The sequence below is a fragment of the Capsicum annuum genome, chromosome 8 (assembly GCF_002878395.1).
Source record: "Capsicum annuum cultivar UCD-10X-F1 chromosome 8, UCD10Xv1.1, whole genome shotgun sequence".
Taxonomy (NCBI): Eukaryota; Viridiplantae; Streptophyta; class Magnoliopsida; order Solanales; family Solanaceae; genus Capsicum; species Capsicum annuum.
In genome coordinates this window covers 150,807,152-150,950,318 of record NC_061118.1, presented here as the reverse complement: position 1 = coordinate 150,950,318, position 143,167 = coordinate 150,807,152, and the positions used below count along the sequence as shown (strand labels likewise).

The 143,167-nt window shown below is 33.8% G+C and overlaps 13 protein-coding genes and 1 pseudogene across 21 annotated transcripts; 5 read left to right on the top strand and 9 right to left on the bottom strand.

Moving 5' to 3' along the window:
- Nucleotides 1-9,420: 9,420 nt before the first annotated feature.
- LOC107864675 (uncharacterized N-acetyltransferase p20) lies at nucleotides 9,421-10,467 on the top strand. Its single transcript, XM_016711113.2, has 2 exons — nucleotides 9,421-9,887; nucleotides 9,964-10,467. The coding sequence occupies exons 1-2, from the start codon at nucleotides 9,659-9,661 to the stop codon at nucleotides 10,266-10,268; spliced, it is 534 nt and encodes a 177-aa protein (XP_016566599.1). The 5' UTR covers nucleotides 9,421-9,658; the 3' UTR covers nucleotides 10,269-10,467.
- A 1,003-nt stretch (nucleotides 10,468-11,470) lies between these two features.
- LOC107864674 (serine/threonine-protein kinase EDR1) lies at nucleotides 11,471-23,360 on the bottom strand. The gene is made up of 13 exons (XM_016711112.2): nucleotides 22,667-23,360; nucleotides 21,604-22,026; nucleotides 19,428-19,531; nucleotides 17,616-18,760; nucleotides 16,882-16,922; nucleotides 16,520-16,588; nucleotides 15,081-15,181; nucleotides 14,290-14,368; nucleotides 14,081-14,179; nucleotides 13,438-13,506; nucleotides 13,264-13,313; nucleotides 12,111-12,287; nucleotides 11,471-12,017 (listed from the first exon to the last, which is right to left on the bottom strand). Exons 1-13 carry the CDS (start codon nucleotides 23,117-23,119, stop codon nucleotides 11,882-11,884), a joined length of 2,946 nt encoding a protein of 981 aa, XP_016566598.1. The 5' UTR covers nucleotides 23,120-23,360; the 3' UTR covers nucleotides 11,471-11,881.
- A 5,944-nt stretch (nucleotides 23,361-29,304) lies between these two features.
- Nucleotides 29,305-31,483, bottom strand: LOC107879787 (deoxyuridine 5'-triphosphate nucleotidohydrolase). The gene is made up of 3 exons (XM_016726736.2): nucleotides 31,058-31,483; nucleotides 30,841-30,932; nucleotides 29,305-29,746 (listed from the first exon to the last, which is right to left on the bottom strand). The coding sequence occupies exons 1-3, from the start codon at nucleotides 31,171-31,173 to the stop codon at nucleotides 29,502-29,504; spliced, it is 453 nt and encodes a 150-aa protein (XP_016582222.1). The 5' UTR covers nucleotides 31,174-31,483; the 3' UTR covers nucleotides 29,305-29,501.
- A 2,169-nt stretch (nucleotides 31,484-33,652) lies between these two features.
- On the top strand, nucleotides 33,653-35,727 carry LOC107839485 (late embryogenesis abundant protein 47). Its single transcript, XM_016682991.2, has 3 exons — nucleotides 33,653-33,932; nucleotides 34,808-35,083; nucleotides 35,163-35,727. The coding sequence occupies exons 1-3, from the start codon at nucleotides 33,810-33,812 to the stop codon at nucleotides 35,394-35,396; spliced, it is 633 nt and encodes a 210-aa protein (XP_016538477.1). The 5' UTR covers nucleotides 33,653-33,809; the 3' UTR covers nucleotides 35,397-35,727.
- An 816-nt stretch (nucleotides 35,728-36,543) lies between these two features.
- Nucleotides 36,544-43,037, bottom strand: LOC107839484 (cysteine synthase). 3 transcript variants are annotated; one of them, XM_016682990.2, is made up of 11 exons: nucleotides 42,964-43,037; nucleotides 42,329-42,384; nucleotides 42,129-42,238; nucleotides 41,929-41,986; nucleotides 41,402-41,665; nucleotides 41,198-41,335; nucleotides 41,045-41,096; nucleotides 40,599-40,678; nucleotides 40,332-40,391; nucleotides 40,123-40,203; nucleotides 36,544-36,833 (listed from the first exon to the last, which is right to left on the bottom strand). In XM_016682990.2, exons 2-11 carry the CDS (start codon nucleotides 42,365-42,367, stop codon nucleotides 36,744-36,746), a joined length of 972 nt encoding a protein of 323 aa, XP_016538476.1. In that variant the 5' UTR covers nucleotides 42,368-42,384; nucleotides 42,964-43,037; the 3' UTR covers nucleotides 36,544-36,743. The 3 variants fall into 3 exon arrangements, 2 of the variants coding, with proteins under 2 accessions (XP_016538476.1, XP_016538475.1); XM_016682989.2 differs by lacking the exon at nucleotides 42,964-43,037 and adding an exon at nucleotides 42,562-42,917 and having other exon boundaries at nucleotides 36,579-36,833; XR_007043591.1 differs by lacking the exons at nucleotides 36,544-36,833; nucleotides 40,599-40,678; nucleotides 42,964-43,037 and adding an exon at nucleotides 42,562-42,875.
- A 15,006-nt stretch (nucleotides 43,038-58,043) lies between these two features.
- LOC124886426 (cysteine synthase-like) lies at nucleotides 58,044-59,558 on the bottom strand. Its single transcript, XM_047394602.1, has 3 exons — nucleotides 59,167-59,558; nucleotides 58,978-59,058; nucleotides 58,044-58,270 (listed from the first exon to the last, which is right to left on the bottom strand). Exons 1-3 carry the CDS (start codon nucleotides 59,257-59,259, stop codon nucleotides 58,181-58,183), a joined length of 264 nt encoding a protein of 87 aa, XP_047250558.1. The 5' UTR covers nucleotides 59,260-59,558; the 3' UTR covers nucleotides 58,044-58,180.
- Nucleotides 59,559-66,403: 6,845 nt separating this feature from the next.
- LOC107839482 (cysteine synthase) lies at nucleotides 66,404-73,061 on the bottom strand. Of its 4 annotated transcripts, XM_047394600.1 has the most exons (13): nucleotides 72,756-73,061; nucleotides 72,624-72,661; nucleotides 71,535-71,648; nucleotides 70,813-70,868; nucleotides 70,614-70,723; nucleotides 70,409-70,466; nucleotides 69,852-70,115; nucleotides 69,645-69,782; nucleotides 69,484-69,535; nucleotides 68,863-68,942; nucleotides 68,301-68,360; nucleotides 68,100-68,180; nucleotides 66,404-66,648 (listed from the first exon to the last, which is right to left on the bottom strand). In XM_047394600.1, exons 4-13 carry the CDS (start codon nucleotides 70,849-70,851, stop codon nucleotides 66,559-66,561), a joined length of 972 nt encoding a protein of 323 aa, XP_047250556.1. In that variant the 5' UTR covers nucleotides 70,852-70,868; nucleotides 71,535-71,648; nucleotides 72,624-72,661; nucleotides 72,756-73,061; the 3' UTR covers nucleotides 66,404-66,558. The 4 variants fall into 4 exon arrangements, with proteins under 4 accessions (XP_047250556.1, XP_047250555.1, XP_016538469.1 ...); XM_047394599.1 differs by lacking the exon at nucleotides 71,535-71,648; XM_016682983.2 differs by lacking the exons at nucleotides 71,535-71,648; nucleotides 72,756-73,061 and having other exon boundaries at nucleotides 72,624-72,754.
- Nucleotides 73,062-80,310: 7,249 nt separating this feature from the next.
- LOC107839481 lies at nucleotides 80,311-85,204 on the bottom strand. Of its 3 annotated transcripts, XM_047394597.1 has the most exons (3): nucleotides 84,557-85,204; nucleotides 83,802-83,864; nucleotides 81,922-82,388 (listed from the first exon to the last, which is right to left on the bottom strand). In XM_047394597.1, exons 1-3 carry the CDS (start codon nucleotides 85,047-85,049, stop codon nucleotides 82,294-82,296), a joined length of 651 nt encoding a protein of 216 aa, XP_047250553.1. In that variant the 5' UTR covers nucleotides 85,050-85,204; the 3' UTR covers nucleotides 81,922-82,293. The 3 variants fall into 3 exon arrangements, with proteins under 3 accessions (XP_047250554.1, XP_047250553.1, XP_016538468.2); XM_047394598.1 differs by lacking the exons at nucleotides 81,922-82,388; nucleotides 83,802-83,864 and adding an exon at nucleotides 80,311-80,408 and having other exon boundaries at nucleotides 84,557-85,203; XM_016682982.2 differs by lacking the exon at nucleotides 83,802-83,864 and having other exon boundaries at nucleotides 84,557-85,203.
- A 5,656-nt stretch (nucleotides 85,205-90,860) lies between these two features.
- On the top strand, nucleotides 90,861-92,798 carry LOC107839480 (probable transcription factor At3g04930). The gene has a single exon (XM_016682981.2). It carries the CDS (start codon nucleotides 91,170-91,172, stop codon nucleotides 92,484-92,486), a length of 1,317 nt encoding a protein of 438 aa, XP_016538467.2. The 5' UTR covers nucleotides 90,861-91,169; the 3' UTR covers nucleotides 92,487-92,798.
- A 1,296-nt stretch (nucleotides 92,799-94,094) lies between these two features.
- Nucleotides 94,095-97,003, bottom strand: LOC107879300 (annotated as a pseudogene).
- A 1,545-nt stretch (nucleotides 97,004-98,548) lies between these two features.
- On the bottom strand, nucleotides 98,549-101,421 carry LOC107839479 (guanosine deaminase). The gene is made up of 5 exons (XM_016682980.2): nucleotides 101,055-101,421; nucleotides 100,180-100,239; nucleotides 99,606-99,796; nucleotides 98,941-99,045; nucleotides 98,549-98,853 (listed from the first exon to the last, which is right to left on the bottom strand). The coding sequence occupies exons 1-5, from the start codon at nucleotides 101,068-101,070 to the stop codon at nucleotides 98,665-98,667; spliced, it is 561 nt and encodes a 186-aa protein (XP_016538466.2). The 5' UTR covers nucleotides 101,071-101,421; the 3' UTR covers nucleotides 98,549-98,664.
- A 4,903-nt stretch (nucleotides 101,422-106,324) lies between these two features.
- Nucleotides 106,325-109,831, bottom strand: LOC107839478 (40S ribosomal protein S24-1). The gene is made up of 5 exons (XM_016682979.2): nucleotides 109,589-109,831; nucleotides 108,124-108,165; nucleotides 107,867-108,037; nucleotides 106,719-106,805; nucleotides 106,325-106,625 (listed from the first exon to the last, which is right to left on the bottom strand). The coding sequence occupies exons 1-5, from the start codon at nucleotides 109,658-109,660 to the stop codon at nucleotides 106,596-106,598; spliced, it is 402 nt and encodes a 133-aa protein (XP_016538465.2). The 5' UTR covers nucleotides 109,661-109,831; the 3' UTR covers nucleotides 106,325-106,595.
- A 12,616-nt stretch (nucleotides 109,832-122,447) lies between these two features.
- LOC107839476 lies at nucleotides 122,448-139,914 on the top strand. Of its 2 annotated transcripts, none has more exons than XM_016682977.2 (6): nucleotides 122,448-123,435; nucleotides 130,393-130,495; nucleotides 135,714-135,769; nucleotides 138,567-138,731; nucleotides 139,435-139,548; nucleotides 139,631-139,914. In XM_016682977.2, the coding sequence occupies exons 1-6, from the start codon at nucleotides 122,791-122,793 to the stop codon at nucleotides 139,721-139,723; spliced, it is 1,176 nt and encodes a 391-aa protein (XP_016538463.2). In that variant the 5' UTR covers nucleotides 122,448-122,790; the 3' UTR covers nucleotides 139,724-139,914. The 2 variants fall into 2 exon arrangements, with proteins under 2 accessions (XP_016538463.2, XP_047250551.1); XM_047394595.1 differs by lacking the exon at nucleotides 122,448-123,435 and adding an exon at nucleotides 127,867-128,820.
- On the top strand, nucleotides 123,443-126,478 carry LOC107839477. The gene has a single exon (XM_047394596.1). It carries the CDS (start codon nucleotides 125,699-125,701, stop codon nucleotides 126,296-126,298), a length of 600 nt encoding a protein of 199 aa, XP_047250552.1. The 5' UTR covers nucleotides 123,443-125,698; the 3' UTR covers nucleotides 126,299-126,478.
- Nucleotides 139,915-143,167: the final 3,253 nt, after the last annotated feature.

Below are 143,167 nucleotides of genomic sequence, written 5' to 3'. Positions count from 1 at the left end.
TCTCACCTTCTCAACAATAGTGTGATTCATCCGCTCAGCTACACCATTGTGTTATGGGGTTCCAGGAACTGTCTTCTCATGTATGATCCCGTGACTTAAACAATACTCTTTAAATTCCCTTGAAGTGTACTCACCTCCATTATCAGTACTGATACAAAAAAAACAAGAGGAACACGAAATAGCCACAAAATAGTCCAATACACCCTCGAAAATAGTCCACAAATCACAACAAATTGTGGACCAAATGGAGACCTCACTCAGATTCGACAAATACAACAAGAATACAAGAAACAAAGGTGTATTTGACACCCAAAACAGCCACAAAACGTGAAGAACAAGATGACAACAAGAACACAAATTTTTGGATTCAACAAGACACAAAAACAGTCCACTACAAACAATAACAAGATTACAAGAATAAAAGGATAAATAGTGAGATATAGATTTGTTACAAGACATAGGAACAAAGTGTGATTCAAACACTAAACCCCTAATTAATGTAACAACAACAACACACTCTTACGGTGACCGCCAAGGGAATCACTCACCTCAAGATCCACCGTTTCCAAGCAAAGAACAATATTGGCTTTTTCAAGCCCTATACTAAGGATGACTTTTCCAAGCCCTAACTAAGAACTATACTAAGGTGTTTCACTCTCCAAAGAGAAAATAAGTCTTTTAAATGTTCATCATTCATTAACTAAAAAGGAATGACCTAAAATAGACTATATACGGTATATTACAAAAGAAAGATAAAATGACTCCAATGCCCTTAATGAGGTGGGTGGCAATGAAGTGTCATTTAGACAAGGCTAAAATACCAAAATGACCTTGAGGCTAAGTGACCAAAATAACCTTAATAAAAGGGGCCAAAATCGTGAACCATCAAATATGGTCCAAACCCGTGAGTCCTCTAGTCTTCAAGGCTCTAAGCAATCTTCCACACACGGGTTTGTTTGATGGCATGCTCAAAATAACCCCTACAAGTATGATCCCTTGCCTTCCATGGGGCCAAATCTTGATTCTTCACGTAATGACTTTGAATGATTCCATCGAAAGCTAAGACGGCCATTTCACTTGTATCATCCTCCCCTTCTTGAAAAGGATTCGACCTCGAATCTGTACCTTGCAAAACAAGAGAAAGAAAAAACAAGCACAACATCCTCATGGCATGAGGGTTAGGGTTAGCACAACAATAAACATCATCACGCCAAGGGGGTGCATACTTGAAGTATAATCAAGAATCCTTTTAAGTGAGTATAAAAAACTCAATGAAAGATGTACAAAGGATTTGGTTATGGGATACACCAAGAGTGATCTTTACTTGTCATATAGACCTAGCAACAAGTTGGGTGCACCAACATCACTATTTCTACATTTGACACCGGGGTCAAATGGGAAAAGTGGCCATAGACATGGGTCTAGACAACACTCTCCTTCCCCGTGGTCTACACCCAAACTAAACAACATACTCTCTATAATAGCATATATATCATCCTAAGCAAATAGAGAGCAGAGAAAGTTCTCGCTCAAATCAACTCCTACCAAGGTGCCCTCATGTGTGTACTCCCTACTAGTTTCCCAATAATAACCATGAGTACTCTCAACAATAAAGTCGCACAAAGTAAAAGAAGAAGTAGCTTCCGCAACTACACATTCCTTACCCCTAAGAGTACTCTCATTTTTCAAGAAGAGATTTCCATCTTTAGGAGGAATGTTGTCACACTAAAGTGGGTTAGCATATAGGCTATAGCTTCTAAGGCAAGCTATACTATCATTTTCACCACTAGCTTTATTAGAAGTGTTTAAATCATCTTCAAACAAGACATTACACCTAAAGAGAGTGTGATCTACCTTACAGAAGGATTTGGAACAAGCAAGTTCCTCACGCTCTAAATGATCAATATCAAGTTTCAAGGATGTTCCAAACACAAGATTACCCCAAGAAGAGATCTCGGGTTCACTCCCACTTTGTTGACCAACATTTTCAAATACTTCACTCACTTGAGTTCTATTAAGCACATCACACACATACTCAAGTGGGGGATAATTTTCACAAACAAGTTGATCAACACCAATTACACAAGACGATGTACTTCCGTTCAACATATAAGCTTCAAGACTAGGTGGACATAAATTGATCTTATAAGAAGAGTCAATTTAGTCATCAATAGGATCAACTAGTGTATTCAAACTCACAATATGTACATCATTAACAAGAGGAAAGAAATCATTAGACTCATAAATAAGTAAGCTACTACTCACACTCAATGGTTTACTAGCGACACAATTGTCATTCACATGCACTAAAGTGTAAGAGATAGCTATTTTACCTTTAAGATCTTGAGTAGACTCTTCCTTGCCGTGAGGTGAAGGTCCTCCACAAGCTTGGACAGCAACTTTCTTTTGGCATTATTTGCCTTCGCTTGCCATATTGGTACCTACACAAATGTCCTTAGAAATAGAAGGACAACCAATGTTAGCACGGTTTGGTGGCAATCACCTTACTCCGCTCAATTTTTTATCTCTCATCATAAATCGGATTGGAGTAGGTAAGCATTTCTTTTTGCGGTTTGGGGAGCAAGTACATCATGAGGCGATTTCCCCATTGGTCTCTTACAATATTAGGACAATTTTGCACGTTAGGAACTTGATATCATGCAAACCAATCGTCATCCAAGCTCATATAACCGTAGGTTAAGGAAAAAACATCGCACCACACCTCCTCATGGTAATCAAATTAGGAGAAAACAAATTTTACCCTCTCGGTAACCTTGAACTCGCCTAAGTAGTTGGAACAAGTAAAGGCTCTCGAAATAACCCCAAGTAGTAAATCATGGACGGAAGAATCTAGTTTCCATAGTACCTATCATTCAACACCATAAGGCAGCCCGGTATCCCACAAATAGTCACCTTTCCGGAGTGTACACTCCTCATTGGATCAACATTGAAAGGCACACGAGTACCCGCCAATTTTGGAGATGCTTGCCCTCTTATTCTCATGGGACAACCTCTACTATAGCTAGTATAACCAATCACACCATGTCGACCTTGATAAAAAGTACTACAAGGTGAAGAATATGATCTTTTACACTCCACACGCGTACTCTCATCATAGCTCCCATAAGCTTTGCGAATGAAAGGGTTATACCTAACACCAAATTTAGGTTCAGAGTGGGAAGTATAAGACTCCTCACATGCCCCAACTTCATCATAAGAACCATCACGAGGTCCTCCATCATCTCCAAATTCACCATAAGCAATAGGCACATCATTCCCCTCATTTTCTCCCCTAAACCCGAGACCCTCAAATCTTCCCAAGTTTTGATCATGGCTATTTTCATAGCCCCCACAATCTCCCTCAATTTTGTAGCCATAAAACCCTTCACTACAATCATAGTCTCCCATGTCGTAGTCATAATAATCCCCGATTATCGAAGACATGTTCCCCTAATATCACCTTTGTACCTACACAATGAACAAACAATATTAGTAGTAAAGCTTCCTTACCAACACTCGTATATACTAACCTTTGTGATTCTCACAATTGAAGCGGCAAATATTGAAAGTTGCTTATACTCCGGTAGTCAATAAGATGTCAATTCTACTTAGCGACCGGAATAGATTCTTGTTTGATAGACTCAAGACACAAAATAAAATTTACTTACGAATTTGAAACAAAGAAGTTATGACGAGTTAGAAACGAGAAAAGTACATAAACAATGAAGACACGAAAGAAATGGATTCAACAATAAATCTACAACTAAGTAGGTGATTACTAGTTGTTAATTAATTCTAGAATCAAGACATGAAACTAGGAAACAATAAAATGAAACTAAGAATCTAAAATTTGAGCCAAATTTGTCGTGTGAACAGTAAGACGTGATGTGGCAACCACGTATTGATTGCGGTCGCAACAAATTTATTTTTCAAAATTGAAATTCTTGATCAATTTGTAAGTTGGGAATGGTGGATTTGGTTTTAGAAGGGAAATATAAGTCTTGTAATCCTTTTTCAATTCCAAAAAGAGAAGACTTGACTTTCTTGTACACGTTTCTTAAAACAAGATCCTCAAAACATGGAAGGTTGTTAGAAGTGGTTGTAAGTCTTTGAGTGTGAAGGAAAAGTCTTTAAGTCACAAGTCTTACACCTTAAATCTTAGATTTATGTCTTGCAAGACTAACGTCAATTCACACTCTCTTTCTTCAACTTATAGGATCAACAACCACTTTTTCTTCAACAAAATATAGAGATGGTGAAGAATACCAAGAACACAAACTTTGAGTCTTGAAGTTCTAAGGTTCAACCTCCCAAACAACACAACACCTTTTCAAGCTTAAAATCCACAACACAATCCTCAAAATACACGTTCAAACTTGAACCAACAACACATCACACGTTCAAGTCTTGAATCCACAACAACAATATTAACAACAATCGGCCAAGTCCAAGTTCACAATAACAACATCAAAAACAAAGGCTCAAATCAAGATATAGACTCAAAGTATTAGTGAAGAACAATACTAATACTAGAAACACTTAAGTAAAAATCTCGGCCAAGACACAACAAGAACACAGTTTTCAGCCAAGAATACAAAGTGGACAGATTGCTATTTTCTGGAAATTTCAGTTTTCAAATTTTTTTTTGTGTGTGTGTTTTTCAAGTCTCAAGCCCAAGATTGATCTTGTTAGAACAAAATCAAAGATGGCTCTGATACCAAATGATACAAGAAAAATAAGAGGAACACAAAACAGCCATAAAACAGTCTAATACACCCTCCAAAACAGTCCAGAAATCACAATAAATTGTGGGCCAAATGGAGACCTCACTCAGATTCGACAAATACAACAAGAATACAAGAAACAAAGGTGTATTTGACACCCAAAACAGCCACAAAACGTGAAGAACAAGATGACAACAAGAACACAAATTTTTGGATTCAACAAGACACAAAAACAGTCCACTACAAACAATAATAAGATTACAAGAATAAAAGGATAAATAGTGAGATATAGATTTGTTACAAGACTTAGGAACAAAGTGTGATTCAAACACTAAACCCCTAATTAATGTAACAACAACACCACACTCTTACGGTGACCGCCAAGGGAATCACTCACCTCAAGATCCACCGTTTCCAAGCAAAGAACAATATTGACTTTTCCAAGCCCTATACTAAGGATGACTTTTCCAAGCCCTAACTAAGAACTATACTAAGGTGTTGCACTCTCCAAAGAGAGAATAAGTCTTTCAAATGTTCCTCATTCATTAACTAAAGAGGTATGATCTAAAATAGACTATATATAGTATATTACAAAAGAAATATAAAATGACTCCAATGCCCTTAATGAGGCGGGTGGCAATGGAGTGTCATTTAAACAAGTCTAAAAGACCAAAATGACCTTGAGGCTAAGTGACCAAAATGACCTTAATAAAAGGGGCCAAAATCATGAACCATCAAATGTGGTCCAAACCCGTGAGTCCTCTAGTCTTCAAGGCTCCAAGCAATCTTCCACACACGGGTTTGTTTGATGGCATGCTCAAAATAACCCCTACAAGTATGATCTCATGCCCTCTATAGGACCAAAGCTTGATTCTTCACGTAGTGACTTTGAATGATGCCATCGAAAGCTAAGGCGGCCATTTCACTTGTATCAAGTACGGAGACGCTTTAGCTTTCGACCCATCTTCCTTTCCACCAGAGCATGAAACTTCTGAAATAGTTGAAATACCTGATCTTTGGTTTTCAAGATATAAACCCACAATTTTCGTAAAGCATCATCAATAAAAGTAACAAAATATCTATTACTGTCGATCGATTCTACCTCCATTGGACCACAAACATCAGAATATACTAGATCAAGTATATTCAATCTTCTTTCTAACGATGTCTAAAATGAAACTCTATGTAGCTTACCGAATAAGCAGTAGTCACATGATTTTGTCGTAGTACCTTTAGCAAAAGAGATGAGTGATTTCTTAGCGAGAATCTCCAATCCTTTCTCGCTCATATGACCCATTCTTTTGTGCCAAAAATCTGCAGAAATCTCTTCTTGAACTGTTTTCAATTCACCTCGGCAAATTTCTACATTTGTCCTATATAATGTGCCATGAGCAACTCTTTTTGCCATCACCAATGCTCCCTTGGCGAGTCTTCATTTTTTATTTGCAAAATAGTTCTCATATCTATCTCGACCAAAGCAATTCCAGAGATCAAGTTCAATCGTCAATCGGGAACATGACGCACATCTTTTAGAATCAATGTGCATCCGACATTAGTCTTGATACTAATGTCTCCGATCCCCACGATCGTTGAATAACTTGAGTTACCCATTTTCACAATACCGAAATCACCTCCTACATATTTGCAGAAAAAATCCCTTACTGGTGTAGCATGGTAAGATCCTGATTTGTCAACCACCCAATCCGACTCTGTCCCTGACAAGTGCATTCACTCCTCTTCCTCATTTATGAAGAGAAAAACATCATCAGTATTTTGCACCGTGACAGCCTTGTTGTCGTCATTCTTCTGGCCACTACTTTCACCTTTGCCCCTTTTTAGATTTGGACAATCTCTTTTGAAGTGACCTGGTTGATTCTAATTATAGTAATTTCTGGCTCTTGATTTAGATCGAATCTTGGACTTTTCACGGCCTCTGGTTCTATCATAGCTATTTGAACTCCTTTGGTGACTTCTGCCTCTACTTTCAGTGATGAGAGCCTGTCCATAATTTTCAGGCTTCTTTCTCATCTTCTCGTTGAGTAGAAAAGCTGATATGACATCTTTTAGATCAATAAAGTCCTTATCATGTAAAATGGTTGTTGCCAAAGTATCATAAGAAAATGGCAACGAGTTCAAGAGTATGATGGTTTTATCTTCCCCATCGATCTTTACACCGAGATTAACCAACTGCGTGATCAGTCCATTAAGCACATTTAAATGTGATAAAAAATTTGTACCTTCACCCATATGTAGGGCGTACAACTGCTTCTTTAGGTATAATTTATTTTTCAGCGTTTTGGACATGTAGAGATTTTCGAACTTTGTCCAAATACCACATGCACTATCTTCGTCAATGATGTTATTCACCACATTATCTGTTAAGTGCAACCTGAATGCACTAGCAGCCTTTTCATCCACTTCTTCCCAATCCTCCAGTTTTAGGGATTCAGGCTTTTTGAATTTGCCACTTAGTGCCTTGTGTAATCTTTGTTGGATAAGCAGATCCCTTATCCTCCTCTGTCATGTCGAGAAACCGCTATCACCGCTGAATTTTGCTACCTCGTACTTTGCTCTGGATATTTTATTTTTACCGAGTATAGTACCACCAACCGCAAATATTATTTTTGTGAATGAGCAAAACCTATGCTCTGATACCAGTTGTTGGGAATAACTCCACCATGATAATAATATTGTGGTAATAAAAAGAGCAATAAATATGACATCAATAACACGATTAATCAATAAGAACAATAAGAGCGATAATGACACCAAGATTTTTACGTGAAAACCCAATGAGCGAAAAAATCACGGGCCAAGAGGAGCAACTGATATCTCTGTAGTAAGGAATTTTACACTATAGTTATAAGTACAATACTCAAAGTGACTACTACGCACTCAAAAGAAATCTCTCTTTTGATTTTTTTCACCTCACTACAATATCGCTTACACTCTCTAGTTTTTCTTATAGACTAAACTCTCTGTGATGTCTCACTTTATTTTTCTTTCACTCTTTTGTTGGTGTGTTTAACTAGTGAGCTGATGAGCTCTATTTATAGGCAAAAATCTGCCCATGTAGATGTCATCAGTGACATCAAAAATTCATTGAAGATCAAACATATCTTGAATTTTCCTTGGCTAATAAATGGAACCTTTGACAATGCATGCTGCAAATATAGACTATTGCATTTTCCTGCATTTTGAGTAATGGGGTTGAACCCCACATTAATTACTCTAAGCTTCGTGGTAGTAATGAACTCAACAATAGTTTCATATTAGCGGTACTCGGTGAAATGCTTTGCATTTCTTGTAACTATTCATCAGGTACTTTTCATTTATGGGCACTGAAGGAATACGGCGTTGAATATTCATGGACCAATTTGTTCACAATATGTTACGTACTTGTTTGAGAATGGTAAGCTCTTACTGGAGGCAAGTTTATTCAATGGAGAAAGAAAACTAGTTGTATACCAAGGGGAAAGATTTGTTTTCTGCATTTTCGCTGCTAATGGTGTTAATACCATTTCCTATGGATATGTGTGTGAGCAGAGCTTTGTCTCTCTAAGTGGGAGAAACCACAGGCGGTTCTAGAGTTTGAGTGTATGAGTTTTGAGTTCTACGAAAAGCAGTAGGGTGTTTGCATATACTATTTTCTTGCATAAAGTTATCTCCTATTTTTTTTATCTTTAACAAATCGTTCTTTGTCTCACCCTTTCATAATATAGATTTTTTACTTTACAGCTGCTAAAGTTGTATCAATGCTGATACAAGTACGACCACGAGGATAGATGTGAATGAGTGCGTAATAAATCCGTCCAAGGAAGTGCACAAGTGAAGTGTTAAGGGGGGCCTAAACACACCAAAATCAGCCCACTTCTTGCACTTGATGGACACCTCACCCCTGAGGGGTATTATGGACATTTCACACTATTTTTGTAATATCTATAAATAGAACCTTTTAAGGTTTCATTCATTAGACTTTGATGATAATGAATGTTGTATAACATTGAAAGACAAGTCCTCTCTCCTTGAGGCACAAATCCGAAACTTGTAACTAGGGTGATACTAGGGTGGAATCACTAGTGTTGCATTCTTGCTTAGAACGTTGGGTGCTAGAGGAAGTTGAGGTCTCTCTTGTGCTCACCGAAGAGAGTAGGTGTTCCTATTATCATTGTATTAAGGTTCTAGGTACTTGAATACACTTAGGTTCTTAGTTTATGAGATAGTGTATGTCACTCTATCTATCCTTTCTATTCTTGCAATCTTGTAATGTTTGTATCTCGTATTGTACCCGTTTGTGTTGTTGTTGTTATTTCCATTGTTAAGTTCATCTTGCTTCATTCTCATATTGTTAATCTAGTTTGTTATTCGCTTAAAATAGGTGTTAATCACCTCATTACATTGCGTTTTTGTTGTAGATCTTGAATCCAAGAGAGGTCACTCAAAGGGTCCTCGGTTCTCTTGAACTTTTGGACTGTTTTGAGTGTCTGTTTTGTGTGTTCTTGGTCAATCCCGTATCAAATGCCCAAGGGTGGAGCCTAGTGGTCAATGAAGTGTGTTAGATTTTCCCCAGATGTCCGAAACTTTGGTGGAAGAGGTACCAGATACTTGTGCGGGTAGAAGATAGGACGTACCAATATATAGGTAAATAGTGGTAAACAGTAGTAAACTTGTAATATCAACTGTAAACTGGATCTTTTGGGCAATTCAGATTTCAGACCAAGGCCCTTGGTTTAGGTGCCTAGGGTACATACAAAAACATATGATGCCCCTCTACCCATTATCCCATTTTAAAATCCCTATTCTTTGACTAACAAATTGTAAAGGTAGGTACTACTCCATTTGTGTTACTTATATTATAAGCTTAGTTGAGCAACCTACAATCCATTAAAGCACCAATCATTGTTGTTGAGAGATCAGCTATACTGGAAAGAGATATGGACTCCTCAAGAATTACTCTGCGTCCATTTAAGTTAACGGACGTTGATGATATGCTGTTATGGGTAGGCGATGACCGAGTAACTCGGACCATCCGATGGAAGACTTTGACCTCGAAAGAGGAAGTACTAACCTTCATCAAGGAAGTGTGTATACCTCACCCTTGGCGTCGATCCATATGCATCGATGATCGCTCAATCGGGTTTGTATCGGCGTTTCCTGGATCAGGTGAACTCTTTTATTCTCTTTATGCACTCAGTATCCGAGATTTACTGGCTCGGCTAATCTGAATTTCCTGATTCAGATGATGATAGAAGTCGAGCTGATATAGGATATGCTATTGGTTTTGAGTATTGGGGGCAGGGGATTGCTACTAAGGCTATCAAAATGACAATCCCTCAAGCGTTCAACGACTTTCCTGAAGTAATAAGGCTTCAGGCATTAGCTGATGTTGAGAACAAAGCATCCCAAAGGGTATTGGAGAAAGTTGGGTTCATCAAGGAGGGCATATTGAGAAAATATGGATACCACAAGGGGAAAATAGTGGATCTGGTGATGTACAGTCTCTTATCCACAGAGTATAACGATACCACTCCTTCAGGCCAATGACTTGCCACCGCAAAAAAATTTAACTCGCGTAATTGAAAATTAGCCATCATTGTAGAGTTTGAACTTCTACAAGTGAAGTTCAAGGATACCGTCATGTAGTTTCACTTGTACAATGGCTATTTTTTTTAAATTTAATGTATAAATAACATAAATATCAACTTTTTCGAAGTAACTACACTCTATCCCACTTTTTTAATTACTTCACTCTCTCTCCCTATTAATATACATAACATAACCGACATATACATAGCATTCTGCGTATATGTTGGAATTTTTGTAATATGTTTAGAGAGTTAGAATTTTTTGTAATATTGCAAACATAAGTTGACCACACAACTTGTGATATGTTCTGTATTTGTGCAATTTTAGCAGAGCTCAAAAGTGACCCTGTTATAACTGCATTTTTTTGTGAGTTTTGTTTTTGCTCTTTACTAGATAAGAATCTTTATGTATTGAGTAGAACCCGGTAGTGTTTTACGTTTGAAATAAAAGGTTATATTGGTTTGGTGTTTTACATAGTATCAACCAAGTTAAACGTGGATCAGATAATACAGTCCGCATAGCTACTATATTTGTTTGTTTGATTCTATGTTTGACAAATGATATGCCAAAGAATACAGAGTGATTTGTAAAATCTATTATGATAATAATCTTGCAATACACAAACTCTGAAAAAGAGTGAAAGACAGATGTCACATAGTGACATAAAACTACCTTAATCTAAACTGGAAGCTACAATTGTTAAGATTATTCATTGAATACAATAGCAAATGAAAAGAAAGGTCTCCACTAAATGATTGATAGAGAAAGCTACTGTATATTGTACCAAGAGAAGACATTGCGTGAACACTTGTAAGATGTGCCTACAATACCTTTCGATATGTCAATCAACTTAGTTGACTGTAACCTGTATTGATAGTTAGTTTGACTCTGCTGTCGATGTAAAGATAAATTCAACATTGTTAAATTGACCAATACGTAAGACCAGATTAAAAACCAAATCATGCCACACCTTACAATATTTATCAAACAAGTTTGATCACACAAGCAGGCCACCTGCAGATTATTCTTATTTGGCTTTCCAAGTAAATTGTGACATTATTGGAGGGACGCTCGAAACTCACACACTTGACCAATTGATATAGATACAAGGAAAGATACAATGCAGACTCACCAAAGGGAGGTGGAATTGGCACAATACGTCGGGAACATTTTGAATGCAATCATATATATTCGTTATAAGTGGCAACTTAACCACAGTTGTATAGACTATACAGGCATCATGTGATAAGTTATTACGGGCAGCACCCCTTCATTCGGAGGGGAGCTCAAGCTTCAACCACGGAAGTTCTCGTCATTATGACTATACATTTCAGAGAGACAGCGTCTCCAATGGGATCAAATTATACACAATCTCTGTACAAATTTAAGCAGCACTACCAAGTTTTGCCTTTCTTCCTAAACCATTTCTGAGCAACAAGCACCATCTACTTTGCCAAGAGAGTCCACTGTCCATCCGTCTTTCCATAGGGAACGAAATAAAAACCAAAACCTTGCTTTCCTCAAAAATAAAATGACCGATCTATATTGGCACTCGAGTGAACCGAGAAAATTTACGGGGTAGAATTTACTGAGATTTCCTGTGGCAAATGGGAGCTCGGCTGATCCACATATGAAGGAATGACAAGTCGTTGCAATTGTGTTAAAGCCACTGTTAGCTGAGCAAATGATGGACGTAAGCTTGGATCACTGTGAAAATACATGTCTCAGGTAATTAGCGTTCTGCATCTTGAGAAAAAAGAAGAAATCATAAAGAATATTAAAGGTGCATGTCACTCTTACGTTTGCCAACATTCCCATATTATTCTTGCTACTAAAGGATCAAGTTCCTTTGAAATCTCAAGACGTTTATTCTGGAAGCCAACAGCTCCCACCACTTGCATAGGGTTCATCCCACTCCAAGGTAATTTTAAGGTAGCAAGTTCCCATAGAATGACACCAAAACTGTAGATGTCACACCTGTCAAGTGACCAAAACTTTTAGCCGAGGAACAAGTAGCATGGAGAACTCAGCAAGTACCAAATCTGCTGCAAATAAATGTACGTTGCAAGCTTTGCCATATATGAGTTAATATACAACAGTGGAGAAAGTTCAGCAAACAGATTATGCCACTACAATTCCCTCGGGACATATTAACTATGTTATTTAACTCGAACTATGATAGCAACAATCCTATACTGGATGCTGCTTGCCATTGTGGAAATTACAGATTACGCCACTACAACTCCTTCAGGTAATATTAACTATTTATTTAAACATGGAACTATGTAACCAAGAATCCTATCCTGGATGAAGCTTGCCATTTTGGAAAATATAAGAAAATATTAGAACTACCATTTAAATCCCAGGCATGGATGAAAAAAATTCCCTCATACTTGCACAGATGGTGCGGCAGTCTAGCTCCACGGACATTGATACTATGTCAAAACTCAACTTCCGCAAAGTAGAATGAAATTCACTGAAAACTTTCCCCCATTTTTGGATCTAATCCAAGGCATCATACATTGTTAGATTGTCCCACATAGATAAGAGTGAATAGGGTCGTCTTTTTCTATGGCCTTGCACAATTCTCATCCACATTTGGACTAGTTAGACCGGCATTTCCTTAAGAGCTCCTACGTTTGTTGTCCGCCCTGGGCATGTGAGGTAGTTTTAGACCACGTTGGTCAAAGGAATGGGCTGTTGTCTCATTATATGTAGCCTTAGGCAGTCCTCACTAATAAGCTAGCTTTTGGGGTTCGTTTTAGACCCAAGATCAATTTTCTTACACAGGTAACAAGTTATAGAAACATGTTGAAAAATGGGACGCATGCCTAACATGAAGGTTGACATAAAAGAAAAAAGGCCAAATTTTTAAGGGAAAAAATAGAACTGCAAGACTCTCAACACAGATTATGAGTGAAATATGGAATTTGTAAAGCAACTGATAACTCACTTCTCATTTGAAGGTTCATTGCGGAGAACTTCTGGCGCCATCCACTCAGGCTATGGAATAAAAACACTAGGTTAGAAAATAAGGAAGGAAGTGAAGAAAGAAAATAATTAGTATCCAAACTTCACGGTAAGGATAACACATCTAAAATATAGGAAACAGATATACTATTCTCACCGTTCCAGCTGTTGATTTGGATGACAAAAATGTGTTGTGCTTCAAGCGAGACAAGCCAAAATCACATACCTGCACTCCAAGAGACAACCGATAAATTAAGGAATGGTTTGAAAAATATTCAGAGTTATTAATGTTAACAACCAGAAACAAGTACACTTCCCCATCCAAAATGAACATTAATCACATTACTGCGTTACTTTCTTTTTCACTATGCTCTCCTGAATTGTAAAATTGACGAAAGAGTCTAACGGTTTTCTCAAGGATTATCGCAGTTGGTGAGCATTTTACTGAGCACAATGGGTTTACAAACCAACTCAACAGATCAAAATTAAGATCAACATTTTTTTATAACCGAGAAATCCTTGAGGGTCAGTTGGTGAGCAGTTTGAAACTCGTAAAAAATTAGGTCCATCCCTCCACTTTTCTTCACTAAAAACTACCCGACTATTTTGTCCACAACAGGCTTCGAACTCATGACATGTGCTAATCCACACATCACGCACGGCGCTCTTACTACTAAACGGCGCTCTTACTACTAAATGAGAACACTGAGGGAAAAATAATAAATTTTGCCCGCTCAGACGTAATATGAGTTCTTGTAAAGGTAACAAGAAAAAGATAAAAACATTTGAAAGACACTTGCCTTGACATTCCAGTTCTGATCAACCAAAAGATTAGGTGACTTCAGATCACGGTGAACAATTGTAGGGTTGCTTGTATGTAAGCAATCCATGCCCTTTGCCTGCACAAGAGAACCTCTAAGATCAACACAAACAAAAGAAATATATCAATTGGTCCGAAGCACCATGCCTAATTAATCAATAATCATGTAAGGATGCAGCTGGATCATACCACATCAAGGGCCATTTGGATTCTCATCCTTTCATCAATTTGACAATGAGGACGATGAATTATCCGATATAAGCTACCTCTGAAAAGCATGATATTTTAGATGAGTAATTTCATCTTTCACAAGAACAAATTCAAAATCAGTAATTGCTTGCCACAATTAGATAGTATTTAATAATTAGTCAATTCTTGGCCGAAATAGACATTAACACTTGGCACTTTGTAGTACCACAAATCAAACACAATCACGATAGACTATAGCATTCATTTCAAATTAGAAAACAAAATTCTGCAAGAGTTCCTAGAAAACATATCACAAGGTTTTTAATAAATAAAAATTAATCCAAATGGTAAACCTGATTTTAATCCACAAAAAGCTAATAAAGACACCTAGAAGGATATTCATGTTAAAGCTTAGAGATATGAGAGACCACGGTCCTTTATAAGGGGTCTGAATCTGAATCGCAATCAGGAAAAGAAATACAAGGACTGAATCTGAATCACTGAAATCTAAACTAATTAACTGCATTTTTTTCCCTTTTAACAACAACACTTACTAGACCTAAATTTAGAAATTCTACTTCGCTGCATAGGGGAAAAAAACACAAGGATTTATGTACAATGATAAAAGCACCCTGCACTCTCTGTTCCAGTGGACACTAAGTCCTAATCAGATTGAGAACCAAAATTGCATGTAGCATAACAGACAACAAGTTGACTGTGACAACAACCAAAATCTTACTAATGATGGCAATTATGGAGGAAAGGGAAAGCAAATCAAAATACAAACATACCGTGGCAGGAACTCAGTGATGATAGAAAGGTGGGGAGGCCGAGTTATAGCACCCATAAAACGAACAACATTTGGATGTCGTAACCTACGCATAATGCGCACCTGCCATTAGAACCAAACTTAATTAATGACGCATTCCACAAGAAGAAAGTTGAGCACCAAACAAAAGAAATAGGACAAACATGATATCTTGAGAGGAACATCTCTTTAAATATACAGTTTAACAGAACTACACAAGAAAAGTACACAATTGATTAGTAGCTAACCTAGAAAATCAGACCTAGGATTCTCATCAAACAAGTAACCCACCAAAATGAAACTGACAAACTAAAGCTGAAACAACAAAGAAAAATAAACAAGCCAAGTTCGCAACTGAAAATATTCATACAAGTGTCATCATTAGGCCTTGAAGACAACAAAGATGCTCAATGAAGTTAATTTTCACATCTAAATAGCATGGTAAGTCAACCTTTCTACTAATAGAATGGCGGAAAATATCCTTTAAGTACATTCCAATTTTTGTGACACTCTTTTCAAGTTGGTACTTTACAAAAATCTGAGACACCATTCACTAATATATTGTTCTACACATCTTCAGTAATTTCCAATAATCCAAATTCCTTTAGCTACTCAACATTTTAAACTTTGATCTAATGTCTTCTTTATCAAACTAACTTTTCGACCAATATTCTAATGTTCTCTTAGTATTTCTACTATTTTTTGGCATAACAGAATTTTAGTCTTCATGGGAGCATCACCCGGCCAGATTCAATCTCAGTAACTAAAGCCTGACCCATTCGAACGATTGCGGAAATTTCTGACAGTCGGACAATTTGAGAGTTCTTGCAAGGCTTTTGAGAGCTAGCGACAGGCAACAACAACACCATACCGAGTGAAATCGCACAAGCGGGGAGAGTTAACGACAGGATAAAACGAAAATGATTGGGAGCATTGATCACAGCAGTTAAATATTCTTGTTGGCACTAATGTAACACACGAGTCAACTAGCATCTTAAACTGTCTTCAGATAGATCTACTTCAGCATGTATAGCATGTGGCCCGACAATCCAAGACTCTTGAAAACGGAGAAAAGGTAATTCTTACAGCTACAATGGACTCCTCCACAAAGAAAACGATAATGTTAAAAAGAGGTTATGACTTATGCCATCATACTCCCATAAATGCAAAAATCACAGAACTAATTAAATCTTGTGGTCAACCAGGTTTGTAGATCTATCTTAAGAGAGAACCACACACTACAGTTCTACAGGTGATTAAACAGAAACAGAAAATGACAGGACCAGGTTTTTGGGACTATGCTGGCATAATCTCTTTTTAAAAATTAGAACAGAGACCGGAACATATTTCTAGTACTCTAGATTTTTAAACTCAATGCAGGCATCAAATAGTATTAAGAGTATAACAGTGCAGAATCCAAACCTCTCTCTTAAACTCGGCTAAAGCTGCTCCTGAAAAATCCTGATCAAGGAACTTCTTTACAGCAACCTCCTATTATAGACAGATACACAAGCAAAGGCATTCAATATTCAATGCATTCAAGTAATTACATCAACATCAAAGCATTCACTTAATGATAGAAAATATTTGGTACCACACAAAGTAGAAGTTAGAACATTGAAAATTGATGAAAGGTGACGCTATAGAGGATATACCAAAAAGAATACACTTGAGAACTCAGAACATGAAGCCAATTGTTTGATCATATCTACATGACTAGTAACAATTAATGAATGTGAAGATGAAACAAGTGCTCCTAGGGATATTTGAAAGAGAACACTTACAGTGCCATTCCAATCTGCATGGTAAACCTCCCCATAGGAACCTGAAAAATGGGACCAGAAGACTTCAGAGTGAAGAAAACATTCTAAGAGTAACCCACAATATTACCTACAAACAGTCCAACCATTAGCACCCATTTTTGTGGATATCTCGCAGCATAATAATATAAATAAGTCTGGAATATTAGAGTTTTGTCTTACATATCTATATTTTCTGTTGTGGGATATTTCTCTGGAAGCAACAAAACAAATGATTGCTTTCAGAGAGATATCCCACAATAGAAAATCTAGATGTGTAAGCAAAAAAAATTGAGTTCTACGCACTGACAGTGTAAAAGATATTTACACAATCATATCTCTTATTAGGTAATTACAGGTAAACCTCTAGATAAGCATTAACCAGTAATCTGATAAAGATAGTAATTAACCTGCTATCACAAGTTAAAGGTCACTGATAGTGTAAAATATCTCCATACTGTTAGTGTATCTAACTTAAATCGATAAGCAAATGATTCAGTGGATAAAGCTTTGATTGCATTGATGTGATCGAGATGAGAAAGTATGTTGAGGCCCTTACTTTTTCATCTTTATTAAGCAAGCAACTAAGCAATCTCCAATTAAAATATTAAACCTACACTAACAGAAATCCACTCTATCTATTCACTCCTCCATGACAATCATTAGGCATAAAATTTCACATTTATTATTCATTTCAGTCAGGAAAAACAAAGGCTTACCAAGACCAATCCTCTCGCCAATGACAAGAGCTTCCCATGGAATTTCGCAATCACCAACATCATCAAATACAGGATTAACCTGACTTGGGCCTAGATCTCCTGAAGAAGTTGGATTTTCTGGCTCCTTCAATTTTATATTTGTTCCCATTGACTGAGCTTGCAAATTTCTTATGTTGCCACTTTCCAAAATAATATCTTGTCCGTATGCTTGTGTCCTATTTAACTCGTCACCCCGCAAACTGTGCCCATCCCATTGACTTGTTTCTCTATTATTGTTCTGACTGTTCTGAACAGACAACCTTCTAAATTCAAGCTCAGTTGATGATTTGGAGCTATTATCCCTGGTGGAAGCAACCCCACCATTTCCTATATAGGCGGGCTGCAAATTTTCATGTAACTTGGAGGTATCAGGGGAAGATTTCTGTGGTATATTTGAGCTGGTAGATGCAATTGATGATGCATTATACCCACTAGATCCACCGTTCTTTGGAAAAGGTCCCTCGGAATCAGTTTCATTTTTCCAGGGGACCTCATTGCGTGCATGCCGATTTTTCCACATCATAGGGGCAGGAGGCTGTCCAGGGGGAAAAGTACTTTTTGGCGGTTGCAATTCACTGATTTTGTTTCTAGCAGGGTTTTTCTGCAACAATGTGTTCCCAGAGCCTTTTATTTGAAACGGATTAAGATCAGCAAAAAGATTTTTTGGGTCCTCGGGATTATTCTGATCATAAGGAACGACATTTACATTCAACCTCAAGCCATCACCAGCTGCATTGGGTCCCCGGCCTCCTTTGTACAAAGAAGCTCCAATTGCTAATGGCGAAGTCCTATCAACCTGATTAGAAGATGGTCTTTTAGTGATTCCTGAAGAACCAGCGATGGAGCTACCACCTGTATCTGAGATTGAATGAACTGATTCCATATTCTCGTGCTTAGATCTATTGGAGAAATCATCTCCTAACCCAGAATTTTGACCAGATAAAAAGTTCTGTCTCGGGTATGGAACTCCAGAATCACTATTGGACGGCAAACTCGGAATCTTGTTCAATTTCGGATTGTATGTTTTAAAAGACGCATCCTTAGCACTCAGAACATCAGCTGGTATGAGTGTGCCTGGTGCTCCCATTAGATCAACCAAAAACTCGCTGAAGGCAAAGAATTGATTTAGAGGCTGAAATGTAGAAAGTTATGCAACAAAAATCAATTAATCACAAATGCTGCAGTACGTGCACGTCTGCGCAATAAGGATATTGCAGCAATAAATGCTTCGGGGTAGTAAGAGATACAATTTGAAGTTGCAAATGAAGAAAGACCACGCGTTTCATAGGATTGCATAGAGGACTATAGCTCAGAACACTTATACAAACGACTTTGGACATAAATCAAGATCCATCTAATGATATTCATGAAGAGTAAACTCAATTACACAAAGATGTGCAAGCATCCGAGACAACTAGTCCATTTTATTAAGGATAGATAGTCTGTGTTTATTTTGTTGCCCTACAATACCATATCATGTTGCACTTCATAAACAAAAAATTGCACAAATGTTGAAGAAAATAGACCTTCCTCTAATTTAAACACAAAACTAGCTCATTATGTGAAAGTTGTCCAACACTATATAAGGAGACAACTCTCGTTTTGGCTACTTATGTGGGACGCTTTAGCAACAACAGTTTTGAGAGCAAACGATCTGTAAACAGAAATAAATAAGGTCAAACGTGCACAATACAACGCAACCTGTCAAATTTGGACATGTAATTGTTCCCTCCTAGTTAGATTTAAGAAAAGCTATTGAACTTCACAATTCACCTATCATTTGGTAACTTTATAATGTTGACCGCATCGTCTTCGAGACCGGTGTAATGACTCCCTTTAACAAGTCTACAGGGTATTCCAACATGGTCAGCTAGTACCTGCCTCATGTAAAAACAACAATAACAATAAAAACTTAATAGATAAAAGATTAATCACTCATGAAAATCACTCAAATGCTACAAGAGCATAATGTCAACAAACATCAATACAAAAGCTCCCACTGTTTCAGACTTAGATCTGATTACAATAAAAAGAATTACCCACACCCCTCCCAAAGAGTACCTTTACAAAGTTTAAGTCAAAAGCCAGTTGAACGAGGTCACAAGTACAGAAGACTGTGTGGTTTGAGCAGAATTTTAATGGTGCAAAATAAAAATAACACAAGCTTTGTAGATCAATGACGCAAATTAAATTTGCCCATTGGGAGATAAGGCCAACCTCTAAGTAGATTTACAACACTTAAATATTCTTGAAGATGAGCGTTAGGCAGCAGGTTCTCAGTTTTCAGCTAAATGTATTGAAAGCTGTGAAAGAACAAAAGAATCTAATCCAAAACATTAAGGCAATAGATGAAATAATCCAAGATTTTACCTAACCAAACACCCTCCTGCACACATAACCTTATAGTGGGTTGTCAATTTAACACGGACTTATGATGTAAGAATGGGTTTGTCAAGGGTTGGTTCTTATACCATGTGGAAGAATTTATGTGTCCAACTCAAAATCTTAAAGAAATAAGTGGAGTACCGAAAGAAATTTATATGGCTCAACAAAGGCCAAACTGCCAACGATCAAATCTACCAAAGCTCCTTGACAGAAAAAGAATAACATGTTAAGAATATTCAACTACAAGGTGGCCATCACAAGAATGATACCTGTGCTTCCTTGTGGAATAGAAAAGGTGCTTACTTCTTCCCACAAAACATGCTAACACAAGAAAACATAAAACAGAGTCTTGAGCCTAAGCTACTATGTATGATAAATAATAGGAATGGCAATAGGGCGGGGCAAGCCTTGACCCGCTATAATATTTTAACTCGCCCTACTCTGACCCGTTAGAATTTTCCCAACATTTTGCTCCGCTCCGCCCTAACCCATTAAAGTTTTAATTTGTTTTCCCCGCTGTTTTAAAAGCAAGCAAGAACTGATATACTAAACTATATACTTTAAATAATATTGCGTCTTCTGTGTAGCTGTAATGTAATGCAATTTTTATAACATAAATAAAGTTCCTTTTCTAATCCAAAAGAATACTGCATTCAATCTCATTCTTATCCCAAAATCTTCGTGGACTCAAGATCGAAAATTCAAAACTTTTAGTCTATAAAAATGTGGGAAATCAAATTTAATATCCTTTGCACAAGCAATTAAGTAGCAAGTAAAAGTGACACTAAAACTGACTATTAACAGGGAGCAACTTTATAGTAAAGAACGTCTAAATGGGTTCTCCATTTTATTTTACTGCAAAACTAATAATATATGAAGCTACTTAAAAGCAAGAAAGAACACACAGATTATATGCTAATGACTTTTGTCTATGTGTGTAGAGAGAGGAGACAGCCGCAGTTTAGCTGAAATAATGGGTGAAAAGGCCCAACACAACACAACCCTACCCTGCCCAATTAAAGTTTTAAAAATATTAACTTTGACCCGCCCTACCCCGTTTGAATATTGCCCTGCCCTGTCCTTCCCTGTTAGTTCTCATTAATCAAACAAAAATTTAATTCTCATTAAACTGTAAGAATAGCCTCCTACTTCTACAGTTTTCCATGTTAGCCCAGCATGGCTCAGTAAATTAGATGGTTCATTGTCCCAATCCCAAAGTCCTACATTATTTACATAAAGAGCATACGCTTATTATCTATTACATATGATAAATCAAACAGATTATGGCAGAACAATAATTTAAATAATAAATATAGTTCCTACCTTCAACGTTTTCCTTGTTAGGAGCCAATTGTAGCTAACAGTTAAGTAAATGGTTTATTGTCATGATTCAAAAGTCCTAAAAGGTAGAAGTAACGGTAATATTTCATGCAAAGAGATCCTCAATAGAAAGCCAGTTAACATTGTCTCTGCCCAATGCTTCTTATTACGGAATGCAAGAAGCTATTCAATCACTCTGTCCCAATGAAAGAAACAGGCAAAAACAATTTATTATGCTAATCACCTTAAAAAGCAGTGCACGGTGACGTGAAAGCCCAATTTTTAGGGATCCAATTGGTAGCACACTGGTGTGAAGTGATGTCCTCAACTCGGTGCTAATTTCTATCCATTTGGCCAATATGATATTTGCATCCTTTACTGGCCCACCAAAGTGCCCAGTTACAAGTTCAGAAAGCCTCAGTACTAACAGACTAATCTCACTAGCAGGGCAGTCCAATGTAATACAGTGCGCAATCTGCATTAACTCATCCAATGAGGGATCAATTCTCCGATTAATTATCACGCCTTCAAAGTCAGAACTCCCAGGATTTGTTTCCAGTTCAGTAAGAGACGGCATTTTCCCACGATTTTCTGGATCTGTAAAGAGAGTATATACATCATAGAACCCATCAACTACTTTCTCCTCATAGTCCAGCACACCATAATCCTGATAAGGAGATAAAGTAAGTCAAACAAAATTCTGAGAACCAAACTGAAAACCATCTATGATAGAAAACATACTCCAAGAACTAGCAAAGTACGTAAAAGATTAAGGCTTACTACATAGTCAGCCCCTTAAACTTGTCAGGATTTTCCATTTAGAAGCTCGAACTAAGTCATATTTCAATTAAACATTTAACTCCTAATAAAGTGTTCCAATTATACACTTACGGTTCAAATTTCTGAAAAACTTTTGCACGTGTTTTCATTTGTCAATTAGGTGGTTAACTTAACTACATAAAATGTGTACTTCCTTAAATTATACACATCAACCTCAAGTAGGAAACACCTCAAGTTTTACAGCTTTATTGAGGCTATGCGTAAAATAATAGGAGATGACTTATTTTATGGCGTCAACTATTTAATAGACCAGAGAACACACAAAATTTGTACCAAATGTCTAACTGGAACACTTTATTATGAGTTGAGATGTTCAATTGGAACATGACTTAGTTGAAGTGTCTAAATGGAATATCTTGACAAGTTTAACGGGCTGACTACGTATTAAGCCAATTATCAAGCTATTCAAATCTTCAATTCATAACTAATGGAAGCAAATTCAGCAGCAATGAGAACTCGATTTTTACCCAATACTGTTTGGATAACAAGTCAGCCGCAGCATCCGCCCTATCACGTGCCAATTCAGCAGCGCTTCTCCCTCCACCGCCGAGTATCTGACTATTACTTGAATTAACATCGGACGGAAAAGTATCCTGAGACTGCGAGGATGAAACACTCAACGCTAGGGCAAGTTGCACCTGATACTCTTCCTCCGAAGTATAATAATCCTGCTGCCGATTAATCGTCGGAATACTCCCTCCTCCACCACCAGCACTCACCGGAGACGCAGCAGCAGTAGTAGCAGCAGTCGCCGGAGCCGCCGTTGACGGACTCGACGGTGATTGAGCAACCGAACTCGAATTCCGATTATCGGTAGCACATGACGACGACGACGGAGAAGATGAGGATGCCGGCGCTGAAGTAGATTGAGGATCGTTCGATCGATTAGGATGATGAAGCTTCTTGAAAATGTGTTTCATCGTATTCGGTTTCAGTTTCTCTCTCTAAATCAAACGGTGGTTTTACTCTTTCTCTCCCTAACTTTGTGCATATGTGTAGTATATATATTATACAATACAAATCAACTACTACTACTACTGTTAGTCGTCACAGTCTCTTTCACTCTTTCTCTCTCTAGAGTCATATTGACTGTAAAAAGGGCAAGGCGTGGTAGAGAGAGAAAGGGAGGAGGGAAAACTTACGGGGGGTGGATACGTACCGATTCAACTGTTAAAAGGACATGGAGTTGGGTAAAATTTACGGGAATGGCATCAACGCGGTCTTTTTACTGCAATTTCTTTTTGGGCCCCTAAAGTAAAGAAAAATGGAACATTCTTCCGCAATACAAATATACTCCCTCCGTCCCAAATTGAGATGTCATATTGATTAAAAAAATAATTAATAATATAATTAGTTTATCCTAATATTTCTATTAAATGATATTTATATTTTAATTTTAAAAAAAAATTAATATAAAAGATAAAACATAGGAAAAAAAATTATCTTTTTTTAATTAATAAAAAAAAATTAAATTAAAAAGTTTTGAACGAATAATTTAAGACAGTGTAGTATATCCTAAAGTCAAGAGTTAATGCACAATAGTAAAAGCAAGGATGATTATTGATTGCAGCAATAATTTCACGTAAAACTAGGTGTAGTAGACAATAAATTTTTTAATGAACACATTTCTTTATCTATATAAATGCAATTGAAGCCAATAGTTGTTATAAAATGAAGATAAAAGAGTAATACTATTGAAAAAGAGATGTAGAGAGCGAGAACAATAGAAGAGATCTTATTTTAAGTATCAAATATTTCTTGAATCTCTAAGTTTATATAATATTAGCTCATATGCGTTTATTTATAGTGCTCACAAAGGTATATAAAAGATTGTTATGATAACATTACAGAGTTAATACATGACTCTAAATTTGACATCAAATTATAACTTTTGACTTTAAACTTTGATAGTGCATAAATAGGACCTTTAACTATTTAAAATCTGAACAAATATGACCTCCGATTTTGTAATCTCATACGTGATTGTTGTTATTATTATTATTATTATTAGTATTATAATAATTTTTTTTTTATTTCTATAGTAGTAGCACCTAATTTATTTTTAATTTTAAAAAATATTATTCTTATTATTATTTTTATTTCTATAGCAACAACACCTAAGTTTTTTTAATTAAAAAAAAACAACAGCCACTAGCAGGGATCGAACTCGCACAGTAGGCCGAAGGAAGCGCCTAAGAAAGCAAATAACATTGATGGGCTATCTAAGTGTCTTGTTTTATGTGGTTCAACATTAATATACATACATAAATATATATTTTCTATCTTATATATATACAACGTAATTTTTTTACCGAGGGGGTCAGGTGAACCCCATGGCAACCACATAGTTTCACCCTTCCTTAATTTAATAACACTTTTTAATTACGTTAATTTGATAACGTTAATTTAATATACTACTACTACTATCCTTAATAACATTAATTTAATAACGTTTTATCAAAACTATAATTTTTTTTATTATTAGTATAATTTCATCTTTAATTTAATATTTAAATAAATAATATTTAGATATATTATATAACTTAAATTCGTCATCTGTTTTATAATATATATACATACCCGCTCGATTTTTTTGTATGAGGCTGACCCGCCTAATTAATAAATCTTCAATATTGCTCTTTTTCCTCAATGACAAAAGAAATTAGATGTCATTTTCATCTTTAAGTCGAAAATAATGAAAAAATAATAGTGAAAAGTCATTTAAAGGTCATATTTGTGCACTGTCAAAGTTTAAGGTAATATTTATTTATTATGCCCTTAGATTTTAAGTTGGATGCGTCCAGTTTTGCGTGTTGAACAAGCGTTTTGCCACGTAGGATTGGAGGTCATATTTGTGTAGTTTTGAATAGTTAAAGGTCATATTTGTGCACTGTCAATATTTAAGGTCAAAGTTATAATTTAATGTCAAGTTTAAGATTATTTTTATGGAAGAGGTTGAAGGGTGTGAAAGTTATAAATATAATGATGTGTGGAATAGTAAAGGAATTACAATACATTATGTGATGTGTGGAATAGTAAAGGAATTACAATACATTATGAAAAAGAATGATGAGAATAACTTTTTATGAGTTATGAACATCCACATAATTATATCATCCCATAAGTATAATACTTATATTTATAAAAGAAAATAATTAGTTTTTTAAATATTTTTAACAAGTGTGATAGAGGGTGTGTTTGATATGATAGAAAATATTTTTCATGGAAAATGTTTTTCTGGAAAATAACTTGGTTTTCTACTTATTTTCTCATGTTTGGTTGGTGAGTAAAAATATTTTTCAAAAAATATTTTATGGTGTTTGGTTGGTGAGTAAAGAATAATTTTTAGAAAAATATTTTCTAATGTTTGATTGGTGAGTGAAAAAATATTTTTTAGAAAATATCACTGACTGTTAACTAGTATATCAATGTCTCTAGCAACTGAACAATTTGTAAGAACTAATTTAAGAATAACAAATAATATCAATATCGAATACTAAGATATTACAATCACTAAATTTAAGCAACTATTAATTAGCAAATATGGGAGACACTTTTCAACATTTTGTCAGGACAATCTCAAGATACTACAATCAATAGAAATATAACAAAACGATAAGCTTATTCAACCTCGTGAAACAAGTTACATCGATGACAAAATGAAATATGCAATTAGCAAAAGTAACATAGGCAAGTCTTCCTCTATGCATATGAAAATAACAATATATTTAACAAACATTGGAAATGGAAAAACTTCGGGTTTCACTATTTTTTATTTCAAGCAGTGATAAATTGAAGCAAAGCACAGTGAAAAATATTTTCGAGTAATGTAAATTTTTGAGAAATGTGAATTTTTCGAGTCATGTGAATATGAGTGTTGTTAGGGTGGGAAAGAGGGGGAGGGGTGGGGGTGGGGGTGGGGGTGGAGTCATAAGTCACATTTGTTATTTTCTGAAAAATGACTTTCCTTGACCCATTAGGGAGTCATTTTCCTTCAAATTGAGAAAAATGAGTTGTTGTGGAAAATATTTTTCCAACATTTTATTACAACCAAACAAGAGAAAATAGAAAAACATTTTTCATCGTACCAAACACACCAGAGTGTTTAATTTTTCAATTGTTAGTACTACAAGTTATGAATCAGCCAAACTAAATAAACTATGGTAACTCAATTATCAACAAATGATTTATTTTGTTTTAAATAAATGCCAACCTAACGTTGATGAGGAGACTATCCCTTCCTATGAATTTCTAAACTTATCTTGGAAGGCTTATTCGCTGCCCAGCAAGCTTTGGCTCAAAAACAAGAAGCAAGGGCGCAATCGTTGTGCGAAAGCCTTTGCTTCATAGCACATCGATCCTTTTTTTTGTTCGTTAGAGCTTTTTTTTATTGCAGCTAGCTCACTTGACTAATAAAATAGAAAGGACCTTTCTCCTTGGTTGAAAATCACGTAAGGCTTTCTTCAATCGGCAAACAAAGCGGGAGTCTGCTACACCAATCCTTTAAGAGATAAGGACTCCAGTACATGAAAACCGTTTTTGAATGATATCAAGGTATTTTTCTATCACAGAGTGATTTATGATATCAGGAATAGTGGTATAATTTACATCTCATCAGGAGAACAAAAGATATGGAAAGAAAAAAAAATCGTAGTGAGTCAATCATGTTTAAAACTTCATACTTCCAATTCTCTAAATTAGATTAACCCTACTTAATGATGGAGCAATTTATTACTATTGATTTGGCGTTCTATTTCATGGAAAGAAAGTTACTTGACAAAAATCACTATGAAATAAAACACCTCAGGCAACCAAGTTAATTTGCTGAAATTTTCAACTTAAGCATTTGGATCAACTCATGTAAACCATAATCTTAAGAAGGGACTTCTTCTATGCAGGTTCGATGGGGTCCAAATTTTTCTGATAACAAAGATTGAATTGGTTCAATTGATATCATTGATGGCATCACTTATAAGATTCTAGCAGACAACTTGTCTTACTTAAAATTATAAATTTCATTTTTTATGGAGTTACTTGTATGTTTATTTTGAATACCTTGATACTGTAAAAATTGAACTAAAATGACAGTAGCGACAATTCAAAGCTAGCTCTTATGCATGTGATTTCCTTGTCCAATCTTTAGAGTGGTTTGACACTATTTGAAATGACTATTTCATATTGAAAAATTCTATCTAGTGGAATTTGATCACAAAATTTATTGACAACAAATGATTAGAATTTATATTTCGGAAAAGGACTAGAAATATTCTTCAAAGATTGAAATTGGTTTAAAAATACCCCCAGTTAATCTATTGAGTCATAAATAGACTCCAAGTATTAAATTTGTCCAAATTACCCTTTCATCCACCTTTTATCGCTCAAAAATATCTTTGCAACTAGCATGATTAAAAAAATAAAAAAAAGGGTCAGAAATATTCTTCAAGTAATAAAATTGGTTTTAAAATACCCCTCCATCCATCTTTATTGCTCAAAAATACCCTTTCAACTAGGGGTGTTCAAAAATCTAACCGATCAATAAATCGAATCGATAAAAATATTATTGGTTTAGTGTTGTTGGGTTAATGATATTTTAATGGTTTTATAAAAAAATTATTGAGTTATTGGTTTGATTTTAGTTTTCCTTATTGGGTTATTGGGTAAACCGATAATCCAATAAGAATATACTAAATTAATATTTTACACACACACACACACCCCTATATATATATATATATATATATATATATATCTTAGTTTCTCTTTTACTTCTACAAATTAACAAACATATTATTTCAATCATACAAACTCTTAATTCTTTCCGACAAACATTTAGTTCAAGTTTGAAGATTTTTACAAATTAAAACATCATATAGGATTTTGGTTGCAACTAAGATTCAATTTCTTTTTATGTTAGTTACTAATTTTTTTATTTTATGAGTATTTTCTTATCGGTTAAACCAAAAATCGAACTGTTAAAGACTAAAAATCGATAAATCGAAAACCGCTAAAAAATAGCTTATTGGTTTAGCATATTTAAAAAACGAAAATCGATAATACATAAAACCGAACCGACTGATGCACACCCCTACTTTCAACTAACGATTTTTTAAAATCATAATTAAAAAATTTATTAAATACTTGGCAGCTTTCTATTGGTTGAAACAAAATTCATTAAAATGTTAAATCCAATCCAAACCCAACTCAAACTACCCGACCCAAACCGTACAAAATTTGCCCCAACTAAAACTATTCGGTAGTATGGGTAATTTTTGCTATCAAATGCAAAAACTTTGTTGACTTGAACTTTGTAGTCTAATGTAATATTGTGAAGAATTCTATCCCTTACTTATAAATGTTAGTTGGTATTCCTTTGTGATGTATATTTCTCCATGTTAGATAACCAAATGAGATGTCTTGGTTATGTTACATCTTAGGCAATACTATCTTTTTCGCTTATTTTTCAATTGAGAGTAGCGCATATTGTGGTTGATTCGACAACTTATTTCATAATTTTCAATTGAGCACTAGACCTGATGCAACCAATAGATAAGCCGACGTGCAAGGAAAATGGACAAAAGAATCTAAACTCATATCAAAAATTAAGGACCCATTTGGCCATAAAGATTTTATTTTTCTTCAAAAGATTATTTAACTTTAATGAAAATTGAAATGTTTGACCATGAGAATTTCAAATCTAATTTAAATTAATTTTAAAAAAGTGAAGACACATATTCACTTATTTACACTTTTTCCAACTTTAATTTCAATTTTATTTATTGTTACAAATAATTTTATTTTTTTTATTTTTATAAAACACTCTATTAATTTCAACCAACAATCAAAATTAAATGTTCAACTAACACATTGCTCATTCCTTTCTACTTTCATAAATAAAAGACCTAAAAATTGAACAAAATTTCAAATTTTTCCTTCCTCAAAATCCTCCCAAATCTTAATCCACCCATTTTCAACTATCACATTTGGTTATATCTCGTAGGTAAATTAGTTAAGTTGGTGATTTTGATAATTTTTAAAACATGAAGATCTAAAATTATATTTAAACAAGTCTTTGCAAAAGTCTAAAAAAAAAAAAAAAAAAAACTAATCAAACTCCAACTCCCAAAAATTTTAATTTTCAATGGTAAAAAGCATACTAAAACAAATACTATCACTTAGGAAATACTGAGTTCAACATTGATAGAGCATAAAGCACCAAGCCAAGCGCAGCAGCAAAATTTACATATCCAGAACATCCTAGTAAACATAGTGTGACCAATATGATTCTAACTAAAGCCAAAGTTTTCAAACACCAGTTGATCCAAAGCCTCCAGAGCCCCTGACCGTCGAGTCTAGATCATCAACCACCTCAACCTCTGGCACGATGATTTTCTCAATGATCAACTGAGCTATTCTGTCACCAATTTTGACTTCAAAATCAACATCAGAATGGTTGAAAAGTATAACACCAACTGGTCCCCTGTAGTCAGCATCAACCACACCTGCCCCAACGTCTATAGAATGCTTCCAGGTCAATCCTGATCTTGGAGCTATAAAAAAAAAAAAACATAATCACAAACTAATTAGCCTCTAATCTTCTAGATAATTTTAAAATTAAATTTCAAATATCCGACCTATAACAAATCAAGAACATCAGTCTTGTTATCTTATTACAACTATCGAACACCAAACCAAATTACTGTGTTAGGAAAATGGGCCGCCCTTCTATAGTTCACCGAAAAAAGGATGCAAATTGAGCGTATATGAACTCTAGATACAGAGTCTATCAGTATAAGACTTTAACTAACATTTTAAAATCTATATTTTTCGTTATATTAATGAGGAAAAATCATAATTTATAGTACTTTCTATAAAGCATTTGAATATCTCACTATTAATTTTAACACATGAAATTAATTTAATTTAATTTGACTTTAAAAATTAATTTAAATGACTCTCAAGAAGTAAAACATAGTAACAATTATTTTTAAATGGAGATAATAATTTACTACTCGAAATTGTGGGATATGCCTAAATCACAGATAAAACAGTACGTGTTGTGTTAATTACCACATTATTGTGTGCCAATTGCCACAACATCTTTAAATATAATATTATCAACAATTATCAACAAATGATTACTATTTTCATTAAAAAAATTCAAAATATGAAAAGTAAACAAACATGAAAAGGTGAAACATGTATTATATGTATATAAAAAAAATAAAGTAGTATTTTTTTTCTAACAAATCCTTTGGCCCCGCCTTACTCCACCCCTGATGTATGAACTGCAACGATAATATCAATAAGTTACACTAATAATAATAACAACAATAATAATAATAATATAATAAGATTGGAATATAGATAAATTTTATTATCATGATATTTTAGTAATATATAATATTTAAATTGTGTTAGGTATTGTTCTAAAAAACTATTTTTGTAATGTGAAATGTTTATTCAGAAATCAAAAGATATACAAAATTAAATAAGTATTCCCTAATTAATAAGAAGATATAAGAACCAACAAAATTAATTATAAACCAACAAATTTTAAATTAGAAAGAAAATAATAAAATTATTATAAGATAAAATAAAGCGAAACAAGATGAGAAAAACCAGTAGAGAAGAATATCGGTACCAATGCGGGCATATGTTCCTTGAGGAACGGCAATACTAAGATCTGTTGGTACTAGAGCTTTTCCCCTGGCAGGCACTTTCGTCTCCGTTGCACTGCACCATAAACAGCAAACAACGACAAGAAATTGATTAAAAAAAAAAACAGAAATCCCCAAAATTGATTTAACCAGACACACAAAATTTAGAGAAGAGATCGAATATTGCGAAATGTGGAAAACCTGGAGAGATCATAGCCAGCAGAAAAAGGGGAGCCTCTGGAAGGCAAAACAGCCTTATCGGAGAGCTTTTTAACGCGGAAGAAGAAAGCAGAGGAAGCGATGCCATTTGCAGCCATTTTTGTGAGATTTTTAAAAAGGGTTTTCAGGATTGTGGGGGAAGTTGGATGTGGAGGTTTATAAAAGGGCTGGGGGTATTGACCATGAAATGTGGAATAGCGCCAAAAGTTCCCGCCATTGTAAAAACACACACTCTATTGAGGTTTGAGGGCAAAATAAACCAAAATGAAACTCAATCCGTTTAAGCTTAAAAATGATTATTGATCCGATTATTTATTCGTTTATATTATTTCAATCTAATTCATTTCAATTTATTAAAAATTGAATTGATATGTGAGCTGGATTGATTTTTGAAATTTTTGTTAAACTATTTTTTTTTTTTTTGATTTAAGTATGTTATGTACAATCATATTTTAATTAAAATAATTTTATTAGGTACTAAAAAATTATAAAATAACAAATAAAGCAATTAAAATATTATAAAAGTTGGATGAATTGAGTTATAAGCTAGTACTCCGTACTTAGCCTGCTTTGACCCAAACACATTTGAATTTGGTCTTGATTTGTTTGTTATCTTGATCCATTTTAACTCGCTCAAATTTAATCTAACCCGCCCAATTGTCATCCATATATATCCTTTTATAAAAGAAAAAAAGTTGTAAATGTTGATATTACATTATTAATGTAGTAAACATAATAGAGTACATTTTCACTATAACTCTATTATTTATGAATGCAGGTCAAAGCTAACGAAGTTGAAATGTACGGTGATGCAACATAGCTTTTAAGGAGCAGAATAAAGTGGCTGACATCCTTGCAAAGAAAGGTTTAGCCTCTTTTGATTTTGATGAAACAAAGGTCCTGGTAGCTTCTCATATGTATGCTCATGAATCAATTTGAGCACACAGTTTACAAACTATTTTTGTAAGGAGAGTTAACTCCAACTATGTTTTTGAAATGGTGAATGCCCCATACTCTTTTGTAATTAACCCAAACCAACATGTTGGTACCTGTACCTTGCTTATTAGTTGTTTAATAGTATAAATTTATCTTTTTTTTTTTTTGGAGGGTTTCTCAAGGTATCTTCACAGCCGGCAGTCGTAGGACTAATCCTCTGTTCCTACTGTCAGCGCACTAAGCAGTAGAAAATTGATCACAAAATAGGGATCGAACCCCCAACCTCTTGCTTAAGGGGTGAGGTGCTGAACTACCCCATCAACCCTTGTGTTATAAATCTATTGATCTGACCCCTCCTTCCCCTCTCTCCAAAAAAAATATAATAGAGTGGTACTACTAATATTATTAGGTTGATAATTTCTTATATATTTCAATTTATGTGATATTATTTGACGAGATATAAATTTTAAGATTTTTTCTAAAAGAATTGTGACTTCAAACAACTTTACATGTCTGTATCGCTATATAATATAAAAATAAGATTTCAAAACTAATTTGTTTTTTTATTATAAAGAAATGACATTCTTTTTGGTTTGCAAAAATTGAGATGGGAGAGAGTAGTACTTAATATAGAGTTTTACTTATCACTACACCATGACAAATGATGGGCTGAAATGAGTTACATATCAACCCAATTTTCAAAGGAAAAATAAGTACTCGTAAAACGTATATGGATATGAAATGATCCACAATTAATAATAGTTGAGATGAAATATATTTCAATCGCCATAAAACACAATTTATGTTTTTAATATTACAAAAAATCTCAATTTCCTAAATATATTACAAAAATCCCAACATATACATAGAATACTATATATATGTCAGCTATGTTATGTATATTAATAGGGAGAGAGAGTAAAATAATTAAAAAAGTGGGAGAAAGTTTAATTAATTCTAAAAAGGTTGGTATTTATGTTATTTATACCTTTTTTTTTTTTTTTATCAAGTAAGAAGCTTCTTTTTTTTTTTTAAAATCTATTCCAAATGGTTAAAGGTTTTGGGCTTATACTTTGCACACATAATAGATCAAACTTATTTATCAATGTTATAACTTATAAGGCTGTTTTCTTCTAATTTGTAGCTTATCATAGAAGATCTATTTTTGTTCATAATGATTGTATCAAATATTAAAGCCTTTGAATCACATGTAACGTGACGTACAATAATAAACATCATGGTTCCGTTTGAACGATTTTTTTGGATCATTTACACTTTCGCGGCTATTTTATATTAATTTCTCATTTTTAATCTTCACCACAAATAATTTTTTCTCGGATGTAAATTTATATTTTTACAGCAAATTATCCATACTCCCTAATTCATATATACCGGGATAAACAAAAATTCAATTGCTAAAAACAAAAATTAATGATTAGCCCTTTTTTTAAAAAAAAAAAATTGTGTAACTAAATGTAAAATTTCCCCCTTTGAACAAAAAGAAAAAGTCAAAAGGAATAGTCTCCACCAAAACAGTGTTAACTTGTAACTCCTAACCAAATCTATTCCAAACACGTGTTTAGCTTCCCTTTTTTATAGAGACTTTATTTATGCATGTGAAGTGGGAAACTATCTTCTCCATGCAAACTTATCGCTATATCATCCATTCTTATACTAAACATTAGGTTATAACACCACAACACAAGAGGTGTGGTGTTACTATCTTTGATTTCCTTAAAAAGGAAATATTCATTCCTACACTTTAGAAATATAATCTTGAATTTCTGAGATACTAAAAATGAGTCAAGAACAGCCAAGGAGGGAAGAAGCTGAGCAAGAGAATGAATCTGCTAAACAAGAAGATGTTCAAGGATCATCAGTTGCTAGGAAGCAATTTGTTGCTGACTCTATTGGTGGACAGGTTTTAAACTATATTTTCACATTTTTTTGGTTATAATATCTGAAAAAGTTATGCTATGTTTCATTTTTGTGTTTACAATGTTGAACGATTCGATACATACATGCCATTTAATTCCTTTGTAAATGCATACAGAGTAAAGCGTAACTCATTTGAATAGAGTAGGAAGATGATGCTACAGGATCGATCTCCTTTTGTTGTTTTAGACTGATATGTAAAATAGACATCAAACTATTAAATGTAATTTTTTTTAAAAAAAAATTGACTTGAACAACTGAATCAACCTCATGAACCACGATTTGCAATATTTCTTCCTTAGGTGTCACATCATTTATCATCGTAAATGTACATCTGGAAACAAAATGTTACAAATATATCACAATCTAAGGATGCGAAAATAATTGAAACAGAAAATAAAGTTTTCTGATGTACGTGGTCAATTCTCAATAGCCAACCCCAATTTGTTTGGAATTGAGATATAATTGTTGTTGTTATGTGGTTTTTAGAAATTGAAAAGAGGAGAGTATTCAAATGTCAATAATCTTAGGCATCTAATTGACAAATTTCCAAGAAGGATCCATGCACGATAAGAAAATGGACTTCATGGATTTAGGGTCAACTCAAGCCTGCTAGATCATGAGGTGAGGATTGCTCAACACGAGACTTTCCCATCCTCAAATGACTGATGTGGGAACTCAAGAATTCATTTATATTTTGAAGATTTATTTGCATAACAAAAAGAATAATCTATAGATAACAATTTTATAAAGGAAACATTAAGGTGATGTCATTGTATTATGGGCAGTTACTTGTGTAGTTATAAGCTAGACTCAATCAGCATTTTTCTTACTTGTGCATAATATGACCTATACTTCAAGGCACTCGATAAAGACAGAAAGCAGCTAAGCCCAGAATCAGTCTCGGGAAGAGCAAACATTACCATTGGTGAAGCCCTTGAAGCCACTGTTGTCACAGCCGGACACAGGCCGGTGGATTACAGCGACGCAGCAGCGATACAGGCAGCAGAAGTGAGAGCCACTGGACGTACCAACATCATCCCCGGTGGAGTTGCTGCTGCTGCTCAGTCAGCTGCTACTCGCAATGCTAGACTTACCAAAGAGGAAGAAAAAACTAAACTGGCTGAAATCCTCGCGGTAAGAACCTTAAATTGTCGGTGTACGTAAGTTAAATTACATCATACGTATAACTAAGACATTGCATTGCGTTTGGCAGGAAGCAAGTTCAAAGTTACCTTCAGATAAGCCAGTGACACGCAAAGATGCAGAGGGAGTGATAGGTGCAGAACTGAGGAATGATCCAAACTTGTGCACCCGTCCTGGTGGTGTTGCTGCTTCTATTGCTGCTGCTGCTAGGCTCAACCAAACTAACAGCACTAGCAACACCACTAATGGCACAAAGAATAATGATAAAAACAGCACCAGTCCCATGAAACAAAAACTAAACTAGGATGAGAGTAAACTACTGCTATATCTAGTCCTTCAAACCTGTCCTGTCTCTCCGTTCCATTTTTGAATCTTTCTGTACTTGTTTTCTTTTCCTTTTTCTGAAAATACATTTTTTTCCTTGCCCCTAGTAGCCTTTGCACGAGAGATTGTTACAAGCCCTTACTATCGAGGCTTAGCTTGTAGAAGTAGTTATCTGTAGTGAATAATACTCAGAACCTGTTTCTTTTCCTTTCGCAGCTTTGTGTAAAGGTTCACGAGTATTTCAAGAATATGTATTTGGTCATTACTGCTCTTTTGCCACTAAGATCACAAAATGTATGCTTTACACTGTACAGGAGTAATCTCTTGAATTTGCTTCAATCTAGTTCCAAGCATTTGCTGGGTATCTTCAGAATGTTTTGCAAAATGGTGCAACTGCTCAGTAGTCTCTCATTTCCTATTTGCATATCTCCGGTTGCTTAAGAGCCCAATTATATGTGCAAACGAGAGAAAGAATAATACAAATAGTATAGCTGGCTTGACAACAAGCGGTGGAGTGAAATATCAGAAAAGAAAAGTATAAATACATGTCTGTTTGTTGATGAAGCTTTTCTCCATACGGTATGCCGTTGGCAAATCATCAAGGCCGACTTCTTTAGTGGCAGAACGAAAGGCTAAATAGCGACAGTGATTCAACAACAACATACCTAGTAAAATCCCACAAGTGAGGTCTGGGAGGTAGAGAGTCTGTTTCCGAAAAACCCTCGACTCAAGTGTAGCAAGTCCAGGTACAAGGAATAGTAAACAGTGAAGAAAATCTGATAACTAATCAGCCACAAAATAGTGCGATGATCGAAACACAATAAACAACAACGTGATAGATATCTACTGCTGCTTCCTAAGCTACCATACTATGGTGCATGATACCAATCCTACCCGACTAACCTTCTGCTCTAATACGCGTCCTCCGCATCCCCTATCTAAGGTCTGTTAACAATTTGCAAATTTAAGTAGGTGGATTTCAAGAAAGCTAAATTAGTTAAATACCCGCAAAAAATAGTTTGAGAGAAAATTGAAACCTAGAGAAGAAAGAGAGGTTAAAAACTATTTTGACTGTAGAAAAAAGAGCTTAAAAGCTAATACTCATGTAAATTACAAAGGAGACAAGCTAATCAAGCCACTCAGCACAGGAGAGGTATATATCTGTAGGCAAACAAATAGTTTTCTTTACATTATTCAAATGGTAAGAATATTTGTTTTCTTTAACAATAGTTCACCAATTTAGGAGCTTACAGTTAGTTGTTTTAGCTCAAGTTACAACACATAACTTCCTTGAATACCTTATTTCTTGGTCCAAAGAGGCATAAAGTTACTCGAAAGTCATATTTTCGACCTCTTCTCGAATGGAATCAAACAGCACGGTGGAAAGATAACGCTCCCCAGAACTAGCAAAGATTATCTGCATAGAGAATTAAAACAGAGAATTTTAGTCCAGTGTTCAACTGTTCATTTGCTATAACCATAGAGCTATCCGACTGTTAGTTTGGCTTAATCCTTATTAAGGAGCCATTGAAGCTGCAAAATACCAACTATCAGCTCATAATTCTGCAAAGTAGTTACAGAAACATCTAGATCACACAAGATACATTTCAACCGTAAAGCTGATATCATTTGCATGTGAAAAGCGAGCAAATGTGAGAAAAGCGAGCAAATGAATGAATATGTCAACACGATCCCAAGTTCTTGTCGAATATCAAGCTAAAAAAGTCTCTTTGAAAGCATGAACTCAGACTATTTTTAATGTTCGTTAACTCTAGCATACTCATTGTATGACGAGTCCATTCTCATGGTTTGATCCTTCCCAGTAAAACACGTTAGCATCATACATTAGTATCTCTCTAGCTACAGTCTATATCAAGTAGTTAGCAGAGATCAGTATTAGTATATCAGGTATTTCCTTGCGTAAAGGACTACGTTTGCATCGACTCTCTGACTAGGTAATCACTGAGGGGGTAACGAAAGGTATACTTTCTTCTCTATGTCACCTTCTCACCAGTGAGCATAGATTAAAAACCAAACGGTACACTGAAGACAACTCACCACTAGATAATTTGCTCTTGCTCCGTTTTAGAGAAGATACAGCGATTTCAGATTCCCTGAGCTTAGGGGTCATGTACGGGGTAACTGGTGACAACTCATTTTGGGTTACCTGTCAATCAACTCTAAACTTTGTTCTTCTGTGTTCTTTTTTCTCGCAGGCCTTAGTATCAATTAGCGTTTAGAGAACACATCACACTATGAGTTTGGTTAATGATTAGGGTGAGCTCCAAGGGACCTCTATATGCAAAGTTCCCATGCTTCTATTGGTACATGTCATATGCATGAACTTGAAGTATCAAGTTAGTCCCTCGAAGCATGGGAGTGCATTTTTGACAACGCTAATATGAAGAGGCTAGGGACATTGGAGTACTATATGACTGATACAGATGTTGGTATACCAGTTGGCCGCTGTTCTGAGAACTAGGACGTGGATTCTACAACTCCATCATATATGCGAAGAACCTGAATAATTCTTGAGCAAAGAGATATGTATAACAGTAAAAATTAGTGCTGTTATTTACCCGTTCTTATCTAGTGGAAAGATGTCTGCAGTGATGTGTCTAAGCATACATTTCTTTATCATCTTTTTGGTGTTAAGAATATTCAGCTGTTAATGTCCAATCAGAGTTGCAGAATACACTATAAACAAATATCCAGCATTGTAGTTCACCCAAAACATATTTTTCTCTAACGCCCCATGTTTCGGGCTAGAATGAAAACCGCCATTTCTATGCGTAGATGATCCAAAAGCCATAAATCCTATACAAATTTTCCATGTTAATCAAGTATGTAGTGTGGTAACCAATTTGAGCATGAATTGAGATCATAAAGGTCCCCAAACTCAAGGTCAAGTTGAAAGCTTTCCTATCGTTCGAGTTTTAGTGAGCGTCGAAACTTGAGTTAACTTCAATCGAAACTGGTCTTTAGGCCTTCCCCAAATTTATTTGAATTGATATATGTATATATGTACATGTTTAATGTTGATGATTGAATTGAGAGCATGATTCATGTGAAAATCCTTCTCTTGTTATGATTTTTCCTTACTTATCATATGACATAGATTGTTTTGAAATGTATCTTGAAAAGCATGTTACGAAGTGTCTTAATTTATGAATGATTTGGTTATGAATCTTGAATTCCAAAGAGAGGGTTGTTTGTATTGAAAAAATGTTAAAAATACATATAATGAAAAAGTGCATGGATTTTGCCAAAAACATATGACCACCTTATGTTTGAAGAGTTCTTGCATAGCTTTGACTTATGCTTTCGGAGCATGAAATCTCTTATACTGCTTGCATGTTTGGGTGCTCTGAACTATGTTTTAAATGAAAGATCATGCTTAATGCATATGGCTCAGAAATAGGACTTGCAAGTCTTGGTGTGACGACACCAATTCAGATTATGTCATGGTAATTCAGAACAGAATAGAATGCATGTTTAAAGTCAGAATTTTCAGATATTGAAAACTAGAATAATGCATGATTCAGAACAGGATAAAATTGGGCATAAAAAGAGCTTAGGTGGTTCCTCGAATAAGGCATGAGTTCAGACAACTCATTGCCCAAAACCGTGATTTGCCGATCCGGGTATATTATATTACGCTGGCCTAGTGCCGTGTGGCGTATCAGAATCAGAAACTCCAACCCTTGCGGCACACTCGGGTTGGGGGCTTCCCCGCCGAGTCAATGGCGGATTCCATACCGCCCGTGGGATATCAGAATTGTAGGGGAGTGCCACCTAACTCAGAATTTATACAAAGATCAGCTATTGCATTGACAAGAATGATTTGTGATTTACAGAAAGTGCCCATGTGTTTTAAAACTATTTCATGAATGATATTTGACAAATTGCTCTCCAACTATTTTATTTATATAAAAGCTTTATTTTGAAATACTTTGTGTACCAGTACATCTGTATTGACCCCCCTTCCTCCCTCCAAGTTCTGAGGCTCAGTCTAGGAGTCCAGAAAAGCAGTAGATTGTTATCAGACAGAGTTGCAGTGTTCAGTTGGTGAGCCTTCTTTATTCCAGAAGGCCTGTCTTTTCAGATTATATCACTTATTTTAGTTTTGGTCTACTGGGGGCCTTATCCCAGATTTCAGACAGTTGTCAGATTTTCATGTAGTAGAGATTTCGCAGACTGAGTCAGATGTTATTTAGATATAGTTGATCTACAGCTTCCATACTTATGTTGAATTCAGAATTGACCATGTTTCCGCATCTTCTTTTATTATATGAATGTTGTGCATGATTACAAGATAGAGAAGGGCGTCCCGGGCCTTCATGGTTCGGGATGTCCGTCACGGCCAAGCCCTAGTTCGGGTCGTGACATTTTCCTTGTGTCATATATCACACTTCAATTCAACACGTAAGAAGTTACTCCCGTTTTTTCACCAACAGTTGGAGAGCAATTACTAGAAATGACAGCATCAACCTTCATACCAAGTACTACATCGCATATGAAATGAACCAGAGAGAGTACAAAGTACAAAATTGGTATATAACATTCTAAGAATGAACGACTATAGGAAAAAAGGGGGAGAAAACTGGGAAGAAAAACAGAAACAAGTACGACACATGCATCCCAAAAGTTTTAAGGAGATCGACATGGAATGAGTGTTATCAGCTTACTGAACAGATCTTACTTACCACAATAAGTTTCCCAGCATTTTCTGGCCTTTTTGCTACTTTTACTGCAGCAGCAGCTGCAGCACCTGATGATATTCCTACCTGAAAATATTCCAATAGAAAAAAGGAAGTATGTCGTGGTGATATCAGAATGCACATCACAGATGAAGCGGCAGACACAGAAAATATGTGGATTCTGAAGTCAATCTTTACAGACTAGTGAAACTTACCAACAGGCCTTCTTTCAATGCAAGAAGCTTTGCCATTTCAATAGCTTCATCACTAGATACCTGAGCATAAATAAGAACAGAAGTTGATACATACTGGGAAATACATCAAGTAACCTCAATGGATCGGAAACAAAAAAAAATCAACAGCACAAGAAACATAAGAGGGGGCACAACAGAGAATTTACTTTTGATCTTCTGTTAATGAACTAAATCAAATGGACATGTTACAAAAATAGAGTAAGCTATTTATATGGTATACAGTCTTACTTCTAGAACTTCATCCAGGATGCTGAGATCGAGAACTGGTGGGATAAATCCAGGACCAATTCCCTGGATTTTATGCGGCCCTTTAGCAGTAAGATTTAATTACTATATCAGTCTATGATAAAATAATTCACAGAAAAGTAGTGATGAAATACAGTGTGAGAGATGAGCCGGAAAAACTCCCTATATAGAACTAATTAACGACATGTTAGTTTCTATATGGAGCTGGATATTCCGAGGACACAGAAAGATGGGACCTTTTGCAGTAGAAAAGTTAAGATGTAAAGCACATTTTGTCTGCAAGGGAATGTAGTACTTTGTCTTTAACAAAATAGCTTTATTTAGCAGCATAATAGTACATTTAATGCTTAATTTCTCAAACGAAGATAATAGCACAGCTCCAATCTATTTGATGAGATAGCTCAAATGGGAGAAAATACTTGACTGACCTAGTTGTCCTCCATTTAGAAATGCATTTTCAGCTGGTTCTATACCATATACCTGATTTGCCCGCAAGAAAACGAAAACAAGAAATCAAGACAAAAAGAAAGGAGAACAATACCACTTTCTTTTTACATCTTGCCGCTCGCAAATAACCTAACCTTTATTTCTGGATTCTTCTCCTTGAGAAACCGTCCAATTCCTGTCACTGTGCCTCCAGTCCCAATCCCAGCTATAAAAATATCAACTTTACCTCCAGTACAGTTCCATATTTCAGGTCCAGTTGCTTCATAATGGATCTACACATGGATAATTGATAAGTGTGATGTTTTTATAACAAAGGAACAAGTTATTTGTAAAGACACCTTTGGGTTGGCAGGGTTCACAGCCTGACGAAGAAAATGACAGTTCGGTGTCCTATCTATTATCTCTTGGGCCTTCTGAAGCACGCCATCCATACCTTTGGCTGGATCTGTGATGTATAACTCAGACCCTAAAGCTTTAAGAACAGTCCTCCTCTCAAGACTATATGATGCTGACATCACTATCACGAGTTTATAGCCACGAGCTGCTGCAATAAATGCAAGACCAATGCCGGTATTTCCACTGGATATCTCAATGAGGACCGTCTTCAGCCACCATTATTTAAGCATTTGAAAATCAAGAAAATAATTTCGATCAGCCTTTGAGACGAATTATCATGGACCACAGGGAACTACATGTAAAATTTCCACTTCTATGAGGAGAAATGAGCATATATTGGGAATCATTTTAACCCCATTTTTAAGCATGCATAAAAATTTGTGACAAAGTACTTGGAATCGATACATATTATCTCTTCAATGTGTTCCTTTCTCCTCCTGATATTTATTCTTGCACAAACTTCACCAACCTTTCCAGGCGTAATCAGGCCCCTCTCTTCTGCATCTTTGATCATACTCCATGCAACCCTACATATTAAGAATTGGAAGTTAGAAAGTTCTGTAAATTCAAGATTTTGCAAATTAAGCGAAGAGTGATGCACACACTAGAAACAGGAAGAAAGAAAACTTCTCAAGAAGAAACTGGATGAGGGGAGTGAAAGATAAACACCTATCTTTGATACTTGAGCACGGTTGCACTGTCTCCAATTTGGCTGCAATTTGGGCACCACAACCTTCGCCGATTCTGTTGAGATATACCATAGGGGTGTTCCCAATAAGCTACATTGTGAAGGCAACTAAATGAGATGATTTGGTGCTGAAAAAGGAAAATGTAACGGGTACGAAGAAAGATCTCAGAAAGGAAACTACTTCCGTGACATCTTTCGCGATCTCACTCTTCTCTTCCATGTCGTTTAGCTGATTTACTGCAACAAGAAAAAAGAGCTAGCTAAGGAAAGATCTACACATAGTTAATAATTTGAAGAATATAACCTATTAACGAAAGTGAAGCCACAACAAAAGCATCAACTTAACAAATTACACTAAAGTAGACACAGATGGTGAGTAACTTGGAAATTACACGAGGAACAACAAATATTTACCCAAAACCATACGCCAATGGCAGAGCCAGGAGGACGCAACGCAAGATGGTTATTTTTATGTATATGTAGTACTCGCAATTACTTCTTTGTATGTCTAATATTTTACAGGCCTCACAATCATTAATAGATCCTACACCTTATACGTGGCTTCTCAATCCCTTCGGGACTTTGGTTCGCATACCCAACAAAAAGGAAACTAACACAAAATGTACATCCAATGCAACTAGGCTAGCAGATATTTCCACAACAATCAGCATAGAATAAAGATATGTAACTAATAACACTAGGAGCTGATAAACTGACACAAAATGGGGAAACCCAAAGTAATTTTAGAACTAATTCAAGAACCCAATTTGGTTCTTTGTGGTTGGTTATTAGGAGAGAGAAATAAACAGGCCGTACCTTGTGGATGCTTGCCAGCTTCTGAGAAGAACCAAAAAAAAATAAAAAAATGGGTGATATTAATAATATCTGCAACTACATGTACACAACGTAGCTACGTACTAGTATGTGATTTGCATGCTCACTACTTTCAAAATTCATGGACAAAAGTTAGCTTATTGCAAAAATATAGTACTTCCTCTCTTTTATTTTTCTTGGCTCCTAAATCAAAAATAAATATTTTATTTTACTTTATCTATTTAAGTAAATTAAGAGAGTTTTTTGTTTTTTAATACTATTTTTATTGTCAAATAACTACATAAATTAGTAGTGGACAAATTTTTGTCTCCAAAACATCATTAATAAGATTAATTAAGTAAAATATATATTGAATTAAAATTTTATTTTAAAAAATGTCAAATTAATAGGGCCAAATAATATGAAATGGGAGTAGTATAAGTCAGATAAATACTTTTTAAAACATATCTATTTCAAAACTCATAAATAAGAAACTAGAATAAAAAAAATTATAGGTCATTTTTATTAAATAATTCAAAGATACATTTTTGAAAAAAAAAAACTTTTTAATCAAAATTGTCAAGAATAGTCTTAAAAAATGCTTATTCTATTTTAAAATTTCATAAAAAATGAATAAATAAAAGCTTTCAGTGGTAACTTTATTTGTCATTTAATAAAAGATGACTCATGTAATATTTTTATTTATTAATTTTTAATGCACACTTTGAGAACGTTAGATAAATATTAATCTGAATTTTGCTTTAGTAGATCATTAGTTTACGTGATTTAATTTTGTGTAAAGAAATATGTGATTAAAATAAAAAAAGAAAACTATATTTATTAGTATTTTGGTCAAATTTATCTCTATACTAGTTCAGTGTACGTGGTGTATGTCATGGATGATATTATTCACTTAAATATTATAAGTATATGAAATTTGGTGTTCAAAATTCACATTGAAATCTGACTAATTCGAATTCGAAACATGCATGAGATCGGACATGAATATATTCTAATGGTTAATGTGAACAATATAATTATATATTCTTACTTTTCTTCCTCTACACATTAAAATTTTAACTCAAGGATCATGCTAAAACAAAGCTCAATATATATATATAAAAAAAAAAAAAACATATGTTAAAACTTAGACGAGTTTGAATTTAATTATTTAACCTTTTTTATAATTTACATGAGAACATAATAATGTAAGGTTGTAGAAAAAAATATACCAAAAGAAGATACACTCAATCCAAAACATGTTATACATGATACATTCATACTTTATTAAGCCATCAAAAAATATATAGAAACATAATAAAGTGTTAATGTTTTTTTAAAATAATATTGATTGATGTAAGTAATAATTCAATATGTGCATATTGGAGTTTCTCCATTTTATTCCATTAATTTTCTTCTTTACTGAATGTCGGCATGTTGTACTTATGATCTGGAGTACGTTGACAATTTATGTGGTCTCTCCACATTCATGTGTTCTACTAAATTTACAATATGCCTTTTAATTTTTTCACTTTCTTGTCTCAAAAGCTAGAAAGAAATTTAAAGTTCTCTTATGTACAAGTCACAATAAAGATACGTAAATAGTTATAACCGAATATCGTTTTAAAGAGAAAAAGAATAATTGATTCTTAAGAAATAAAATTGTTATTATATGTTGTTACTATTATTCAATTTTGATGAAAACCTCGACATATTTTTTCTTATTATTATTATATTTTTTAGGACTCTTTTTTTATTTTGATGAAAACCTCGACATATTTTTTCTTATTATTATTATATTTTTTAGGACTCTTTTTTTATGTAAAAAGAAAACTTATAATCAACATTAATTCTCAGTCTATTTTTGTCTTACCAGTTTTAGGATTTCTTAATTTTAAATATATAATTAAAAAAATAAGTGAAAAAATAATTTTATCTATTATAAAAAAATTTATTAAATGGTAAAAAATTTAAATAAAAATTTTCACACTTCTAATATATTATAGATTATAGATATGAATAGATTTTGCCTCTGATATTATCTTCGTTAAGGCAATTATAACCATTTGTTCGTCCATTTCATTTCAAATGGGTCCCTCGCACTAGGATTATTAGCATATATTTCCAGCCCTTCATTCTTTGCATTATTTCGTAAATACGCAAAATAAGGTCCAACTAATTATAAAAGTAGGTGTGATTACTCAAAGACACGTGTTCAGATGTCCTACTAATTACTAGCTAAAAGAAGATGTTGATAGCTTTTTTAGCAAGGACAGTAGGACACATATTGACAGTGGCGGCATCTGACGTACTAGGTTCAACATCTTTTATATATATATATATATATAAAAAGAATAATTTTAGTTATATATATATATATATATATTATAATTTTTTATTGAAGGAAATTCATTTCCTTAAGATAGCTTCGCCCCTGCGTATTGATATCCAAGATGCCTAAAAGAAGGTGTGACTACTCAAAGACACGTATTTTAGATCCACGATCTATATCAAAATCTATTTTTCCATCAATATTATTGCAATAAATTATTATTAGCTAGGGAATGATGAAAATCTGGTACAATGAAGTATCTGAAATAGTAGTAATTAGTGAAAGAAAAAAACTTAAATTTATATTATAAATCATCCAAGTAATTTCATCTCCTAGATACTTAGATTATGCAGTTAGGTATCAGTATTTTTATTTTTTTAAATTTTTGGGTGAAAATTTGTTATTATTTCAACCATGCATATATTATCATACTAGATGTCGAGGGGCACAAGCATAATATATGTTATTTTTTAGTCTCAATTTATGTGACATAAATAAAATTTAGATAATCAATCATATTTTTCATATGCTTTGAATATTTTAAATTGTCAACTATCGCAATTTATAATACTTTTTATGTAATTTTTTAAAAATACATGTTACTCTTCCTGTTCAAACTTTTGCGTCATCGATAGCCAATTATATTTTAAAAATAATTTAACTTTTTAATTATTGAGATTTATAATACTTTATTTTCTATTACAATTTATGTGACACTGATATAATTTTTTGAGTCAACCAAATATTTTATATCTTTACAATTTTTTAAGTTGTTAATTATTGTAATTTATACTGTAGTACCTTTTAAAGTATTTTTTTGAAATCTATAACAAATTATTTTCTTAGATACTTTAAACTGTCAACTATTGTAATTTAATACTTTTTATGTGATTTTCAAATAATATATTTTACTCTTCTTGTTTTTTTTTTTGTGGTGTTGATTATATTTTTACCTATTCTAATTTAAATGACACTGATATAATTTTGGGAGTCAATCAAATATATTATATCTTTAAAAGTTGTTAATTACTATGATCTATAGTATTTTTTACTTTTTTTTTTTGAAATATATAATAGATTATTCTTTTTAGATGTTTTAAGCTGTTAAATACCGTAATTTATAATACATTTTAGGTAAATTTCAAATAATATATGTTACTCTTTTTGTCCAAAATTTTGTGGCATTAATAGTCAATTATATTTTATAAATAATTTAAGTTTGTATTTACTGTGATTTAGAATACTTTTGTTTCCATTCCAATTTAAGTGACAATGATATAATTTTGAAAGTTAGCCAACTATTTTATATGTTTTAAATTTTTAAGTTATTAATTATTGTAGAAAAAAATTCATATTTTTTGAAATATATAATAGATTAAAAAAAATAAGACAAACAAATTAAAATGGATAGAAAAAATGAATACGCAGGTAGATTGACCTCTAAACTTTTTTAGTTGTTAATTATTGTAATGTATAGTATTTTTTTACATATTTTTGTGAAATATATGGCAGATTAATTTTGTATAGATATTTTAAGTTGTTAACTATTGTAATTTGTAATCTTTTTTGTTATACTCTCTCTGTCTAGAATTTTCTGGCATTGATAGTCAATTATATTTTTTAAATATTTTTTTATTATGATTTATAATATTTTTTTCTTGTATTCCAATTTAAGCTGCACAATGCTTATATAACCATAATAATTAATTAGGGGTGATATAGTAAAAAACATGATTGAAGCAGCAAAATAGACATGTCTTGAATGAATTATAATAACTAATTAAAAGTTATATAACAAACTAATTATAAGAAAATACTTGTAGAAAAAAATTAATTGGATCTCATATAAGACATCAAGTTAATTTAATATTAAATATTATTAAATTTTTAATACTTAGATGACTTTTAAAAAAAAAAAATTGGGGGCAGGGGATTACAATGTGGTGAATCAAATCCTCACCAACAAGGTGGAAGTTCAGGTAACTAATCAACTAAGCTACTAAGATTCCCTGTTACTTAGATGACTTTATGGTAATTTTTTAATATTAACTTTTAATACTTTGATAACTTATAATAATTAATTATGAATGATATAATAAAATTACGATCGAACCAATTGAAGCACACATGTCAGGAATGTTTGTTTTATTTTTTGTATTAAATATTATTAATTTTCTAATACGTAAATGCCTTATAATAATTAATTAGAGGCGATATATTAAAATGAAGATTGAAGCAGCTGAAAAAAATTTCTCAAATAATAATAAATAAAACTCTGAGGAACGTAGTAGTCATTTTAAAAACGATCCTTTTATTAAATATTATTAATATTATAATACTTAAATAGTTTATAATAATTAATTAGGGATGATTTAGTAAAATTACGCTTGAAGCAGATAGCTGAAACAGCGGGGAAGACCCTAAGCTGCTCAACATTCACTCTTCTATATATAGAAATGCTTATTTTGCTTTTTTATTAAATATTGATAATTTTCTAATACCTAAATGATTTATAATAATTAATTAGAGGTGATACATTAAAATAATTATTGAAGCAACTGAAAAAAAAATCTCCAAATAATAAGTGAAATTTTGAGGAGTTTAGTAGTCAATTTAAAAATTATCCTTTTATTAAATATTATTAATATTATAATATTTAAATGACTTATAATAATTAATTAGGGGTGATATAGTAAAATTACGCTTGAAGTAGGCAGCTGAAAGAGCTATAATGACCCTAAGTTGCTCAACATTAATTAAATATTATTAATTTTTTAACATTTAAATGACTTATAATTATTACTGAGAGGTGAGACATTAAAATAACAATTGAAGTAGCTGAAAAAAAATCCTCAAATAATAATAAGTGAAATTTTGAGGAGCTTAATAGTCATTTTAAAAATTATTCTTATTAAATATTATTAATAATATAATACTTAAATATCTTATAATAATTAATTAGGGGTGACATGACGATCCTAAGCTGCTTCAACACTCACTCTTCTTATAGTAAAAAAAAAAGTAAAATAGATAGTATTAATTACTCAACACAAAGTATTAGATTATGCAGTTAGGTATTATCTCCTCCTCTTTTATTTTAATTTATTTTATTGGGTGAGAGTTAGGTATTATTTTAATAGTATTGCTTTATTGTCATAAATAGACATTAATTACAAGTCCACACGAAATAAATAGAGAAAATTGAAGGAAAGGTGTCTTTTAAGTCTTGAATAAAGGATTGGTGACATTTACCAACAGATAGGGTCAAACATTATTAGAAAACTTGATCAAGTTAATTGTGGACTTGATTAATATTTTCAAAACTTTCTAATCTTTTCAAAAATACAAATCAACCCAACCCACACCCTCTTCAATCTAAATCAACCACTCTCTCCTCTCTCTCGATAGCTTCTCTCAACTCTCTCCCAACCAACAGTTCTGCAAAATTTCTCCCTTCAAGCCCCAACGACTTCTACCTCCGATGACAAATAGTTGGGCTTCGAGTTTCCCTCTTCAATTCAATCAACCTGTCTCTCATCCCTCTCTCGACAGCTTCTCTCAACTCTCTCCCAACCAACTGTTTTGCAAATTTCTCATTTCAATCCTCGGTGATTTCAACATCCGACTACAAATAGTTGGGGTTCGAGTTCCTTTTTGACTTCAATCGACGTGACAACCTTACTCTCCAGCCACAACAGTTTTGGATTCTTCATCGGTCATTTTCTTCTTTTACAGGTAAAAATTTATGGCCTTTTTAGTTTTGAAGAAAACGAGGAACTTGAGCCAACTTCTCTTATAGTATTGGTTAACAATTTCAATATTTGTTGCACTAATTTGAAATGCGGTCTGAATAAAATCCTAATTTCTGATATTTCTTCTCTTCTCTTTTCGAAGTAAATTATGATATTTTGTTGTTTGTTGCATTTTTTTGAAGTTTGATTTTTATTGTTTGTGTTTAGAAAAACAAAAGGACAATTCGGTTTGATTTGTTCTGTTCTTGGTAAAAATGGTGAAATTATTGTTTTTTGTTTAACAAAATCGTGCTACTGTTTCCTCCGATAGATTACCCATCTGATGCAACATATTAACCATCTGATGTAATAGATTTATCATATAATGCAACAGATCAACCATCTGATGCACCAGAGGAACCATCAAATTATAATTCTGATACAACAGATTAATAATCTGATGCAACAGATTAAATATTTGATGCAACAGCTTTACCATATGTTGCAATAGATTAAGCATCGAATAAAAAATTTGATGCAACTAATTAACCATCTGGTGCAATGGAAGAACCATCAGATTAATGATCTGATGCAACAAGTGAACCTCCTGTTTGATAAAATCCTACCAACTCTTCCTACAGGAAAAGTCCAAAACTTGATTTTTCCAACTGATCATTCATCTACTGCGATAGACGACCCTATGTTGGAAGAAATCTAAATAATATTGACCGTTGATAAATGTTCCAACAGATCACTCATGTGTTGCAACAGAAGTGTGACCTGTTGCACAGACCATTCATCTTTCTCAATAGATGAGTGATATGTTTTGTATTGTCGCAATAGATTACTCAGTCGTTGCTATGAATTATTTAACTGTTCCAACAAATCACTCATATGTTACAACAGATGATGTCACAACAGTTGTGTGATCTGTTGAATAAAATATTCATCTGTCTTAAAAGTTGAGTGATATATTTTGTATTGTTGCAACAGATTTCTCATCCGCTGCAACAGTTTGGTTATATGCTGCAACAGATATACTACCTGGTGCAACAGATTGATGATCTGTAGCAACTATTATTTTATATTTTACTTGTTTGATTTACTGTTATCCCTTTTTAACGATGCATTAATCAATAATAATATATTATTTTATATTCCTGTTAATTTTAGATTATATGTTCCCAAAAGAACAGAAATCGAATCAAGTTCAAGTAAAGGAACAAGTGAAGCAGCTAGGCTGTATCCACCATTCTATGAGTTTGCTTTATAAGCGTTATCTCAATCGGGAGCAGAATATGATGAACACAGGGAGGAAAAATATTTCAAAAGAGATAATGCAGATACTAATAGCCCTTCCACCGAAGCGCTGGTCAAAGCCTTCAGCATTGATCGTTATCCTGTGAGAATGCAGTGCGATAGTGCCGCAGATTTAATGGGTGATTTAGTGGTTAAGTTAGCCATGGAAAAATCTTTCTATGCCTTCAGAAAATACTTCGAGAACAAAAATTGGATGCTTATTTCAGGGACAACTGCTTTGAGAAATATCTTGATTTGTCGGAGGACAACAATGCTCGTTTTCAAATGAAAATGGTATATGAACTTCTCAAGCATAGGTTTATGTATAAAAACAAAGATAAGATGGATGAGGTGTGGATAAATTACTATGGCATGCCTGTTTGTTTTAGTTGGAAGGAGTTTGTCATAATTACTTAACTAAAAAGTTATCCTCCTTCTGAAGTTATACTTATTCTAACCCAAAAAAGCACTCCGCACACCTAAAAAAGTTAAAGGCAAGTCGTGTGATCGTGATGACCTGGTGTCCATTGTTGGTCCAAGCTTCAAAAATAAAAAATTGATAGAAGCGTTGAAAGGTAAAGGACTTTCAAAGAAGCACAAACAGTCATTGCGCTTGGTTTGGTTTGTACATAATATTCTTTGGGCGAGAGACGTTAACAACAACATAAGCCTCAGTTTAATAAAGCTCTCCAAGGATCTTGAGGCGTTTAACAACTATCCATGGGGGTATGAAAGCTTTAAAATGACTATCAAATATTTGTTGACTCCGTTAGCGCCAAAGACAATCAACTTATATGGCTTTTCATGGGCTTTCATGGTAAATGTTTCTTTCTTCTATTATGATATCATTTATTTTTTCGCTCAATAATAGTTTTGATTTATTGGCATTATTTTATAGGCTTGGGCGTTTGAAGCCATTCCTTATTTTGATACACTTCCACATTTGAAGCTCATTTAGTTTTTTCGTTTCTAATGTGAATTTCACTGGCCAATTTCGCTACACTTTCCTTTCTACCCTGTGTTTCCTCTTAAACAAGGTCTGAAATGATATATGACCTTCTCCACCTCCCCTTTCGTGCATAGGTATTCTTCCAAGCACCTTCTGCTATAAAAAAGTCTCCTCCACCAATCCATTCATATAAATTTGGACCAAGGGAATTTCTATTGGTTCTATCGTTGTTTGCTGCATTGTGAGGCTTCGGAGGCCTTTCAAGAAGTCCATTGTGCCATTAAAACCGGTCCAATCACTATTGGATATTTACACTGCCGCCAAAAATTTGAACTCTTCCCCAAACTTGACTCAAAAACATGTGCATGAATCGTGTCATTAAATTGTAATGGGGTATCGACACCACCATCTTGAAACCCTTCGGCCTTATCAGTTTGCACCTATCAAACTAAACTGTACAATTCAGGATCTTTTTTGAAGGATTAGTGTCTAATCATCGGTAAAAAACTGCATTCACAAAATCATTGCACTTTATGTGTGTCTTCACGGTAGCCTGATCAATAATGTACATAACTCGCATGCATGAAAATGGGATCCATTGCACGTATCTTATTCTTCCTACCCCATCAGGACATGTCAGTATTGTTTATTCATCTGCACGAATGCGATGACTATTAAAATGGAGGTGTGAAGAGTCGTGACTTTTTATCTTAACACATTCAAAACGGCTGATGAATCAAAATCTCCATCTGTTGCAACTGACGAATCAGTTGTTGGAAGAAATCAAAACATCTCCTCCAACATATGGTCCATCTGTCGCAACAGATAATCTATATGTTGCAACATATGGTAAATCTATTGCGATAGACCTGACTTTTTTTTAATTAATCTGCACGCATGTGATTACTTCTTTGTAAAAATGTTTGTTTCAATTTAGTTTTTCTATTTATAAAATCAAGAGAATTTTATTAAATTCTTTCAAGATTATCCCTATTATTAAATGACGACATAAACTATATTATTCACATTTATACTTTCTAATCATAATTAATAAGGCCAATTTGATAAAATAATCACCTAATTTATATTTTTATTAATTGGTGTGCCAAGCCCATAGGACCCAAATAATACGTAACGGAGGGACTATTAAAAAGAGGTGAAGACTTTTTATCTAACATATTCACAACAGCTAACGAACCAAATACTCCATCTGTTAAAACTGAAACTGATGAATCAGCTGTCAAAAGATATCAAAACATCTCATTTATACATACTGTCCATCTATTGCAACAGATAATACATAAGTTGCATCAGATGTCTTATTTGTTGCATATACAAACCATTGATTGCAACAAATGGTAAATCTGTTTTGACAGCTGTCTTTTGCATATTCAATCCATCCATCTGTTGCAACAGATGCTAAATCTGTTGGAAATGCTAGACGATCTGTTGCAACAACTTAATAATAACGGCTTTTATTGAGTCTCAAACCGCTACAAAAAGGTAAGAAGTAATAGTGTAAAATAAAAAGTCGCGACTTTTCACAGAAAATAAAATGCCACCAGTTTGAATGTAATTAATACAATGGAGCTGAACAGTCCTACCTTTTGGCCTGACACATCCAGATTATATTATAGGTCCCTCTTTAATCTTCATTCAACTCTATTTATTTCTTGCATTTTTCCATTCGTGTGACATCTTCAACCACTTCCCTTCAAAGAGCATATTCCTATTTTATTGAGGTAAGTTTTTTTCTGGCGTAAATTTACCAGTTGGTTGTATACGTTGTATCACATTGTGAACATTTTTTTTTACATTTGTCAATTCATGCGTGTTCTAGATATGGTTGATCTTTTTTCGGACATTGCTATTCTACGCGACACAGTGCGGGAACTTCAAAGGCAGGTTAATGACCTGCAGAGCGAGTTGATCGCTGTGAGAGCGACAATGTTCAAAGAGATGCAGAGGCTGATGAGAGCCCTGCTGCTGCGAGTTGATTGGTCGGCTGTCATTAATGATGATGATGATGATAATAATAATTAGAATGTATTTTTTATTTTAGCGTATGTATTTTAATTTTTCTATATCGGATCTATACCCAATGTATTTTATTTTTCATTTAATGAAAAATTTACTTTTAGTCAGCCTTTGGCGTTTTAATTCTTATTCAATTTTTATTCTGTCTATTTCTTCTAATCTAATATATGTTAACATGTCGATGATTGGAGGCAATGTTGAATCCAATAGCACTAGCAATTTTGGCTTTTGAGTTCTTTCAACAGATGGACCATGTGTTGGAACCAATTGGTCATCTGCTGGGTTTCAATAGATTATCCATCTGTTTCGATAGATTTTCATTGTTGGAGAAAAGCATTCCAGTTGTTTATGCAACTATTGAGAATAATTGTGGTTTGCTGTATTATTTAGTTCATGTTTTGCCTCATTTTATTGATGCACAAGTTATTTAAAAAAAAACATTTTATATATAATAAATGATAAAATTAGGTTCACAACAATGAGTTAAATATATAAAAGTCCACAACAAACAAACAAACAATAACACAAGTTTCTGCAATTACAACGATCATGGTGGATTATGATTCAGGCATGTAGTTCTTTTGTGGCCAGCGCACTTACATATGAAGCACGTGTTTCTTCTTGATGAAAATGATTCTCCAACTCCACACCTCCTTTTATATGGCTTTCTTCCCGGTTTGATAGTGATCGGGTCAATATATGGAGGAGGTATTAATCTCCCCATAAGCTCTACTGGAACAATCCAAGATTCTTGAGAGGAGTGCTCGTAAACTCCAGGTCCATATTTATGTCCGTATTGAGCTCGAAGGGCTGCCATAGCATGTGGACAAGGTATTTTGTCCAAGTCAAAAACTCTACACGTACAAGATCTTGTTTGAAGATCGACTGTGGCAGCATCACCATGACTGGTGATATGGAATTTGTAATCTGCTATTTTATGAGAGAATAATCTATTCCCCAAACTGATGTTCGTTGATATTTTCTTTTCGATTTCGAGAACAAATCGGGTTTTTTTTCTGGGCACATGACCTGCACACGCCTTTCGTTAAAAAAATCACTATATTTCTCGCTTATTTTTTCAAACATAGCCTTGATAGGAAATTCTCTTTCACCGCCAAACAATGAATTCACCGATTCAGCTATGTTTGATGTCATAATATTGTACCTATAGAAAAGAATCACTTAGTACGACATCAAACTAAACTTGTAAATCAAACAAGACATTAAATTCATAAGAATGTACCTATTTGCTGGACAGAATGCCCGGCTCCATCTCTCGAAACTGACACATGCGAGAAATTCTGCTACCTTGAGATTCACATACGCTATTTGATTGAAATGGTCTAAAAACTCCTCTCTACTATATGCTTTAGCTGCTTTATAAAAAAGGGTGACGACCCTTTCGTTGTGGTAGTTGTTTCAAATGTTCTCTTCAAGATGCCTGATGCAACAACCAAAGTAAGCTGAAGTGAAGAAAAGTGAACCCATCTTTGGAATACTTGGATGCCTATCCAATACAAAACATAACTCTTTGGTATCTTCAACGCAGCTTCGCAGTTGTTCAAAAAAAATCCATAAAAGGCATCACATTCCTTGTCCGCTACACAAAAAGCGACAGGAAAGATGTGATTCTCCGCATCCTGCGCCACTGCCGCTAGCAGAACTTCATTATAACTGCTCCTCAAGAAGGTACCGTCGAAGGCTGTGCCTTTTCTCAAATGTCGAAAACCTTGAATCCAAGCACCATAGGATACAAAAAAGTACTTGAACCTTTCACTTTCATCCAGATGCAATGTCATCTTACTTTCAGGATTTGTGGACTCAATCATGTAACGATAAGCATCGAAGACTTCATACCCATGCTCGAGTGTCCCCTGAACCAGGTTCTTGGCAATCCCCATGGCCGTATATACCTTCCAATAGCTGAACAGGACACCCAAATTCGTAAGGAGTTGATTGGCCATAAGCTTTATTGAAGGGCCTTTACCATCGGGGAAACTACTCCTGAACCGAGGACCTTTGCCGTGGCGTGAGGATTTTGGCTCGAGATATGCTCTGAACCACATGTGTGATGCTTTTCATGTGTATGAATGATGAATCTGTCAGAACTTGCGTACTTCACCGCTCTCAACCACCACTTACAGTTCGAATTAACATATTTGAAGCAAAAGACACTGCTCGAATTAATCACCTTCTTTATTCTGAAATCTTTTTTCACGCAAGAAATAAACACCTTTAACACCGGCCTGGTTGAATCATTTAGATAAGAACGTAACCGAACCTGATCGATTATCTTGAAAGGAAGTACCCTCTGATTTTCAAAGAAGCTGTGCATGTAGCTGATGGCGAATTCTTTCGGTTGACAATTCAGTCCATAAAAACTGATGATTAAGTTCACAAAATCATCATACAAAATATCACTTTGGACTGCCATAGCTATCGTCTCTAGCATTTCACCCTCCTTCCAACGCCATACATATCGATTGCTCTTCTTGACTCATTGACCATGACAATCCACCCCTATTGTTATTAATCCCTCCATTAGTGGTACCTAAATAAAGTCATTTGTTAAAAAAAGTTGATAGTGATTTCATAGTGTCGTGAATGAATCCCAACAGATGTGTTATCTGTTGTAATAGGTAAGTGATGAGTCGCAACAGATTCTTACCTGTTGGGATTCATGTTACGGGTTTGAATATCTATTGCAACAGATGAATCGCCTGTTGAAATTGATGTTATAACTAAATCACCTTTGAAGCTGATTTCAACAGATGAGTGACAGTTGCAACAGATAATTAACCTGTTGCGACAGATGACTTACCTGTTGCCACAGGTTATTAATCTGTTGTAACCTATGTTGGAATCCTATTCAAGTTCTGTTGCAACAGCTAACTAATTTGCTGCAACATATATGTCAAATGTTGCAACAGATAACCCATCTGTTTAAACATGAATCCAACATATCAGTCTTCCTTTAAAATAGATGTCTCATTTGTCGCAACAGATGATTTGTCTGTTTAAACTGATGGATTTTATGTTGGATTCATGATTGGGTTCTATCCATTGTTGGAAAACAACAACACAATAGCAGTTACCCAGATGACAAATTCAACTAAAAATCATAATTTGACTTACCAACGTCTCCTATGAAGTAATGCAAAGTGGAAAGTGATGTTAGAAACAAAATTTGACCTAAGAAATTGGTCAAATAGCAAGAGTAGCGGTAACAACAACAACAACAACAACAAATGGTCAACAAGAACAAGATGAAGATGATAATGAAGTAGAAGATGATGATAATAAAGCAGAAGATGATGAATGAAGCAGCAGCAACAATGAACAACAAAAATCGCCTAAGAGAGAGAAAATAACAATGGGTGAGAAGAGAGAGAAGACACCTTTTTTTCCTTCGTTTTTCGTTATATAGGCTAACACTTGGATCAAAATGTAAATTTAAAAACTTGTGGATTATTTTCAAACTTCCCCAACTTTCTTAATTCATAATAAAGTAATTGTCACCTCCACCTAATAATTAAGACTTGTGTCACTTACACCTCATTTTAAAACTCTTTTGTCACCTGTGGCCCAAACCCCCAAGTAAAGAACAGCTTATTTTTTGGAGTTTCCAAATCAATAATTGAACAAGAAGAAATAGTCTGTGAATAGAAAATGCTGGGAACAGTCACTACTTGGTTCATACAATATAATTTCACTCGTCTCCCTTATTCTTTTGAGGATGGAAAAAAAAGGTCAAATTAAAATATTAAATTAATTTACTTTAGTTAGCTTTGATATTCAGTCAAATTGACATTCGCGAAGCAAAAATTGATAAGTAAAAATAAAGGAAGAAAATATTATGTGCATCAAATAAATTACACAATATCAAATTTTTAATTCATTTTTATAATATCAACCACCTAAAAAAGAGGAATTTCCCTAATTTTATTATTTCATAAAATAATGAAATAATTTTAGTCTTTCTAATAGTATCAACTAAATTTTTCAATTTTAAAGCTAGACTTTCTTATAAAACAAAATACTATTTGATCTTTAGTTTTAAAAGTCAATTAATTTCTTAGCTAGACCAAATACTATAAATACGTAGACATTGTAGTATTTATATGGAGCATACTAAAATATAGGGTTAGGCAATAGTCGAATTGACAAAAGGAGTGACATTTATTTTAGAATAAAAGGTTAGGAAAAAAATTAACATGGCCTCCTAACGCTAATCCAGAAAATGTTCTCCTATCTTCTTTTGATTAAAAAGTTCGGAAAATACTTTTTTTCTTGAAAATAATAAAAATAATTTTCTTAACGAAAATAAAAAAAAAAAACAAGTGACAATGTTCATACTACTCTCAATTAATTATTATTTTTTTGTAAAAAAAAACCCACCTCTACCCCCACCCAGCCCCCAATTAATTCTATTGCCGCTACTTTCATTCTGTTTTTCTATCCTTGCCTTCATCCAATTACCGACCTCTAGTTACTTTAAGAGCCCAATTATATGTGCAAGCGAGAGAAAGAATAATACGAATAGTAGCTGGCTTGACAACATGACGTGAAGGTATCGGAAAAGTAAATACCTGTATGCATGCTCATGGATGTCGCTCTCCGTAAAGTATGCCATAGGAAAATAGGAGAATTTGTAAGTTTAAGTTAAAAGGTAATTCTCACGTAAATTACAAGGGAGACAAGCAAAACAGATCACTTGAACAAATAGTTTTCCTTTATATTATCAAATGGCAAGAACAATTGTATCCGTGAACAACAAACAGTTCACCAGTTTAGGAGGTTATACTTCAGTTGTTTTTACTACGGCATATAAGTTCCTTGAATACACTATCTTTCCGTCAAACAAGAATAAAGTTACTCAATTGTCATATTTGCCACCTCTTCTCGAATGGAATCAAACAGCGCGGTGGAAAGATAACGCTCCCCAAGACTAGCAAAGATTACCTGCATAGAGAATTAAAACGGAGAATTTTAGGCCGGTATTCACCTGTTCATCAGTTGCTTCAACCACAGAGCTAGCTATCCAAATGCTGGTATGGCTTTTGGCTTGATCCTAAGAGTAGTATTTAACGAGCCAATGGTAGCTGCAAATAGCAACTATCAGCTCATGATTCTGCAGAGTAGTTACAGAAATGTCTAGATCATACAAGATAGTTTTCAACCGTAAAGCTGATACCATTTGCATGTGAAAAGTGAGGAAATGAAGTAGTATTTCAACAAAATTTGAAATTCTAGTTTATCATCAAAGATCCTGAAATTAATGGATAAAGAGATAAAAATATGGGCATGAAAACAAAGTGTAAAGCTGATATTGTCTGTACCTGAGCTTCTACTACAAAAATCAGATAGGGAAAGATTGAAATATTAACATAGCAACATTAAAAAGATACAGCGATCATTCATATTACGGTGACAAAGTTTCTCATCAGTCAAGTGTGTGCAACTCATGGTAATGACTGGTGGAATACCAAGCAAGTTCCTTAAGTGAATATCAGAGCAATACTCTTGCTTAGAATATAACAATTTAAGAATGAGTTGACGCTATAGGAAAAAGGGAGAGAAGACAGAGAAAAGTACTACACATGCACCCCAAAAGTTTTTAAGGAGACACAGAAATAGTGTTATCATCTTACTGAATAGATCGAACTTACCACACTAAGCTTCCGAGCATTTTCTGGCTTTTTTGCTACTTTTAATGCAGCAGAAGCTGCAGCCCCTGATGATATTCCTACCTGAAAATATTCGAATAGAAATGATATCAGAATGCACATCACAAATGAAGTGGCGGACACAGGCAATCTGTGGATTCAGAAGTGATCTTTATAGACTGGTGAGCTTACCAGCAGGCCGCCTTTCAATGCAAGAAGCTTTGTCATTTCAATAGCTTCATCACTAGATACCTGCACATAAATAAAATCAGAAGCTGACATCATACCAGGAAATATATCAAGTAAGCCCAGTGGAAACAAAAAAATCAACAACACTAGAAACGTAAGGGAGGACACAACAATGAATATACTTTGATCTGTTAATGAACTAATTCAGATGGACATGTTACAAAGATTAAGCTATTTATATGGTATACATCCTTACTTCTAGAACTTCATCCAGGATGCTAAGATCGAGAACAGGTGGGATAAAACCAGGACCAATTCCTTGGATTTTATGCGGCCCTTCAACAGTAACTGTTGAGTTTTGCATTTCGTTACTGCAGTAATTTTAGTTTAACAAATTGTTTAGTTATAATGAATTTAAATTTTAAATTTTAGATTAGTTAGTTTTAGTTGTTGAGAAATTTTAGATTATTTTAAAATTCAAATTATGCTGATTTTTTTGTTTTATGTTGGCTATTTAAAGCCCCTCAATGCTCAATAAACTTATTGAAAGTTGTTGAAAGCTTATAGAAAGATTTCAATCCATTGAGACCCATTTTAACCCCTTTTTCGCTGCCCCATCTTTAACAAAAAAAAAAAAAAAACAGTAACATTTAATTATATATATATCAGTCTATGATAACAACTAATTCACAAAAAGTAGTGATGAAAACACAGTGTGAGAGATGAGCTGGAAAAACTCTTTATATAGAACTAATGCAATAACAAATTAGTTTGTATATTCGGAGAAGACACTGAAAGATGAAAACACTTTGCAGCAGAAAAGTTAGAATGAAAAGCATTTTTCTCTGCAAAAGGAATGAGTGCTTCGTCTTTAGCAAAATAACTTTATTAAGCACGATGCTTCACGGAGATACCTGGATACCCGAACATAGTATGGTAGTGCAACCAGTGCTAACATTCAAATAACTCAAATGAGGTAGTATTTGTGTTTGAAAATGCTACCCTAGCAAAACAATATAAATATGATTGAAGGTGCTGCTTTATCATGAGATAGTGAGATGTGCTAGTGCTTTGTGTTAACAATTAGATGCATCTTTAAGTAAGAACGTGTTCGCGAAAAGATGCATCTTTAAGAAAGAACCAACAGAGTGTATTCTTAGTTTCTCTAACGAAAATAATAGCACAGCTCCAATCTATTTGATGAAACAGCTCAAATGGGGAAAAAAACTTGGCTGACCTAGTTGTCCTCCATTTAGAAATGCATTTTCGGCTGGTTCTATACCATATACCTGATGTGCCCACAAGACAAATTAGTAAGTGATCAAGACAAAAAGAAAGAAGAACAATACCACTTCTTTTTCCACTTTGCCATTCACAAATAACCTAACCTTTATTTCTGGATTCTTCTCCTTGAGAAACCGTCCAATTCCTGTCACCGTGCCTCCAGTCCCAATCCCAGCGATAAAAATATCAACTTTTCCTCCGGTACAATTCCATATTTCAGGTCCAGTTGCTTCATAATGGATCTAACTACACATGGATACTTGATAAGTGTGATGTTTTTATAACAAATGAACAAGTTATTTGTAAAGACACTTTTGGATTGGCAGGTTCGCATCCTGATGAAGAAAATGACAGCTTGGTGTCCTATCTGTTATCTCTTGGCCTTCTGAATCAAGCCATCCAAACCTTTGGCAGGATCTGTAATGTATAACTCAGTCCCCAAAGCTTTAAGAACAGTCCTTCTCTCAAGACTAGATGATGCTGGCATCACTATCACAAGCTTGTAGCCACGAGCTGCTGCAATAAATGTTTCCACTGGATACCTCCATGAGGACTGTCTTCAGCCATCATTATTTAAGCATTTGAAAATCAAGAAAATAATTTCAGTCAGCCCTTCAGATAAATGATCACAGACCACAGGAACTTCACCAACATAAACACCTATCTTTGATAATTGAGCACGGTTTCATTATCTCCAATTTGGCTGCAATTTGGGCAGCACAACCTTCGGCGATTTTGTTGAGATATACCATAGGGGTGTTTCCAATAAGCTACATTTTGAAAACAAAATGAGATGATTTCATGCTGAAAAAGGAAGATATAAAGAGTACCAAGAAAGACCTCAGAAAGGAAACTACTTCCGTGACATCTTTCGCGATCTCACTTTTCTCTTCCATATTGACCTGCTGACTTACTGCAACAAGAAACAAGAGTTAGCTAGCTAAGGAACGAGCTACACTTAGTAAATAATATGAAGAAGATAACCTATGTAACCTATTACACTCTCATGGAGTGAAACCACAGTGTATGATGAGCTAGGCAAGGAATGCATTATGTGTGGCAACCATGCAAGAAAAAACTTGCTTGATCTTCGAACATTCTCATGGAAGTGAAACCACGACAAAATCATCAACTTTACAAGTTATACTAAAGTAGACACAGATGCTGCGTAACTTGGAAAATATACAAGGAAGCGCAAATATTTACCCAAAACCAAACGCCATTGTCAGAGTTAGGGTGTCTCGACGGATTCATCGTTGGAAAATTACACTGTATATATAAGGTCAAAGTTATCTTTTATGTATATATAGTAGAAGTTGTATCCCAATGAAATCTTTGAAAGTATACTTTTTTATTTTTTAAATCCCCTGCCAAACCCAATAAATTAACTTTCATTTATAGTACAACCAACTACAACAAATTAAATTAAACGAAATAGTTTGTTCTGTTTCATTGAAATGAGAGCCATGAACTTGTCAAAACTGGTAATAACGCAAGGAAACTAACATAAAATTAACATGCAATGCAACTGGGCTAGCAGATAATTTCCACAACAATCAGCTTAGAATAAAGATAAATTGCACTAGGAGCTGATAAACTGACACAAAATGAAAAATTCCAGAGGGATTTTAGATGAGGAAAAGAGCAAATTTGTTAAGCACATTGTTTGCTAATTGACTTACAGAATCTTCCATATGAGAGCATTGAATAAACAGACATGTACTAGACTAATTGTTTCTATTTAAATTGGAAAGGAACTGAATTTTCAGATACCTACTTATAAAAAACAATCAAACAGAGCCTTAAAGCATACAACTCAATCATAAATTAAGAAGTAATTCAAAAACATAATTTGGTTCTTTGTGGTTATGAGGACTGAGGAGAGAAAATAAATATGTACCTTGTCGATGTTTTGATGTTTGCTAGCTAACTTACATGGAAAGGAAGAAAACGTAACTAATAAATTAACAATATCTATAACACGCACGCAACGTAACTACGTATTATATGATTTGCGTGCTGTCCATACTAGACATTACTTGTAGTATCTAATTATGTGGAGCATTCTAAAATATTGAGTTGACAAAGGAGTGAGAACTTTTAGAATAAGAAGTTAGTGTTATAAATAGATTTATATTATATTGACTGTCTATCAAGATCTAATAAGATCTAGTTGTTATCTATCAGGATTTGATGTATTTGTCTTTTAATGTAAAATTAGAAGCAAATTCCGGCTTCCTTCATTGTAAATCATCCTCAAGAGAAAGAAATAAGAATCACTCTCTCTATTCTCTCTTCTTCTTTGTTCTTTAGTTATTTCATAACACGTTATCAACACGAGACTCTGCCAAACAAGGTGAGATTATAAATCTAAAGGATTTCAAGGTTAGTAATTCTTTATGTTATTTCTTTTGCTACTACTAATATAATTATTATTGGATTTGATGAAAAATAATTGATTTGGAACCATTTATATTTTAAATTTATTCCTCAAAAACAATATTATCAAAAAGGATGATAATATGTTGGGTTCAAGTCCCATCAATTCATGCCTAAGACGTTTTTATATGGATAAGATGTTGAGTTTGAATCTTAATACACCATATTGATGATATTATGATGGTTAAGGCAAAATAATGGGTGTTTAATGAAAAGTCATGAAATTCGACCCATTGAATATGCTTTATTCCATGAAGTGAATGTGGTAGCAATATATGATAAGTCTGAAATATGACAACTTACTTCATTATTGAGGTATATGAGGTAGCAGTACATAATATGTCTCAAAGAAGACAAGTGATTGAATGCATGAATATACGCGTGGAGGCAAAATATGATAATGATCATAAAAAATGATGTTATTTTCACACGCTTATATGATTATAAGATATACTAGATAAAAATTCTCTACATCATATGTATGCCTCGATTTGCTTTTGAAGTAGCAAAATCTTGAAAGAGGTTATAAGCTATCATAATTTGATAGGCTTAAGGCACGATTATATTCCATTCCTGGGGAATGTGAAGATTATTAATGCAAACGTGCACTCGATTGTGATTGTATCACAACTCACCTCCGAAAGAGGTTGAATAATTTTGAAATCTACTTCTAAAGTAGTAAATTTGAAATTTATTCATATAATAGTAAATCTGAAATTTACTAAAGCAAAAACACATATCATGGTAAACTTGGAGTTTACTAGATTAAAAGTTTATAAGTTGACATGAATGATTGTGATATCCCGAAGATGTGCATACTGAGTATTGAACATATATTGAAGAATTAGAAAATTCTTCATGAAACCTTAATGTTGCTTGTTCTCATGCATGATAAGTTGGTTGGACCAACTAATTTTGGGATTGAATCCCTCAAAATCGGAAAAGAATAAAAGGTGAATAAGGACCCGTTTACCTATCATGTGATATGTTGAAAATATGCATCAATAAGATGATCACATGTACATTCATGGTCAACCTACGTTTGACATTCATAAAGTTACTTGTTCAATATAAATTGAGCATAATTTTCAGATTGTATAATCAAGATAATTCATCTTGATGGTGATGGTTTAGCATTGAATGTCTTCCATAGATAGTTAAACCATTACTAATGAGAACAAAGTTTCAGGTATTGATATGAAATATCATATATTGCATACAATAGCACTTGTATGCATTAGACCAATATATTATGATTATTTTTTCCCTCTCAATTGGTTCAAGGTCAAGAACCAACTATTCCATCTAATAGTTTTGATGTGCGGTATACGATTAATAAATATACCATGATGCACAAAGATGGATTCCTCAAAGAAGATGGAGGATGTATGTTAGTTTTCCTAACATAAGGGGGAGATTATAAGCAGCTATGAAATATGTTAGGAATTATCATCAGATCCCCATTCAAAAGACAATTCAAGTCAAATGTCGAAAGCATCTCATATTTAGCTGCAAGTGCTCCTATTTTGTGCCCTTAAAGGATAAAGTATATGCATGCGTGAAGCATGATAGATCAATCGGTTCCAAATGAAATAATCCTTGAAAAGGATAAGGAGCAAATAATCATGGTAAGAAGCAATGTGCTCTTGAAGAGCCTACGACATAACACTTCATGAAACCTTATGAGAGGTTTAGGTACCTGAAAATAATGAAGTGATTAGATCTCAAAATGTTATGTCGCATTGTGAACCGATACAAAATAAGAAATCGTCGACGATATATTTGATACAATATTGACGCAATATTGTAAAAGATTATGAGGATCTGAATTCTACGTTAATTTAAGTATGCTGACGTAGAAATATTTATCAAGTGGCCTGAAAGGATGCATTTTGGTAAGCGTAAAACTTATTTGATTTGCAATCCAGACACTTGAAGATGTCGCACTTGACATGTTGGATATTGTTACTTGACAAACATTCATATGAAAATCCCTAATGGATTCAAAATGCCTGAAGCATATAAAGTTTCTGAAAAACTTTTTATTATCTTCATAAGATATAATTTGATGATTTGAGTATCATTGAAACTCTTGGAGAGTTTTCAAAAGCAATAGAGTATTTGCTTAAATGAGAAACATGCAAAAATTGAATAAGGATCCATTCCGACCTCAAGAAAAGAATGAGGAACTCTTGGTTATAAAGTACCATATCTTAGTGCAATTGATGCACTAATGTATCTTGCAAATACTACAAGATTTGATATAGCCTTTTTTTTTAGTTAATTTGTTAGCAAGTTTGCGGTCCCGATTTTATTGGTCATGCTGATTTTGGGTACTTATCTGACCTACATAAAGCTCGGTCTCAAATAGGCTATGTGTTCATATGTGGTGGTACTGCAATATCTTGGAGATATACAAAGCAGTCTATCGCAGCCACTTCATCAAATCATGCTGAGATAATAGCTATTCATGAAGCAAGCCGAGAATGTGTATGGTTGAGGTCCATGATACATCTCATTCGATAAAAATATGGTGTGAAATATGACAATCTACCCACAATTTTATACGGAAATAATGCATCATGCATAGCACATCTTAATGGAGGATTCATAAAAGGAGATAGAACGAAGCACACTTCATCAAAGCTTTTCTACATACATGAGCTACAAAAGAATGGCGATATCAAGCACACTTCATACGCGTTGTACTCTTTTACCCTTACGAGATTTTGTCCCACTGGGTTTTCTTGTAGGGTTTTTAATGAGGCAGCCGATATGCGTATTGTTAGAAATGTGTACTCTTTTTCCTTCATTAGATTTTTTTTTCTACTGGATTTTTTCTAGTAAGATTTTAACGAGGCACATTATCTATCTAGACAATGTATTTACATTATATTGAATGTCTATCAAGATCTAATAAGATCTAGTTGAAATCTATCAGGATTTGATGTATTTATCTTTTAGTGTGAAACTAGGAGCAAATTCCCCATATAAATAGAAGGTTTCCTTCATTGTAAATCATCCCTCAAGAGAAGAAATAAGAATCACTCTCTTTATTCTCTCTACTCTTCTTCTTGTTCTTTATTGTTTTATAACAGTTAGACAAAAATTACTTTTTCATTAATAACTGTGGTGTCCATGTCAGCTTTCACGCACCTCAACTAAATCCACAGGATTCCTATCACCGACCACTATCAATAGATATAAGATAACTCTGTCCATCAAGGCTAGAACGGATGGAAAGAATGTGGTCTTTGCTGTGATTTGAACCTGAGAATATGTACTTTAATTTCCATTACCGACTCTTGTGCATATTCAGGAAGTTAGAGATGTATCATGTATGCCATTAAGATCAGAAAAAGTATGCTTTAAACTGTACAGGAGTAATCTTATTGAATTTGCTTCAATCTAGTTCTAAGCGTTTGCTGGATTTCTTCTAAATGACTAGCAAATGGTATAAGCAATCAACAAAAACAGATCATTTAGTCTTAGCAGAAGAGAGATTGATATCTGTAGATGGACAAATAGTTGTTCATTGTATCATTCAAATGGTACTAGTGTTTGTATTCTGAACAATAGTTCACCCATTATATTACACTTCAGTGCACCTTTCCTATTCTACCCCAAGTTGCAACAAATAACTTCCATCTTTCAGTTCAAAGAAGCATAAAGTTACTCAAAAGTCATGTTTGCCACCTCTTCTCTAACAGAATCAAACAGCGCGGTGGAAAGATAACGCTCCCCAAAACTAGGGAAGATGACCTGCACAGAGAATTAAAATAGAGAATTTTAGGCTAGTGTTCATTTGCTTCAGCCGTAGAGATATATCTTAAGGAGCCATGGTAGCTCCAAAGTAGCAACTATCAGCTCATAATTCTGCAAAGCAGTTACAGGAACGTCGTCTAAGATAATACAAGATACAGTTCAACCATAAAGCTGTTAGCATTTGCATGTTAAAAACGAGCAGATGAATGAATATGTTGACTAGATCCCAAATTCTTGTATGTCATCAAGGATTCCAAAGTTAAAACTACAGATAAAGAGACATAGAATATGGGCATGAAAACAAAGTGTAAACTGCTATTGTCTGTTCCTGAGCATCTACGATGATATCAGACAGGAAAAGATTGGCATGTCATAATTACTATGGTGATAACATTTTAACATAAACGTCCGTGCAACTTTGGTGGAATACCAAGCAAATTCCTGAAGTGAATATCAGTGTAATATCTGATTTGTTGACCATCACCTGACCTCACCCGGGAGCCCCACGCCGAGTGATTTCCCCTCAAAAAACTATACATATATGTTCGGAAACTTAACATGTGATTTAGCAAAAAAAGAACCATTGCATGTGGGTTTGGGCACTTCATTGATTTGACTTACCCAGGCTTATCAAGCAAAGATCTTCTAACACCAAAACTTGAAGGTAAGTTTTAAAGAGTGGTGTTTAGACCGACTATGTTGTATGGGGTGGAGTGCTGACCAATCAAGAACGCTCATGTTCAAAAGATGCAAGTTGTGGAAATGATGTTGAGAAATACGTGTCGGCACACTAGGGGAGATAAGATTATCTAGCGTTTGACCATAGATTCCTAAATATTTTTGGCAAGTCATTTTGGGGTGAAGTTTCACCATGTGTTTGGCCATAGTATTTGGAAAACACATTTCACTTTTAGAAGTTCCCAAAAAATTGAATTTGGCCCAAATACTAGTTTTTTCTAGTATTTGGGAAATTGGATTATTTGCCAAATAATGGCAAATAGTATGGTCAAACACTATTTGCTAAGTCTTTCCGAAAAACTACTTGGGAAATCTATGGCCAGACAGGTCCTTAGAAATGAGGACATCCAGGACGAGGTAGGAGTAGCCTCTGTGGTGTACAAGATGAGGGAAGCGACACTGAGATGGCTTGGGCATGTGACAAGGAGCCCAGTGACAAGGTATGAGAGGTTGGATATAGTGGGTCGAAGGAGAGATAAAGGTAGGCCGAAGAGGTATTGGGGAGAGGTGATTAGACAAGACATGCGCAAATACACTTGCTTAGAATAAAACAGTCTATGAATGACTGAGGTATAAGAAAAAGGGGGAGAAAACAGTACTAAGTAATATGCATTCACCCTGTTAGATGAATTAATTAGACACTGAAAAGTTCCAAAGAGACACATAAAGAGTGCTATGAGGCATGAGCTTACTGAATAGATCTAACTTACCACAATAAGTTTCCCAGCATTTTCTGGCTTTTTTGCTACTGTTACTGCAGCTGCAGCTGCAGCGCCTGATGATATTCCTACCTGAAAATATTCCAGGGGAAGAAGTATAGTTTTGACGATATCAGAACGCACATCACAAATGAAGCGGAGGGCAGACAATCTGCAAATTCAGAAGTGATGTTCATTGATCGGTGAACTTACCAGCAGACCTTCTTTCAATGCAAGAAGCTTTGTCATTTCAATAGCTTCATCACTAGATACCTGAACGTAAATAAAAGCAGAGGCCATCATCATACCAGGAAATATAGCAAGTAACCCCAGTGAACCAAAAAATCAACAGCATTGGAAACATGAAAGAGGACATTAAAATGAATTAACTTTGATCTGTTAATGAACTAAATCAGATGGAAATGTTTCAGAAATAGAGTAAGTTGGAAACTGTTACATTGAAAAGTCACAATTCTGTCAACACAAGGATATATCTAACTTTATCCTACATTGCAATCTAGTCTATGTTCGCAGACTTCATGTCTCGGCTTCTGTGAGATGCATTAATTTTATAACCAAATTGATATTGTAAGTCAGAGCATAGAAGATTCATCACCCAATTAGAGACTAGAGTCATTTGTAAGATATTCAGGTCTTTATAGCAAAATCCATACACATCGAGCAGAAGTTGAGCAGAAATATCATATACATTATAGCAAAATCTCATACACACATGGTAAAATCTGACAGTTATTTATATGGTATACAGGCTTACTTGAAGAACACCATCCAAGATGCTGAGATCAAGAACGGGTGGGATAAAACCAGCACCAATCCCTTGGATTTTATGCGGCCCTTTAATGGTAATAAATTTAACTACACATCAGTATATGACAAATAATAGTTCACAGAAGCAAAGATGAAAATACAGTGTGTGAGAGATGAGCTGGCAAAACTCTTAATAATGAGTGTATAGAAGTGATGCAATGACATATTAGTTTCTATAGTGATTTGGATAATCTGAGAAGACACGGAAAGATGGAAACTTCTTTTTGCTGCAGAAAATGTTGGAGTTCTGCAGCAGAAAACTCTGGATGGTAGGTTGGCAAAAGGAATGCAGTAGAATAGTCCGTAGTGCGACGACACAATGCATGCCATGATGCCAGAGATACCTGGATACCGAGATGTAAGAGGGGTAATGCTAATACTTTTACAACAACAACAAAAAGATAGTGAGATGTGCTAGTGTTTCATGTTCACAAAAAGATGCATCTTTAAGAAAGAATCAAAAGCATCTGTGGTTAATATTCCCAGCTACTATCTGCAGTTATGAATATAATAGAACAGTTCCAATCAATTTGATTAGACAACTCGACAGGGGAAAAACTTGACTGACCTAGTTGCCCTCCATTTAGAATTGCATTTTCGGCTGGTTCAATACCATATACCTGGTTTGCTCGCAACATCAAGGAAGGAAGGAAAATGAGAAACCAAGACAAAACGTCAACCCTCATGATACCCTTCTCTTTCCATCTTCCCACTCACAAACAACCTAACCTTTATTTCTGGATTCTTCTCCTTAAGGAACCTTCCTGCTCCCGTCACTGTGCCTCCAGTCCCAATCCCTGCAATAAAAATATCAACTTTTCCTCCTGTGCACTTCCATATTTCTGGTCCAGTTGTTTCATAGTGGATCTGCATATCGATACTTGATAAGTATGATGTTTTTATAACAAATGAACAAATTATTTGTAAAGGAGACACCTTTGGATTTGCAGGATTCTCAAACTGACGAAAAAAATGACAGTTTGGAGTCCTATCATGTATCTCTTCGGCCTTCTGAAGCACACCATCTAGACCTATGGCTGGATCTGTGATGTATAAATCAGACCCCAAAGCTTTAAGCACAATCCTTCTCTCAAGACTATATGATGCTGGCATCACTGTCTTGAGTTTGTAGCCACGAGCTGCAGCAATAAATGCAAGACCAATGCCGGTATTTCCACTGGTTATCTCAAGGAGGACAGTCTTCATCCGCCATTGTTTCAACATTTGGAATAAATAAGGAAATCATTTCAGTTCAGCCTTTCAGGCAAATAATCATTAAGAACACAGGGAGCGAAAAGTAAAAGTTTCTATCTGTTATATGAAACAACTCAAATAACCTGGTATAAAGAGAAATTGGCATATATGAAAAATTATGTTAATCCTATTTTTCTCATCACAACAAGATTTGTGGAGAAGTACTTGGGAATCATGTAACATCTCTTCAAGCTGTTACTTTTTCCGCCTAATAAGTATTCTGATACGAATTCACACACCTTTCCCGGGGTAATTAGTCCCTTATCTTCTGCATCTTTGATCATACTGTATGCAATCCTACATATCAGTAACAGAGGTGAAAAATTCTGTAAAATTAAAGATTTTTAAAATTTAGATAAGAATGATGCACACACTAGAACGTAGAATCAGGAAGAAAGAAAAGTCCCAAGAAAAAACTGGATCAGGGGATTGAAGGGTAAACACCTGTCTTTCACACTTGCGCATGGTTCCATTGACTCCAATTTGGCTGCAATTTGGGCAGCACAGCCTTCAACGGTTTTATTGAGATATACCATTGGGGTGTTTCCAATAAGCTACATTGAGAAGACAACAATATGAGATGATTTGAAGCTAAAAAAAAGGACCTAAAGAGTGCCAAGAAAGATCTCAGCAAGGGAAATACTTCTGTGACATCCTTCGCTATCGAATCCTTTTCTTCCATATTTCTTTACTGACTTACTGCAACAAGATAAAAGAGCTACACATAGTTAATAATATGAAGAGGAGAACGTATGTAACCTACTTAACTCTCATGGAAGTGAAACCATAACGTATGATGAGCCGGATATTGAATGCGTTATGTGTATAACATATAAGAAAAAGACCTATTTGGACTTTGACACTCTTGGAAGTGATTCCACAACAAAATCATCAACTTTACAAGTATATTAAAGTACGAATAGGTTGAAGTGAGTTAGAAGAAGAATATGATATTAACCAACACAAACAAAGACACTGATCAGGCATCTCAAAGAGCAGAAAAAGAATGACAAAAAGAACAGAAAAGAAGAAACAAATTAACTTAGATAGGACGTAATCAGCTACTCAAAGCCAGCTGGATATGTTTCCAACAGAGATATTTTGTTATTGTCTTAGGAAAATGAAGGGTTGCCGTAAGGAACTACAAAGCCTTATGGACTAACTACAAAGCTTTATGGAATAAACATGGGACATGATTATCTGGAACCAGAAATTCAAAAAAAATCTCTCAATGGCAAGTTTGGACACTTGATTCAATTGAATCTATTTTATGCAATGCAACAGAGACCAAAAATCCATATACTGCAAAAACCATGTTAAATAAACAATTAAGTGAAAGAAGTGGGCAAGCTAAATAAGAGTTACCTAGGAGAAAAGTGTTTGTGGAAAGGGGGATCGCGAAAGGTATAACAGGCGAACAAATGAAATGCAGCAGACAATCCCAAGCAAAAAGCAGTGAAAAAATTATAGCTCCAGTATCTGTTCAAAATAACTTATTTCCTCAAATCAGAACCAACTCATAAGAGAGACCATCAGTTTAAGAACATCATCTGATGACAAAGATGCCTAGTAACTTGGCAAACAGACAGAAAAATCACATGTGTTTACTCGAAATAAATGCCATGAATCAACTTTGCGGAGACCAAATGAGATTTCAGATGGAGTACAATCAATTAAAACAAAGAAATAGCTTGTTCGTGTAAAAACTCAACCCCAAAAGTTAGCTCATGATAGGATGATTACCCAAGTCCATATAAACAGATTAATAGTCTATTTCCCAACCAATGTGGAACTCTAACTCACTCTACTTGTCTAACACCCCCTCTTCTCTCTCAGGCCCAACGGGAGCATAGACTGGGAGCCCAAATGGGAATGGACTTGTTTTAAACACTATGTAAAGATATGACAATAGGACCTAACTCAATCCCAAAAACTAGCTCACCGGGGGAGGATTGACGAAGTCCATATAAGTTGATCACCTATCCATCCCCCAACTAATGTGGGACTCTAACCCATCCTAATAGCTCAATTCATTGAAATGAAAACCATGAACTTGTCAAAAGAGGTAATAACAAAAACTGACTCTGGAGTAAAGGTACTAATTTTATAGTAATTCATGCTGTCAGTTTCATGACAACTGACAGCATGAAACTGAGGAAGAGCCCAATATATTTTCCACAACTAGTAGCTAACAAATTACCATAAAATGAAAAACACAGAGAAACTTTAGATAAGCAAAGTGAGAAAATTCAAGCTCAGCACATTGTTCACCTAATGTAATTGACAAACATAATCATCCTTCAAATAAACAGACATCATCTACTAGTAATTGCTTCAGTTACAACTTAGAAAAAACTAATCAAACAGTGCCTTTTATCTGATGAAGTCAACAAGTTATTCATAAATAATTCAAGAACCCAATTTCTTTGTGGTAATGGGAAGAGAAAACAGTACCTTTTGATGGTTGCTATCTTCCTTATCTTGCCACTACTCTGCAAAAACCGAAAAAAGACCAAAAAAATGGTTGGTATTTATAGTAATATATATATACACACACATTAGTTGCCTGTCACATAGGCAAACAACCTCGTATGATGTGATATGCAACTTGTCCCTACACCAACCTAACTGAGTTGTGGTGCAATGGATCAGAGTTTGATTCTCGATATAGAAAAATTTTTATTGGGAGCGATGCCAACTTAGAAACCAAAAAAAAATTGTCCCTACGCTCATTTCTTTTACTACTTATTCTCCCAACTTCTTGATTTTATTATAAATTATAATAATTAATAATTTAAAATAATTAAAAACATGTAAAAGATCATGATTAAAAAAATTTGATTGAATCTCAAAATTTAAAAGATATCACACAAATTAAAACGAGAAAGAAGTTTTCAGTTTCTCAGATAAAATAAAATGGCGGGTAGAAAGTACAAACTTTTGTCCTTTTCAATAGGAAAATTATTATGGAGAAAACGCAAGCAATTACGTTAATGCGACCATGCAAGTGGCAGACATATATTTATTTATTCTACAAAAGACTACATTTTGTAGAATAAATTTATTGCTTTTTAGCGCACACGATCTAGACAGAGAATTTTCGCATCATGTCAATTATATTTTTACCAAGACTTTTTAGAATTGATATACTTAATAAACTAATGTTGAATTTTTATACTACTTTCTTCATCTATTTTTATTTTGTTATATTTTAATTTAATATATTTATTAAAAAATAATTAATAACGGAGTTTTTACTTATCACATTTTGAATTGACATATTTATTAAGAAAAATAATTAATAACATAATTATTTTATCGTATTCCTTCCGTTCGATTTTATTTATCATAAATTTCTTAATTGTATTTTACTTTTAATTATTATTTTTGACATATCAAAAAAAGACAACTTCTTTTTTTCTATTTTATCTTTAGCATTAATTATCTTTTCTCCAAATTAATTTATGTAAACATCATTTAATAGAGAAGTATGATAAAATAATCATATTATTAATTGTTTTTATTAATAGATATACCAAGTAAAATTGTGACAAGTTTAGTGGGTATTTGGGTTAGCTTTTAATTTGATCAAACTAGCTTATAAATTACTTTTTGCTTAAAAAACTGTTTGTCAATTTTTATAATTGCTTTAAAAAGTTAATTTGGGCTTTTTTTTAAGCCAAAAACAAAAAGTTGACCAATTAAATTACATTAATGTCCCTTATAATTATTCCTTATTTCAATTTTACCCTTGTAGCCCTAATTCTCCTTCACTACATTTATATATTTATTGCTTTTTCTTGCCCTAGTCATGATATTAATTTAACTTATCTTAATCTTATTATTATTATTATTATTATTATTATTATATTATTATTATTATTATTATTTTAATAATAATTTCAAATGAATATAATTCAATACTAGTACAATTTGTAGTTAAATACTTTTATAATGAACAAAAATTATTAAATTCACATAAATTGAAAACCCATAGAATCTAGCCTAGCTCAAAACAATTATTTTACACCTACATTAAAATATCATAAATAAAAAAATAATCTTATTAATTCACCTCTTAAAAAATCTTTTTAGAAACTTAACAAACAACATAAACACTCTCAAAACGAATTAATTACAAGGGTAATATAAAAAAAATTAATTAATATTTTCTTTATTTAGTTAGGTGATCAACTAAAATGAGACAATTATTTTATAAGATAATCAATTAATATGGGACGAAGAGAATACTATTATTAATCTGATTTTAATTTTTGTTTTTCGACATTTTAATTGAACATTTCCACTTTTGTATTTACGGCGAACTTAACTCTAGCCATATTAGTACCTCTTTTGTATGAAACTATTTATCTATTAATGTAATTATAATGATTAGTAACATATATATTTTACTTTAATGATAAGATCGGCATATATATTAATACTATCCTCGAAGGTTAAAAGCAACAAATCCAGTTTAATAAGAAAATGAAGTGCCGTCACAAATTACACCTTAATAATACGAAATCTTAATGTATCCATGAAGAAAATAATAATTTTTTAATATATAACTATCTTTTTCAAACACAAACATTCAACACTTAAACTGTTAAAAGAAAAAGTTTTTTGCGCACAAATTAATAGTCATTTATGAAAATATTATATATATATATATATATATATATATATATATATATATATATATTTTAATTTTTTTTTCAATAAAAATAAAAAATAATATACTTTATATTTAATTCTATATATTATTAACAGATATAAGGGTATTTCAGGCATTTTGACTAAAAAAAAAGTTCTTAAAAGTATTATTTACCAAACACATCAATAATTTTTTTTCAGTTTCAGCACTTTTATCCAAACACGTAACTGCTTATTTTTAAAATAAGTTCAGCACTTTTAAAGAACTTTTTAAAAGCCACTTTTTCCAGCCTATCCAAACGGACCCTAAAAGCGAATGGAGAGAGTAGCACTCCTATTAAATGATGTTTATATTATGTCATGAAATTAATTTGAAGAAAAACAATTAATGCTAATAATACAATTAAAAAAATATATTTTTCTCGATACGTAATAAATGACAAGTAAAACTAGAAATATAATTAGGAAATTAGTGACAAGTAAACATGGACGGGGTGAACATAATTAAACCTTGACATAATACACAAATATGCTCTTTAACTTGGTCTCAGATCACATCTATGACCTCTAACTTTGGGTGTACACACGTAGGCACTTAAACGTGTATAAAGTTGAATAAGTAGACACATATGTTATATGTGGCGTCCTACGTGGTCAATTCTTGTCCTACATGGCGTTCTATGTGTATGATATCACATAGCACATACGTGTCTATTTATTCAACTTTGTACAAGTTTGAGTATCTATTTATGAACACCCAAAATTAGAGGTCATAGATGTGATTTGAGATAAAGTTAAACCATCTATTTATATTTTGTTAAGTTTACATGTTCATTGGGAATGCACAATTATGTTATGTGAGATTTGTGATTTAATGATTCCCTTAGCTTTATCATTAGTTAATTATTTTCTTCATCTTAATTTAAGTACTAATATTTGACTATGTATGAAGTTTAAGAATGAAAGAAAGATTGTGGTACGAAAAAAAATATTTTTCTGAAAAATAAGTGAATGTCTTATATATTTCCTAGTGTTTGTAATAAATAAAAAAACAAAAGACAATCCAAGAACATTTATGTAATCAAATAAAAACAATGGAGTGAAATGGGATGAAAAGCAGAGGTGGAATTAGTATTTTCTTTGAGGGAATTCAAACTTTGAAGAAAAACTAGTCAAAGGGTGTAACATTTTTAATATATTCACAACGAATCATTTTAATCACGTATTAATAATATAATTTTCTATCAAAGAAAGTTCGAATAAACATCCTAGTAAAAGGCTGGTTCCGTTTCTGATAGGAGTGAGGTTTGGAGGTGGAACGAAGTGAGATGGTTGGGGTGAGTGTAAGATAGATCGGTAGGAGACAATAAATTTGAAATATCGCTTATAAATTATTAATTTTTTTTTTCTATTTTCATTAGGAAAATTACTTTCCTCTCTTTTAGAAAAATTATTAATCAAAACATTGACCTGCCAAATATGGAAAAATTGCACACACACCCTAAATGTAATACGATTAATATTTTATTAGAACCTACTAAACAAGAAATTGTGTAACTTTCTTTATTTTATTTTAGTTGACTTTTACTTCCTTTATTTTATTTTAGTTGACTTTTACGCTAAAAATATTTTCTTTCTTTTCTATTTGTCCACTTTAACAATCAAGAAAAAAATGTTATCTTCTTTCAGTATTATCCTTTATCACTAAGGGCCTATTTGAAAAATCACATGATAATTGAAATTAATGTAATTATTAAAGTAGTAATTATTAGCTTAATAATTACACAACCTAGTAATTATCCCGACCTATTTGCTTACCACAATATAATTGCAGTAGTGTACTTCTTGATTGCACAAATATATAAACATGATTATATTAAGTGTTTAAAATAAATTAATTATCAAAAATTTAAAATTACTAATATTTACAAACAAGGGCTTTACAAAAGATATTGAATTAGGTAATTAAGACATGTGTCGTTTTTTATAAATATATTAATTAACAGCCATATGCTTTTGACTAACAATTTACTAATAAATAATATATTTTTTAAAATTAGTATATTTTAATTAAATTAATACTAAAAATTAAAAGTACATGATTTTTATGAAAATATTAAGAAATGTATGTTTGACATAAAGATTAATATCACAAATATAATGTCATAAAATTATTAAAACATTTGACAAAAGGATAATCTATCATTTCTAAATACTAAAGCAATGTGAAAGATCAAATCAATACTATTAAAAAATAATTTGAAACAAAAAATATAACGTGAGTTCAAAATTCAACAAAAAAAGTTAACATAATACTTTTATGTCAAATGTCAGCATAACATACATAAATATATTTTAAAAGAAAAGTATTATGTTAACTTAATGAATTCGACTTTAATTTAAAAATTAGTATATTAACACAATTATGCTAAATGAAAAAATAAACAATAAATAATATGAACAATTGCATGGAATCACAAGAAGTAAAGGTTGGGAAATGAGAATGAAATGAAATACAATTAATGTAAATTAAAAAATATATTTTCTAAAAATTTTAGAATAATAAAATTAAAAAGATTTTAAAATAACAGAAATAAAAAAATAATCAACTTGTAATTACACCATGTAATTACCAACAAATCACAGCTCTCCCTGAGAATTGAAGAGTGTAATTACTCCTGTTAATTACACCTAATTACATACTAATCAATAATTACCTGGTCAACCAAATAGGTCCAATAGTATAAATACACTCAATTACATCAAATTTTGTTACCAGTATGGCTTTCCAAACAGATACTAAGTAAATGCAAGTATAAAATAATAGTGATCAAATTTAGATTTACAAAACATAATTCAACAACAACAACATACCACTTATATTTCCACACAATAGATAATTTAATAAAATAAACTCCTAATAAAGTATCTTTTTTAAAACAAGTGTCAAAACAGATGTTCTTTTTGCATTATGAGAGAAATGTCTACTCCACTTGAGGGCTTTTGATATATGGACTGAAATTATTGGGCACGTGATGAGGAGGGGTTCTGAGGCTTCCGTGCGGAGGTGTGAGACACTGACTATGGATGATTTTAAGCGGGGTAGAGGTATACCGAAGAAATATTGGAGGAAGGTGATTAGGCATGATATGAAGTTGTTACAGCTTACGGAGGACATGACCCTTGATAGGAAGCTGTGAAGGACGCGAATTAAGGTAGAGGGTTAGGGGGTGGGAGTGCGTCGAAAGTTTTTTGTTTGTGGTGTTGAGTGATGTTTATGGTTTGGATAGATAGTTTCTAGTTTATCTTGCTTTGGGTATTATTAACGATGTTATTTTCATTGTATCTTGTTTTATTGCTATTCCTCATTATCTTAGATTGCTTTATTTTATCTTATCTTATCTTGCTTTAGATTATTTTATTATTTTATTTTGAGTCGGAGATCTATCGAAAATAGCCTTGCTATCTCACTTTGAGGTAGTGATATGAACTGCGTACACTTACCCTCCCAAACCTCACTTGGTGGAAATATACTGGGTATGTTGTTGTTGTTGGCCACAAATGCCAAGTAAATAAAACAAACGGAGTACATAAATTGAGGCGAAGGAGTTCCTATTATCCATTTCTTTTTGGGAAAAAGAAGTTGACTGGTCCAAATTAATTTAGTACTTCCACATTATATAGTTTTTTCATGCCACCATGTAATTATCTATACTACTACCCTATTAATTACTCCAATATATATGAACCCATTATAACCCATCAAGCACTTGCTATTGTATGCTAGTAAATTTACTTACACATCACCATTCTAACTAAAAAGTTAGTTGGGCCTACATATACTATCTTAACTAAAAATTACACAAATACATAACTTATATTTTTAATATTACAAAAAATCTCAACTCCCTATACATATTACAAAAATTTCAACATATACACAGAATGCTATATATATGTCGGTTATGTTATGTATATTAATAAGAAGAGAGAGTAAAGTAATTGAAAAAGTGGGAGAAAGTGTAATTACTCCCAAAAAGGTTAGGTTGATATTTATGTTATTTATACATATCTTAATAAGAAGTTTAGTTGGAACATTGGATTTGTATATCATGTATACTCTCTCTTGGATCCATAATCAACAAACAAAATATTCACAAGTTATACAATATATTCTTACAAGAATGAGTTCTCCAGTGGTTTCTATTTAGCAGTTAACAATCTAAATACATCTCCAGATGGTTTACATTTAAAACATGGCTGGGAATCAAACAATTATGTTTAGCTAAACTATATTAATAATGAAGTGAAAAAAAGTTTTAACTACGTGATATCCATTATTCATTTATGCATTTTAGTTTCTTTAAGGTACATTGTGGTGTTGTTTCTGTTGGAATTTGCGCCATATACAAGTGTTATTCATGATGGTAAAAATGAACAAAGATTATAACAGTTGAACTGGAGAAAAGTGGAAATGACGTGGGATCCATTTTGGTCAAATGGTCGTGGAAGCTTTTACTCGAGGAGTAAATATCGCGTATTTTGGTATATGTCAGTGGTATACAATCAGTTTATGCACCGATGAATATTTTTATACCGACGCTCTTTTTCTATTATTTCTTTCTGCCATATCCTTACTAGCAGGTTAGTTACACTTACAATTGAAACAGAAACAAGCATTTCCTGGTTCAGAAATGTCGGTTCTCATAGGAATCATCATTTGTCAGGAGTCAGGACTCTTTGGCGTAAGATAATACGTATTGAAGTACAAAATTAACATATGCAGTTGAGTCAGAATGGCCATAGTTTGGAAAATGAAGTACTGTCCATGTCAGAAATCAGAATACATATTTAAAAGTTATATTTTTTAAAAGTGAAAAACATAGTAACATAGGATCTAAACTGGAACTCTTTCCTTTGAAACAGAATTCAGACTAATTACTTCCTTCTCGTTTAAATTTTTCCTTTCAAGTTATACATGCCACAGAAATGCAGAAATGGATCATTTTTCCTGATAATCAGACCTCCTCATCCTTAAGGAGGAAGCATACTAAGGGAATTCAGACCTTTTTCACCAAACAAGAGATAATACATGTATGACGAAACATGGAGGAGAAATCAACAACAACAACAACATACCCAGTGGGGTCTGGGAAGGGTAGAGTGTACCCAAACCTTACCACTATAACTCTTGGAGGTAGAGGTTGTATCCGAAAGACCCTTGGCTCAAGTGAAGCGATGTGTTGGAGAAATCAATGGACAAAATCAAATACACTCAACTTGATCAAGGAGCTCGGAGTGAGAGAAAGCGCCAAAATCACACTCAGATAAGGATACAAGAACAACGAGCATAGATGACATGGCCAAGAAAGCACTACTAGATACTGAAAGAGTTGAGAATACTTTCATGTTAAAAGCTATCGACATTTTGGATCCATCAAAAAGGTTTACGTGGTAAACGACGACTCTATCCATGTTTGAGGTTTAGACTCTCACGAACTCAGGTACGCATTTTGTTTACTCTTTCTTGTAGATCCTTGGCACTCCCTACTCCTTGGTGCATCTTCTTTAATACACAGAGTTCTTCACCAATCAAAAAGATACAGAGGCAACGATTAGAAAGATTGAAACTGAGGGGAGATGATGGAGGACAAAATCAAGACCTAGCACCTAGTTGATCTAAATTAGACACTGCAAACACATCAAAGGAAAAATGGGAAACAAATATAGCTAATTGACAGTTACGTATCAAGGAAGAACCACATCAGAGATGATCTCATAGACGAAGTTTTCTCATATTTCATTGATATGACATACACAGAAGAACAAAACCAGACAGTTTGGCTGACTTTCACTCTGTCAAACTATGTCACTTCATAATAGTGTGGGAGTCTTTCTAAGCACTAAAATCTTTTGAGAAGAATATATTGTAGAAGATAGTTTCTCTCTGGATCGCCCTTGGGCATCGAAACGAAACAGGGTGGAGCTCTCAACACAAATGTCAACCAAAAGAAGAAAAAAGGAAGCTGAAAATGCTAATAACAAAGATTTTAAGATGCAATTGTACAGATAGAATAAAATACCTCATTTACCTAACATACCTGCTTCACACACAAGAGATACCTTTTGGGCTCATATTTTGTGCTTATGTGCATTTCAATAAATAATCAAGGAACAGTCTGTCATCTAACAACCAACACAATACCAAGATCGCTCATTGCCAAACGGAAGCACTGTGACATTCAAACTGACGATAAAAAATATAAATGAATCAAATTCTAAATAGCAAACAAAAAGTAGTTAATTTCAGTGCTCCCAATGAATAACTAATCTTATTTAACCACAGATCATTGGATTAGAACGCTAGAGCCATATATTACCTCTTACTGCTTTGACATCGTTCAAATGCCTCAAAATTTTGTTTCAGTTATTTCAGTCAACTCAAGCGCAAGAACAGTCATATAAAACTTGAAAAGGGATACGTGAGTCTCTCGTGAAGGTTGGCATATTTCGATCTGTACTTCTTTTTGATAAGGTATATCTCGATCTGTACGAATGATCAGTCTTGCTTGAGCTTGATTCATATTATGAGAATGATACATCATCGAGCGAACAATTAGCTCACATGTTTTCATGGGATTATGCCATGCAGGATGATTTATGGTATCTGTTGCACTTCCTTTTCGATCCCTACTATAAAATGGACTTATCTGCTCAGTGTATTCTGTTCATTTACACGGAATGCAATATTCTGGCATCCATGTTACGTGAGAATACTTGTAACTTCAATGGTTCGTTAAGTTTTTAATTAGTTTAACAATAATATCCATTTCCTTATAGAAAAAAATTTAACTGGTCCGAACTAAGCAGTATATAGCTTAACCTCTATGTGTTCACCGTATATAGCTTTTTTACACCATCAGCAACAACATGTAATTATCTATAGTACTACTTATTGTCTACCCTACAAACAAAACAAGTTATAACAAATCAAAACACTAGATATTGAAAAGTTATTCACACAGTCACTGTAAGCAAGTAAATGTACTTACAAATTACTATTCTAACTAAAAGGTTAGTTGGGCACACATATAGGTTGGTAGCTTAATTAGAAGTTTAGGTGGAATATTAATTTGTATATATAGGTTTTGTATACTCGTCTTCCAGAATCAATAAATAAAAGTAATAATACATTTATAAGAATGAGTTCTCCTCATGATTCAAAATTCCTCTTTTCCATGTTCTTCTTGTTATCCATGAACTACATACACTTGACAAATGGCATCAACTTTAACCCAAAAGTAACTGTTGTCATTCGTAATAACCTCCCAAACAACTCTGGTAAATTGAAATACCATGTTCAGTCTCGTGACGATGACTTTGGCCTTCATTCTCTAAATGTGACTGAGGAATTTAGTTTCTCCTTTCACGAAAATTATATGGGTACCACTCTGTTCTACTCTCACTTTTAACAAGTTCTTGATGGATGAAGATGAATTGCAAGGGACAAATTACCCACTGCTAATCCTCCAACTTTAGTTGGTTTTGAATAATTATCCATCCCTATGCCGAATCAGAGGATTAGCTTACTCATACAATGGTGAAAACCAAGGAAAAATCTATTTGTTGAGATGGAAAAAGATGGTAAATATGATACTAAAGGAACACTGTGAGGTGTTTTGTTGTCAATTTCTAACGGATGGCAAAGTTAAGTGTCTATGGAAAAAATGCAGACAAAAATAATAGAACTCAGAAAACAGTCTATACACTGCAACTTTCCCTTGAAATAAAGATCAAACCAACTAGCTCCTTCATTAAACTTTTCCATTTCAATCCAAACAAACACATGCAAGAAAACAGCTCTCGTTTTAGTTCTTCTTGATGATTAAGCCTCACCCAGAAGCGGTTTTCACCAAACAAGAGATAATATCTGAGACTGAGAAGGATGCTAGATTATCATTTAATAAAAGAACACAGGAATAATGACAGCAGCATGAAGAAACCCGTTAGGGAAATCAATAGGAAAAATCAAATCTACTCATTTTTATTAACTTGATCAAGGGGCTCGTAGTGACAAAGCATCGATTGTGGTCCAAATCATACTCAGAAAAGGATACAGAATAACAAGCATAGCCATGCACGACATATGGTTGTGCGCCAATAAAGCACTACTAGTTACTAAAGGAGTTAGAATATTCTTATGTGAAAAGCAACCAACATTTTGGATCCATAGAAAATGTTTGCTTGGTTGACCACTAATCTATCCATGGTTGTGGATTAGACTCTCTCAAACCAACTTTCTCATTTTGAATAGTCTCCCTTATAGATGCTTGGCACTCCCTAATGTTGGTGCTTCTTCCTTTCTGTACATGTATCTCATGCACCTCCTTGGTGCTTTCCCTCAAATACACATTATTCTTTACCAATCAAGAGATCCATGGGAAAGGACTAAAAAGACCGAAACTGAAACGAGATGCTGGAGGAACATAATTGATCTGAATTGGCCAGTGCATCATCGGACAGAAACGGAGCAAAAGGAAATATGAAACAAATATAGCTTATGGACAGTACATATCATGGAAGAACCACATTAGATGCATGATCTCATAAACAAAGTTTTCTTTCCTATGATATGACATAGAAAGGTCAACACACAGATAGTCGACTGAGTTTGCTCCTGGCACACTATATTTCTTCCCAACAGTGTATGAAAATCTTACTGAGCATTTCATGAGAAGGAAGAGATGGTAAAATAGTTTCTCTCTGAGTCACTCTTGGACATTGAAACAAATAGGGGTGGAGGTGTAAACATACATCTCAACGAATAAAAAAGGAAAGCTGATAATGGTAGAGAAAAATTAAAAAGGGGCAAAGAATTTAAGGACATAACTATAGAGATAGAATAAAATGCCTCGTTCCATAGCATATCTTAGTTCTCTGTCTATTTTGGTGTTTAAGTGAGAAGAAATATTATACCTTTTGGGCTCACATTTTGTGTTAATGTGAGCTTCCATAAATTATCAACGGACAATCTGTCACCTAAAACCAATGCAATAAAAAGATCGCAAATTGCCAAAAAGAAACATTGTGAAATCCAAAGTGACAATACAAACACATAAATGAATCGAATGCAAAAATAGCAACCAAAGGGGAGGTTAAACTTCAGTGCTCACAATAAATCATGAATGCTATTTCACCAGGATGGTTCATATCATTAGGACCTATTATGTCACACCATTGTTCAAATGCCTTAACCTTCACTTGCCTCAGTGGACACAAGCAACAACAATCACACTTGAAAAAAGGATATATGAATCACTAATGTTGAAAGTTGGCATGCTCCGGTTAGTACTAATGATCACCTGAAACAAAACTTTTCTTGAGCTCGATTCGTATTATGAAAAAAAAAACATCTTTGAGCAAACACTTAGCTTGTCTGGAAATTATACCAAACTACAATAAGCAATTATAAACTCGCCTCAGCTGAGTTACACCTCTACACGAATGTTAATGCATATATTTCGGGTCAATGTTAAAGCGAAGAATTCCATTCTAAACCATGTACAAATATTATACATGTACACATACATACACACAAATATACTAACTTCAAAACTTTCTGAAATAACCACTCTCTTATTGAAGGAAATAACCCGACAAAAAGAAGACAAATCCCAAAAGCAATCCACCATATATAAGCAGTGCCTTTTGGCCAGAGGTAAGAGTATTACCACCTAAACCATACTGCTGATTCTGAGCAAACCCCGCAATCTCCACGCTCTTACTATCAAAGAAACTCTTTGCAGCACCACAAGTCGGACACCTCCAATCTTCCGGGAGCCTATCAAATGGCAAACCAGGAGGAATAGGATAAGAAGGGTCCCCTACAGCTTCATTATACTTGTACCCACAAGACCTGCACTCATATATCCCAGTATTCAACACAGCAAACTTCTCCTCAAGCCTCCTCTTGTCAAACTTCTCCTCCTCCTCCTGCTGCTGCTCTGCTTCTGGTTGCTGTTCTGAAATGGGTTGGTCTTCTTTTGAGACGTCGATGGACTTTGGTAGTGGATTGAAATGGGTTCTTGGGTTGTTGTAAAAAGATGAAACTGAGTGGGATTTGAGGTGGAATGGTGGGAATGTGAGATGGGTTTTGGGTTTTGGGGTGGATGGTTGAGTGAGTGAAGAGAGGCTGAATATGAACGCAGCTCTTGTAGTTGCCATTCAAGAAGCTTCTGGTTCTTGTTGTTGCTGTTGTTCCTTTGGATGAAAATGGATCAGTGGTGCTTGAGTTTGCTGTGGGGCAACATGTGTGGGTGGATATAGAGAAACCAACCAACAAGGATCCATGAAAAAGCATATGCCCTTTCATATTTGGGGGAATTGGATAAGGTATATAAATAATCTTATTCTATAACTTATTTTTCTGTCACATGAATGCATAAATTAGCTTTTTAATTTCATCTCAACTACTACTTGTAATTTTTTAACTTTGACTACAAAGTATAAATTTATATAAAGTCAAATAAATAAATACACACGTCTTACGTAACATCCTACATTTCTTTGCTTTTCTTATCTCATGTTCTCCTATTTTCTTTTTTTATATCTTTCTTATTCGATTTCATCGCTTCTAGCTTGAGGTTTCAAAATTATTTTACTAATATATATTAAAATTAGATGAACACTTATTTTTATCATTTAAATGAATAAGATGTTGCATATATAGTAACTTCAAATTGCAATATAAAAATGTCCTTTTTTTACGCTAATGTAACACATAAGTGTAACACACGTAAACTAAATTAGTATAGTTACAAATATAGTTTAAATGTTACATGTTTCTAGATAAAGCCACAAATTTCGATGAGTTGAAAATTAAAAATATTTTAGCAATATTATAAGAATTACTTAATTTATCACTAACTGAGGAATCAAAAAAAGAATTGTTTAAAAATATACAATATTTAATTTTATTTGAGACGACAATAATATGAAGATTTTTTAAAGTTGTAATAATTGTGGATTGCAAGGACGATGGAGGTTATTTTTTCTAATTTCAATTTAGTCAAGTTATCATGTATTACTTTCTGAGAGTTTACTTGTATTATCGTCAAAATATGAATTGTCCATCTCTATTCTATTTTATGTTTCTTTTCTTCTCTTCTTCGCGTTCTCTTCCTCTCCTTCTTTCTATTTTTCTTTACGGTTTGATTTTAGGTTTCTCTCTCACAATTTGATTTAATTTGTTGAGATTATCTTTATTTTTTTGCCATCTCCAATTTGAGTATTTGAGGTTTCACAATATTTTTTTTCCGCGTATGTTACTCATTTAGTTTTGGCTAGTTTTCCTCTTTTCGTTCTTTCTTGTATTCTTTATTATCATGAGCGACCAGTAAATGTTATAGAAATAATATATCGAAACACCCCTAAACTTGTAATCAAAATTTACTTTAGACTCTAAACTAATCGGGCAATTATTTACCCCCCTTAACAACTTTCAAGTGAATTTTTTTCCACCCTAATTGTTGACGTGACAATTTTTAAAAAAATCAGCGCATAATTTGCTTTAAAAACATGAAAAATGGTGGCTCCTACCTTTTTAATTTTACAAGTTTTCTTTTATATATATATATATATATGTGTGTGTGTGTGTGTGTGTGTGATTAAAAAAATCAAAAATCCACTTCCATCATCTTCTTCATAACCACCCCCTTCCCCGACCCCCGCCCCCGCCCCCAACACCCCCATATCTTCATCTTCTTCATAACCCTCACCCCATTTCTTCATCTTCTTCATATCCTCCACTCCACCCCACTCCGTTTCTTCATCTTCTTCATTTAGGCTAAAAAAATTTTTGCAAGAACACCATTACCAAGCTTCATTAATCTCTCCCTTCATTAATTTATTTTTTTATTTAATTTTTTCAGATGACTACATCCAATTTGTGATGATAAATAACTTATGACAATTTATCACTTCCTCGTCGTGTGCTTATTGGAGCATTTGAGAAGGTTTGAAATAACGGTGTTAATAGTGAAAAAAATTAAAGCAGGAAGCATTTTCATGACAGATCGAAACAAAGGAACGAATATTAGTATTATTTCTGCTAAATCGTTTGGTAGATCTGGAATTATTGTGATGAGTTTAGGTTTTGTTCTACTTGCAATTGTTGATTTATAAATGTTGATAGAGGAGCCAAGGCTTAATCTACATGAACAAGTTATTTATCAATTTCTTGTTAAATTCGAATCAAGTTATTGGTGTTAATGGTGAAAAATGGTGTTAATGGTGAAAAAGAAATTAAAGAAGGAGGAGAAAAGGGGGTTGGGGGCTATTAAAGAATTGAAGGAGGAGGAACAGGCCCGAGGGTCTTTATATATATATATATATATATATATTATATATAAAGTATAAATATATTTTTTATTTTTTTAAAATATATAAAAATAATATGTTTATTGAATTTTTTTTTTTAAATTACAGTTTCTTATATGGCAATGACATGGTACTGATGTGGCACTGATTTGGCAATTACGTGGGGCGCGTGCACTTCACTCTCCGTATTGAGATTGGTATAATTTTTTTAGGGTGGAAAAAAATTCACTTGAAAGTTGTTAAGGGGGTAAATAATTGCCCGATTAGTTTATGGTCTAAAGTAAGTTTTGGCTACAAGTTTAGGAGTGTTTCGATGTATTATCTCAATGTTATATTAATTTTCATCTTTACGAACTTTTATTTATTTATTTATCATATACATGCATCATCTCAGTATTTAAGAAAAATAGTGATTTTGCAATTTTTCAAGATTATCTTTTGAAAAATACTAAAATATATGATTAGCGTTAAAGAAATAAGCATATATAGGATATCTATTTTTGATAAACAAACGCTATTTCTGTAATTACAATCGAGTCGAGCTGACGTGTATTACTTCCTGAGAATTTATGTGACATTGTCATCAAAATATGAATTGTCACTATTCGTTTTGTTCTACATTTCTTTAATTTACTCATCTTCTTTCATGTCCTTCCTTTCTCTCTGTCTGTCTTTTGAATGTTTGATCTGTAGTTTCACCCCGATAGTTTGATTTGTTGTAGATTTATTTCTATTTCTTTGGATCTTCGATACTATCATTTCTAGCTTACAATTTCATGATATCTTTTTGTCACATACTAAAAATGAGAAGAGCATGCATTTTTCCCATTTAAATGAGTAAAGAATTGCATATATTATAACTTCAACTACAATATTATATGTATTTTATTCTTTTTTCATGCAGTCTTTGTACAAAATACAATACACACGAATAATGTACATACACTAAATTAATATAATTATAAATATAATTTAAGTATTACATATTTTCTATATAAAAGCACACTTTTCAACAAGTTAGAAATTAAATATATCTAACAATATTATAAGATTTATTTAAGAGAAAATGGTCAAAAGTCCCTCCCCCAACCTTTACTCCGAATTCCAACTACAAATTTATACTTTGCGGGGGTCCTATGACCCCCTGAACTATTTTAACGTGAAATTATTATCCTCTTAAACTATTTTAAAATGAAATTATCACCCCACCCCCCGAAAACTGACAACCAGTCATTTGGATTATGGTGTGATGCACGCACTGCCACCAGTTATTTGGGATATGGTGTGATGTATGCGCTGCCACGTCATTTTTTTCTTTTTTTACTCTAAAAAAAAAAAATTATTTCCCATTCTGCTTTCTTTTTCAACCCTATTTCATTTTCTTTCTTCTTCCCCATTTTGCTTTCTTCTTCGCATGTCATTTCCTTTCTTTTTCCCCATTTCACATTTTGCTTCATTCTTTTTTCAACCCAATTTCATCTTCTTCGGTCAAAGATAGAATTAATGGAAAAAAATAGTGGATTAATGAATTCTTGGGAAAGAGAAAATCGAAGAAATGGATTGAAAATTATATATGGCATTGTGGGTTATGTTGGAAATTATATATGACATTGTGAAAATTCAAAGCTCTGAGCTCGTCATTAATGACGATCTTGAGCAAAAAGAGAGGAAATCGGAGTTCTTAAATTTTTTCAAATTTTTTGAATCAGAGTTCCTCATCTTTCTCATTCAAGAATTATTAATCGGAGGAATCTTCTTGTTTCCTTAGTTCAAGTATTTCTTGATTTTGGTAATACCATTTTTCAAATTATCAAAAAACATCATTAATGAGTTCTCGCCATTAATAAGTTCAAGAAAGATGAGAAAATGAAATTAGAGACGAGAAAGATGAGAACTTCATTGCTGAGTTCTTGAATTTTTGTTCTAAAAAGAGAAGAAAAAGATATGATGTGACAAGTAGAATTCATTAAGAAAAAGTAATAATTAAAATATTTATTATATTATTAAAAATAATGATGTGACAATTAGAAAATAAAGAATTTAAAGTGAAATGGAGTTAACTGACATGCCCATGGGCGGTGTAATCACGTCCATTGACAGGTCGGCAACTGGGAGTAATAAATTCGATAAAAATAAGTTTAGGGGGTAATAAGTCACCTTTAAAGGTTGAGTTTGTAGTTCATTTTCTCTTTATTTAATTATTCACTAACTAAGAAATGAAAAGTAAAATTATTCCAAAGAAAATATATAGTACCCGGCGATCATACTTGAAATAATAACAATGTGAAGATTTTCTTAATTACTTTGTAATTAGTGTGGCTCGTAAGATTATTTATGCAATTTCAATATAATTCAATTAACGTGTATTACTTTCTGAGAGTTTCGTGTCATTATTATCAAAATGTGACTTGTCCCTCCACTTCGTTCTATATTTTCTTGTTGCTTCACTCATATAGGTTATTTCTGTAATTTCAATCAAAATATCATCATCTTATTTAGTATTATTTTATCTTGTTATGCTATATGTTGGTGATTCTTTGCTGGATGAAGGTGAAAATCAAGCACGATAAAACTATCATTAATATCTCGCAGTCACATTGATTCAATAAATGAGTGTTTTTGCGATTGAATTTAACTAGTACTCCATCTGTTTTGAAATAAGTGAATTGTTGGGATATTTATTGGTGTTTCAAAATAAGTAAATCATTGAATTTTTTTCCAAATTTGCCCTTATGATTTGACAACCAGTTGACTTTTGAAAAGGTATTACAAGGTCAATTTTTTCTTTTTTTGAGGTAAAAATAAAAAGTTGTGTTAAATTTATGTCTTTAATGTTTTTTCCTTAATATGTATACCAAAATTCAACAATTCATTTATTATGAAACGGAGGAAATATTAAATAGTACTTTTGTTATTCAATTATAAACTCGATAAGTCTTACTTAGTATGAAGGATGAACTAACACATTTTAGTGTTATTATGAAAGTGGTTGATAAGTCGAGTATGAACTAGATTGAATTGGAAATTTTGATGAATTAATATGAAGATAAAGGCTCTGACCATGAAAATCATAATTTTCAGAGTTGAAGTTAAAGATGGGGTTAGAACCCACACGCAATAGGGCAACAACGTTTCAACATGCGTTTGCTTTGCCACTAGACTAATAATACGCTTAATTGTGGGTTCTTAGCTTATAATTTTTATATATTTACTAGATTTCTCAATATAAATACAAGATTCGTACGAAATTTAATGGGTTCTCGGGAACCCCCACCGTACCTTCTAGATCCGCTCCTGAATATAAATTTGAGTTATTTTTTAAATTTTGTGACAGAAGGTAGGAGTGAAAAAACGAAAATAAATTTTACTTATTTTCATTTTTTCAAATACAATTTCAAATTATATTTCACATACTGTTTTCACTAAAGTAAAATAATTTTTCGACAAAAAGTAAATAATTTTCATGGTCAAACCACTTTAAAAAAAAAAAAAAAAAAAAAGGCATCTCAGAATATTTTTAACACTATGCCCCTACCTGCAAAATTTTACTTGTGCATTAGTTTGTAAGTTTAAAAAAATGAACCAATGATCTTGTAGCAGAAGTAAGTCTGATTTCATCAAATATTAATAGTATTTCTTTTTGTTTATAAAGTATTTTAATATTTCTTTTAAATTTTAGTCAAACACAACCTTAGTGTAAACAGAAGTAGGTGAGACGATGGTCACCGGACACCGGCTTATTAGGGAACCAGTTAATGGAAGCGGCTACCACGCGGCGATCAATTCAACCAAATCCAGTCTTGCACGAAATTAACTCTGTACTAATCTCTTATTAACTCTAATTTACTCTAACTTCTCCCGGAGTACCTTTATTACACTTTTTTTCACCTTGAGCCAATTGAACCCTAAGCCCCATCCAACTCCGCCTCCCTAGAATCCTCCGTCCATCTATCTGCGTCAAAGGTTATGAGTTATTTGCCTATGGCTTCTCATCATCACCCGGGTTATAACGATGACAACCTTGATTATGACGTTGATGTGGATGGTGATGATGAGTCCAATTCATCACCTTCTGTTGTTGCTGGCGAGGTCACCATTGCTGTTGCGGGCGTTTCTACAAGTGATTCTCATGCTCCATTGATTCAGGCTGAACGGAAACGACCAAGGATTGATGATTTCGCCATTCCCGTTATTTTGCCCGGGGCCGTCGCAAAAAAGCCGGCGGCGGTTGATGAGTCGAGGAAGCTGTTTCAAAGGCTTTGGACTGATGATGATGAGGTTGAGCTGTTGAAAGGGTTTCTGGAGTATACGACGCAGCGCGTGTTGAACAATTCATCGGCGCAGCAGCACCATTACGATACGACGGCATTTTATGACTCGATCAAGAGCAAATTCCAACTTGATTTCAACAAAAACCAGCTGGTGGAGAAGCTCCGGCGTTTGAAGAAGAAGTTCAGGACTCTGAGGAGCAAGATGGGATCGGGGAAGGAGTTTGCTTTCAAGAGTGCTCACGAACAGGTAACTTTCGAGATCTCTAGTAAGATATGGGGCAATGGAGGCTCTTATGCCCGCAACAGCCCTGGAAGAGGAGGCCCTATTGGTTTCCCCGCCCAACACCCGTTGGAAGATGGTGGATTGGATGATGAAGATGCTCATTCTAACCCTAACCCTAATTCTGATGCTATTGTCATTTATAATAGCCCCAAATTTAATCTTAACTCTAACCCTAATCCTAATGGCCCTAATGGGATTGACATGAAAACTAGATCACAAAAGAGGGCCCCACAGGTACCTGCTGAAGTTCTTAAAGCTGAGCAACAGGTTTTTCAGCCACCCGGGTTCAGCCCTAATGTGCCAATGCCGAGCACAAACGTGAACCCGATGGGAACTACTCCTATGGTTGGAGTTGCAGCCACGGCTCCGGTGGCAGCTGCTCCTGTGGTTGGAGTTGCAGACACGGCTCCGGTGGCTGCTTCAGTTCCTAGTTTGATTGAGGAAACAGTGAGGAACTGTGTATCGCCAATTTTCAAGGAGCTGCTGAACAATGTGGCTAATTTGAACAGGCCTGCTAGAGGGTTCGGGTTCGGGTTTGGGTTTGGAGGAATGGAGATGAGTCCGATCCCATTGGGCTTTGGGGGAGGTGCAATGAGCATGGAAATGATGAAAGATGAGAAGTGGAGGAAGCAGCAGATGTTGGAGCTGGAAGTGTATTCGAAGAGGTTGGAGCTGGTGCAAGATCAGGTGAAAGCACAATTGGAGGAGCTGAGATCAATGGGAAGTTAGCTTGCTGATGACAACAATTGGAAAAAATGGTTGCTTTTCTAATGTATACAACTATTCAAATAATTCTAGTGGATAATTTTATCAGGCTGTTGACGACAAAATGGATGGTTTAGGTGTAAGTTTCAGGTTTCGACAAAAAAAGAGGGATGATTTAGGTGTAAGTTATCGGTTTGAAAAAAAAAATGAATGGTTTAGGTATTTAGCTTTTGGTTGCTGAATAATGAGTTCTAGACTTTGTTGCAATATAGATGTTTCGTCTATTTTGTATATAGAAATGAAATGATAGAAAGGCTAAATGTGGAGTTAATGTCAGTTCTTGATCTCTCTTATTTAAATGCTGCTTCTCTGCATTTGCAATTGTCTGTTATCCCTACTGCCTTTACAACTTTCCAGGTTCATTTTCTGCTTCTACTTTTCAAAGAAGGAGATTTAACTCTTTTTCCTTTTTTGATTGGTAAGGAAAATGTTTTCCATGATGAAAATATTCCCTATGTCCGTGCTTACTAAGTACTTTGTGTTCAGTGGTGATTAAAGGGAACTGAGTAGGTTGTGGACATTCAACTGAGTTCGCAGATTCAGAAGAATCTATTACGTTGTATTTAAGTGCGGCAGAAAGTATAGATACACATTTCAAAATCTACTCCGTGTAAGTTGTACTAGTGTTTAAATTTTGGATTCGCCACTACCCTCACTTCTCTTGATTTCTGTCTTGTTTGAGAAACTGTTAAAAGTACTCCCCATGAGTAAGCCTATGAGGAAAAACTGCAGTTATGATACTAGTGGTAAATCTATGCCAGGGATCTCTTACAGAAAAATATCTTATTGGCATTTATGAAATCCAAAAGTGAGTGTTCTTTCTAGGAGTAAAAGCACTATTTCAACTTTCCATGTTTAAGTGATGGTCTAATTAAGTGATGTGATTTAATAACAATGGTCTGCGTACCCATCATGCACTGTTCCCCATGTCTCTGCCTGCAAACATTTTGTTCATTGGTGGCAAAAGGGAACTGGTGTAGTTTCTGCCTTCTTGAGAAACTGTAAGGTGTTCCCATGAAGAAGCCTGTGAAATAAAAAAAAAAACTGCAATTGCAATACAAGTGCAGGGCAAATCTATGCCAGGAATCTCTTACGGGAAAGTATCATTCATCTTTTGCCCACTTATGAAACCCAGAAGTGAGTGTTCTTTCTAGGAGTAAAAGCATTAGCTGATTGCGAATTTCCAATTTAGATGGATGCTTTCAAAAAGCAGCTAATACAAGATAAACGAGGGGTGGATTAAAAAGTTAATAGTTTACATGGAAACAATAGCAACTTTCCCAGTTTAAGTGATCTGATAAGGTGATGTGATTTTAGTTAATCATGCTTCAATAACAAAAGTCTACGTGCGAACACCTCATGAATGTTATTGATTTTGTTGATATGATGTAATGCAAATACCGGAGACGAGTAAATTTTAATCAACAAGATGTGAGTAGTCATCTCGGTCTATCTTTTTCTATGCACGGCATGCAGTGAAATGATGCTTGTGTGGTTTGGAGGAAGAGTATCTGGTTATTTGCCTAAAACTCCAGTTTGTTGACTATCAAAGAAGAATCATACGATGGTAGATTTGACTGATACCGACATGTAAAATTCAACAGATAGATACAGAGTTGAGAAAATGTAGTCTTAGAAATATTATTCAGGAGGATCAGTAATGAAATCAATAGCTTTAGTTTATGATTTGCTTCTCGTCATCAATAGATGGTGAACTTTTCTTTGGTCTTCTCAAATACTTGCTCAGCTATCAGGGCTCCCTTATCTTCAGCCTGCGGGATCTCTAACTGTGCTTTCTGATAAAATCCAGTACCCCTTAAGAGCATCTGCAATGAAATCGTCGAAGCCAATAGCAAATGCAGCTTTCAGCTTTGGCTCCATATACCAACCTCTGTGCAAACAACATAACATAGAAGCATCAGCATTATTGAAACAACAAAGACACTCTTCAGTTTAAAAGAACAACATAATGGTAAAAGAGTCTTAAGGCGCGAATGTGAACCTTGATGCGTGAGAGATGGATAGCACGAAAGCACATCCGACAGGGCTCACAAGAAGCATATACCTCACAATCTAAAAGCTCAATTCGATGGGTGAGCAAAATACCTTTTTAACACAACTTGCAGCTCCACAATATGGATGAGGAGAATTATGTATACATCAATTATCACATGACATACTTAACCATTCCGTCTTTGTCTGCTAAGGCATTTTCGTAGTTGCCCCTGACAATACTGAGCTACTTCACAGTTCAACCGGTATCTTATTATTATTCAAACTAACTTTATTCTAAATAATTTCTCGTTGGTTAATCATAGAGATCTGATGTCATAAAAAGACAGTATACATTTTCTTCTCCAACTACTTTTTTCCACGAGCTGCTATGTGAACCTCACGGATCTCACCAAAGTAACATAACTGCAAATAATGAGTAGCCATGAAATTTAATACTAGTGTTTAGTCGAGGTGCGCAAGCTGCCCTAAACACCACCATTGTCTAAACAAACGAAAAAAAAAAAAAAAAAAACTTAAGCTGCTGTAAAGCCACAACATATTGACATAGCTCATGCCATGAAAGGTGGTGGGTGGGAAAATTTCACCCAACCACTCCACATCCTAGTATGCTTGACATGCTATGAAGGATGGGAAGTAGTAAGATGGGCGTCCTCACTATGAGAATCCCCTCCACCACCTCCAACCAAAAGACAACATAACTGAATAAAGGAGAAGGTGTTGGCAGGTTGACAAACAGTATAAAGAAGGTCAATTTCTGAAGAATCCTCTTGGCAATGAATCCATTGTTAGGCCCGTCTAGAGAGGAACACAATTTAAGGATTCATATAGTCGACCCCAGCTTTGTTTGGTATTCAGTAGCAGTTGATTAATTGAATGTGTTTTTATCTTTCTGAGGGCTAGCCCAAATACCACATCTATATTTTGCTTGGTTCTTCAATAATGTCGACGAGTGCGTGCCATATCCTCCAAAAGTGCATTTTTAGAGGATCCGATACGAGGCGTGACAACATTTTTGGAGAGTCTGAGCAACATAGACAACCGTTATCAAAAAACAAACAGCATAACAATACTTGTTGTGCCAGTATTATAGAATAGCTTGATATGACAGGGTCATAATTCCTGATCAAAAAACAATGATAGAAGGTCATAACTAACTGATTCTGCACGCCCAAGGATTAGAAGGAGTTCCAGCAAATGGATAAAACATGGTATAAAGCAAGACTTACTTCGACTAGGACTAGGAACTAAAACAGCAGATAAGAGTCATCAGACAATTGGACATGAATAATGGATTGGAAAAACAACTCAAAAAAGAAAAATGACAGCAGTCAACATCAACAACATGCTGCCTCCAGCATATTATTGGAAGGGGATCATCCTTTGAATCCACACGAATTAGTAAGAACCTCATTGTGCAGAACAAATCATGGAGTAGGAACACTAACTTCTCTTACAGCTATAACCTCTGCATGAAATGTAGGGTCGTTATGCTTCAAAACCATGTTGTGGCAGCTAACAATAACGACATCATTGCAAACAACAACTGCACCAAATGAGCCTCCATCTCCACCTTCTACACCTTTGTAAGCTTCTATAACCGCTTGTGTCAAGAATTAGTGGTCTTTGTCCTTCACAGCTGGTGGATTTCCCTGAGGACGAAGAGAAGCTTAACATTTATTATTTTTCTTTCTGAAAACAAGTATAACATTTAATGAAATATACACTAACACTGCAGATAGAAAAGTTATAGAAGCAAAAAGTCAAATAAATAAATCCAAAGGGCCATCTGGCAACATGTATGCCCATCTGACTTTAAGTAAAATCGATAAAGAAAGTACAGAAGACATTTACTTGACATAAACAGTATTTAAGAAGCAGAAAGGTAGAGAGGATGAACAAGATGTATCTCACCACTCACCAGCATATAATTAGAAGGTCGGTCTTCAATGCGTGTAATGAAGTAATATTAATAAATAAGTTTCATGTTGGTACACTGAGCAAGACACAGATCGACATCCATGCAGGAACCAGGAAACTTTCAGATTACCTTCTTGGTGACCAGTAAATGCACTGGTTACTGAGATAGTTCCATCCTTAGCTTCAACAACTGCTCAATGAACACAAGAAGTCAGGAAAAACTTCTGTAATACAACTTGATGAAAAAGTCGTAAAACAAAATTGCAAAATAACACTAGCCAGATGGGGGTCCAACACTTTTCCACCTTTAGACAAAATAAAAACGACTAATCATGCTTCCGTAGAGCTCATACACATGTAAAAGTCCACGGGCGGAGCTAGGTAGGGCTGATGGGTTCATCCAAATCCCCTTCAACGGCAAATTATATTATTTATATATGGTTAAAATTATTCATTATGTATACATACATGTTGAACCCCCTTCAACTTCTTTCTCTTTTTACTACTTCCTATTTTGAACACCCTAGTGAAAATTCTGATTCCGTCATTGTGTAACACAACTCAGTAAAGCACTAGTAATATGCCATTGCAGGCTAAAAGTATTAAACATCACAACATGATAGCAAAACAAGTTCAAAACAAATACACCATAATTACAATTCAACTAAATAAGTAAAACAGTATAAATGCTGCAACTTTTTCAGGCACAACCAAGAAAAAAAAAAGTCACAGATCACAATTCAACTAGCCCCAACTACCAAAACTTGAATTTTTATTGAACATGGAAATGATGAAGGATGAGCCGGGGTCTATCGGAAACAGCCTCTCTACTTCTTCGGATGTAGTGGTATGGACTGCGTACATTCTACCCTCCCCAGACCCACTATGTGGGAATATACTGGGTTTGTTGTTGTTGTTGTTGGAAATGATGAAGGACGAGAAGTGGAGGAAGCAGCAGATGTTAGAGCTGGAAGCGTATTCGGAGAAGTTGGAACTGGTTCAAGATCAGGTGAAAGTGTAATTGGGGGAGCTGAGATCAATGAGAAGTTAGCTGCTGATGACAACAATTAGGAAAAAAAGAAGGTTGTGTTTTTAATGTATACAATTATTCAAATCATTCTAGTGGATAGTTTTATCAGGTTGTTGATGACAATGGGATGGTTTAGGTATTTAGCTTTTGGTTGCTGAATAATGAGTTGTAGACGTTGTTGCAATATAGATGTTTCATCCATTTTGTATATAGAAATGAAATGATAGAAAGGCTAAACTTGGAGTTAATGTCAGTTCTTGATCTCTCTTATTTAAATGCTGCTTCTCTGCATTTGCAATTGTCTGTTATCCCCACTACCTTTACAACTTTCCAGGTTCATTTTCTATTTCAATCACAATACTGGTGCATGGTAAATCTATGCTAGGAATCTCTTACAGAAAAATATCTTATGGGCATTTGTGAAATCCAAAAGTGAGTGTTCTTTCTAGGAGTAAAAGCACTATATCAACTTTCCATGTTTAACTGATCTAATAAAGTGATGTGATTCTAGATGCAATAAACAAGATAAGATATACAACTGAGGAGGGGTAGACTTTTGAAGTAAAGAAAGGAAAATCTAACAGTTAAAATGCATTAATCTTTAGATTCAATCCAAGGGAGAAGAAAATCAACTCATACAATGAAATTTTTATCAAGAATCCAAAAAGGGTCCACGCCCTCACTCTTGATATCAATCTTGGTATCTCGATTTGCATCATAAAGTGAATATATCTTAGTCAATCATGATTAACTGTGTAGCTTGTGGCTGGTTCAACTATGAGTTTCCAGATTCAGCAGAATCCATTGCTTCATAGTCTAACGTTGTATTTAAGTGCGAAAAAAAGTATAGATACACGGTTCCAAAATCTACTCAACTGATAACTCATAGTAGTATCTTTTCCTGTGCACAACATGCAGTGAAATGACACTTGCGAGGTTTGAAGGAAGAATAGTTGAATATTTGCTTAAAAACTCCTGTTTGTTGACAATCAAAGAAGGAAGAATCATACGATCGTAGATTTGACTGATATCGACATGTAAAATTCAACAGATAGATACAAGGTTGAGAAACTGTAGTCTTAGAAATATTATTCAGAGAAAAGCATAATCAGTTTATCAACATCAGGAGGATCAGTAATGAAATCAGATTAACTTTAGATTGTGATTTGCTTCTTGTCTTCAATAGATGGGGAACTTTTCTTTGGTCTTCTCAAATACTTGCTCAGCTATCAAGGCTCCCTTACCATCAGCCTGTTGGATCTCTAATTGAGCTTTCTGGTAAAATCCAGTGCCTCTTAGAGCATCTGCAATGAAGTCATCGAAGCCAATAGCAATTGCAGCTTCAGCTTTGGCTCCATATACCAACCTCTGTGCACGTAGAAGCATCATTTATTATTACTTTTCAGTTTAATAAACATAATAATGGTAAAAGAGTCTTAAGGCGCGAATATGAACCTTGATGCGTGATAGATGGATAGCACCAAAGCACATCGGACAGGGCTCACAAGATGCATAAATCTCACAATCTGAAAGCTCAATTCGATTGAGCTTCTTACATGCCTGGAGATGTGTTAAAACCGATGAGCAAGAGAGATGGGGTGAGAAAATTACTTTTTAACACAAAACATGCAGCTCCATAAAATAGATGAGGAGAATTATGTATACATCACATGACAAACGATACTTAACCATCCCTTCTTTGTCTACTGATGCATTATCATAATTAACCATGACAATACAGAGCCATTTCATAGTTCAACAGGCATCTTATGATTAGCCAACTTTAGTCTAACCCCAATAATTTCAAGTTAGTTGATCATAGAGATCTGATGCATCAAATGATTGCACTTATTTTTCAATCCATGCATCTCTAAAGGTAGAAGACTAGACCACTTCATAAACTACTTCGACTAGGATTCAGAAGTAAACAGCAAAGAGAGTCATCAGACAATTGGACATGAATAATGGATTGGAAAAACAACTCAAAAAGAAAAATGACAGCAGTTAACACCGACAACATGCTACCTCCAGCATATTATTGCAAGGGGATCATCCTTTGAATCCACACAAATTAGCAAGAATCTCATTTTGCAGAACAAATCCGGGGTAGGAACACTAACCTCTCTTACAGCTGTAACCTCTGCATGAGCTGTAGGGTCGGTATGCTTCAACACCATGTTGTGGCAGCTAACAACCACTTCATCATTGCATACAACAACTGCACCAAATGGGCCTCCATCCCCACTCTCTACACCTTTGTACGCTTCCTCGACCGCCTGTGTCAAGAATTTGTGGTCTCTGTCCTTCACAGCTGGTGAATATCCCGGAGGACGAAGAGAAGTTTAACATTTATTATTTTTCTTTTTGAAAACGAGAACAACATTGAATGAAACATACACTGCAGATGGAAAAATTATTGAAGGGAGAAATCGAATAAAGTAAATCCAAAGGGCCATCTGGCAGTAAGTAAAATAGACAAAGAGAGTGCAAAAAGATATTGACTTAACACAAACACTATTTAAGATGCAGAAAGGCATAGAGGATGAACAAGACATATCTCAACAGCATATAATTAGAACAAAGGTCCTTCAATGAGTGTAATGAATTAACATTAACAAACAAGTTTCATGCTTGTACAATGAGTAAGACGCTGAGATCGACATCTATACAGGAACCAGGAAACTTTCAGGTTACCTTCTTGGTGAGCAGCAAATGCAGTGGCAACTGAGATGGTTCCATCCTTGGTTTCAACAACTGCTCAATGAATACAAGAAGTCAGAAAAAACTACAGTAATTCAACTTGATGAAAAAGTCATAAAACAGTAAATTCCAAAACAACACTAGCAAGATGGGGGTCCAACACTTATCCACCTTCAGACAAAATAAAAAAGACTAATCATGCTTCTGTAGAGCTCATACACATGTAACAGTCCACAAGCAGACCAAGATAGGACTGAGGGGTTCATCCAAACCCATTTCAATGGCAAACTATAATATATATGCAGATGTTGAAACAACCCCACCCCACCCCACCCCACCCAAAAATAAAACTTCTTTCTGTCTTTAGTGCTTCCTATTTTGAACCCCTTAGTAAAAATTCTGGGTCCACCACTGTGTAACACAATTCAATAAGGCACTAGTAATACGCCATTGCAGGCTAAAAGTAGTAAACATCACAACATGATAGCAAAACAAGTTCAAAACAAATAGTACACCATAATTACAATTTAACTAAAGAAGTCAAACAGTATAAATTCTGCAACTTTTTCAATCACAACCAAAAAAAAAGTTACAGATCACAATTCAAAATCTTAAAGTTTAATTCAGTCAACCCACAAACCCAAAACCAGATCATCCCCAGAAAGAAACAACCAAACCCCATTAACAAAAACATATTAAAGATCCAAAATTGACCAAAGAAAATGCATAACAAATACAATGGGTCAATAAAACAAACCCCTACATGCATCAAGATCCTAACCAAAAACCCAATAAAAAAAAAAATAACCAACAAAATTCTCAATTCAAGAAAGTTCACAAATCTAAAATATCATAAAAATACGACATACCATTTGCTTCTTCCATAGTGAATCAAAATTTGAGATGCAAAGAAATGGTAAAAATGGGTTAAGTTTGATGTGAGGGAAGAAGAAGAGAGAAATGTATTATATAGAGAGAAATAGGGAGACAGTAGATAGGATGAAACGTGGAAAATAGCAAGTCAAAAATGAACCACGTATTACTATTTTTCTTAAAGTGTACTTATATAATAAAGATTGAAAAAAGGGGGAAAGGGTAAAGAGAGATCTAAGGAAAAAGAGAGCTATTGATTGGCTGACCAAAAAAGAGCAAGCCCACAATAAGATGGAAAATTGAAGAGAGGACATAATAGGAATCGTATTGATTGATGATATGATACAAAAAAGGGGATGGATGTGACCAAAATCTTTTTGCTCTTTCCCTAGTTATTTACGTGAGGAACATGCTTTTCTTATTTGTCCTTTTTTTGGGTTACATTCTTCGTGTTGAAGTCTGATTAATATATTATTACGTAAAAAAATATTTTTTAGAAAAGTGCTTATTATTGATTTTTTTTCCATACTTTTATAAATTATTTTTCCTTTTTGAGTTTCATGCCTAAATTATTGAGGGCGTAAAAACGCACTTAAACTATCACTCATTAATTTGAGAAACACACAACAAAATAAACAAAGATCAAACAAAAGTATTCTAAAAATGAAAAAAATAATGTGCTCGTAAAGAGGAACAAAAACATGTCACATAAATTAATTTTTCAGAAAAGGGTCAAAAATATCCTTAAACTTTTTGAAATGGAACAAAAATATCCTTGGTTAGTTTTTTGACTCAAAAATACCTCTCTGTTAAATTTTTGGCTCAAAATTATTCTTCTCTCTAACGATTGGACACCAAGCATGCCACATAGATCAAAAACGTCACTTGAACAGTCCACATTAGCATTCAAATAAAAAAGTCCTCATTTAATACATTAACCCACTTAATAACCATAAAATTCAACCCAACCCAAACTCCCTTTTAGAGATGAAAGTTTGAATGCATGTAATTGCGCTCAAACTCCACATAAAGGTTGAATTTTATAATATTTGATTCATGTTTGTTAAAAGCTGATGATTTTCAAACAAATTCTTCCCAGCAGAACAAAGTATTAATTTTCTTAACAAAATTTACAATTTAAAAGCTTAAATAAAAAAGGAAAAGAAAAGCGAAAATCTTTTTTCTTAAAAGGAGTTTCAATCATCACTTTGAAATTATTTCTCCTTCGACTTGTCATCGTTGAAGTATTCGTTCATTTTACACAATGTATTTCTATTGAAGCGAATTTGAAAATGTTTCAGTTAACGGCTCAACAAAGAAGCAAAAGAGAGTTTTTGGGTTGATGATTTTTGAGAAGAAATGAAGAATATTTTGGGTCGGGTAGGGTTTTAAAATTGGGATGATGATTATCACGTCGGTTGATGGATTGGATGAGGCTAATTTTAAGCCAAAAATTTAATAAAGGGATAATTTTGAGTCAAAAAACTAACGAAGTGTATTTTTGCTCCATTTCAAATAGTTCAGGGTTAAGAAAATATATAATTAAATATGTTTTTATTACTTTACTCATTAAGGGCCCGTTTGGCCATGGAAATTTTTTCCTTTTTTTCGAATTTTTTTTTCGGAGTTTGAAATTGTGGTGTTTGGCCATGAAAATTTGAAAAATAATTTCGGAAATTTTTTCTGAAAAGGGAAAACATTTTTTTGTTATTTTCACAATTTTTCAACTCCAATTTCAACTTTTATTATTATTACATATAACCCCAATCTTTTAAATTTTTACATAAAACTCTCCGTATAATAACATTACTTTTTCAATATTACATATATAGCAGTTTTAAAGAACAAGATAATTATAATTTCAAACTTAAATTCTCATCATTATTTTTATCCCTTATTTAATTTTCTCCTTATTTAAGATATTATTTTACTGCTAATTTATATTTATATCCATAAATATATAAAATATGTTATATATTAAGTTTATACCATATATATACCATATACACATATATAAATATACAAAGTGTTAAGAAACATTCTAAGCATATTTATAATATAAATATACAAAGTATGTTATATATGAAGTTTATACCATGTATATATCATATACACATATATATAAAAATACAAAGTATAAAGAAATATACTAAGCATATTTATATATTTATGGTATATGATATAATATACCATAAATATGCAAAACATGTTTTACATAGAAATAATTTATTCACACACAGTAAAATCTTTCATGTATAAGAAAATTAAAGAAATAAATTAGCGGTACCCTAAAATTTAATAACAACTCATCATTTCCTATTTTTTAGGAACGAAAAATGAAGGAAATAAATTAAATAAATTCCTAAAAAGATAAATCTATTTGAAAGATAACATTTGTTACCTAAAAAACAGGAAGTAGTGATCCGTTAATATAACATCTATATTTAAAATTTTCAAAAATGAGAAAACGGCTGTTAATGTAAATATTATATATGTCATAATTGAAATTCATTAAATATGGCCATGTATATGTAATTATTTTTATAATAGTGGCTAATTGTGTTCTTTTTTTATTAGTAGGTAAATTTTAATTGGGTGATTTTGATAGTTTATAAAAGTTAGGGCATAAAATCATATTTAAAAAAGTTTTTTCAAAAATCAAAAAAAAAAATTTCAAAAAAGACATGGTCAAACACAACTCCAACTCCGAAAAATTTTAATTTTCATGGCACTATTAAGACAGGAATAATAACATTGATCTACTTCATCACATTATTTGATAGTGCTCTTCTTCTTCTTCTTTCGTTGTCTTGTATGTTTTTTTTTTTTTTCTTTCATCGGATAATTGTTAATTATATTGGGACAAGTTAATTTGAAGTCATACAGGAAAGTCACATATTAATAATATAACCTCGTTGAAAAGACAATTTCCTTTGGCTATTTTCACTTTTATTCTCTGTGTTCTAAATATGCACGTAAAATTTTATCTTTTCAAGACTCGTTTATTAGAATAAACTTTAATATTTGTTTAAAATTTTCATTGTTAAAAAAAATATTTTTCACCGCTTATGAAATTCTAACATGTAAGTAATTTTAGATCTCATGAAAAAAAAAATGAATGATAATTTACAGTTATTTTTTCTTTTCAAAAAATTAGACAAATGGACCCACACGCTTCGTTTTAAAGCTTTATGGATGACAAGAGCAAATTTCAAATAGGTATATGAAAAGATTTGGACATGAAATAAAGTGATCGGTAGATACAACAGAATTACAGGTAATAATAAGATTTCCAATTAGAGAAAAAAGAAAGAGTTAAAAAAATATTTTACACTGTCACTTAACTTGACCTGCTATTGCAAGTTACCCAATTATTTACATAAAAATTAAAAAAGAAAAAAATTAGGTACTGCAATAGCAAGTCAAGTTTACCTGATAGTGTAGAATATTTTATACACTGTCGGTGCACAAAATTTAAATTCAAAAAAAAAAAAGTGATTGGCACTAACTTAACCTATACAAAACAAGATTGGCAAGTAGAGGAAAAAAATAAAGATTGACAATAAGATAAAGATTGCCAAGTAGAGAGAAAAAAAAAAAAAGATTGATAGTAACTTAACCGATAGAGAATTAAAAAATTGGTGTAAGGAAAGAGGAAACGAGGAAAGAAATTATAAGGTGGAAAATCGATCTTTCACTAATAAGGTAAAAATACAGGCAGTAACCAATTGAGTTATTAAGATTTTTCTTTAACGTTTAAAATCTAATATATGATTCTTTTTGTGCAGGAGAAAAAAAAACATTTTTTTACTAGATTCAAAATGTGTTAATTAATAATCTCAAGAGGCATAATTTTTAAGATTATGATTGAACTAATTTAGTTAAACTAATTAAGTTAGTTGTTTTAATCTAACCTTAATTTTTTTTTAAATAAGTGATTCAGAGTTTGAAACCTTTCTTACCTTTGCATCACATTCTTCACGTGGTGGCTATCTTTTAATTTTGCTACAAGTGAAGTATGTGATTATTGTTCAACCATAAACTTTAACATTCTTTCTTTCTTTGAGTGTTTTGATCCAACATCTCAAGAAACTTTGAAAAACATAAAGGATAATCAGGTGTACAAGAATAATTTATGCACAGAATATGGAAAAGTGTTAGACCACAAAGATAGTACGTAACCTTACCTTTCATTTCTTTCCAAAGCTGTCTCCGTGGCTCAAAAAGGATAGACATTAAAATTAAAAAAAAAAAAAAAAAAGAATTGTGCTATTCTTCAATACCTTTTCAAGTGATAATCGTTACACCTATGAAGGGGGATAAGGATGATAAGAATAACCATAAAATAATACTAAGAAAATATGGAATAGATAGAATTTTATGGTAATGTTGGCTTCTTCATCCATGTGAAGGTCTTTTTAAATTTACTAAAACCAATGGAAAAACATTCCTAGGATTAGATACCATCTCTTTAATAATTAACACGTTATCACCCATGTGAAGTGTTTTGATAATTACTACAATGTTCAATGTCACATACTTACCTAACAAGATAGCGCACTTAAACCTTTCCTTTTCATTTATAGACTCTTTGTTGACTAGTTGGACCAACTTTATGTACACATTGAGTCATCAAATCCACCTATTGATTGCTACATGTTAAGACTTAGGCTTATTACATAGAGAGTTGGTCACGATATTCCATTTAAACGTTTTAGCTTAATTCAACATCTCAACTCCCAATAAAGACAAAAAAAATGACATTTTATGTGATAATATCAACTACTCCATAGACAAATGAGAACACTAAAAATGTCTAATTGAAGCGCTTCATTAGTGTGAATGGAATATCCTAACACAATGAACAATAGCATAACAAAATAATATCTATAAAATGCTTTGTAGAATTTACAAAGTAGGAATATGCTGCATGTGCCATTGAGAAGATTACTCGAATAATCTCTTCATTATTATAAAACTTTCATATGGTAGCTAGATATATTGATATTTTCAACAATCATATATAGATACGAGATGTATTAGTCATCGTCCATTATGACTTACACTTTTTGATGCCACACCCGTGTCGGATTTTTCAAAAATACATTACTTTTGGCGTTCGACACGCACCTTCTGACATTTTTGAACAGTCCGAACAACATAGATAGCATAATGGAACATATGCAAGACGAGACGTGAGCATCAACTCTACGCATCGTGTATTTCAGGAACAACCTTGTAAAAATTAGGGGGTGACACAAGAAAATTGAACCGAAATAAATCTGCTAGTAAAAAAGTTCTTCAAACAAACTTCCACTGGAGATAAGAACTCTATCAGAGTAATAGTAACAGTTAACAGTAACACTAACTAATGAGAACTCTCAAGTACTCTATCCCATATTCCTAAGGATAAACAAAACTGAACTTCCCCACAGTCAGACATATCAATGATAAAGTATGGCTCACACAACACCAAAAGAAGAATACAAAGTCCCCGCCAAAGAATCCCAAAATGAGATTTTTGTTTTGCATAAGACTCATTTCTTCTTGGCATCACCAGCCTTGGTCTGCATCAAACAAATAACAGCAAAGCAATTTGGTGAAGAACACAATGATATAGAAAAGGAGAACAAAAAACTAAAACAATAATGATGACGCACCTTCTTTACACCGCGGACCTTTTTGGCCCTGTTCTTCCTTTCCTTCATTTGTTTCCTGGATTTCTCAACCTTGGTGTCAAGCCCGTTCTGCAATACAAAAACGTTGAGCTAATGATGAGAATACAAGTAGCAAAGATGTATCAGCAAGGACTTGCACTAATATGCAAGAGCATAAAATTCTGCCCATGTTAGTGGGCTGTAAATGCCACATTCAAATTTTATTAGAAAGAAAAGGCCATGCGCCCAGTTACATGAACTCGATAGAATTGGATAAACACAGTAGACTATCCAAGGCAGAGAAAAACTTAGTAAACAAAATCCCCTTTCTTCCTGTTCAGATTTCTACCATAGGAATCTTGTTTCATTCTTTATTACGGATTTGATTATTATTCCTTGTCTTGAGCCGGGGGGGTCTCTCGGAAACAGCCTTTCTACTTCTCCGGAGGTAGTGCTATGGACTGCGTACATCTTACCCTCCCCAGACCCCCACTACCATAGGAATACACTGGGTTTGTTGTTGTTGTTGAGATTTCTACCATAGGACACGTCTGTGTAGTTCTCTTCAGATCATTTGTCCTTATTGACTCACCTTAAAACTATCTGATTGGTTTCACTAAATGAAAGATTTCAACATCATATTTAATTTACATGGAAGCAACTCTAGTACTTCAACTTCGAACCTAATATAGTAATTACAACTATTCAGAATTGAACTCAGCAAAACAACAGTGTGATTTTGATATTGCCAGTGATCTAGAAATTTTTCCTTTTCCTACTTTGAGAGGCAGAATTTGCCTGAAGGCTTCGGTGTGCTCAAAGAAAAAGATAGCAGGTAGACGACTTTAAGAAAATTCAAGTACAGTACAAAAATCAATCAACATAGATGAGGAATAGAAGTTAAAACAGTCATAGTACATGGACAAGCTCAAAGTGTATCCACAGGTTAGATAAAGTCATAAGTCTGTTATGAAAATTAAACTGGTCAAAGTGTTGAATCTATTAAGAGGAAAAAGCACAAGGAGTAACAACATATCTTTATTTTAGGAGTTCATCAACAACATTAAAGCAGACATGAGAAGAAACATAGTGGAGCTAGACCATCTCAAGCATACAAATCTGAAGGCTAACTGTTTAAAAGAGTAACTTACCCTGATGAGTCTATACTTTGGCTCATACTTCTTGGCATTCTCAACGGAATCATAAATCAAACCAAATCCTGTTGATTTCCCACCTCCAAAATGTGTGCGAAACTTGAAAACAAAAATTGCATTCGGATCTTTCACCTCATACATCCTAGCCAACTTCTCCTTCAGCTCAGCCTTCACGTTAGTAAAGGACATTATTCAGTCACACACCAAAAGATCCTCGCAACACACAAGAAGCATCAACAAAATCAAATGCTTACCTTTGAGACATTGGCTCTTCCAGGATGAAGCACATCAACAATCTGCAAACATAGAATCATTTATCACTTCTTCTTGTGAAATACGAGGTATATTAATAACAAATACACCCAGAAGATGCATGGTTTACAAAAGGACCAGTCAGCTCTAGAAAGGTCAAAAACAAAATTTATCATAATACGATATAGCTCACAAAATCCAAGAATTGATCAGGGTCATACACAGGTGGAAGCATTTATCATCAGTTTTAATAATTAATCCATAGAAAGCAGCTAGACTAAATACTACATTGCCTCAATCCAAAACTATCTGGGTTGACATAATCTTCACTATCAAATTCCTCTGAAGTTCAACACTTCCTATTCTAGCATCCAATATTTCCAGTAAAAAAAACATTTTGGGGTTTCTCAACATTTTCTAATAACACATAAATCACAGCCCCGTGCAAGTGTACCAACTTGACCAAACTTATAATCCCCTCTACTAGTCGCTGTAGCCTGTATGGATTGTTTTTGCAGCAATACTAATATCTTAAAATTTGATGACTAACTCATTGATTCCAAATAAAACAAACGCAAGATTATTTCTTTTGGTGGGTTAATACCTAACATCAGATCTTAAATTCATCACTTTTAATCCATATAACACATCAATACTAACTACTACATTGCCTCAATCAAAAACTAGCTGGGTCGGCATAAATCTTCACTTCAGTATCCATTCCTCTACAGATCAATCTGTCTAATTCCAATATCAAACATTTCCAGTAAAAAGAATTAGGATTTCTCAACATCTTCCAATAACATCTAAATCACAACCCAATATAAGCATACCAACTTGACCAAACATACACTCCACTCCGCTTGTCCCAATAACAGTATAGCCTAAATGGATTCCTTTTTGTAGCAATGCTACTACCTTAAAATTGGATGGTTAACTCGTTGATTCCAAGGAGAACAAATGCAAGATTATTTCTTTTAAAATTCTACTTTGCGCAATCCAAAACTAGCTAGATTGGCATAAATCTTCACTGTCAGTTCCTCTATCGTTTGACCCATCTGATTCTAATATCCAACATTTCCAGCTAAAAAAAGGCACTTTAGAGCTTCTCGTCATTTTCCAACAACACACATTCACGATCCAGTACAAGCATACCAACCCGACCAAACTTATATTCCGCTCCACTAGACACTATACCCTATATGGCTTCTCTTTGTAGCAATGCTACCATCTTTAAATTTGAGCCAAAGGTCTACGTAAACTCTACCATCCCCAAACCCCACTCTGTGAAACTACACCGGATATGTTGTTACTACTATCTTAAAATTAGAAGATTAACCAACCCATTGATTTCAAATTAAAACAAGTGCAAGATTATTTCTTTTATTGGGTTAATACTCAAACTCAGATCTTAAACTCATTAGACTAAATTAGCAGATAATCAAGAAAAAGAATGCTAAGGCTTACGAATTGCTTCCTGGAGAGAAGCCTGTTGGTCATGAACTTGCGGGTACGAATAGTGACTGCCTTGTCCGCCATTCTTTCCCAACGGCAAAGTGAGTGAGGCAGAAAAAAACAGTGAGAAAGAAAGAGGGAGGAGGAGATATAAAACCCTAGATTTTATATAGTAGTATGATAATTAACCCTAACTTGGTTCGTACGGGTCATGGTCCGGGTCAGAGATGTAAATTTTCGTTTCGATATCATTTTTATTAATTTGATTATTAGTATAGTATTATTTTTGGTATTTAATCTATTTCTTCTTTAAATTATAATAATATGTGAACTAAAAAAGCTATTTTCATAAAATTTAATTAAAATTGAAAAATTTTATAAATATTTTAATTTTTTATTGAGATTTTTAATTCTACTTTCATGTTCAAACATAATTTTAAATTTAAAATATATTTTAGATTAAATACTATTTTTCAAGTCTCAATCAGATCACGTTTCAATTGGCCAATGGGTGTTTGTAGCAACACTTCCAGACCCATTAATAAAAAATAATTTTAAAATTATAGTTGGCCTAGAAAAACTCAAAATAAATACTTAGGTATTCATTATAAATATATATAAAACTATAATTTATATCTATATCGATACTTATAATCTCTATCTATATCTATATATCTATATAATCTCTCTCTCTATATATATATAATCTATTAAAAGTGTGAAACTCCTTAGAAAAGTGATTTGAACATTTTACCCTTCATTAAAATACTAATCTTTAGACAAAACTGTCTTTTCACTATTTTCTTAATTTATTATTTAATTATTTTTATTATATTAACTAGACTTCCTAGAATATATGAGACTTCTAAAATATATGATAGAAAAATTAATTAATAGTTTTCTTTTTACTAGACTTTCTAAAATATATGGTAGAAAAATTAATTAATATTCATATTATCTCGTCCTTTATTATTTTGTTGGCAATTTCTATTAAAATATTTAAACCTTTCCCGTTAAACACGTTTCTTCTTTCTTTTCTTTTTTTAGCTTTCAATTTTTTTATTATCACCATCTGTGATTTTAGGTTGTTTCTTGAACTTTCTTTAATCGGTTTCTTTTTGAGATTTTGGTATTAAAATAATTTACTTTCCTCATTAATCTAGATTAATCATGTAGGAGTAAATTATGGTCAAAAGGTTTGCTTATTGGGTGAATATGATTGATGGTCGGTCATCTAACTTGATTTGATTGTATGTCTAGATTGTCACTATTTTTTAAATTTAGTATTTAATTATTTTTTATTATATTAACTAGACTTTCTAGAATATATGGAACTTCTAAAATATATGGTAGAAGAATTAATTAGTATTTTTCATTAATTAATATTCATGTTCTCTCCTCCCTTTATTATTTTGTTGGCAATTTTACTAAAATATTTAAACCTTTCCTGTTAAACACGTTTCTTCTTTCTTTCCTTTTTTAGCTTTTAATTTTTTAATTATCACCATTTGTGATTTTGGATTGTTTCTTGAACTTTCTTTAATCGATTTCTTTTTGAGTTATTGATATTAAAATAATTTACTTTCCCTATTAATCTAGATTAATCATGTAGGAGTAAATTATGGTCAAAAGGTTTGCTTATTGGGTGAATATGATTGATGCTCATCTAACTTGATTCGATTGCATTGGTGGGTGCTTGGTTTTCTAACCCTCGACTATTTCACTGTTTTTGTCAGCAAATAAAATTCAACATGTGTGCATATACATATATCTTCTTTGTTTTCATTCAAAATCATTCTTTAGGATCAAAATTTCAACTCAAACAAGAATTAGTTGGATCAAAATCGAAGCTTTGTGATTACTATTATATATTTTTTTATAATTCACAAGTCGTAGATGAATGTCGGTTGACTTTGAAAAATTTTCTGTGTAAAGGTTAGGTTTAAATGTATTGTTTTAATATCTTTATTATCTTATTTTTTATTTTAATTTACAGATGCTAGATGAATGTGGGTCGGCTTTGGAATTTTTTTTAGGTAACAGTTATGTTTAATTGTATTATCGTAATATCTGTATTAGTTTGATATTTTGTATAAATGTTGGTCGACTTTGAGAATTTTTTTTATATAGATATTCCCATATTCGGCTTTGGCCAAATCGTCTTTCATATATTTCATATTGAAAAAAACTTTTTGGCCATAATTTATTCATAATAATAAAAAGTTTTATTCGCACTATAAATCAGTTTTTTCTTGAACATTTTTACCCTTTTACGTTAAAAATTAAATATATTCTTCTATCATATTTTCAATACATTGATTATTGTGAAGAGGCTTAATTACAATTAATTTCCATATTCATTGGAAAGTGTTTGCCAATATTCTTTATCCATTTGAAAATACGTATTTCCATTTCAATTTTCCTTAGCCAATTGAAATGTATTCCCATATTCATAGTTATAAATATTTATAATTTTCAATCAAATGTATTTGAAAACATATGGTGGAAATTGAAATGTATTTTCAAATCGATTTAAACATAGTTTTTTACTAATTCTAATTCTCGAGTAAAAAAATCCTCTAATTCTTTACTAAATATTTTTCCTCCACACTTAAATATTTTTCAGTGAAATGTATTTTCAGTATTTGAAAACATACGGTGATAAATACGTTTATAGTTTGTCAATTTTCATACATACTCATTATTTGTTAATTTCAGCATGATTTCATAATTTGAAAAGATAATCATTATTTGTTAATTTCAGTTTAAATCTATGTAAATACGTTTTCAAATACATTTACTTAGACAGATATTCTTAATTTCAGTTAGTAGAATTTTACACCTTTTTAAGTTAAGAAAAAAATAACACCCTTGACTCTATCTACGACTGTTCAAAATCGAACCGAAATCAATAATCTGTAATGAAATTTTGGTTATTGAACTAGTGGTTTTACTTATCGAATTACCAAATATAAAGTGTGTTGATTTGTTGTTATCGCAATATTTTATAAATTATATTTGAAAATTATATATATATATATATATATATATATATATATATATGTATTATGTGTAATAATAATAAAAATTCATTAGAGATCATTTTAGTAATAAATATAAATAATAATTCATAATTTATCAAATCACCGTAATATAGGGGTGAAAGACTTATATGATTAACACTTATATCTCATTCTTTTTTGTTCGACAGATGCGAACTACATGCATCTATAATATTTTAAAATTATGAACACTTTTAGAAAAGTGGTTTGAATTTTCGCCCTTCATAAATAAAATTATTTTTTCACTTATTTCCTTCAATTATTAATTAATTATTAAAAATTTAAAGAGTCCTAATATATCGTACATGGGTTATAAACTTTTAATTTTGGAGGTTAAGGACTTCCTATTAAGGAACGGTTAAACAAGACTTTGACTTCAAAAAAATATCAATTATCATTTGCTTTTTTCAAGTTTAAGAGTTTTTCTTTTTTATTAGGATTTTCTTTAATTTTCTATCATAATTAAAAAAATACTAATACAAAATATATTTTTTAACATATTTCTTCCATATTTGATTAATTCTTTTGGACTTCTATAAATTGAGGATCTTTTCTTCCTAGAAATAATACAATAACATTCATAAGTAAAGATTTTTATTTTGGAGAGATTTATTCTCTCTAGATTTTGTATTTGTAATATTAATTTTTCAATATGCAGGCTATTTTACTAAAGCATATTAAATACTATGTTGTTTTTATTATGATTTTTTTTTTTGTAATCTTATTTTGTGAATGTTTGTAATGTAAGTTTCACATAACATCATGCTATTTCAATTTCAGTTTCAAATATTTTCTAGGTTTACGATTATATTTTTTATTATAGAACTTTATAAGTTAGAGTTGTGACTTTTGTTAATGGATCTTCAATTTTTTGTACTTGGTTAATAGAACAATTGAAAATTTTCTTATGAGTGTGGATATGTATTAAATTACAACGTATGTTAATATCTCGTGGAGATAATTATGAGGTCAATTTGTGATTTTTCTTTTTTGCAGGTTAGAAAAAAAATTCTGTCAATTTGAGTTTAAATTTTTAAGTTGCTACTCAATTAATCATATTCATCATTTACATGAATTTGCGATCTATGTTAAAGCACACATCAAAAAACTAATTTAAATAATAAAAAATATCTAAATAAAAAATTAATTGATTATAAAGTCCTAGATTAAGTGACATGAAAGACATTGTGGTTACATAAGCATTAAATTAAGTATATATTTGAAAATACCTTAGGTCCAAGGATGAGAGATTGAACTAAAACAAATCTAACAAGCAAAACGAGTTCTAACTTCTACTATTTTTGGAATCTAAAAAAATAAAATTGTTTTAAAAGTATTTTTGAGAAAAATACATTTAAAAGCACTTTTTAAAACTTAGTCAAACACTAATAGTTAGTAAAATACTAATAGTCGCTCTGTCTCTAAATTTATTAGTTAAACACAAATTGTTTATCACCGAAAATACACATCGAATTGGTTTTATAAAATTAAACTCCTTGAAACAAATTACACTCGTGAAACGCATATACTAAGACTAGTATATTACAAGTGTGAAACCCTTAAAAAAGTGATTTAAACTTTTTACCCTTCATTAAAAGACTCTTCAATAGACAAAAAACATCTTTTTACTATTTTCCTATAATTATTATTATTAAATTTGATTATAATAAATTTGATTAAACTTCACCATACCGAGGCAGTCCAAAGTCTCAATAGTTAGTTGTTGTGGTTTTTCGGTCAATAAAAAAATCATCTACGAATGCGTGTTGGTGCATTGTTCTTTGTGGTTTTCCAGTCAATAGAAAAATCATCTATGAATGGTGTTATATATCAATAACATGCATAATGTAATCCCATAAAATAATGTTTGGAAAGTGTATGGTGTACGCAGACCTATCGTTTACCTTATAAATAGAGCACCATTTTCAATAGACCCTCGGCTTCAAGATGAAAACAGTGATTATACTATGATTACTTGAATGAACAAAAAACAAGGATATAATACTACGACTACTACCTTGCCATTTTCTAAAACCGTGGTAGATCAAGGAATTAATCTCTGTTCTTACAATAGAACTCGGATATAAAAATGAGATACAACCTACAAAATTTTGGCTTGATTTTTGTCTCAGTTCTTTTTTTTTTTTTCAGGTTTTCTCCGTGGCATACTCCTGAGTTTTTCAGCTCAGTCGTGGGAAGTTATATATAGGGCATTCACAACTTGTCCAAGCCATTAATCAATATGATGAAAGTTGTTGGCTGGAATCTTGATGCTGCATCAAACTCCGTAGAGCCATGTGTAGTTCATAAAAGAGAGTTCACAAGAAATATGTGTTTGAATCACATGTTTGCCAAAGAATGTTCACTGGATTTCATAATGATTTTTTCTCAATGAAACATGAGATTCGGCTTCACCTACAATAGTTTTTATGATCAATAATTTGTCTTACCAATATTTCCTACAATAGCAGAAACAAAGCTATGGGAGTGATACGGGACAAATGGTCATCTTATCTTTTGATGACATCTTTAGAGGCGAACACATAGAGGCTCAAGATTTTGTCAACTTGAGGATACGATAACATACATGGAGGACCCGTTTTGAGCATGTCATTAAACAAACCCATGTGTGGAAAATTGCGTGGGGGCTTACATTTGATGCCAATTCGAGACTACAAGTTTTGAAGCGTGACCCCAAAGTTTTGGAGCATTAAAGCAGTACCTTTCATTAAGGGTATTTTGGGGATTGCACATGTTAAAAAAACAACCCATGACCTCCCCTTTCATTAAGGGTATTTTGGTCCATTATACTATGTAATAAGTTAGGTTATATATAGTCTCTTATTAGGTCATCATTTAGAAAATCTAAGAATGAATCATTGATAATTCGCCAGATCATTGATACAAAAAATATCCAAATACCAAATCCTACTTCTATATACTATACTCCCCACAAACTAGACGAAGCTCGTGGGAAGGTCAAAGAAAGAAGAGGCATCTTCCTGGCTTAGAAATAGATCAAAAATCCACCCTTCGCCTACCTCTCCCTCAGCGAGGAAATAGTAGTAGCAGCAGTCTCCCCACTAATTCAAGGTTACAGTCCCAACCAAGTCAAAGAGTCCAGTACGAACAAAGGCATTATATGAAAGCTTTCCTTAACCATTCAAGGAAGGGGTTCGACTTAGACCACTTAGTAGGACCTTCTGGCTTACAGGAGACCTTCCATCCATGGTTGATATCTTCCTAGACTTTCTGCTTATTCGGGAATGTAAGTTTTTCTTTCCCAGTCCTTTGTTGGAAGAGAGCCTACAATGTCCGAATGTTCGAAAGAAAGATGCTAATGTCACTAAGGGAATAGCTCCAACATTCCTTCTTCTAGCGAGAAGATCAGACCCTTGTTATTGAATTTCCATTGTTTGCACGTAATAGCTCATTCTCTAGATTTTTTTTTTACGGGCCAGCCTTTTTTTATGCGCCGCTTTACCCTGAAAGGAAAATGAGCTTTGCTCCTCTGGGCGCTAGGCGCTCCCGTGGTTCGCGAGAAGGAAATATTGAAACATTGAAAGTCCTTTATTTGAGAGTAGAACACCTTAGTGTAGTCTTATTTAGGGCTTGAAAAAGCTATTGTAGTTTAAGGCTTGGATAAGCCAATATTGACATTTGCTTAGAAACGGTGGTTCTTGAGGTGAGTTGATTCCCTCAGCGGTCACCGTAAGAATATTGGTGTTTGATTATTGTGACTTTGAGGGTCTCGTCTTTCAATACATACGTTGGTTCTCATTGTTTCGTAAGATCTTATGTCATCTTGCCTATCTCTTATCTTATTCCACTTTGTATGGTTGTTTCTTGTCTTCTTCATCTCGTGTATTTGCGTTGTTGCCGTGACTTATTTCTATCTTGCTCTCAGTTCCTCCTTGTGTTGTGGACTGTTTTAGCACTTTGTAGATCGTTCCCGTATCACGGAGGAAGAAATCTGCTAAAAGACAAGCTCATATCAGGTCTTCTGCATAATCCGAGTATTATTTTGTGGAACGTTATGACTAGAAAGTATAGGTTTCTAGAATCTCCTTTGTTTTTTTCGAATCCATTTTTCCCGTATATAATGTTTGGTTACGTTTCTGAGGAAGAGAATTACAAGGTTGTTAAAGTTTCATCATATAAAAATAAGGGGGGTAGGATGGTAAGGTTTGGATTTATGTGATGAGTTCGGATTCTTGGGAGGTGATGTACTTCGTGTGGTTTGATTCCGAAGGGCGGGTCTGTAGTTGGTTTTAATGGATATTTGTATTGGATGTCGTGTAGTGATAATGATAGATTGTATTTGGTTACTTCTTTTGATTTATATAAGCAAGTTTTTGAAATGATTAAGTTTCTGATTCCTATTTGCATTTTAGTGGGTTGGTCTGGTATGAGAAGTTATGGGAAAGAGTATATTACAGCATTTCTAATTTGTGAATTTATAATGATCGTCGTGTTCTGCATGCTGGATCTTCTACTATTCTATGTTCTTCCCGAAAGTGTGCTAATCCCTATGTTGTGCGGAGCTGAGTATCTTCTATTCGCTGGGATAAAGCCTTTCCTCTGCAGGGGCCTTGTGCAGTAAACCCCCTACGGGCGTCCTAATAACAGACCTGGATAACAGGTAAGCTCCAATACATAGTTCCTTGGTTAGACTGTCAGTGATAATGAGAAGAACCTTCTTCAGATAACCTCCTCGTTGTTGCCAAAGCTCCGAGTGAACCCGAAATAGGCCATGGACTTGGATCTACCAAATGATAAGAATGCCTCTGAGATTCAATCATAAACCACTTTGCTAACATTCGACTAGAGAGGTCAGTGCTGGGAAAGCAAAGAATAGAATGTCTGTTCTGTAACAAAGAAGAAGGTTGCTTGATTATTCTTTTCAGGAGCAAGCCATAAGGATATCATTAGGAGTTGTAGGTAACTACAACCCCAAGGGTTTGGGGTATTCCTCCTCTTACCCGTAGGATTTTCTGAGCACAGAATTAGTCTTGCTTAATAGTTATTAAGTGGTTAGATCTTCGCCGCCTACCTACCGTTTAGGTGGCACCAGCGAGATCCAGCTAAGGTAAGGAAGTGTCACGGCTGCTCCGCTGCGCTGCGCTGCGGTCTCATGAACTGAACTTCGTTGCCTTCCCGCGCGCGAAGCGAATGGGCGCTGCCCACCTGTGTGCCTCCTAATTCCGTGAAGTCCTTGGAGCATGTGCGATTTATTCAGGATCCTTGTCAAGATTGAAGTAAGTCCCTTATTCTTTCTTTTATGTTAAAAAGCGTGGACTCGAAGAGGGAGTCGATTCACGTACTTCACCATTTCCTGGGTCCTTATCGCCTTTCCCCGGTTCAGGGTATGGGTTCTTTCTCTATGTTTGAAAGTCCCGGTGTGAACTCCCCTACTGATCTGACTCCAGCGGATTCTCGAGAAGCCAATTCTCTCTCTCGATCTAGATCTACTTTACCGACAAGGCTTATATCTTCGGCTTAGTTGGAAAACCCTCCTATCGCTAAAAAGCGAGGTTTTCACCAGCACTTGAGCTAGTAGCCACTTTCTTAGATTCCCAATCTTTATATCGTTGATATCCACTCTAGCGACGTACTAAGTAGCTATCTTTCCATGATAATTGATTCTTGGAATAGTAAAAACGTGAACAACTACAAAGTATGAGTGATGAATGAATAATAAGGTGCAGATGAATCTTGGAACAAGAAGTTTGATTTTTCACCCTTCACTAAGAAGTTTATTGGATAATGCTCGGAGGATTATAATAGCTCTCAGTTTATGAATTCTTACCGGCGGAAAAAGTAAGTAAGTTACCACACTTTCTTTTCTCAATGTGAATTTTCAATATACGACAATAAATGGATGAATCATTAGTGTTGAGAAGATCTGCACTAAATTTTGAATGTATGTATAAATACTGATAAGGACTTTTGAATTATCCAAACCAAGAAAGGACCTGACCTAATGCAACACCTATGACATGGAAAATCTATAAGGAATTGTTGTCACAAGAGATAGATAATACATCGAAACATCCATAAACTTGTAGTCAAAACTTACTTTAGATCCTAAACTAATCGAGCAATTATTTACCCGCCTTAACAACTTCCAAGTGAATATTTAAAATATATAATACAATTTTTATTTTTTATTTTTTTAAAAAATATATAAAAATAATATGTTTATTGGATTATTTTTTAAAAAAAAAATTACAATTTCTTATGTGACAATGATATGACACTGATTTGACAATTACGTGGGGCGCGTGCACTTCACTCTCCGTATTGAGAATGGTATAATTTTTTTAGGGTGGAAAAAATTCACTTGAAAGTTGTTAAGGGGGGTAAATAATTGTCCGATTAGTTTAGGGTCTAAAGTAAGTTTTGGCTACAAGTTTAGGAGTGTTTTGATGTATTATCTCGTTGTGACAATATCAATTCCATTAGGAATTAAATTGGATTTTTCAAAAAGTAAAACTATGAATTATAATCAAGTTTCTCTAAAAGTGAAATTATGTAAATTTTATTTTGAAAATCAAATTTTTACCCAAGAAAAATCATTGCGCTAACTAAATAGGAAAATACTTTACGGTTGATGTTATATAAAGGTATAAGGAAAAGTTATGTCGTAGCTTTTTGTGCAAAAAATTTCATTATGAGAAAGGCACTTGTGATAATAGTCATTTACTATTTCTCCTAAAATTTTTATTTGATTATCTGATATAAATCATCTATCTCAAAATTAGTTTAAATGATCTTCCCAAAATTTACAATTAATGTTAAAATCTTTTAAATTTTCTTATATTTATTACTTGCCTTATAAATTAATAAAAATTCATTAGTTATTTTCAACGCTTGAGGAAAAGGCAAAAAAAGAAAAATCAAAATAGAAAGTGTCTTAATCGGAATAGTTTATCATGGGTAACAAATATTATATAGCTAATTCAACTAAATTCATCATATTTAGTGTCAGTTCAAAAAATATTAAATTCAGTTATTGTATCAATATAATACCGTTCAATTTCATTGTTTAACTAAGTATAACTTTTAGTGTAACTTTATTAGCTTTTTTAAAACAAATTGGTGTTGTTATCGTTTTAATGCCACAATGTGCATGTGCAAAGCATGTACATAAAACTAGATAGCTCGATTTATATTAACAGGAGTATAAATATATGTGTTTGATATATATAACTTAAATTCAGTGGAGCTTATGTCGCACATAAACCTTCCGCAATGAGCCCCGTACTTACTTATTCATTTAGGGATCGTTTGGTGTGAGATATAAGAGATAGATAGTCGCTGGATAAAATGAAAGACTATTCCATGATTGGTTGGAGCTATTAGTTAGTACCGAGATTATTTATCTCATCATTTATTTCATAGCAATAGAATAATGCTTCCATATACATAGTAGGATAACTAATTTCGAAATAGCTCCGGAGATTAATTATCTCGAAATAACTTTTTTCCAACTAAATGATTACCTAAGGGTTAAGCTCAACTCAACTTGTGTTAGTATTTATCGGCAACTAACTACCAAATAAAGAAAGAACATAAAAAGTTGTCATAGCTAGGCAACATAAATACTAATGGACAATATACAAGTGTAGGAGATGTAGAGAAGTCATCTCTTAATGCTACTCTTCACAACCCAAAAATGTTAAAGTCACTTATATGCTTTAAAATTAACACTAAATCAAATTAGTGTCCAATTACGTAAAGAAAACGAACAGTGACATTGCAATGACTTTTAGCTCGTCTTCAACATCACATAAGAACTATTTAGCTCAAAGGATGCATAGCTATATGAGATTTAGGGAAGACAACAAGTTTAATCAACATTTCTAAAGGATCTTTATACTTCTGATATAATACCAACGTCACTACAGTGACGATTATACAAGTTATTAAACAAATTAAATATATTAACTATGCTCTGACATATCTTCTTTTCCTAATTTACGTGTTATGTTTAAGAGAAAAACTACAATTCTTTTTACTAATTCAACACAATCAATAGCTTTAATTTGATTAAGATACATCATGTACTTGTATTTAAAACACTTAATATACAGTGACAAAATCAGTATTTTTAAAAAAGAAGCTCAAAATATGAAAAAGTAAAACATAAAGAAGCAATAGGGAATTCAACATATACCATATATTATAAGATCCCTTTGCCCTACTTTACTTTGCCCGTGTTAATATATATATATATATATATATATATATATATATATAATAATAATAATAATAATAAAAATTATCCACTTAATTTCTATACACAATTTACCTAATTTAGATATAATACAAATAAGTTATGTTTTCTAAAATTCAAGATTCATATACTCAAAATTATAGTTTCCTCCGTCATCATATTTTGAGGGAGAAGCTAAATCACATGTTTTTTCATATAATGAAATGTATTTACTATTATGTAACATGGCAAGACCAACATACGAACAAAAATAACAACCAGATCTCATGAATAAAAAAAAATGAAAAAGTGAACTAAAAATCACTGTATGTCAGTGTTTGTTTTCTTACGTATATTGAACTCGAATTTGTGTTTAGCGTTAATTTTAAAGTATTAGTTCACTTGATCAAATTATATTGAATATTGTGATTTTTATCATAGTTTTCTTTGTAATTTAATTTATTACGGCCAAATTTTACAATCAGCATCTTCCGCATGACATAATGTAATTTTGATTCAACATTTTTTTAGTTTTACAAGTATTTTTTGATTATAAAATTTTATGACTTAGAATGTAACTTTTGTTAATGGATTGCTAACTTTGTGATATATATTGTACTTTGAAGAAGATTATTAATGTCGGTATTAAAGACTTTATCATAATAAAACAACCAACCAACGGCAAAAAAAGAGTACATAAACTAAATAAATATTTGTGAAAAAAGATCAAGTGAGACACAACAAACAATATTTGAGATACAATATTTATTTATATTATTCAAAATAGTCATAGCATTTATTTTAATGTCAATTGCTACTTTTTAATAATATAGTTCTTCTTATGTATATAATTTTATTAATTGATGTGAGATACACGTGCAACGCACGTACGCTAAACTAGTAATATATAATATAGGCAAGGTAAAAACCTAATACTAAAACTAAAATGTTTGTCGGTTTTTCTATCATCACATTACGAAATTTCTTGGTCTACTATTTTAATCATGATTTTTCCACCCTCAAAGAAAAATGTAATTTTTCCCTTTAGGTTGGTTGTGAGGGAGGAGGATTCGAACTTCCTACACAGTGGTTCGTCACCACATGTTGTAATTGACAAGATCTACCTCGTCTCCATTGGATTTCTCAAGAGTATTTTTAAAAATTAATATTATTTTTGGATCATGTGGGTATGATGTATAAGAATAGTGTTGAATATGATCAATAATGCCAACATTAGGTATGTTGTGATTGTTTCTTATGTAATATTTGGTTAGGCGTGTTAAAAATAACATGCATTGTATATTTTTTTACAAAAATGTCCTTCACAAGTAAGAGATAATAGAAGTGAGAAATATTTTAAGAGAGAATTTATATTTTTAATCATGTTAATACATATATTACACCTTTTATATTATATTGATTTTAATACCAAAGATATCACATAAAATATTAGTTACACATACCTCAATATCAAATATACCTGACAAAATATTCATAATACATATAAAGTTAATTTAATATTATTTTGTCCATCTACATCGACAGACCCCTCAATTTGACATAATTTTTCATTTTAATGGTAAAATTAAATGAAAAATAAGCTAAAAGAAAGGTGTCACACGTCAAATCGCGAGCGTAAGACACTCACTTTGCCTGTCAGAAAAAGGTGCTTTAAATGACCAACGGGTATTTCATTGTGATTTCAATCTCATAACCTGATCCACAAAGAAAACGACCCAGCAGCTCAACCGAAAGTACCCACGTTCCTCTATAACTCACCATTCTTTCCCTCCTTGGTCCACCCCCAGATTTCCTCCTTTTGGTTAGTGGTTCCCATTCCCAACTGGCCCCCCTAATTATCTAATTCAAAATTCTCAACAACACAGATATTCTCTCTCAATTGTTCATTCCTTTTCATTTTCAAAAAAATTTCAATGATGGCCGCTGCTCCCTTCTTGCTTGAATCAAACCTCAAATGGAACCCTTTATTCTACACTCCAAACCCAATACAATATAACCGTTTTCTACATCATCAAAAGCTTACCCCTTCAAAACTCTCCAGACCCACCAAGCTAACCGTCAAATGCTTCACCAACAACCGTAAAAATGTAAACTTTAATGACAAAAACGGGTCAGAAATGAAGGAAAAAGAAAACCCATTTGATGTAATTGTCAAAAGTGTAATGAAAGCACTCAAAGCTTTACAGAAGCCAGCTGTAGCAGCTGTATTAGTGGGGTTGTTGTTGATGTATGATCCGAATTCAGCATTAGCTGCTTCCGGTGGGAGAATTGGCGGCAAGTCGTTCTCGTCGTCGTCGCGGAGCTCTTCTTCGTCGAGGGGGTATACTATGAGGAGATCAGAGCCTAGTTTTGGGTATTCTGTTCCGTATTATGCTCCATCCCCTTTTGGATTTGGTGGGGGTGGGGTTTATGTTGGTCCAGCTGTTGGTTTTGGGTCCAGTGCCTTTCTGGTTATGATGGGTTTTGCTGCCTTCGTTTTGGTTTCTGGGTTTCTGTCTGATCGCTCCGAGGGCGGTGTGCTTACTGCTACTGACAAAACCAGTGTGCTCAAGCTGCAGGTAATTTTACTCGTACACAAAATGCATTATTGTATTGGACTCGTTTGGTACAAGGGATGAGAGATAGCTAATTCTGAATAATTAATTCGAGATAACTTGTTTCCGATCAAACGACCCCGTAGTGTGGTGAAGTTGTTTTGAGCGTAAGGTTGCTCTGGAATTCTGTAGAGAAATTTGGGAATTAGCCATAGGCAGAGGAGTTCTGCATTGGTAGGGTTATTGGAAACGTTATTAATGATATAATGATATAGCCAATGAATTGAAGAAAATATATATGCAATTGTTGCTGGGATGCCCACGTTTACCAAAATTGAAGGTTACATGTGTTGAGATCCTCCCATTACATCTGTTTCCCTCTTTAAACATTGTGATTAATTCAACTATGGATAATTGGTTCTAAATGCTGTGAAGTTCACTAGAAGTATTTGCATCATCCTACTCATTTTTGAATGCTTTGTGTAGTATAGATAGAGATGGTTTTGTTTTTAGATAGGACCTACAACTATCAAATTGTCTTAACAACAAGCTTATTTTCTGAAATGCTATAATGTTGGTATGCCACCATTCACATGCTGTATCTGTTGGCCATAAGTCCTCTTAGGTTTGATACTTTTCTCCCTCCATTCTAATTAATAAGTAGATGTTAATTTGGAAGTTGTGTAGAACAACAACAACATACTCAGTGTATTCCCATAAAGTGGAGTAATTTGGAAGTTGTGTCTCATACCATAAATACAGGAATCATTCTAGCCTGTTTTTAATATTCTAATAAATGTTACTAGTGATGGTCACCTAGTTACTGCTCATATATGCAACAACAACAAAAAACTCAGTGTATTCCCACATAGTGAGGTGTGGGGAGGGTAAGATGTACGCAGTCCATACCTCTACCTCTAAAGAAGTAGAAAGGCTGTTTCCGATAGACCCTCGAGACACGGAATACTAAACAAATTCACTGCTCATATATGATGAACATTATAAAATCTAGAATAAACCATCTTAGTAAGGTACTTTATGTAGCCTTTCTTGTGTTTTTTTTCTGTGTCGTCATGGCCGTTGTTGACACACTAACTATCAAACTGTACATAAACCTTCCTTGAAATTTCCATTCTGAAATTGATTGTGAAGCTGCTGACCATCTTCACTTCCAATTGCTACAGTACCCTCAATTGGTAATTAATTAGGTGTTTGACCATGAAAACAAAAATATTTTGGAGTTGGAGTTTGGAGTTTGGAGTTGTGTTTGACCATGAATATAAATTGGAGTTGTTTTTGACTTTTCGTGGGAGAAGTGAAAGTGAAAAAAGTAAAAGCATGTTTCACGTGTTTTCTTTATTCCAAATGCAATTTGGAATTCTTATGGCCAAACGGCAAACACTACAATTTTCACTAAACTGAAATAATTTTTTGGAAAAAAGTGAAAAATTCTCATGACCAAACTCCTCCTAAGTCGTTTGAATGTCGTCCTCTCTTTCCCTTCTAATGGTAGAGGAAAAGTACAAACTATGGGAAGGAAAAATTTACACGTTGGACACTTGAATTTTAGTAGTGGACTGAAAAAAATATTGCATACAAGGTTGACTTTTTCCCAGATGGTATAAGGGTTTGGGTTTGAAGAAATTATATCAGGGAAAATCTGCAAATGTAGATGTTTGGACACTTGAATCTTAGTAATGAACTGAAAAAAAAAATGCATACAAGGTTGACTTTTTCCTAGATGATCTAAGGGTTTCGGTGTGAAGAAATAATAGCAGGGAACATCTGCATTCTGACCTGATTCAGGGTATCTACTGTTTACTTTCCCCAGAGATGCTTATGATGACTTAAAATGTTTAAAATGAACAACGTCTATTTAAAGTGTCGAAGTGAAAGATTGTGTCAAATTGAGTAGGCGACGATGTATTCTGCTTTTTGTAATGAAATTCTGCCAAATGGCGCGGATGGGGTATTACCATTTACAAGTCGCAATTCATTGTGATTTCAATCTCATAATCTGATCGACAGAGAAAACGACCCAACAGCTCAATAGAAAGTACCCACGTTCCTCTATAACTCACCATTATTTCCCTCCTTGGTCCAACCCCAGATTTCCTCCTTTTGGTTAGTGGTCTCCATTTCGCACTTCTCTTTCAACTGCCCCCCTAATTATCTAATTCAAATTCTCAACAACACAAACATTCTCTTTCAATTGTTCCTTCCTTTTCAATTTCAAGAAAATTTCAATGATGGCCACTGCTCCCTTCTTGCTTGAATCAAACCTCAAATGGAACCCTTTATGTACACTCCAAATCCAATACAATATACCCGTTTTCTATATCACCAAAAGCTTACCCCTTCAAAACTCTCCAAACCCACCAAGCTAACTGTCAAATGCTTCACCAACAACCATAAAAACGTAAACTTTAATGACAAAAAGGGGTCAGAAATGAAGGAAAAAGAAAACCCATTTGATATAATTGTCAAAAGTGTAATGAAAGCACTCAAAGCTTTACAGAAGCCATCTGTAGCAGCTGTATTAGTGGGTTTGTTGTTGATGTATGATCCGAATTCAGCATTAGCTGCTTCTGGTGGGAGAATTGGTGGCAAGTCGTTCTCGTCGTCGTCGCGGAGCTCGTCTTTGTCGAGGGGGTATACTATGAGGAGATCAGAGCCTAGTTTTGGGTATTCGGTTCCATATTATGCTCCATCCCCTTTTGGATTTGGTGGGGGTGGGGTTTATGTTGGTCCAGCTGTTGGTTTTGGGTCCAGTGCCTTTCTGGTTATGATGGGTTTTGCTGCCTTCGTTTTGGTTTCTGGTTTCCTTCTGATCGCTTCGAGGTCGTGTGCTACTGCTATTTACAAAACTAGTGTGCTCAAGCTGTAGGTAATTTTACTCATACACAAATGCATTATTGTATTGGACTCGTTTGGTACAAGGGATAAGACAATAGTTGTAGAACAGCTCATAAATAAAACATAACGTGGTAGAATCAAATTTTGCCCGTGGGACATAATTTGTAGTTTGAAAGTCTTTGAGCTAATTAAGTCTTGCCTCTAAGACAATAGTTGTAGAACACCTCATAAATGAAAACATAATGTGGTAGAGTCAACTCTTGCCCGTGGAGAATAATTTGTAGTTTGAAAGTCCTTGAGTTAAGTCTTGCCTCTAAGGCAATAGTTGGAGAACATCTCATAAATGAAAACACAATGTGGTAGTGTCAACTTTTGCCCATGAAACATAACTTGTTGTTTGAAAGTCTTGGAGAACATCTCATAAATCAAAATACAATGTGGTAGTGCCAACTCTTGCCCATGAAGCATAACTTCTTGTTTGAAAGTCATAAGTCTTACCTTTACAATGTGGTAGTGTCAACTCTTGTCTATGAAACGTAGTTTGTTGTTTGAAAGTCATAAGTCTTGCCTTTATAATGTGATAGTGTCAACTCTTGCTCATGAAATATAACTTGAATGGAAGAAATCGAAGAAAAAAAACAAAAAATGCGAAAAAAGAAGAAAAATGAAAAAGAATATTAAAAAAATAAAAATTAAAGAAACTGTAAAAGTTGAGAGAGAGCTGAAAAAAATAAAGGCTGATAAAATAAAAAAAAGATTAAATAAAAATAAAGGTCGAGAAAAATTTAAAAATTTAAAAAGAAAAGAAAAAAGAACATCAAAGAAAAATATATACTCCCTCCGTTTAAAAAAGAATAACCTACGTTAACTTGACACAAAGTTTAAGAAAATAAATTAGACTTTGGAATCTTATGGTCTTAAATTAAATTTGACTCAAATGTACCAAAATGCCCTTTAATCTTGTGGTCCTAAACATGCCATGTGGAAAGTTGAAATTAAAGTATTGCCAAAAAAGGAAAGAGTCATTCTTTTTTAAACAGACTAAAAAGGAAAGTAGATTTTTTTTTTTTAAAACGGAGGGAGTATATTTCTTTATAAAAGTAGATGTTGAAATGTGCAAAGAAAAAAAACAGTAAGGGTTGAGAAAAACTAAAAAGAACAAGAAAAAGAAAAAAAAAAAAGAAAAAAAAAAAGAAGTTGAGAGGAGAAAAGGAAAAAGTAAGGGTTGAAAAAAAATTAAAATAAAAAGAAAAAAAATAAAAATTAAGTAAAATTAAAAAGTGAAAAAAAATGAAAGTTGAAAGATATAAATATGAAGTTGTTATCCATTATAAGGATCATTTATGTAATTTACTACATTGGCCAGGGTTAATTTTGTTCAAGAAAATATTAGGGTTAATTTTGTTCAAAAAAATATTAATTAATAGGTAAAGACTATTTTAAGGAAGCCTTTTGATTTGGGGCTAAAATTTGAAAGTCATCCTAATTTGAATCTATTTTTTGAAATTTACCCGTAATTTTCTGTTGAACCCCTAAGCCCAAGGTGGCTCCATCCTTGTGAAGATACACATATACATGATTCCTAATGATACACAATTTATATGTAAGATACACTATATGTCCTTTAGCTTTTTAAAACCTATATTATATCCTATAATTATGCTCTAAACTCCTATATTTTTGGTATTTAACCCTCTTTTTACGACTTACGTTCCTCTATAAACTCACAATTCTTCTTCTTTCCTTGGTACGCCCCCAGATTCCCTCCCTCCTTCTGGTCTTACAAACTCCAAACAGAACAAATTCTCTGTTAGTTATTCCTCAGAATTTCAAAAATTATCAATAATGGCCGCTGCACCCTTCTTGCTTGGACTAAATGTCAAACGAAACCCTTTATTGTATACTACTAACCCAATACTACAATATACCCGTTTTCCTTATTACCAAAATCTTACACTCTCCAAACCTTCCAAGCTAACCGTCAAGTGCTTCACCAAGAACCATAAAAACCTGTGCTTTAATGACAAAAACGGGTTGGAAATCAAGTGCAATGAAAAACTATTTGATATAGTTGTCAAAAGGGTAGAAAACGAGTTAGAAATCAAGAACAAAGAAAACCCATTTGATATAATTGTCGAAAGTGTAAAGAAAGCCCTTAAAGCTTTAGAGAAGCCAGCTGTAGTGGCTGTTTTTGTTGGGTTGTTCTTGATGTATGCTCCAAATTCAGCATTTGCTGCTTCTGGTGGGAGGATGGGTGGCAGTTCGTTTTCGTCGTCGCGGAGTTCGAGTTCGTCGTCGCGGAGTTCGTCTTCGTCTTCGTGGAGTTCGCCTTGGTCGTCTGAGAGTTCATATTCGTCGAGGGTGTATACTTTGAGCACATCAGAGCCTAGTGTTTCGTATTCAGTTTCCTATTCTAGTTCTTCCCTTTTTTGGACCATTGTGGATTTGCTGTTGTACGTGATAGTTCTTGCTGCGGTTATTTCGGTTGTGAGTTTTCCGTTTATTTGGTTGGAAAGTGTGCTTGCTGACAAAACTCACCTGCTCAAGCTGCAGGTAATCTACTGATACCTAAAAACATTATTGTACGTAGCCACATAGGTTACTGTAAGATTTGCTTTGAGTAAAAATTCTTAACTAGTTTAGTGGTCAAGTTGTTTGCTTTAGTTCTTGACGATTGGGCGATTGATCAGTTTTTTTGTCTCTGCAATGGCTTCGTTCACCAAAAAAAGTTGGATTGGATGGTGAAGTTGTTTTGAGCTTAAGGTTGCTCTGGAATTCTATGGAGAAATTTGGGAATTAGCGATAGGCAGAGGAGCATTGGGAGGGTTGTCGGTAACGTTATTATTGATAAAGAAAATAAATCTGCAATTGTTGCTGGGATGCCCACGTTTACCAGAATTGAAGGTTTTTATGTGTTGAGATCTCCCATTACATTTGTCTGTTTCCCTCTTTAAACATTGTGATTAATTCAACTATGGATAATTGGTTCTAAATGCAGTGAAGTTCAATAGAAGTATTAGCACCATCTTACTCATTTTTGAATGCTTTGCATAATATAGATAGAGATGGTTTTGTTTTTAGATAGGACCTGCAATGATCAAATTGTCTTAATAGCAAGCTTATTTTCTGAAATGCTACTATGTTGATATGTCACCATTCACATGCTGCATCTGTTGGTCATAAGTCCTCTTAGTTTTGATACTTTTCTCCCTCCATTCTGATTATAAGTAGACGTCAATTTGGAAGTTGTGTCTGATACCATGAATACAGGGATCACTCTAGTCTGATTTTAATATTCTAATAAATGGTACTATTGATGGTCCCCTAGTTACTGCACATATATGATGAACATTATAAAATCTAGAATAAACCATCTTAGAAAGGTACTTTATGTAGCCCTTCTTGTGTTTTTTCTGTGTGGTCATGCTATCTATTGTTCCTTGCTTAATTTCATTCTCCCACTCTGGCCGTTGTTGACACACTAACTATCAAGCTGTACATAAACCTTCCTTGAAATTGCCATTCCGAATTGATTGTGAAGCTGTACATACCCTCCATTGATATTAAGTCATTTGAATGCCCTCCTCTCTTTCCCTTCCAATGGTAGAGGAAAAGAACAAACTACGGCAAGCAAATATTTAGACGTTGGACACTTGAATTTTAGTAGTGGACTGGAAAAAATATTGCATACAATGCTGACTTTTTCCCAGATGGTATAAGGGTTTGGGTGTGAAGAAATAATATCAGGGAAAATCTGCAAATGTAGATATTTGGACACTTGAATCTTTAGTAGTGGACTTAAAAAAAAATAATGGCATACAAGGTTGACTTTTTCCTAGATGGTCTAAGGGTTTTGTTGCGAAGAATTGATATCAGGGAACATCTGCATTCTGACCTGATTCAGTGTATCTACTGTTTACTTGCCCCAGAGATTGCTTATGATAACTTAGGTATAGGTTCTGATAACAAGATTGAGTACTATTGATTCAGTATGCTGATCACTTTTAATAGTGTTCTGTTATTTCCAGTTTCAGGAATTTTGATTGCCTTGCATTTGCATTGTGTTTACTATTTATTTGCCTACTGTTTCACTGCCTTGTCTTTTGTTTTTTTCACTCTCTGAAGGTTGGGTTGTTGGGCTTGGGTAGATCACTTCAAAAGGATCTCAACCAAATTGCTGAAGTGGCAGATACATCCACACCTGAGGGTTTAAGCTATGTCTTGACAGGTAAAAATTGTTTGTTCTGATCTATAGACTATAGTATGTGCACAAGTCACAACTATAGGATTGATGACTAGTTCACATCTTCATTTTTCTAAGAAAGAAACAATAAATACTACTAGTTCACAGCTTCATGCTAGCAACGTTGTAAAATTTCTTATTGATTAAGAAAGTTGTTATTGCTACTGCTGTTCAGTGTTGTTTACCATGTGTCCCCAGGTCTCACCCCCCGCCCAAAAGGGGGAAAAAGAGAAGTAACAACCCTTATAATAACTATGCTTGAAGCGGGCTTTAGGAAATGGGGAGCGGATGTGATATGTATTCAAGAAACAAAAAGGGATCTTTTGACAGATAGTATCATTAGAACTGTGGGTGGGTGGGTGGGTGATGTATGACTACATCCCGGCTCAAGGAAGTGCAGGAGGAATTCTCATTCCTTGGGATGAGAGAAAGATGGAGTGTGTGGAGGTTTATAAAGGTAATTTCATGTTAGGTTGAGGTTCAAAAACATGGATAATTGAGTGTAGTGGGGGTTTGAGGGTATCTATGGGTCGGTAAGGGAGAGTTCATTGTAGGATTTTTGGGAGGAGTTAGGTGTTGGTATGGGGAGATGGGATATTCCTTGGGTGTTAGGGGGGATTTTAATACAGTTAGATTTCTGGCTGAGAGAGTTGGGTGTAGGGTGGTGTCGAGGGCCATGGAGGAGTTTTCGAAGTTTATAAATAACTCTCTCCTTATTGATTTGCCTTTGATAGGTGCTTCTTTCACTTGGTCTAGATCGGAAGACTCATCATTTAGATAGAGATTAGACATTTCTTTTGTCTACTTCTTTGGAGGAGATGGCTCCTAATTTCGTCCAAGTTCCTCTTCCGCGATTGACATCAAACCATTCTCCTATTTTGTTGGATGACAGTAGAGGAAAGCGGACAAAATATCTTTTTAGATTTGAGAACATGTGGTTAAGTTTCTCTGATTTTCAAGATAGAGTGTCTTGTTGGTGGAGTAGATATGTTGTGGAGGGGAGACCTTTTAGTCTAGCCAAGAAGTTGAAATTGCTCAAAGCAAATATAAGGGTGTGGAATAAAGAGGTGTTTGGGAGGGTAGAGGTGAAGATGAGAGAGATCATGAACGAAGTAGGGGAGTTAGAGAGGGTAGAAGTAGGGAGTTAGAAGAGAGGGAGAAAGAGAGAAAATAAGTTTTGAAAAATGAGTTAGCTGACTTGACGTTGGCTCAAGAGGTTAGTTAGAGGCAAAAATCAATAGCATTATGATTGAAGGAGGGTGACTCCAATACAAAATTCTTTCACAGGGTGGCAGTAACTAATAGAAAAAAGAACTTTATAGAATCGGTGAAGGTCGATGGAGTGTGCCATGTAGGGAAAGAGGAAGTAGAGGGGGCAGTTGTAGATTATTATGAAGATTTATTCAAAGAGAAAACGGAGTGGAGACCTACTGTGGGGGTTTAGGGTTTAGACAAATCAGAGGGGGGAGGGTGCTCTTTGGCTTTTTTCAGTTGCTGGAATATTGTCAAAATGATGTGGTGGATGCTATTAGTGAGTTCCAAGATAGTGTTGAATTTGAAGGAAGTTTGAATGCCTCGTTTATTGTCATTATTGCTAAATGGGAGGGAGCTTCGAGCATGAAGGATTATAGACCTATTAGTCTTGTGGGAAGCATTTACAAGATTCTTTTTAAGGTGCTCTCTATCAGATTCCAAAAGGTGTTGGACGAGACTATTTCTACTTCACAGAATGCATTTGTGAAGGTTAGAAAGATTCTAGATGCAACATTAGTGGCGAATGAAGAAATGGATTCAAGGAGAAAGTAAGGAGTACCAGGTGTGTTGTGCAAACTTGATCTTGAGAAGGCATACGATCAAGTGAATTGAAAAAATTTAGATTTCATTATGTTTCAAATGGGATTTAGGGAGAAGTGGAGGAAATAGATCTACTTCTGCATTTCTTCAGTGAGATTTTCAGTGTTGGTGAATGGTAACCCATGCAGATTTTTCGGAAGCTCGAGGGTTTGAGACAAGGGGATCCTCTATCTCCGATGTTGGTCATTTTGGTGATGGAAGCTTTGAGCATGACGATGGATAAAGCTGTTTTAGGGGGCTACTTGAAGGGTTTTAATGTGGCAGTTGCTAATATCAGTGATTCGTTTGTTTTTCGCGGATGATACCTTGGTCTTTTGTGGTACAATTGAGACCCAACTAGATTATTTAGGTCAAATTCTCACTTGGTTTTAGGTGGTGTTAGGACTTAAAATTAACTTGAAGAAGTGAGATATTTCCTATTGGGGAGGTGAATGACATTGGATCACGTGCTCGAGTTTTGAATTGTAGGGTTGGGGCTTTTCTGGCTACATATTTTGGAGTTCTTTTCAGTGCTCCGAACAAGGATCTCACTATGTGGAATCCGGTTATTCAACGGGTCGAGAAGAGACATTTGTCCAATGGTGGGAAGGAAGTGCTTATCAAGAGCACATTCTTTAGCATTCCCACTTACTACTTGTCTTTGCTTCTTGCACCAACTATGGTTATTGAAAAGTTGGAAAAGATTTAGAGAAATTTCCTTGGGATGCGGCGGACGGGGCAAAGAAGTTTCATTTGGTGTGTTGAAAGGTTGTCACATCTCTTAAAAAATGGAGAGAATTGGGAGTTAAAGATTTGAAAGTCTTTAATAAATCTTTATTGGGCAAATGGATGTGGAGGTTTGGGGTGGAGCTACAAGCCTTATGGAGGGGGGAATAGGTGATAAATATAGGATTAGGAATGAGGGAGGGATAACTAGAGATATTGTTTTGCCTTCAGGTGTGGCCTTTGGAGAAATATCATAAAGGGATGAGATTCTTTTGTGGAAAATATCTTTTTCAAGGTTGGTGATGGGAGGAGAGTGTGTTTTTGGCCCCACAACTGGTGTGGGGATATAATTTTAAGAGATGAATTTCAGAGTTTGTGCAGAATATCTTGCCAAAAAGACTTGAGTATTCAACAAATTAGGAGGTCACAATGTGGAGAAACATTTTGGGATTTGAGATTTAGAAGGGATTTTCAAGATTAGGAAGTGAGTGAGTTTCAAAGATTGATAAACCTTCTTTACAAACAAGCCAGTTTGACGGATAGTCTCGATGTGTGGTGGTGGGGGTCTTGTAACTAATGGAGTGTTTCCTTTGAAGTCTTTTTATTAGAAACTTTTTGCTGGGGAGGAGGCTGAGTTTCCATATAATGCAATATGGGTTCAAAATGTTTCAAGGAAGGTGTGTTTTTTCACTTGGCTAGCCACTTGAGGGGTGATTTTGATAGGTCGAAAATCTTAGAAAGCAGAATGTTAGTTGGTGCTACATGTGCAAGGAAACAAATGAGGATGTGGATCACCTCCTTCTACATTGTAGGCTTACCATGGGATTATGGTGGTATATGTTTAAATGGTTTCACATTCCTTGGGTAATGCCAGGAACTGTGAAAGATCTGATGCTGAGTTAGAAGAGCGGGAGAAGATGGAGAAGACGAAGGACTTGGAACATGGTTCCGATAGCAGTAATGTGGGTAGTTTGGAGAGAGCGAAACAGAAGAGCTTATGAAGGTGTAGAGTCGAGTTTCTCGCAATTGAGGAGTAGTCTCCGCTCTTCTATTTTCTTTTGGTGTAAACAGAAAGCTCCTTCTTGCTTAGAGGATTGGGTGGATTTTGTAGAGCTTCATACTTTGTAGAGTTTTGATCTTTTGGTAACCTACGTATACGACCGATTTTGGTCATGTTTATGAATCAAAATACTTTTACTTGATCCAAACAAAATAACTATGCTTGAATTTCGAACTCATTGGTGTCACTAAATGTGATTCAGATCCATTCCACCCTTTTCAGGGCTGTTCTACTTCCATCTCAGTACTCAACAACTTTTGGAAGGCAAATTAGAGGTTCAATATTAGCTGACGTACAATTTTTAGTTCAATTTAAAGAAACCCTGGCAAACCAAACCTAATATAAGAGACAAATGACAGCTAAACCTTAATACGGACTAGTTGGTAGCATTTTGGATACTTTGTTTTCATTGTGTTTTGTGCTTTGTTGAATGTGCATTGATTTCAAGAGACTGTAAGTATTGTGCGATAACTTCCTCCGATGTAATTTTAAGGTATACTCAACCATATTCTAACACCATCAATCATCTTAATGTTACTCCTATGTGTTCGTGCATTCAGAGGTCTACGTGGAACAGGACCAAACCATTTCAAGTGATTGTTTCTGTTTGTGTCCTTTATGTGTGCTACTTGCACCTTCTATTGCTTGTAATTATTTATAGTCAAGCTATTTTTAAAAATCTATCTTTTAAACCAGTTGTCACGGGTTCAAGCCTTGGAAACAGCCTCTCGCATAAATGCAAGGTAAGGCTATGTATGATACATCTTTGTGGTGGAGCCCTTCCCCGGACACCGCGCATAGCGGTAGCTTTTGTGCACTGGGCTGCCTTTTTTTGTCTTTTAAATCACTTATCTTGGGGATATATTAGGACTTGTATGCATGCGACAACTGTCTAGTCTCACCTCAACTTCATTCTCTTTAGGCGGGCTAAACTCACAGTTTATCTATTTTATCTTACTTTTACTTATACTCAAATTCTTATTCTATAGACAATAACTAAAGTGCTAAATATTTATATACTCCCTCAATTCCTTTTTAATTGCTCTTTTTTCTTTTTTAGAGTCAAACGATACAGACTTTGACTAACATTTTAAGATATATTTCTTAATCAAACTGAAAAAAGGAAAATTATAATTTATAGTACTTTTCATGTAGTTTTTCTGAATATCTGAATTTTAGTTTTAAAAAATTAAATTAATCTAATCTAATTTAGCTTTGAAATTTAGTCAAATTGACTCACAAAAAAAGAAGGGAGCAATTAAAAAGTAATGGAGAGAGTATTTGATATGAATTTCTCTCTTTCCTGTCATCAAAACAAAAGGCTGAAAGTTACTTCCGTACATTGAATATCTTGATATTTCATGCCAGTTATTCTGTAGGTCAGGAAAAGACTTCTCTTCCCTTAATATTTAATATGCTGGTCTTGCAACCGAGGGCTTAGTTGATTTTTCTTGCTTCAGTCCTTTTATTTCTCTAAATGGCTATACGCCTACTAATCCTAAAGACTCAAAATTTGGGTATATTTTCTGTTGATGCTCTCTGTGAAATTATTTACTGATTGATTTAGGATTTTCCTTGTTGCAGAGACAACATTAGCTTTGCTTCGCCACCCTGATTATTGCATCTCAGCTTATTCATCTGTGAGTGAAAGCAATTCCTTTATATACTTTCTGATATGTGATTATGTGATTTTAAACCGTGGTAGTGGCAAAATAATCAACCTTTGCCCCTTTTTGCCAGGATCATGATCCAAAATCTGCAGCAGCATTAGTTTTCTTAATTCTTCTCTCATTTTTGCTCTTGATTTGATTGAGTCAGACTTGGTTTTATGTAATTTTACTTTTCAAACCAGCTAAAATCTGTCAGACTCTTTTTCATGAAACATCTTGGCTAGTGAACATACTTGTCAACTTCTAGACTCTTCTGTTCCTATTCCGGCTCTGGATCCATGAGAAGCAAAATGATAGCCATGAATCCCGTGTGCACTTGTTTTAGCCTCATGCTAACATCACGACTTTAGGGTATCAACATCTTTTTTGTCCAAGTGAAAAATATTAAAATCTAGATACCCAGCACAATACTTTTAGTAGGTTTTCCCATTCAGCCTTTCTGTGCAATTATCTCATGACAAAGCCATCTAGAAATCTCGACAGTAGTTTGTTCAATTGCAACAAAGTCTATAAGTCCTCCACCACCAGTTACTAAATTTTCCATTGGTCTGAAAGGAATTTAAATGGTAGATATGGGTGGCAAATGAAAGGCTTTGATTTGAGTTGAATGGTTAATCTCCTTTTGCAGAAAAAAGTACTTGAGATGCACTAGCTATAGGCCATCCTCTCTTGTGAAGTTTCATTTGTCCGTCGTGGACCAAACTAGATTGAATGTGAACGTATTGGAATAAAGTTCTATGAAGCAGGGGTAGGATGACATTATTACAGGGCTTTATTCAATTACACTCAAATTTTATCTAATTTTATTTGTTGCTCAATTCAATGATCTATAACTTCTGTAACATTGCTGAAAGCCATTTAATAACTTTTCTAGTAGTACAAATTTGTTTTAAAACGAAAATAGGTAGGAGCAAAAGAATCTGTTGATGGATTGAAATTTGAATCTGTGACGTCCGTGTCAGTCTAAAGGATGAAAGCTGGCCCATGAAGTCATGAACGATATCAAGAATTTTGGCAAAAGTTGTTATTGGGTGTGAATTTTCTTGATACTATGACTAAGCACTTGATTCCTTATAGGAGTCGCTCTAGACCAGTTCCACTGATATCTGGTTCCAATATGAAGAAACTCTATGAATGCAGGGTACAATAACAAGCACCTAAAGCATAATGTTGAATGAGTTGCTTCTTTCCTTTCCTTTTCTTTATACCATTTGAATTTTATTTTTATCTAAAAAGTGGGAAGTAGCTGTTTCCTAACAGTAGGAAATGCCTCTGCACTGTACCTTATGTTGTTTCAGTGGTAAAGTTTTTCCGAAATAAATATTGTTTTTGAAGTAGATTCAGGCCATTTTTAGTCAATATGTGAAACCCATTATTTTGGATAGTTAATATTAGCAGGTTCTTGATTCTAGATGAACTAATAAACTAATGCATTAGAAGTATGCTATAGTTGGCTAGGTAGTTAAAATTCCTTACTCTGTTAGTCTCAGGACAGATAATTTCTGTAGTCAACCTAAAATTTGGGAGAAACTATGATATTTTGGAAGTTTGGAAAAGCTCCTAATTATTTCATCTACAGCCATTGATTCTATCACAAGTCGACTAGTATCCATCTCTTTCATCTCTGTGAAACCTTGTAATCATGGTTGGGTCCTTTTAGATTATCATATTGGTGCTTTGTTTCTTCAGAGAATCCTTCTGCTAAATACAGCTGTGATAAATTTATTAAAATTTCATGATACTTGAATCTTTCTCTTTTTTAGTTGCAATATGTTGCTTTTGTTGAATGCCAAGTGCAAGAGAATCATAATCTTAGATGAAACAGATTTCATCAGCACTGGCTTAGTGCTGTTATTTTGCCATACATCAATAAAATACTTACTGTACCGATAAAAGAAGTCCTTATGTGAAACAGCTTTGATAACAAGACTTTGTATTTACAAATGCATATATGCTGACCGACGCGTCAGCCGTGGTAGATGGAAAATGTAATAACCTTAAAGTTGTAATTACCTTTTCTGCCAAATCTACAATTGTCACGAAGCAACTATTGTATGAATCATCTTAGATTTCATTTTACTTTTACTACTGGGCTATACAGAAGTTGAACTATATAGTTTCTGATCCAACCATCGGCATATATAAAGTACCTTGACAGACATTCTAGAATTGCTCTGCTTGCAGCACCATTTGTCTGAGAAGAATTAGGGGGGATTTATACTGATCAAAGCAATAAGGTTGGAATAAGCTAGCATAAACTTTTGCTCCACCCTGTTGATAATCATCATGACTGGAGAAGGGTTTTGCTGTCTTAAGGGATCACCGTTCGTTCTTACTATTTAGTTGACGATCTCTGTTATTAATTTGATTTCTAGGTACTAACCTTCAGTAATTTTTGTTTCTTCAGCTAGGCTAGAAGATCCTTCTCGGTCCTTTTAGATATTTGGCGCTAGCCTTCGTAAAATGTCTGATTTTGTAACATAAAGGGGGATCAAACTGCTTCGTCTTAATTTATAGATAGAACTGATCGTTTGCTATTATAGTTTGGGGAATATTGGTAATAGTAAGTTGCTGTTTCTTTCACCATCTTTATTATTTGGGCCGAACACCATATATTAGGCGACTTTTCAGTCTGTTAGGGTTCCTTTTTTGTGTGTGTGTTTGTTGTTTTGTCTTTCTCCACTGTAGCATTTTCACACCAATGCATATCAGGGAAGTCCCTGAAATAGTCATTCTACTGATTATATTTGTTGTGTCTGTCCTGCAGGTTGATGTCAAGAGGAGCATGGAGGAAGGTGAGAAACGATTCAATCAGCTTTCCATTGAGGAACGTGGTAAATTTGATGAAGAGACACTTGTGAATGTGAACAACATTAGAAGGAAAAGTTCTACGAGCCAGAGGGCAAATGGATTTAGCAATGAATATATAGTGGTAAGGATCACCCTGTATAGCCCGCCCTTAATTCAAATTTTGTAGGTATTTTTGGGCCACTCTTGTAGAAATGCAAGGTAAGGCCGCATGCTGTAGATCCTTGTGGTCCAGCTCTTCCCCAGACCCCGAGCATAGCGGGAGCTTTAATGCACCGAGCTGTCCTTTTCTAGGTATTTTTGGTCCAAATTGTGGAAACGTGAAGGGCTGCTTTGATTTATGAGTCCTCCATTAGTTCCATTAGGAAATGCTTTTCTAAGTGTTGAACCTTATTCGTAAGAAAAGCTTTTCAAATGTCGGAAGGTCTTCTATTAGTATTGTTGGTATTGTGTTATTGGGAGTATTATTTATTTGGGTGGATTCTTATAGTGTCAAAATCACTGGCAAATTGTGCGTGCTCAAAAGTAATCACTAATACAATTTTAGAATGGGTTTTATTTTCAAGGATGGAAATTTTAATGCTCAAGAGGAAATGGAGTTTGTCACATTTGGGGAATTCATATTAGAAATTATAATGATATTGTAACGAACTGTTCTGGCGTTATAGCGTTGTTTAGGGCATTAAGTACCCTGTTAGAGTTTCATCTTCTTCTGGATTCAAATTTTCGCCATTTGGTTTATTATACACTGATGCATCCTTTAGTAGAGTGCATCTAATGTTCTCTTTCCACGATAATCATTCTCTTCTGCATATGTGCAATTTCAGGTTACAATCTTGGTGGCTGCTGAAGGTGCTTATAAATTGCCTACTGTTAATGGAAGCGGTGACTTGAAAGAAGCATTGCAAAAGATCGCGTCTATTCCTTCCAGTAAAATACTGGTAAGCGTACGAAATGATCATCAAGAAGCAACAAGTTGTATGCTACTTCTAGCTTTTAATTTGTGTCATTTACTTGTTGCAGGCAGTTGAGATTTTATGGACCCCACAGAACGAATATGACACATTATCAGAACGAGAACTTCTTGAGGATTACCCTCTCTTACGGCCCCTGTAAGAAATCCAGGATTTCATGCTCTTTTACTTTATTATACAGGCTCCTGTCAACCCCTTTTTGTTGTATCTCCGTATATATTCTGTGTATATATAGCTCATAGAGCATCGATAATACTTGTATAAGAGTGAGGGCAATTCGTCGTAACTGTACTAGTCAAACTGTGTATATAAAGAGACTGAATTCTCTTTAAATTCTTCAGCAATCTCTACTAACACAATCTACCCCTCACAAGAAAAGAGTAAGGGAAGTTAACATGTCTTTGAATGTGATTATTCATAAAGTGGCACTAGATCAGAATTATCTGAACTATCTCATTGTTCTTTTCTAGTTCTCCTTTTTTTTCAGTTTTGAACTGTGAATCTTGAAATTACATTATTGTTGGATATAGTGTGTAACATTTTTAAGATGTGTCACATCCCAGTAGTGGATTTGCCAGGTAAGATGAGGTGGGTATATTTGATGGGATTATTCAAATCAAATTAAGTTTTTTGAGATTTACTCAGAAAATTTGATAATGAAAAGATTCTCCTAATGACTGGCACCAAAAGTTGAAATAAAATTGAAGTGACTTTGAGAATATTGGTTGAGAGACTTTTGTTCAACTCTCTAGATGGTATAACTAGGTCAACATGAGGGAAATAAACAACCATCCGAGTACTCGTGCGCGTGTATCAAATCAATAGATGCATGATATGATATGTGTTTTTATAAAGAGTTTAAGGTTCACTCAATGTTTACTTCAATTTGTCACTCATGGTGAATAGACATGATTTGGATTGAGGAGCGTGTTTGGGTATTTCTTGATTATAACAGCACAATGGAATAGTGAATGTGGGCAAATATTTCGATTTAAGACGCAACTTCAACATGTGTTGTTCAACATTTCATTGAAGCAAATTGGGTACCTCCCACAGCACTAAACATTTTGTAAACTTTTTTTTTTTTCATGATTACTCCGACGGAATTAATTACTATTTACTTGTTTTTATTGTGTAGCAAATTAGCCTTTTAAAAAATACAAGTCACACTGCATAAATGTTCGTTTCCTTTTTTTCCCAAAAGAAATAGCAGTATCTGGTGGGAGTAGTATTATTTATTAATTCATATTGTAGATTATAATGATATTGTAACTAACTGTTTCGTCGTTATAGCATTGTTTAGGTAGGGCGTAAGTATTTTGGTAGAGCTTTTTCTTGGACGATAATTGATAATAAAACCTCAAGTTAGGATGATTTTTGATGAAAATATGATAAGTGTGTGCTGCAGAGGTGATTTATGACTCGTACTCTAGTTTTTAGTGGTTGTGTGTTCATTACAGGATAGTCAAGTAACATAGTTGCCTTTGTGTTGTGAAATAGGGTAGTTCTGAGTTTTCCCCGAGTTTCTGTTCTAAAGGCAGCACTGCTGCGGCGAGGCTACTGTAGTGATAACAGCGGGGGGGTGGCGTGTTGGTCACCGTGTAGATAAAATCCCTCCTTTATTTCCCAAAATTCCAAAGGGTTTGTTCTTAGACTGCTCTGAGGAGATTTCCTACTGATTAGAGCGATTTTCTTTGTTGAGGTAAATTTTTCCTCTCTCTTATTGACGATTAATCCATTCCTATTGTAGAATTATTAGAATGTGGATTAATGGTGTAATCCTTGTGTTAAGGAGCTAAGTTCTTATATTGATGGAAAAAAAAATTTATGGATGGATGTAAATTTGCTTAAGAATGATTCTAGATTGTTAATTAGCACTTTCAAACGGAGGAATTCTTCCCATTGAACCTAAATAATAGGAACTTGGGGCATATTGATGGTTGAAAAATCGTTGGCTAAGGTTTTATGTCATGATAAGGGTAAAACTAGCGGAGTTGAATCCCTGAGACATGAAGGGTAATTGATTAATTACTCTTACATTTACTTGTTTTAGACGTGAACAATTCAAAGTATTTAGGAAGAGAGATGGTTCTTGCAAATTAGCTTGGAATCGGATTTTTCAGTTGAGGTAGATTATGGCTATATTGAAGTTTAGACTTGATTTTGTTGCATGTATGCTCCTAATTGGATAACTTGTTGATTGGTCTTCAGACGTATTTGTGATAGATGAGTATGGTTGTTAATGCTTGAACGAATAAGCTATTGAATATTGAACTTTATTAAAATAGATTGATCGTAAAGTGTACTTGTAAATTGGGTGCACTGTCTATTATATCCTGAGAGATAGTAAAATTGAAATTACAAATTGATATTATAACGGTGGATCGAGTCGGTACAGATATTGATATTGTCCTTTCCCGAATCCTGCTCATAGTGAGAGTTTAGTGTATCGAACTGCTCCTTTTATATTATTATGAAGGGACGGCTATCACGTCGGTACAATAGATGAATTTAGATTGTCCCTTGCAGATCTTGACTAGTTGGGCAGGAATAAATTCCTTGACCTGTGTGTACAGACTAGTGTTTATGGCATGTTGTGGGGATAATGACTAACAAAATTACACTTGTGAGATTGAAGTGGACATGGATACTCTTTGTGTTGTGATTATTCACGAACTCGTAATTATTATGGTATGATTAATATTGTTGATGGTTATGTAACTTGGTTGTGGACATTGTTGGACTTCTTGTGAAATACTTGTTATGTGTTGAAATTCATGTCTACTTGTTATTTGATTTATGTTGTATGCATATTATCTAGGCTGAGTCGATCGATGCTGCGTACTAATAAATGGTGGTTTGGTTTGTATTGATACTTTCCCGTACTCTTCTTTTGTTGAGTGCAGAGACTCCGATGTGTCCTCATCAATAGAGACCGCTGACACGATCCAAGAATGAGTTTTTTATATACAGGCTGCCATGGATCTTCGAAGTTGTTCTTGTCCTTTTAGTCTATGATACTATTCATTTATTTGATTTTTGGATCATCATAGACATTGTTTTGTACATAGAGTTCTTATATGATGACTTTTGAATACTAGGAATTATAAAAGATAGTTGACGATTACTTTCGTATTTATGATTTATTTGTTTTTGAAGATTAGTAGTATTATTTTAGTTGATTTTGTGATATACTATCTCCATCACATCTCTTAAAGTTATTCTACTTTTTAGTTTGCCATCTACACTTTTTAGCTATCTTTTTGACTTTTTCATCCATCTTTTTAAGGGTAGACATCGATGTCGATTACTAATTGTAGTGCTAGTTGACTACAATACGTACAATTCTAGAAGAAGGATAACAAACTTGCAAACCAAATGATTGGTCCAATGTAGATTATCTCAAGATATAGTTTTGGCCACTTACACATTATATTAACGCCACTGGCATAAGATGCACAAAAAAATTATTATATCTACAATTCTGATTGTGACAGAATTGTTAGGCGACCTGTTAAATGTACTATGACTAAGATGACGGTTTTCACTCGTAATGATCATTCAAGGTCATACATACAATTTACCT

What these genes read in the sequence shown, in the direction of transcription:
- LOC107864675 (XM_016711113.2), top strand. Translation starts at nt 9,659, where the DNA reads ATGGACTCCTCAAGAATTACTCTGCGTCCATTTAAGTTAACGGACGTT. An exon ending in ATCGGCGTTTCCTGGATCAG is followed by an intron (nt 9,888 to 9,963) that starts GTGAACTCTTTT and finishes TTCCTGATTCAG; the next exon opens with ATGATGATAGAAGTCGAGCT.
- LOC107864674 (XM_016711112.2), bottom strand. Translation starts at nt 23,119, where the DNA reads ATGAAACACATTTTCAAGAAGCTTCATCATCCTAATCGATCGAACGAT. An exon ending in ATAAAGTTACCAAATGATAG is followed by an intron (nt 18,761 to 19,427) that starts GTGAATTGTGAA and finishes CTTTGCCTTCAG; the next exon opens with CGAGTTTTTGGTTGATCTAA. An exon ending in TGGCGAGAGGATTGGTCTTG is followed by an intron (nt 16,923 to 17,615) that starts GTAAGCCTTTGT and finishes CCCATTTTTCAG; the next exon opens with GTTCCTATGGGGAGGTTTAC.
- LOC107879787 (XM_016726736.2), bottom strand. Translation starts at nt 31,173, where the DNA reads ATGGCTGCAAATGGCATCGCTTCCTCTGCTTTCTTCTTCCGCGTTAAA. An exon ending in GCTGGCTATGATCTCTCCAG is followed by an intron (nt 30,933 to 31,057) that starts GTTTTCCACATT and finishes TTTATGGTGCAG; the next exon opens with TGCAACGGAGACGAAAGTGC. An exon ending in AGGAACATATGCCCGCATTG is followed by an intron (nt 29,747 to 30,840) that starts GTACCGATATTC and finishes TTTTTTTTATAG; the next exon opens with CTCCAAGATCAGGATTGACC.
- LOC107839485 (XM_016682991.2), top strand. Translation starts at nt 33,810, where the DNA reads ATGAGTCAAGAACAGCCAAGGAGGGAAGAAGCTGAGCAAGAGAATGAA. An exon ending in CTGACTCTATTGGTGGACAG is followed by an intron (nt 33,933 to 34,807) that starts GTTTTAAACTAT and finishes CTATACTTCAAG; the next exon opens with GCACTCGATAAAGACAGAAA. An exon ending in AACTGGCTGAAATCCTCGCG is followed by an intron (nt 35,084 to 35,162) that starts GTAAGAACCTTA and finishes TGCGTTTGGCAG; the next exon opens with GAAGCAAGTTCAAAGTTACC.
- LOC107839484 (XM_016682989.2), bottom strand. An exon ending in TGCTCAAGTATCAAAGATAG is followed by an intron (nt 41,987 to 42,128) that starts GTGTTTATCTTT and finishes CTTAATATGTAG; the next exon opens with GGTTGCATGGAGTATGATCA. An exon ending in CATTGAAAGAAGGCCTGTTG is followed by an intron (nt 40,204 to 40,331) that starts GTAAGTTTCACT and finishes GAATATTTTCAG; the next exon opens with GTAGGAATATCATCAGGTGC.
- LOC124886426 (XM_047394602.1), bottom strand. Translation starts at nt 59,259, where the DNA reads ATGATGTCAGCTTCTGATTTTATTTATGTGCAGGTATCTAGTGATGAA. An exon ending in CATTGAAAGGCGGCCTGCTG is followed by an intron (nt 59,059 to 59,166) that starts GTAAGCTCACCA and finishes GAATATTTTCAG; the next exon opens with GTAGGAATATCATCAGGGGC. An exon ending in ATGCTCGGAAGCTTAGTGTG is followed by an intron (nt 58,271 to 58,977) that starts GTAAGTTCGATC and finishes TTCTCTATGCAG; the next exon opens with GTAATCTTTGCTAGTCTTGG.
- LOC107839482 (XM_047394600.1), bottom strand. Translation starts at nt 70,851, where the DNA reads ATGGAAGAAAAGGATTCGATAGCGAAGGATGTCACAGAA. An exon ending in AGAAGAATCCAGAAATAAAG is followed by an intron (nt 69,536 to 69,644) that starts GTTAGGTTGTTT and finishes CGAGCAAACCAG; the next exon opens with GTATATGGTATTGAACCAGC. An exon ending in ATGCTGGGAAACTTATTGTG is followed by an intron (nt 66,649 to 68,099) that starts GTAAGTTAGATC and finishes TTCTCTGTGCAG; the next exon opens with GTCATCTTCCCTAGTTTTGG.
- LOC107839481 (XM_047394597.1), bottom strand. Translation starts at nt 85,049, where the DNA reads ATGGCAACTACAAGAGCTGCGTTCATATTCAGCCTCTCTTCACTCACT. An exon ending in TCAGCAGTATGGTTTAGGTG is followed by an intron (nt 83,865 to 84,556) that starts GTAATACTCTTA and finishes CATTGGTTTTAG; the next exon opens with GTGACAGATTGTCCGTTGAT. An exon ending in ACAAAATGTGAGCCCAAAAG is followed by an intron (nt 82,389 to 83,801) that starts GTATAATATTTC and finishes GATTCGGCATAG; the next exon opens with GGATGGATAATTATTCAAAA.
- LOC107839480 (XM_016682981.2), top strand. Translation starts at nt 91,170, where the DNA reads ATGAGTTATTTGCCTATGGCTTCTCATCATCACCCGGGTTATAACGAT.
- LOC107839479 (XM_016682980.2), bottom strand. An exon ending in AGGTTACAGCTGTAAGAGAG is followed by an intron (nt 99,046 to 99,605) that starts GTTAGTGTTCCT and finishes ACACATCTCCAG; the next exon opens with GCATGTAAGAAGCTCAATCG. An exon ending in TCCATCTATCACGCATCAAG is followed by an intron (nt 98,854 to 98,940) that starts GTTCATATTCGC and finishes CTACGTGCACAG; the next exon opens with AGGTTGGTATATGGAGCCAA.
- LOC107839478 (XM_016682979.2), bottom strand. Translation starts at nt 109,660, where the DNA reads ATGGCGGACAAGGCAGTCACTATTCGTACCCGCAAGTTCATGACCAAC. An exon ending in GAAGAGCCAATGTCTCAAAG is followed by an intron (nt 108,038 to 108,123) that starts GTAAGCATTTGA and finishes ACTAACGTGAAG; the next exon opens with GCTGAGCTGAAGGAGAAGTT. An exon ending in AGGTCCGCGGTGTAAAGAAG is followed by an intron (nt 106,626 to 106,718) that starts GTGCGTCATCAT and finishes TGTTTGATGCAG; the next exon opens with ACCAAGGCTGGTGATGCCAA.
- LOC107839477 (XM_047394596.1), top strand. Translation starts at nt 125,699, where the DNA reads ATGGAACCCTTTATGTACACTCCAAATCCAATACAATATACCCGTTTT.
- LOC107839476 (XM_047394595.1), top strand. Translation starts at nt 128,113, where the DNA reads ATGGCCGCTGCACCCTTCTTGCTTGGACTAAATGTCAAACGAAACCCT. An exon ending in TTTAAGCTATGTCTTGACAG is followed by an intron (nt 130,496 to 135,713) that starts GTAAAAATTGTT and finishes TCCTTGTTGCAG; the next exon opens with AGACAACATTAGCTTTGCTT. An exon ending in TTAGCAATGAATATATAGTG is followed by an intron (nt 138,732 to 139,434) that starts GTAAGGATCACC and finishes GTGCAATTTCAG; the next exon opens with GTTACAATCTTGGTGGCTGC.